The sequence below is a fragment of the Phalacrocorax carbo genome, chromosome 3 (assembly GCF_963921805.1).
Source record: "Phalacrocorax carbo chromosome 3, bPhaCar2.1, whole genome shotgun sequence".
Lineage (NCBI taxonomy): Eukaryota > Metazoa > Chordata > Aves > Suliformes > Phalacrocoracidae > Phalacrocorax > Phalacrocorax carbo.
Window position 1 is genome coordinate 4,793,429 of NC_087515.1, and position 130,719 is coordinate 4,924,147.

A 130,719-nucleotide genomic window follows, 5' to 3' on the forward strand; every position below is an offset into this window, starting at 1 on the left:
TAGCAGCTGTCTGGACAAGGACCCAGCTTTATCCCGTGTTGTATTTATCCCATCCATATTAACCCCTTTGGGCCACCACTGCTAAAATTACCACTCCAGAGAGAAGGATTTTTAAAAGATGTTTGGAGTTAACTGAATAAATTGTGGACCAGGAGCCAGAAAAGTCAGACAGGTACATGGGGAGATAAGTGACGACAACACACTTTTTAGAAAGAGTGAGCAAAAAAATTTGCAAGAGGTGTTGATTTGGGATTGCATAAACCGAGTGATTAAGCCTGTCCTTTGATGAACAATAACCAAAGGACTCCCACGTGACTCTGCGAGGCAGACACTGGAACTAGCTCCTTTGGGTAATTAATGCTTATGCACAGAAATGGCAGGCTCAGATTTACAGAGGACTTGAAGCAGGTGGGCTGGACCCAGGGGACCACCAAGAGCAGCAAAACTCTGATCGGTGTTTATCCCTCCCAGTGAAGTTAGGGGTAAAGAGCTGTATACAGGCAATGACATTACAAGCACACCTGCAACTCCAGAAGCTTAACAGAGATCCCTTCTTGAGCCCTTTTCATGCTACATAAAGCTTTACAGGTCTGCATCTCTGCTGACCTCAGTGAAATGATTCATCTTTTGCCCCCAAATAATAAGATCAGGGTCAGATCCAAAATGCACTGATCTAAAGAACAACAGACACCTGGTGACACTCTTGCGCCCACCACTAGCATCTGAATAGGTGCCTGCGGCAGGTCTCCTTGCTCTGCGCTGAAGAGCCGGAGGAGCTACCGAGGTCAGTGCAGTCCCCTGCAGACCGGCAGGACTGCTCCTCACACTTCCTCCTCTAGACATATTTCCCTTGATGAATTAAAAATCTGGTCCAAGCTGGGGCTTTATGCCTTTTTTCGTACACATCACTGATTTATCTATCCTAAATCGGTAGCACTGAAGAATACTCTGCCTCACATGGTAAAATTCATTGAATTACACAACTGCTTGTTCCCCAGTCTATACCACAGAGGACTGCACTAAACGGGCAGTGAACAAACCTCATCACATTACATCTTCCCACTGGCTGCCAGCAATGTGGGAAGCTATGGCTTCAGAAGGCCCTATTGGATGTTGGGGCCTGCTGTTGGCCTGAAACCCCCCCCCGCTCTTTCAAAAACATGAAATACATTAGGATGGCCATGCTGGCTGATGCCGAAAGCCCACCTCATCCCACATCCCATCGCTAGCCAGCAGAGATGCTTGGGGAGAGAGTATAAGAACTGAGCAAACACAGAGTGATTTTTCCTTATAGCGTGCAGTGATATTTCCTCCCAGCTTCCAGCTATCTGCAGCTTTGACACTTCCTAAAAAAAAGGCTGTATTTTTGTACCTAGCAGCCTTACTTGGGGATCTTCATTTCCCCATGCATTTCTCTAATTGGACTTTTAATCTACTTATGCCTAAAGCAGGTAAAAGTAGTTTCCTCATTGCCCAGGAGTCACTTTGCCAGTTCTTTGAAGCTTTATGATGTCTCCTTTCCTGAGTAGTTGTTTTTCCCCTCTCACTACCTTGCTGCATGCCAGGGCAACGCTGAAGGAAGAAGCTGCCAGAGGTACGTATGGCAATGTTAGGCCAGCTGCATGCAGTCATACAAAGAGTATCTCTTGCAGCAGTCTCTCCCTCCCTGTGGTCAGAAACTGATGTCTAGGAAGAAAATTAAAAGCGAAGTAAGATTGTGGTGAAGTTTCCTTAGAGATAGCCTCTCCCAGCTGGGCCTGAATGCCACATTTGTCAGTGTCTCAGCTAGAGTCAATGTTCAATCAAACCCTAGAGGTGTCCAATGCACAAAATACATGGGAAAAAATGGTAAAGGTGACATTTTTTCCCATGAAAAAAAGAAAAAAAAAGACTGATTTTTCCTAGAGCACTTTAATTTGATATGAAAGAAAACAAAATCCTCTCTTGGGAACTTCCATCCATCACGAAGTAGCAGTGATTTCAGCATTCCTGGAAAACCTTACATACACTAGGCTTATTGCAATATGCTCTTATCAGCCTCAGTTGCCAGCCCATCCAGCATCTCAAGTGGGGTGGCTGAAGGAGCCTTTTAAGCACAGCAGCACACACATGCACAGCGTTACCCTGGCGTAAAGGATGACCTGAACTGCCTTAGCCTTGTCCAGATGTCAGGATGCGTAAGGCAGCAGCCCACCTCAGCAGGAAAGCCAATGCCCCACAGGTAGCAGAGGGGTTTTTATGCAGAGATTCAGCAACAGCAGGTTCTGGGCTCTCAGCTAGTGCAGCCCCTCTTCCTGCAAAGTCAGCGTGCAAAGGTGGGGTGACTCAGTCTCCAGGAGCACACCCAGACTTCATGCTGCCCTGTGGAAGTGATTATTTAGAGGCACCAGCAATGGCAGTGGTGATTCAACACCAGGTACTCACCAGAAAGGAGCCGGCTGGTGGGTCAGGCACACGGGCAGGGTCACTGTGCTGCTGGCATGACCAGGTGAACAAGCCTTCCAGCAGTCCCCAGCGTATCGGGTAATGAAGCAGAAAAGAAGCCAAGACTTTGTTTCAGTGAGGAACTGACCATGGGGAAGATGAATGGCATCAATCTCCTCCCTCTACTTCCTGCAGGCTGCATGTGTTTTGGTTGAAAATATATCAGCCTCGTGACCGGGGAGTCAGGCAGCACGGGTGGGGATCCCGGTATGCCAGCTCCACTCAGCTCCCAGGAAAACAAATGCAACAGTGAGTTTACAAACCTCGTCCAGAGCAGCCCCTTCTCCAGAGCAGCTTCATAGTGGGACCACCAGCTCCGCAGGGATACCCAGGGGCCCAGGTGCTGCTCCCCTCTCAGCTAACACTGCCCCAGGGCAGCCGTCACAGCACCCAAGGGCGGAAGATCCCTGCGCCACGGCCACCCGGGAGCTCTGGGCACGAACAACCTCCAGCCTCACACATCTTGGCTCCGGTGCTCCAGCACAGGAGACAGGACTGGGGGAAGAGGTAACAAAACTCTTGGTGCCAAGAGGGAAAAGGCTTTGCTCTTCCAAAAATACCCTCCGGCTCTCCCAGGGCACGTGTGGTGCAGCATGCGGTGGGTGAAACACCACGCCGCCAGCCTTGGCATGCCCCCAGCTGTCCTCGTCCAGGCTGTGCTCCTGCCACTCACCCTGCTTCCAGGGGCCAGGCACAATGAGCCTGCCCGAGCCTTGGGGGGCCACAGCAAGAGGCTGCCATGCTGCCAGGGAGGCAGAAAGCCTGCTGTCATACCCTTCCCACCCAGCCCAGACCCCTGGGGAATAGGGCAGCGCAGGGGAAAGTCTATTTTTTTTTTAACCATGGAGGCTTTTTGCTGGGAGAGGGGGAGCGCAGCCCCGGGCTGGCAGTGCAGCTGCCTCCTCCCTGCCAGGTATCGGTGCGGGGCATGACCTGGGACTGCCCTCCAGCCTCCCCGAGCAGGCAGCAGAGGCAGACGCATACACAGGTCAGAATTTATTTCCAAATACCTCATTTATATCATTCTCACATGAAATATTTCTTTTGGAATATAGCCTACACTTAGAAAACAGAAGAGAGGGTTTGTTTTTTTTTCTTTTTTTATAAGGCACATCAGATTATAGACTACATAGAGACATCTCCCCCTCACTTGCGCTCGTAAAATACTGGTGATTTTGAAAGTAATATTCCTAAAACCTAGACCCTGTGTAGCCCCGTGTAGAGCAGTATTCATAAAGTTATTAGACCTCAGTTTACATACACCTAGTAAAGGGCTATAACAAGTTGTATATACATCACATTTTCAGAAAGAGTCACAGCTGGCTACATTTAAAAGTAATGCTACTCCAGATTATGAAACAGGCTGCTTATAAAATATAACCTACAGCTTCCAGTACGGTGTGATACAAAGCAGTATGATCTTGCAGGAGAAATTGTTATTTTTGCAAACAGAAGCTGCTCAGATTCAAGCCTGTCTCCTCCCCAAACCCACATTTTTGATCAACTGAGACCATTTTACCAAGAAGCAAAGCACCCAAGAGAAATCTGGCTTTATGTTTTTCTCCAAGATGACGGTATGACTGCATATCTGAAAACCTGTCAAAGCATTCGAGTAAGAAATACAAAGGCTCAGATGTTAACTTCATGACCAGTAAACATTAAACCATTACCAACCCGATGCAAAAGCTAAATGCATCCAGCTTCTGTGCTATGGAAACTGTTTTTCCAGGCTGTTCCAGTGCAGCAGCCAACACATTTTTATTGAATCAGGCCCTAGGTAAAGATTTCCATCCCATTTTCAAGTTTTCAGCAATGGAACATTACCCGTTCTGCACTCATTTTGCTGTAGAGGGAAAAATACTGCCTGGGGAGTCTATGCCAATACAGCCCAGAATCCATTTACATAGTGTCATTTTCTTTAATGGGCCAGGAGGTAAACTGTGGTCAGCTTTATCAACTCAAATGGCTTCCACAGTTCTTTATATCGGGCATTGATTCATTTCTGATGAAAAAAAGGTTCCGGCTTTCTGTCACTGCAGTTTAGTTTAAGACTACAAAAAAGGTCACTTCAAGGCTTTGGCTGAAGGGAGGGGAAAAAAAAAAATCTGATCTTGAAATATCTAGGGGGGAAAAAAAAAGTAGTCAGGGCCATAAAAAGGCAGACAGACAGACAGCACAAACTAAATGTCCTCTGCAGGATAAGTTAAAATACGGATTCTTTTAGAGAGTCACGTTACCCCTCAGGTCTCTTGAACTTGCCAGGGCTGGAATTAGGCTTAGTTTTAGTAGGAACCAGATTTAGTCAGCGAGTAGTTCACACTCAAATCTGCGCTATGTTTGTCACTCAGCTACACTTTAGGCACATTTCAGTTAATCTGTTGGACTGATCTGGCGCGGGGCGGGGGGGGAGGGAAATGTATCAGTTAAATTTCCGGGGTGGCCTCAGCCAATCTCATGACTATGAGCTTGGACAAGATTCAACCACGAGCCACTGTCTTTAGAAGGGAAACATTAACTTGGTTGGAAACAGCATCATGAAGAAGACACAGCAGCCTCAGTTTCTAGAGTCCAGTTTGTTATAAATCTTGATCTGCCCGATTTGTTGTGTAGCAGCCTTAAAAGGTAAGGAGGGGCATCCTGAAATCCTTGCCCGTAGACTTAAAACCAGATGTGGTTTACATGGTGCTGCACCGATATTTGTTACATCTCTTAAAAAAACAAATCAAACCAAGACACCAAACCCAACGCAACAGCATTTACATTCCTTTCAGCTGAAATAGATGAACTGTCGTCATGTCTGCAAAAATACAGAGGAAATCGCCACTACTCGAGGTAGCGAGTCAAAGCTTGGTCACGTTCCTTGGGCTTCCACACCGCTTCCTGGGAAAGGCAGGGGAAGTAGGACAGAAGGGACTTTCACTCAGTCAGGAGGTGACAAACGAGATGGCAGCTCCATGAGGGATTAGGTTCCCTCACCCCATGCTGAAGGTATATTCATGACCTTTCCAACCATGGCATTTACATATAGATTACACCTCTTGCACACCCTTTTTAAAGCGATCTCTAAGAGTACTGGCTTGGGAAGACACAGAGAAGAGAGCAGGAGCGGGATTTTAAAGCTACAAATGTCAGTTAGGAGGCACAGTGTTATTTTTCCCTTTGACTGTCCATGTAGAGAGCTCTACGTTTCCACAGTCGCTTGCACACTCCTCCTGCGAAGCCCTGGCAGCAAAGGCCTCTGGTGTGCTCCTCCCCATCACATACACCTTATAGCACAACAAGTCGAATCCTTTGGACAAATCCTTCTACCCTCACAGACACATGGCGCTCTTCTTCCTCAATGAGAGGTTTTAGTCATGAAACTGGATGCCAGACCTGATTTATAGCAATTATTTAACTAAGAATCCTTCTGCCACCCTTGAAAGGGCAACTGAGATATCCAGTAGCAACATATACACATACATAGAGATCTACACTATACACTCGGGACAACACAGAATGACAATTCAGCTAATATAGCCTCTATTCAATTTCCTCAGAGCAGCAACCCCTATACAAAACAGCAGTATTTTTTCCACCAGGATTTGGAGAGGTTTTTCATCTTGTCTGGAGTCCTAGACTTGGATTTCTTTGGTTGCTGCTGGGTATCCGAGTACTGAATACCAGCCACGATGGCCGCATCAAAGACCTCCTTGAGGTTTTTCTGAGTCAAAGCAGAGCACTCAATGTAGGACGCGGCTTTTATTTCCTCGGCACAGAGCTTCGCAGCCTCCTCTGAGACCGGCTTTTCTTTGCACTTGTCCAGCTCGATGAGAACTTTGACATCCTCCCGGAGGTCCGACTGCGTCCCAACCAGGATAATGGGCGCCTTGGGGCAATGGCATCGAATTTCAGGAACCCACTTCTCACTTACGTTCTGGAAGGATGAGGGGCTCACCACGCTGAAGCACAACAAGAAGATGTCCGTGTTGGTGTAGCACAGGGGCCTGAGCTTGTCGAATTCATCCTGCACGGAACGAAATCGTGTTAGCACCCAACAGAAAAAGCATGTCAGCCCTGGAGAACGCCCTGGTACGCTCCCAGCTCTAGCTTGCTGCTGACCTTTGGGGAAGCTGAGGATGACCTGCTGCTGCCATCTTGAGAGGCACCTCAACATGAGCACCCAGACCACCCAACGAGGTGTGTTATGAGCAGAAGTCGCCTGTCCCAAGCCTGAGGTGTCACAGCTGCTAGCCAGCAGGCAGCCTGCCACCGTCAGGTACGCAGGATGAAGGTGGTGGCTTCCCCACGTAGCTGAAATTTTCTGACTAATTCTGCTTAACTGTTTCCTTCGCTCTTTGTACACAGGCCCTCTGCCCTATTCCAGCAAAGGAGCGATGCTGCGGGAAGCAGGTTACGGCACATGAGTTATGGAGCCAAAAATCTAAGGTCCACCTCTCAGGGGTGAGTCAGTGAGATGCTCTGAGTGCCTGTGTACCTCAAAGCTGCTCTGCCAACACCTCTACTTCCAGACACAGGCAAGAGCAGAGCAGACAAGTGGCAGCAAGCGTTTTAAACTGGTGACTACTTGACAACATCCTACAGGATATGGGAATAATTTCCCTGCCATTGTGCCCAGGGATTTAAATCTGAAGGCAGCAATAACGACTCACAATGTGCGGGCTTAACACGCCAATGGCATAGAGTAAGAGCTTTACCTTTCCCTCCCACCCATGCCACATCAAACAAACTGCAAACAGGCCTCCCAGCACTACCTTTCTCATTTGGTTTTGGGGTTTGGTTTTTTTCTTGTTTTGTTTTTGGTTGGGTTTTTTTCTCCTTTTAGTGCAAACTCCAGCAAAGCAAGGCTCTTTTTCAGCTTCAGGAACTAGCCACAAGAAAGCCAAACACCTCATGGTAACAAGGGCAAGTTGATCCTCAGCGAAGAATGCAGAAAGAAGGAAGGGTTAACTCCAGGCAGGCTGCTTTTATGCTGACAGCAGGATAAAAGCAGGGTAACACTAGCAGCCTGAACAGGTAGGATTTGCCTCAGCGGCAGTGACATTTTAATTAAAACGGACCATGTTCTCAAAAGCTCTGAATTGAAAGTGCAAAGAACACACACAGCTGAAAACATCTCTCTGGTACCAGCAGTTTACTGCTGAATTGCAAGTCCCATGTTAATTTTCAAGATGGGAAATTTTGCTTTCAAGCCTCTGGAGGCCCAGGATCTGCCGTTTAAAGCCCCCTGGAAGCCTCAGAAGTCTCGTTTCGCTTGAATGAATTTCTTCCAGCAGTATCTCCAAGACAGACAGTGATTTATAAAACACGAGTCAAGAAAGCAAGCTTCATTAGCTCTCTTGATTCTCAGATTAAGCCTCAGAGGAAACCAGCCTCTCACAGCTTGGCTTGAGAAGAACCCCACTTTTACCGAGAGCTGCTGCTCTGAACGACAGGGCCATTTACAGGAAGGCACCTCGCCATGTAATTGCCTCCTCTTGCTACGTGATAAACCTCAAAAGGGCTCGATTCAATGTGTTTGAAAGCCAAACCCAGATCTTAAGGGTTTCCCTCCGGATGAAATAGTGCCCTTTATATTCCTAGTTCACTCCTGGAGTTTCAATGGTAGGTACATGACCTGCAGGGACTCTATGCCTCATCGGACTGGAGATACTCAAATATCATTTCCCTCTGCCTGGAGTGGTTTTTTTTTTTTGCTGCAGATTCCAGCAGCCATCTCACTGCAGCACTGTTTTACAAAAGTATCTGGTTCGGTTTCTTTTATTTGGGACAACTTCTGCTGGCTTAGATAACCCCTTCACTTTTTAGGCAGTGCCTCTACCTATTCCAGCTGCACTGGGACAGGCAGAGAAAACATCTTAACCATTAACGGCAGCGAAGGCAAGAGGTGACTGGGCCTGCCCATCCCTCCTGTAGCTTCTGGCTGCATTTCCACGGGTGCTGCCTGTCACCCCATGGCAATTTCACCTGCCACACCCTGCATGTGAACACTCACAGCCCAGGCTGCTGTGATACCACCCCATCCCTTCAAGCAGGGCAAGAAATCGTGGGGTAGTTCTGCTGTTCTACTTCATACCGTTACCCGCAAAAGGCTGCATGTAGGATTTTAGCTTCAGTTTGTAGGGCACGTGGGAGTCCTACGCTGCTGTCTAGGACTGCGCAGCCCTCCAAACCCTTTCCTAAGTAGGGCGCCCAGTTACAACTCATCTAAATAGGTTTGTATGTTAAGGCCACTGAGATTTTTCAGCGTGGTTTTGGTGAAGGCATAGACCCAGATGCACAAAGCTGCCCAGGAACCTAACTCCCACTGCCTTCAAACGCGAGCCAGGTAATGAAATACTTTTAGCCACTTTTGGCTATATCCAGACTCAACCCCTGACAAGTGGTGTTGCATGCTGCTTGGGGTGGCTTAAGTCAGGGACTTGCAGAAAATATAAGGCAGTAGGAAATGGGTTCTTTTTACGTATCAGGCAGATTAGGAGCTGAGAGGCATCAGCCACCCTCAACCCTTCAGGACTTAGACTAGAGCAAACCTCGGCTTTGGGGTGGCAGCACTTTTTAAGGGCGTGGGAATGGCGAATATGAAACCTCCGTGGACAACACCCAATAGGGCTTGCTTCTCCCTTAAGCTTCTGCCCCTTCAAAAACACAGTCTCTATCTCTGGACACCTACAGCTGTGGATACTTTGCATTTGTACATCCCCAACACCATAATTCTTAAACCCGCAGTTATTTAGCAAAAATAAAGGCAGTGACAACCACTCAAAAGGAATACCAGGTGGTCCTTGAATCCCCAATATGTTCAGCCTTTCTAGTCAGGCTAAGCAGAGCAGCAGCCTGTGCCTAGCCCCTATACGGAGGCACAGTACGCCCCCCACCCTTCGACAGACACCGGGCAAAGCAGTGGGTTAAGCAGCAGTGAAAATGACAGCAGTTTAGTAAGATGATCAAACATTGGGACTCCTTTCAAATCTATGAAGTCATCAGCAGGACGACTTTGTGTGACAACTTCTCCCCTCCCACTGTCACTTAAATAAGTGGCTTCACTGACCTGACCAGCTGTGTCGCAGAGCTGAAGTCTCACCGGCTTGCCATCAACAGACACGACAGCTTTGGAGAGAAAGGAGGAGGGAGGGGGAAAAGCGTGGTGAGTCCAACTTTACACGTTTTCCATTAAGGAAAAAAAAAAAGAAGATTTACCATCCCTCAGCTCTTTCAGTCTTCTCCTCAATTAGTTCAGATTTAACAACTTAACAGAGCTGGAAGGGTCTCTCGCTAACTACACTTGGGCACACACAAGCCCTTCAGGGCTTTGCGATTCATTTCGCTGCAAGAGGTGAGGCAGGCAGGGGCTGCACTAACCCTCCGCTGGCAGCGGGGAGGGCGAGCCAAGCGGCCCCGGTCCTTCTGCTACGAAGGGTTTAGTTCATTACCCTCTTGTACATCTTCAACACACCCGGGACACAACCCCCCACCCCCGCTGGACCAAAGAGAAACCCCAGAACCCCTTTGCGATGGTGAGACAAGGCCAGTATTTAAGCTTTCCTTTTAGGAGCTTCCTATCTCGCCGGGAGCTGGGAGTTTTAGACCGGAGAGCTCAGGATTACAGCCCGGCTTTGCCCGCACGGCCGGGCGCGACACCGGCTGCCAGCCTGGCCCCGCTGCACGGGAGATGAGCCGGTGCTGCCGGCTGCGGTCAAGCCTAACAAAGTCCGCTCCTGCCCGAGGGGGGGTCCTGCCCTCAAGTGAAGAAACAACGACATAACCGAGGCTGGAACCCCCCGGCCCACCCCGAGCGGCCCCGCCACGGCCCCGGCGGGAGGCACAGGCGGGACGCGCGGCTCCCCGCGGCGGCAGCACCCCCTCCCGCCGCCCCGCTCCCCGCGGCCGCCGCCGGCCCTTACCGGAGAAGTTGTCGAAGGCGGTGGGGATGTACTCGGTGGGATACCCGTTGGTGGTGTAGCTCACCACCAGGCTGGTCTTCCCCACGGCGCCGTCCCCCACCAGCACGCACTTGATGCTGCGCCGGGGCTCGGCTCCGGCTCCGGCCCCAGCCCCGGCTCCGGCCCCCGCGGCTGCCCCGGCCCCGCTCCCCGCCGCCCGGCAGCGGCCGCCCAGCGCCGCCCCCAGCGCCGCCGCCGCCCGGCCGCTGCGCACCCTGCGCGGGGGCACCGGCGGCACCTCGCAGCCGCCCGGCACCGGCTTGCTGATGTAGCCCGCCTCGCCCTCCTGCTGCGGCGGCATCCGCGCGGCGACGCGGAGCCCCGCCGGCCGGGGAGAGACGCGCGGAGCGGGGCCGCCGGCCGGGAGGCGGCGGGGAGCGGGGACGGCGGGCGGGCGGTGCGGGGCCCCGGCGGGCCGGCAGGCGCGGCGAGACCGCCGCGAAGCCAGCCCCGGCGGCGCTCGGTGGCTCTTCCCGGGCGCAGGCGGCGGCGGGATCCCGGCTGCGCTGCGCTCGCCTCGCCCCGCGCTACCGAGTCCCAACCGCCGGCCCCGCGCCGCCGCGTGACATAGCGCCGCGCGGGGAGGAGGAGGAGCCGCCGACCGCCGCCGCGCGGCCCGGCCCGGCCCAGCCCAGCCCGGCAGGCGGCGCCCCAGCGCCCGCACCGCCCGCCCCGCGGGCCGCGGGCAGAGGGCGGGAAGGGGGGGGCGTGCCGCCGCCGCGCGGGCGCGCGTCTCATTGGCCCGCTCGCCCTGCCGCGGAGCGCGGCGACGAACCGCGCGTCGCCATTGGCTGGCGCCGCGGGGGCGCGCCTCGCGCCGCCCCGGCCCGCCCCTCCTGCCCGGGGCCGCTCCGCCCGCCGTAGCGGGGCGCCGCGGGCTGAGGCGGGGTTCGCCCAGCGGCGGGGGGGACCCGCTGCCTCGCCCCCGCCCGGGATCGCGCTAAGCGATGGGACTGCGCGGGGCGGGGGCGCGCGCGAGTTTCGCCGGGTGCTCGCGGCGCGCTTTGCGGTCGGGAGCAGCGGGCGCGGAGGGGGCTCCCAGCTGCACGCCCGGGGGGGGGTGGTGGTGGTGGTGGGTAAACTGGGCCATGCGTCGTGGGAAAGGGGGGGCAACGTTATCAGGGCCCTTGCAATAAGTTGGCCTTGGAAAGTTTTGCGGTTGAGCACAGAAAATGGAAGGCTGCTATAAAGTTTGGCTCTGCCCTAAGTTGGGAACATCATTAACATATTTCTTCTGGGGACCTTTGCACTGTGCAAACAGGAACAGTGCCACCTGGAGAACCCGGAATATAGATGTTAGTATCCTCATTTTGCAGACAGCAATTACGGGTAACTTAAACATCGGGTTTTTCAGTTTACCCTTTTCAGCATCGCTGGGTTCCTAGTGCGACCTCGAGTGCTGTTTCCCCATTTCCCCCACTGAAACGGAAACCCGCATGATGCAGCTGGTTTCGTACCGCAGCGCATGGCGCAGCTGCCCGTCGTGCCCCAGCTGCCTGTCCCGCGCTCGTTGGAGGAGCTGGAAGTGTCGAGCCTGAGGGGCTGTCGTCTTCCTGCTTCTATAAGCCCTGGGGCTGCGTGGTCTGACCACTGAAGACCCTGCCAAGGCTCATCCCTCATGGAATATAAGCACTTGGTACAGCTAATCTTGCTTTCCTATGTGCACTGGCTTCTTCCATGGGAACAGCCGCCGTGGCTGTCTGTAGGGTCTTGGAGCTCATGCACTTAGGCAAAATTTTGGGCACCCCAAAGCAGGGCCAGAGCCAAGGTCCTCCGTGGCCAAAGGCAGCTGGGAAGATCCCAGGTTGGACGACCTGTGCATGCGGTTTGAGGGGTGGGGAAGAAACAGCTCCCCGGAGCCCTGCACCGGGGCGGCAGCACCCACCCACCCCCCGCAGGAAGCACAGCTGGGCAGGGGTGGAAGCACAGCGGAGCAGAGGGGCTCAGTGTGACCCTCATGCTCAAAACCCATAGGGGCCACTGACCCACATGTGGGACTCCCCAGTCCTGCAGAATTACCTTCTTCTAAATGAACAAAGATGGTGCTGTCACATAGGGAGGTAGTGCCAGAGAGAGACATCACAGGGCACCCCGCTACAACGAAGAAGCGGTCCCCTGTGGGTTGCTTTCATATATTGATTCCCCTGTGATGAAGCATGAGAAGAGGAAATCACCTGGGCAGCTGAGCTTTGCCAGGATCGACAGCCAGAGGATCGGAGTGGGAGCCTGCCTGCACTCAGGCACACACTAAAATAACAGAAATGACTTAGTTCGTACCTTTGGTTATTTTGGTGCAAGTCCTCATGGGGATGCCCAGGTTAGAACAAAAGCATTCTATTTTAATTTAGTGTAATTATAGCCTGTCTACCTACAAAAGCTGAACTGCTTTAACAATACGGTTGCAGCTAACTCCCCAGAGTACGGATGCAGTTGTGCTGGAATAATGCTAATATGACTTACTCTTGTTGGGGAAGGGAAAACCATTCACACACAAAAACGTGTGTAGATGCAGGCTCACTTTGCAAATAGCTGCAGCTGTTTGAAAAGTTACCACCACGGCAGCCTGTTGCCACACTTGTTCCTGTGGTTGCTCCCTCCGTAGCAGAGTCCTAAAGCCTGCGTGCTCTACAGCCACCTGGCTGCAAAGTCACAGCATTTGTTTAATTCAGTACTAGACAGCTTCAGCCCAGCAGATGTTTCACTGAAAGGGGTGAGAAGCCTTTGCGCGGCTGCTCTGCTGTAACGGTTGAGGGGGCTCAGCGCTACCTGTAGCCTGCTAACATCTGGAGCTGTTTCAACAGTGAACCACATAGCTTGGTGTGAGAGTGGTACCAGTGACAAATCACATCCCTGATCAAAATCAGGTACCAATCCCAGTACCAAAAACTGTTATAGGTCCTTCTTTTCCTTCAGCTGAGCCAAGAGGAAAATGGGTGAATTACAGAAATTTGTGTCCCTTCTGTTTTGAAAACAAACGGCTGCGGTGAAACTTTGAAGGTAGTCAGGATCTACACAAGACAAGGAATAACATCGTCAGTCATTTCTGAAGAACTGCACGGAGCGCGGAGGCTAGACGCGGTTGGGTCTGATGCGTTTGCTTCCTACTGCTCTGGGCAGGAGGCAGAGCCAGAGTTGCAGCCCAGTACCTCATTTTTGTTCTGCACGGCTCTGTGTGTATACATAGCTGCGTCTCTACACAAGACAAGGCAATGCTAACAACAGGCACAAACAATGGGAAAAAGTACGGCTTTTAAGACTCTAGTTCCCTGTGAGAGTTTAGTCTTCAGGCTCCGAGCAGCACCCGAGAAAGCTGTGTCCCACACACATGGGCTTTGATAGAAAGGCCCGTAGTGCCTAAGGAGCAGAGCTGTCAAAAGGAGTCTCCAGCGCCGTGCCCAGACGCTTGTTACCCTTCTCCTGCCAGAGCCCAGCAGTCGGTAGTTTTCCGTCTCTAGAAATCCAGAGGAACTTTCCACCTCAGGGAGCAAGAAATTGGAGAAAAGTCAATAGACCAGGCTCAGTTCGTACCACATTTATGCAAGGAAGAAAATAAAAGGAGAACTATAATTGAATTTTAACTATATTTTACTCTCAGCAGCATCCCATAAATCATGTACCTTGTTAGTACTGTGGGATGGCATGTGATGCTGGAAGTCAGCATATGGCAAATAAGCTGATGGTAAATGCGGTAACTACTATATGCTGGTCGGCTTTGGGCATCTTGGGCAGTTGCCGGAGCAATTGCAGCAGACGAATTTCTGTCCGTTTCGGACAGTGTGCCAGCTGTAAGGTGAGCAGACATACTGTGATCTCTGATGCCAGGACAGAATATGACCCAAATGAGGACGTAAGGATGCCTGAGCAATGTCCCCTCTTCTCTGCAGTGACAAATGGCAAATCTGTGGCCTGTATCAATGCTGCGATGAGAACTTATTAAGGGGAAAGATGCACAACCTCAAGGGAAGCTCCTGTAGGTGGGAGATGGGGGGGGGGGGGGGGGGGCAATATGCACTGGGTGACAATCCATTTGAACAGTGTTGAAAGATGATGTGAGAAAGCTCTTCATGCCAATGCTGCGAGTGAAAAATGCCACGTGCACATTTTTAAACACCTTCAGTAGACAAACACAGTCAATGCATTGAGCTAAGTAGGCTCCAGTGAGATAGCTATAACGGTCTGCATTGTTTCTGTGCTCGGGGAGGGGGGGCGAGCGGATTCAGAGCTGCATGGTTGCCCTATACTGTAATGTACCCTACCAAATACAGTAGCCTTTTGTGTAAGAGGATGAGGTAACCGGTTGTTTTGCGGGGGGGGGCCCTGTTTGTACCACAGCAGCAAGTCAGAGCAGCTCCCGGGCAGCTGTGCTGGTGGGGGGCTGAGGGTGCATTGATGGAGGGATGCTGTAACAGATAGGTGCTGTCTCCAAAGCTTTCGGCCTCAGCCCTATCACATGCACACGTCTTACAGGTTTGAACCCAATTGTTTTCAGAGCTCTGAGCTGAGGGATAAACAAGCTTAACTCCACATAGGTCAACAGGGTGGCAGTTGTCTGTCTCAGGGCTGAATCTGGTATATTATCAGCTAGTTCACAGAAAAGCTCTTGCTCTATCTTACATGCTTGTGCTAGTCAAATATTATTCTTTGAGGAAAATGACAGAGAGAGGAAATTATTTTATCAAGACGTGAAGTAGGTCATTGTTGTATCCTGGCTTATCATTTTCCCTGCGATATATAAAATATGAACTGGATGCTGGCCTTGTAGAATGAAGGCTTTCTTTTCTTTTTTTCTTGTAGAAACTTGAAAAGCCTGACACGGAGGGAGGCAAGGGAGTAGGGCGGCGCGCTCCGAGCATGACGTGATGCACTGCTGCTTGTTTAAGGGAAGGGTACAGCCTGCTCTGCAGGGCTGTCACCAAGATCCTGTTCTTTGTCGAGAAGAGCAACCCCAAGGTCTGGAAAAAACCCATCTGTGACACACCCCTTCATTTTCCAAAGAACAGGATTGCAAGGCGCTGCTGAGCTGGCTGGTGGCAGAGGAGGTGGGGAGAACAGAAAGGGGAAGTATGAGGGAGCAAAGGAAGGGCAACAACCTGGGAAAGAAAAGGCAGCTTGTATAAAGAATGGCTCCGACCTGCTCTGACTCCGGAGAAGTACTTTTGAGGCTGTTCTTTGAGGACTAGGAGGGAAAAGGGCTGGAGAAGTACAAGATATTGCTGCTTTTATTATATATTTGATTTGTAATTAAAAAAAAAAAAAGTATTTGCCAGGGCTTTTTTTAAAGAACATTTTAATTGCCCAAGATATCGATCTCAGGGAAGTTTTCACTACCTGGGGAAAGGGTTCAGTAACCAGCACACATTATTAACACAATAAACCCTCCCCATCCTTCCAGCTAAGTTCTGATTGAGAAGACGCTATCAAAAAAAAACACAGGGAAAAAGGATTGTTGAGATAAACCTGTAAAACAAAACAAAGCACAATTGCTTCAAGCCTCCCAAATTCCTAGTTAATTCAGAAAACAAATTAACCTTAACCTGCTATCTGCAGTGCCTCTGCAGGGGAACCACTGTAGGAGGCGATCCCTTTATCTCGCTTTCAAAATCCTTTTCAGCTGATCTGGGGTCACAGCTGCTGGCAAGTGCTGCGTGTCCTGTATTTTGTGTGAAGGTCACCAATTTGCCTGCTTGTCCCGAAGCCCCTCACCTCCCTAGGGCTGCCCCACGCCCCTCCAGGCACGCCTGGGAGCTCTGCTCTGGACTGGCTCTCCCTGTCGGGTCTGAGCAGGAACCGAGCAGTGGCCCCAGAAGATCGCCTGGGCACTACTGGGGACAGACTGGGTAAGATCTTGGTGGTGGCAGATAAATGTCTGGGTAAGAAGAATAACAAAGATACTAGTTTTGCCAAACCTGAATGAAGGAACTGCCCCTGCCCTGTGGCATACTGCATTTCAGTGTCCTTCTGCTCACTGGGATTTATAACCTGCCACGTTATTTCTACTCCAGGAGCCCCAGTTTACAGAGACAATCTGCCCAGAGGAAGGTAAATCCAAGGACTAAGCTGGAGAAGAAGCAAACATGCTTGGGCAATGTGCTGCACGATGGTGGGGCTGGTGAGAGTGGCAGAGGAGAGAGCCGAGCAGAGAAATGCAGCTCAGTGTGGGCACGCGTCTCTGAGGAGCCAGGGGCAGAGCAGCTAGCGTTCAAATCAGGTATGGTACCTGCAGCATGGATGCTCTTTGCCACGCTGCCCGTCAGCCCATATGTGAACCCCCTTGCTAGCTTTTCTTAGCTGCCACAGCCCCACCAGTTCCCCAGGTGGACTCCCAAAACAGCTGTCAAAATCCTAGTCTGTCACTCTTTTCAGCAGCTGGGAAAATCTTTCCTTCCTGTTTTCTGCCACAGCCTTTCTGACACTGGTAGCACTCCTGGGAAGAAACCCTGCTGGCTGCCTGAGCTGGTTCCTGCTCCAGCCCTGCCCTCATCCCTGCTATGAGCACTCTCTTCACCCTTCACCCATGCTTAAGCTGTGGGACCTGCATTTATGGGCATCTTCACGTGACCCCACAGGTAGATCTCCATGGCCTTCATGCCCAAGCCAAGACTACAATTCCCTGTCTCCCGTGTACACTTCTACCCCAATCTTCAGTGTTGTAATCTGTGTTCCTGAAGTCATCTATATCTCAGAGGTATTTTCTGTACAGCAGACATTTTCTTTTCTAGCCAAGCGAAAAGACCTTTATCAGTTTTCCTCTCAGGGTCATGCCAGGCATCTGTTTTGTTTTTACACTAATTAGACACCCAGAGACTCTTTGAATGGGGATTAACCCCAGCAGTCCATGTGCACCAAAATTCATCACCCCCCTCCATGGTTCTCACCGTACCATGCCCTCCCCATACCCGAACGCCTCACCTTGCCAGAGTTTCAGGCCTCAGGGATGTTTCAAAAGGGAGCCAAGTTCCAGAGCAGCCTGCCAGACCTGGGGTTTTCTCCCCAAAATGTCCACCCTGGTGGCACGACAGGTGCAAGGAGCCTGATCTCCCAGGCCTGCAGAGCGAGATCTGGGAGGTGCTGGGGGGACTCCAGCAATGGGAGATGCAGAGCTTGTGTCTGGACCAGGGAGTCCTCGGTGGCCAGGCCTAAAAATGCTGACACTTTTACATATTGATAAAGTCAATGCAGGGGTATCTCTTTGGAGCTTGGATGTGGGGCTGTATTTAAGAATAAAGTCCCAGTTTGCAAATTAGTTGTGACAGAGGATAATGTCATCAGACCTGGCTGGAGGGCCAGGCAGGGGCAGCCAGAGCCCAGGCTGATGGGGCAGAGCAGCAAGCGCAGAGAGAAACAGTCGGCAGTGAGGCAGGTGGAAGGAGAGAAGTTTTGCACATCCTAAACCAAAATGCAAACATTGAGAGAGGAAGGGGAATGCAAGGGCGCGGACAGTCTGTGTCTCCCACAGGCACAGAGAACCAGGACACTGAACAGCCTCATAATGCCGTGTGATATCTTACGGTGCTTGTAAAATATGCCCAGACCGGGCTGAAATGGTCAGTAGCCGGGGCGAACGGAGATCAGTACTCGCTGGAGAACTCCACCTCCTCCCCACAGCTCTGGGATGTCCCCAGGGGCACCCCTCGCTGGGCCGTACACATCCTTACATGAGCCCACGTTTCATGGGCAGTGAAAGCATCTCCCTGATGGGGCACTTAACTTCTGTTAAGGCTGCTGGAAGGTGAGGGGGCAGAGACCCGTCTGCTCTGCAGGGACACTCCCAAGCTCGCTTCTGCACCCAGCCTCCCCAGTGAAGCTTATCCCAGCCAATGGATCTGTGCTGACGTGCCTCTGTGGACAGTTTGGCCTGTGCATTTTTAGTTGGTTACTCTTAAAGTCTGAAAAACAATGACTGGTCCTAGTGTTATCTCTTTTGGAGTCGGCCTCTTCCTCTTGGTATCAAACTTGGAAGAACCCCATGGCCACTGCTGAAAAGCCTTTTCCCTTTCCACGTTTTCCGAAAGCAGTTGCTAGGATCTTCTTGGTGGAGATTAAAAGGCTCGGTACAATCCAGCACAAGCGTCAGTTTTATTGAAAGTGAGCAGGCTGTGCTTCCCTGATAGCTGCCTGACTTCCAGGGTGGGCATCACGGGACAGCATCCACAGCTGGCTCCAGGGCGGCTTAGCAGGGGGGAGAAAGCCACAGCTTTTTCTGTGCTACGTGCTAACACAGAGGCAGGAAAGCAAAGAACATGATTCACTTGGTGCAGAGCAAACCCTGCCGTCCAAATCTGCAGTGCTCTGGCTCAGGTGTTTGTATGTGGAGGCTCCCAGGCGCCTCCCTGATCCCCAGCTTAGCTGAGCCAGCTCAGCGCTGAGTCCAGCCCACCTCCCTGGTGCTGGAGGCCACAGCTGGGGAGGAGCAGGTACTTCTCAACACGCTGTGCTTCACCCTGACAGGAATCTGCTTTGGGAGAGGAAAGCAGTTAGCCAGGCATTATGTTTCTCTTCTTTTTCAGGGATGGGACAAAAACCTTCAATTCCCAGGTTTCCAGGCCAGAAATTTTTAGCCATAATAGGTATACATAATCAGACGTAGAAGCCAGCCACAAACTAAATTATTGTTTCCCTTTCAAGCGTCCCATCTCTACCTGTGAGTCCTTTACTAACTATTCTGTTAGCAGCCAGAATGTCGCCTGGCCGGTGTACAAGGCCGGGCTCAGGAAATTGCCATTCTAGTCCCAGCTCACAAACCTCCCTCTGCCTGAGGATTTAGCTGGATTTAGAAAGAAAGAGTTGCCAGAACAGTACTATCAACATGGCTTTGCGAGGCAAACCCTTCCAGGGTGGTTTATTTTCACCAGCCAGCCTAGTTTAAAACAGTTTTCTGAAGAGGTTGAGATTCAAAGGATTCCTTTGCTGGATAACGTTGCCAGACTAGTGTCCCCTGTTAGCTGGGAAGGGAGGGAGAAGTCAGAATTCATGTGCCTAAAAACATAGCTCTACAGGAAAACTTCTGCAGAGTGGAAACTGAGCCTCAGTTTATCGGTGTGTGAGAAAATACTTCTTAGATGTCTTGAAGTCCTCATATTAAAGATGTGAACAAGGGCAAAGCATTGCTGGTAAATAATGTGGTCCTGGCTTCTCCTGCCTGCTTTAGGGTTCTCCATACCTTTGAAAGAGAGTGCCAGAGCAAGAAGGACGAAAACGCTGAACCTCCCCTGCTCCAGCAGTTAAGCAGAGAGGTTTTCACAGAAAGGTGACCCGGGCGCTTTGAGCACCAGCCTCTGTTAGCTACAAATACTACCCACTAAAAAGCACCAGATCTTTCCCAATAAAGTAAAGGCATCATGAGCAGGAGATTAATAGGTTGCCAGCTGTGTCGGCATGATAAGCCAAGCAAGGACCCAGGCGCTTTCAGTCAAAAGTGGATTGAGACCTCAGCCGGGACACATGGCAAATCAGCCAGAAGCCACACACGGAAAGCTGAGCGAGCCAGCGCCAGCAAACATTTCTTATCTTTGCTTTACGTCAATAGAAATGGCATTGTAAAAGAGGCAGCAAAGTATTTGCTAGAGAGGAGGAGGGAAAAGTCCACAAGCATTTTTGGCTGTACATGTGGTTTTTAAAACGCTACTGTTTTCCTCGGAAACTTGTCATTGAAAATGAGCAGGCAGAAATCACCCAGCAAGTTCTTCCAGAAGGCTGGTTGGCTGCTTGTTTCAGTGGATTTAGCCGGGCTGTGCTGGCTGGAATTCTGCCTGCCACTGCTGTTGCACTCCAAAGGCAGCCGGGAAAGTACATCATCTTAAACCAGCCCAAAACACAGCTGCGATAATTACCCCATCTACTCTGATTTCCCATGAAATTGGGCTTGGGGGAGAGGCAGACCTCAGAAATTTGGGGCTCTTTGCAAGGTGATGGTCTCCGCAGCTGTGTCCCCATTTCCCACAGCTCCTGCTTCTCCAGCAGCCCATCCCAGTTACCTCCATTGGCTTTTGCTTTGCTTTCTGGTTTTATTGTTTTCTTTAAGGCTAATTAACAGAAGAGTGGATGAGGCCCAGGTTTCTTGCGTGGATTTTTTTTTTTGGTGGTGGTGGTAGTTTTCATTTTGCTGAGTATTCTTTTTGCTTTTAAGCTGTTTTGATAATGCAAGAACAATATCTTTCCTACCAGAGGCAGTACCGAGCAAGGAGAAGACTCAGCAAGAATAATAATTAGGGAAAGGCCATAAGCGGGTTTCACCTCCTCGGTGGGGTCCAATTTTGCAGCCCCACCTTGCGTGGGTAATGGGCCTTCACTCCACCTTCGCTGTCAGTGCCCTGGAGCAGGGAAAGGCACAAACATTCCCACTACGTAGGAGGTGTGCGGGTGTCAGTGAGAGGTGAGCCATGAAGAACAAAAGGCTGGGATAAATACAGCTGAAGCCTCACAGCCTGGATCCATATGGCCCCTGGATCCATCCCTGCCCCGCGGAGCCTCGGGCTGGCTGCTGGCTGGAGCAAAGCTCGTCGACGGGTTATGTCCAGGGCTGGGCTTGCTGCAGCTAGGAGGCTTGGGGCAGAGCTGCCTGCCACACCACCAGCAGGGAGGAGCTGCGGCTCCCAGCACCCTCCTCCTGCCGCACATAGTCACGGGAGGTGAGCAGGGCTCTGCAGGGACGTTAAGCATGTGCCTGGGAGCTGGCCTGGAAACCTGAAAGCGCTCTGTCAAAAGGTCCGGTTGTGACTGCTCAGGGATCAAAGTAATGATATTGCTTATAAACAAAACCTCAAAATATGGTTGTAGCTTAAAGAGTGCATTTTCATATAGTGCCTTAATAATGAACACAGATTCTCTGTACTCGCAGTCCTTGACACCATGGTGATGGGCATGATCCAAAAGCAGAGGCAGATGACCCGGTACCTGAAGGACTAATTGTCTCCCTGTTAACACAGGCATGGAGAAAATGAAAATGAAAAATTCATGATGCTGAACTGCTTTCTGTTTTTCATAGCAGAGGAACTTCAGGCAATGTGGCTGTAAAGTGCTGAGCACCCTCTGCTCTTCCTGACCCCACCAATTTCCTCTGCACGAACTACCTGTATGGATTTGACATGTGGTCTCTGAGAAGCCCCAAGGCCTCATACATCCCAGTAAGGCAAAGCATGTGGGCTGGAGGAGCCAGGTCCCCGCCTAAGCTTCTGCCAGTCCCTAAGGGTCAAGTTAAGTACAAGCCTGACCCTGTTCTCAGGCCTGGGCTTGCCTGGTGCATGCTTTAAGCCTCGCTGGGCTGGGTTTTGTCTCAGCCACAGAGCTCAGAGGAGGTGGCCATGTCTCACCCTGTGCGGTCCTGGGCAGCAACCCCACCAGGCCTGGGGCACATCTCCTTGGCTGGCTCGTCCTCACTGACCCAAGGGGCTTGGAGCCCTGGGACTGGGGCAGGGGGTTGGAAAATGAGGACCTTGAAGGCTGCTCTGGAGCCACGTTGCCCTTTCAATGTCCCCACAGGTGTGTTTTTCCTGTCAGACCCAGGGGCTGAGCAGCACTTCCCTGCCCCGCAGGGATGCTGGGATGAGTAAATCCATTAAAAGCTGTGCAGTGCCGAGACACCAAGGCTACAGCTACATAAATTAATAAGACAGGCAAGGGAATGTTTTCCACCCCTGAATCTCACTGGCATGCCCAGCCATCCCCAGAGGACGAGCTTTTGTCCCCCTGGAGCAGGAGAGCTGTGCCCAAACCACCTGCCGGGATCCCTCCCTGGCCCACCCCAGCTCCTGAAACATGCCTGGGCACCGGCTGCGGGAATATTTGCCTGGTCTCGGACAAACTCATGCAAGGACAATGCCAACCATTTAACTATGCAGGCAACCGCCTGGGCCTGCACCCTGCCTCTGCTTTGTTTATTAGTTTATTAGTACCTTGTTGCTAGCCTACACTAATATAGTCAGAGTGCCTGCCATTAACAAGGGCAATAAGGTACCTATGAAGGAAAAGTCCAAAGTCTCTCACCTGGTTTTATATGGAAAAGATGCTTTCTCATCTGGGTTTCAGCCTCTTTTGTCCTGGTCACTCCAGAGCTGGGTAGTGTGATTTTTTGCACAGTGCCTAGCGGAGGGAGCCCTGGCTGCTGTGCATCACTGCTATTCCAGCGGATGTTGCTGCTATTACAAATAATGATACGGCCAGGTTTAAGACAGGCCTGCCTTGCAGGAAAATAATGATCTGAGCGGTCAGCTTACCAAAGGGAACAAAGAAATGATTATAGGGTCAGGGAAAAAATAAGGGGAAAAAAAACTAAAAGAAAACAAAGAGCCATTGACAAGAGGCACAAATTAGTTAGGTCTCGAGTGTCATTCCCCATCTGATAAAACAAAAATGTTCAGCGCAACAATTAACAAAAAAATATGAGGGGTAGAATATCTCTGTTTGGCTCCAGGTACTGACTATACACAGAGTTGTTTGGGTTTTTTTCTCATGCTTTGGGTTATCTTAGGCCTTAGTTAATGTGGAGCTGGCTGCGTGTGTGTGTGTGTGTGTGCGCGCGCGCGCGCGTGTGTGGTGCGGTCCCCGTGGGTTTGAGAGCTGCTGTTTGGGAAGGGCAGCCCTCCTGAAGGGAAACAAAGGACCAAAGTAGGTGCAGAGGAAATAGGAATGTGCTTTGGGTGATCCTGGGAAATACACCTCAGGGGTAGGAATGAAAGCTTGAAAAGGACTCAAAACTAGAGGCGAATCCAGCACATGGCTCAGGATGGGAAGACAACCCTGAGTAAAACCAAAGCAACAGAATAGTAAAGCTACAGAGAGTGCCGTTCCCAGGCTGCTCTGGGGTAAATCCATCATCCCTGGCCCACCGGCAGGCAGCCAGGCGAAGGAGGGATGGGCTGCCACCATGAAAGGGCTGTGTGAACAACGCGGAGCTGAACACAATTTGTCTTCGGCACATTGAAGAGAAAGGGAATAATCTATTCTCTACAGCACGTGGAGGTAAATAAGGCAAGAAATAATGAGCTTAAATTGCAGCAAGGAAAGCTCAATACAGATGGCAGGACAAACTTTGTGATGGTGCAGACAGTTGCATATTGCAGTTGCCCCTGGGGGCTGAGGCATCTCTGGCAAGGTGAGACACCCAGGGCTGTCAGGAATGGTTAGGGCCCGCTGATTTTATTTCTAGGCAGCTGGGATGTGCTGGTGTTTCCTGACAGTTTCTCTTCCAACTATGCTTTTGGGACAAAATCCAGGGACTGTAACATGCAACGGCTCCATGATGATTTTCACTGACAACGCTACAGAAACCAGGCAAAGCCTAGAATACATTTTGGTACTCTTGCTCTCTCATCATAATATTTGTTTGCATGTGTGGAGGGAGGTGTGCCTGTTTGATTCACTTTTTCTCTACCCACTTCACTGACCACCTCCTCTTGCCCTGTGGGTCACCGGTGTGCCCCTGGAGCACAGCCTGAAAACCACAGGGCTGGGTGTCCTCCAAGGAGCCCTTCTGGGTCCCTCCCTGTGCAAGTGCGGCCAGCTGCCCAGCGCTGGGCACTGCCTGAGGCCGGGGGACTGCTGGTCGCTGTGGATGAGGCGCACACGGGTGCTGGGTGCCGGACACTGCCCAAGAAGCCTGCGAGAACACATAGTCAAGAGCTGTCAGAGGTACAGCTAGGTCCTCTTAAACACTGTCTGTTCGGGGTTTCACATTGCTCTCTATCAGAGAAAGATCGGAGAAAAAAAAAATTGCACTTGCCTCTCACAGTCCAGTGGTTGGAAGCAGCAGTTTTTCTTACCTATATTATACCATTTACCTGTATTATATCACCTCTGTATGGTCTCTCTGGAAAAGTCCCCATTTGGTTTGCAAACGGGGACTTCCGTGCTGGATGGACAGACTCAGGTGGTGCCCTCAAAATCAGTCTGAATTCCTTCTGCTTTTCACAGCAGCTAGGTAGGTTATTCAGCCAAAGTTTGCCCAGCAAGCTGGTTGCTGTGGCACGAAGCAGAAGGGAGAAGCCCTGTCTTTACTGCATTAGCTATTGTCGTTCACCTAATTAACAATTCTTTTGTCAGTAACCTGAAGAAACGGGAATTGAAAATGAACAAATAAAAATATAAATTTTTTTTTCCCAATGCAATAAGGACTGGACTCTGCAAACCCCGTGCGTTTTACTTCCCTGTTGACCCAAGCGTAAATGTCCTTGCGTTCAAGGCCTCTCTCCCCTGGCTGGAGCTCTTCTGAACGGCTTGTCGTTCGAAAGCTAAATGACAATAATAAATTGTCCTACTTAAACAAGGGACCTGTTTCACCTTTTCACCACACTCAAAAAAATGGCGGTGCTAAAGACACTTAGAGATCAAAGGCCTGCTATGCAAAACAGGTCCTGCGCACCAAACGGACAGGCCTCTTACGGATTTGTTGCTATGGTGCTATTGCCTTGACAAGCTAAAATAGCCCTTGTCAGCCTCCGTGGGAGCCTAGACAGAAAAGTAACCATCAAAAAACAACCGAAGATTGTCTTTGACTACAGTCACCAAGGGGTTTAGGGTTTTTTTTAAAGCTTTAATCACCCTTACCTTCACATTTGGCTATTAACCCACCAACCGTTCCTTAACTATAATATCTTGACTTTAATATCTCCCCCCAACACACAGATAACCTATTGAATCCCCCATAAGACTCTGGGGCTGAGCAAGGAGGTACTTGCAGGTTATCTGCCTAGAAACACACTGCTCAGAGCTGATAAACTCACTGAGGCTCTATCCTGCTTTCCAATTTAACTCAAGCCTTGCTAAGCTGCAGGAGTAACCTGACTGAATTGTGGGTCACAGCTTGAGGTCTTTAATCAAAATTCCCAGCTTAATCAATGGGAGTTTAGCTAGCTTGAAACCCAAATCAGGATATTTCTGGTGTTTACCCTGGTGCTTGTCCTTTTCCTATCAGGACACTGGTTATGGATAAATATAATGTTGCTGCAGAAATCATCTAATGCCAATTGGATTTCTTTTTTTTTTTTACCCCCTCCATCTTTAAAATGCCTACAGCCGATATTTTCTAGCGGCAGCTTGCTTAGGCTGGTTAGAGACATCTGCTAATAAATAAAAGGAGCAGGCTTTTTTTTCATTAATAAACTCTTCTGACTCACAGACTCCTTATCCTAAGCCACAAGACTGCCCTCCTGACTTAAGGTCCATAAGACCTAAGAAGCTGACTCTGACTCACTGGAGAAGAGCTGGGATTGGACTCTATCTGCTGTGTGCATCTTTCTTCCGAACACAACACAGCCAGAAATAAGATGGGAGAAAGCCTCTGGTACACTGGCCCTGATTTCTGTCTGGGAATCGCTGGGCTTTTGATTGCTCCCTTTGCTATGAGAATGAATTAAGCTTGGGTTAGTAAAGAGCGGCCTAATCACCCCTGCACGGACAGGCACAAACGTCAGGAAATATGTAGTTAGTTCCACCGGCGCTGCATCTTTGAACTTTCATTGTAAGTACCTCTGTCATAACAGGGGAAGTAGAACAACACATCTGGAACTAAAAGCTTCCTGCTCGACTTCTCACACTAACTATTTCCAGCTTTTTTCCAGACAGGAGTTTTCAGCAAAATATTTTCTAATTGAAAAAGACTGATTCCTTAAAACTGTTGGTTTTCTTGTGGAAGCTACAAAAGAAAATATGCCCAAACAGTTCTCAAATAAAAGTAATAAGGAAAAAAATTATGAATATCAAAGCATCACGTTTTCCTATTGTTGACATTTAGAATAGTGTTTTCTTTATTCAAGTGCCTTTTACAAGTTAAATAATTTTACTTTTAAGTGATGAAAAAAAGATCAGCTTGAAAGTACTGAAACGAAACATTTCCACTGACTCAAACTGCATTTTTATTGTTTGCCTTCAAATATTTTCCACGGCTTGATTTTCTATCCTGTTTTGTGACTTGAGGGACGTTTTCCATTTCAAGTACCTTCCCTCTGCCAAAAATAGTAACCAGATCTTTTGTGCCTGAGTAAGAAATAGGATGAATTTCCAGCTAAGACAGCCCATGTGTGCCTTTGGAATATGTTCACAGAGGAGCAGCACACCTGTGCCATCACTTCAGGTATGCAGCAAGGCTCTGCTCTAAGTCAGGCGGGAGAGGAGCGCTCCATCATACCGAACGTGCCACCGGCCTCCTGCAAGCAGTTGCCAGCATGAGGCTCAGCAGGACAAGAAAGTGGACAAAAATAGACAAAAAACCAGGGGCGAATCATTTTTCTGCATATATTTATTGAATTTCCAGTTGCAGAAATGCAATCACGTCCATTCACAGTCAGCAGGATGAATGCCCCAGTGTAACAAAAGCACCAGGTTTCCAGTATTCATTTCTAATGCTAAAATCCTGCAGAAAAATCTGTTGCTGTGCATAGGGAGGGGTTGATCCTGATGGAGACAAAGCTCACAGTGAAGTACCAGGCCGTAGCACTGGAGCCAAGAAGTTGCAGAGGCAGCTGCTCCTGCTTTTCTTTACCCATGTTGCACGCCTACCTCTAGCCCTGCACAGCGGTGGGACCCCGAGTGCACCAGTAACTCTGGCTGCATCCTGCACGTTTGTAAAGCTGCCTTTTCAGGCTGTGGCAAGCCCGCACTAGAAAGATTTTTCCAGCTCCCAGGAATGAAATAGCACCTCTGCCAGTACAGTTTATAACAGGGCCTCAGGCAAAAAGGCCCTAGTGTAACTACAACCACCTCCGCGGTCACAGTTGTCATTGCGTCTGAGGGCAGAAACCACAATAAAACCTAGACCCATGAGCAGCAGCACTGTGCCAGCCGCACGTGCTGCATGCCCTGGGCTGGGATGCCGAGATCCTTGGGCTGCTGAGCTGCTCGGTGTGGGGCTGCGGGGATGCTGAGCTGCAGAGCTGCGGAGCCTCGGGGCTGCTATACAGCTTGGATATTGTGCTGGATGGTGGGCTGTGGGGTGCTGGGTGGTAGGGCTGCGGGACTTCTGGGATGCTGGGGTTCAGGGATTTGGGGCTGGATGCGAGGCTGTGGTTCTGTAGGGCTACAGAACTGGACATTTGGATGCAGGTCTGCCCGTGTGCTTGGCTGAGGGACTGCTGGGACACTGAGCTGGGGGAACGCGAGGCTGCTGGGGTGGTGGGCTCCTGGGAATGATGGGCTGGAGGGCTGCGGGCTGGGCCCAAGGCTGCAGGGGTGCTGGGTGCTGGGGCTGCAGGGCTGCGGAGCTGTGTGCAGGTCTGCTGGGCTGCAGGGCTGGATGCTGGGCTGTGAGGTGGGTGGGGGTGCGGGGGTGCGGGGGTGCGGGGATGCGGAGCTGCTGGGCTGGATGTGGGGCGGCAGAGATGCTGGGATGTGGGGCTGGGTGTGGGGGGGCGGAGATGCCAGGATGCGGGGCTGGGTGTGGGGGGGCGGAGATGCCGGGATGCGGGGCTGGGGGCCGGGGGGGCGGAGATGCCGGGATGCAGGGCTGGGTGTGGGGGGAGCGGAGAGGCCGGGATGCGGGGCTGGGGGCCGGGGGGGCGGAGAGGCCGGGATGCGGGACTGGGTGCGGGTTGCGGCAGCGGCGGCCGCCCCCTGCTGTCGGTGCCGGGCCCGGTGCCGGTGGGGAGGGCGGCGGGGTGCCAGCCTGGCCTCCGGGGGAGCATCTCCCCGCCGCATCCCGGTGCGGAGCGGGGGTGAAGGGCCGGGGGCGCCGCCCCCCCCGGGAGCTGCCCCAGTCCCGCTGCCTGTGCGGGAGCCTGCGGGACCCCCTTCCTCGGGGCCTGGGGGGCTGCAGGGCTGCCTCCGCTCCCTGCCCTGGCAACGGCTGCTTCCCCGCACGCCCGTCCCCCGTTTTGCCCGTGGCAGCGGCCTGAGTTGGCAAGATCCCGACACATCGTGGGTTTTATTCTTTTTCCCCTTTGTGCCTAGAGCTGGCAACAAAGGAGCCTGCATTTTTCCATGTGAGCTATTCTGTGGTGCCATCAGGTTCCCGATTTATACCATTAGTCACAGCTTAAAGATCACAGCATCCCACTCGGGGGCTATTTGTCCACTAGCTGGAGTCACTGACCAGACACCAAACCTTGGCACCGTCCTCCTTTTCAGCTTGCTGCGGCCGTGTGCGTAGCACAGCTGCGAGCAGGAATGGCACCAGGTGTCCTCAGCACCCCTCTTTTCCAAGCTGCTGGGCATCCCCATTAAGCAGCACAACAAAATCTTAACTGTCCTTCCCCCAGGGACCACCAGGACACTTATGCAAGCACTGCAAGCTCCCCAGCCACCCACGGTGGGGTTATTTTTTTATCCTTTTATTGTATACTTTTGCTTCCTACCCTAGAAAACCTCCACCGTGAGAAATGTCCTGGTGTAAGTACAAATAGGCCGTGCTGCACTCATTTCTTAATCTCCTCTTGGGTGAACTAAATAATTGCTCACCTGGTTAACTACTTCTCATCAAATATAGACAGTACCAGCCCCTAGGACACTGCATGCAGTACAGTGAGTTCCCAGAGGTGTCCTGTACCCCTTGCGCAGTGTTAGCAGCACAGCTAGAGCTCAGGGAGCGAGATCCAGTACAGCGTGTTTCTCAGCCCTGACGTGCTCTGTGGACCACTTTTGAAGTCTTTTCAAGCAGGCAAAATCTGATGCTTGAACTGCTCACGAACAGCAGGAGGAAAACACACTGGGTTTTACCCAGTTTTGATATGCAGACCCCAATATTTTCCAGTGGAGGTGCAGACCATCTGTCATGAATTTAAGGCAACTGACAACAGGGTTGATTTTCTTAGCTCCCTTTCCCCTACAGATAACCCATAGATCCCCTCCGGGCCTGCAGACAATAGGTTGCAAACTGTTGGCGTTGATAGATGAGCTTCCTCCCCCTCCGCGAAGCCTGGAAAAGTGCTTGCTTGTCTCTTACTTAAACAAATTAAATGTTCCAACCCTAAACAATGCTAGAGCTAATAATGGAAACAGGTTTAGGATTCGAGTCCCCTACCTCCGGATCCTTTCCATCCCCACCCCTCAGTTCTGGCACCCGCTTCTTAGATTTTCTTTTAATAACAAAGCGCACAGATGTGTGGATGCGTGTGTGTGTCTGCGGGCTTGCAACGTGAACCAGAACGCCTGAACTAGGCGAGGGACAAGAAAAATCATTCCAACGGTATCAGTTTTTCAAACTGCGGCCTTAATGCAGAATTGGAGCTGACAAGAGGGGGAATTACAGTCTTTTGTACAACAGCAACAAGAAAAAAAATCACTTTCTGCCTTTCCTACTCCTAAGAGGCTCTTCTGCCTCAGCTGACCAATACTGTCCGTATCAGCTCCCAGGGATGCGAGCCGGTCATAGGCAGAACCAAACAAGTATAGCTGCAGCACCAGCATGAATGCAGATATACGGGAGCAAGGACGCATTTAGTGCTGTAGACTCTTGGAGGCAAGCTTGGCTTGTGGCTCCCCTACCTCGTGTGCCAAGGTACTTGTACGCACTGCACTATAGGCGTGTTCAAACCCTTGCACCACAAAATACTGGAACTATTTTAAGGGTGGGAAAGCATCTGGCTAGCAAACAAGCTTTGTGTGTTTGGGCCTGGCTCATTTAAAAACCTTGTTTCTTCCAGAATATTGGGAGTAATGAAAGTGCCTGCAGTAAAATACCCGATAAGCCTCTCCTCCTCTATAGAGAGGGTAAATGCATGTCATTTTCCAATTAGCTCTTGCTCTGAGCAATTATGTTGATCAAATAATTGAATAAGTGACAGGAATGTGAATTCTGGAGACAGTTAATTTCATTCATCTGCCAGTTTATAGCTTGACTTGCATGAACACATAAACCAGGCTAATGTGTTATTTATAACTTTGAAAATACAATTATAATAGTCAAACATGAAGCGCTGTGTGTGCACAGAGGAAGGTTTCTGCTAGTAATAATAAGAGCATAATGAGGGAGTTGGTAGTTTCTCGCCAGCATGTAGGACAGGAAGGATGTGTGGCTTGTGTTTGAAAAAGCAAACAAGGTTAGTGTCAGCGTTAGCAGGGGAAAATGGCCCTGACCTGAATGTGGGGCAGAGGGGCAGCTGAATCCTTACCCTCCTGTTTTGTGAGACATTGTGTATGTGCTGCCCCAGGGACTGTCAATGAGGGCTAAACATCCCCCCAGCCCTCGTAGACAAACACCTCTCTCAAAGTGAAAACTGAGCATGAGTTTCTGAGGGAGAACCAGGACTGCGATCCTTTGCCTGGAGGTGGGTGCAAAAGAGACAAACTAGGTGTTTCCTACTTGGGATCAGTCTTGAGCGAGCACCAGGATGCTCTGGAGAAAAACCCACTCGAGCGTGCTCAACATCGAGGTACTGGAACGACCCTCACAAACCTGGTCCTGACTTCCATCTAAAGCATGAATCCTGCTTGGGAGTTTTCTTCAGAAATAGTAATAATAATAATAAAGAGCTCAGCAGGAAAACAAACCATTTGTTTTTCTTCTTAAAGCTATCTTTAGATCGTCTTAACTGATTGTACCTTTTATCTGAACCCCCTGTAGCAACCTGGCCTACCATCCAACAGGAACTAATTAGCAGAGATATACAGTAATAAAAGTAGTGCGCAGGCATGAGCCATCGCCTCGCAGGGAGTATTACCTGGATGAGCGCTACGCTGACTGCAAGGAGGAAATTTGTGCAATTAATTGCTTCCTGATTAAAAGCATTTGCAGTCTGGCCCTTAAATCTTCAAGGCCTAAAAACACACGCTGACTTAAACGTGGAATTTGCCCACAGTAGTCAAAACCATTGCCCCAGACAGCAGGATTCAATGCTGTGATTTTGGTTGGGAATAAACACTTTTCTGTCTAAGCATATTATACCCCAAGCCAAGTACATAGAAAGTGCTCCTGTCAAAACTACAGGGCCACAGAAGGTCTTGTGTGGGTTTAAAACAGTTTCTAAACCAGTTTCATTGAACCCATACTATTTTCCTGTGAGGACACGATCTTAGGTCCATGAATTTCACAGAGCGTGAGGCAGCAGAGCCAGAACCACCCCCAACGTATTTCAGGCTCGAAGGCTATTTAAATGGTAATAAACTTCAGGGGAAAACAAAAAAATGGTGACTGATTACAGGCACACCAGGAGAGGGGCTATCTGGTGTGAAGATGCCAGGCGGTGGCGCAGGGGCCTTCTGCTTACTGTGCACATCACTCGTTACCCAGCAAACAAGATGGCATTTAATCCCACCGAGGGAGGAGACCTCTTTCAGGCCGGGTGGACAGCGGGAGGGAAGGGCTCACAGTGGGAGGCACTGGGTTTGAGTAAAACAAGGGAGGCTGGAGGTGTGACAGGAGGCTGGGACTGCCGCTCCTGGCACCAGCTGGCACCAGCGTTGGGCTCAGGTGGAGCCACATCCCAGCACAGCAGTTGATCCACCCTCCCTGTGACCCTTTGTTAAGCATCGTGGTTTTCCCAAAGGCATTTCCTCCACCCTAACGCAGTGCTACGTATGGCACCTGGTCAGAGGAAGTATGAAAATAAAGTATTTTAGCGTGTCCGACTCTATTATTGCTGCTGCCTCGGAAGTTGCGACATCAAGCCTAGTGCTACCGCTGAAGAAGGGAAAAGCTTTGTTTGGGACCACAGTTTGTCGCGCTAGAGTTGAGGTGTCACAGAAATGCACACTTTGTTTGCTCATGTGCTCTGTTTGCTCACGTTCCTCTGGTATCTTCCCCTATCGCTTCTTTGCCAGTTGGTTTTGTGAAACTCAACATAAATTTACTGATACTCCATGAATGAAAAGCACTTTAACATCTAAACAACTGAATATAGGAGTGGGCCTCTCAAATTCAGGGGGATGTATTATGCTCTTCAGTGTGTGCTTAAGCACCTTGCTGGATGGAAGTTGGAGGGACAAAGATTGCAGATCTTTCCTTGCAAACCCCTCAACCCCCCTCCTCCCCACGTACATTGCCATTAGCAAGAGCAGGCAGGGAGGTATATGGCCTGAATTACGTTAAGACAGATGCACGGATTGTAATTTAACATGCAGTTTGGCCTCCTTCCTCCACAAAGCCAATCTGGCACCTCTGCTGGTGAAGCTACATTGCGGAGGGGGAAAACAAAACAATCCTGCTCATTGTTAGTTGGGGGGAAAAAAGCAGAACAGGAGCTGCTTATCAGAAACCCACATTTTGAAAGGAAAGTTCACTGAATCCTGAGGAAGGAACGATTCTCTGCAGAGCTTCAAGTACTCTTCTGACAACCCCACCCTGCAGGAGCTGGGGCAGGGAGCAGGGCCCCTTCCTACCGTGAAAACTGGGTCTGGAGAGTGGAAAATGAACATTACACCAGGAGTCCCCAGACTGCAGCAGTGCTGTAAAGCTGTAATTAAAAACAACCAAAACACATTAGTCTTAACAAATGTGACTGGCACAGACGATTGTCTGTGAACTGTGATTTTAGAAACAGTAGGAATGACTCAAAGCCCAGAGAACTTGAAGTCTGGAAGCGTTTGAGGCAAGGTTTTCCCTCAGCCCAGAGTCAGGCTGGGGACTGCCTGAAGTTCAGATCTCAATTTTGCCCAAGTTTGCAGGTGTTTAGATTCACACGCCTCGTATCACAAGGGATTTGGCTAACTCTCTCTCACCTTCATGAGAATTCTGATTTTGACTGGATCAGCTTTCTGGGATGACAGAGAAAGAATTGTGTGTTGGTGCAACTAGCTGAAGAGCTGCATGATTTATTTTTTTTTTTAAATAACTTGAAATCTTTATTAATCCAAGCATCTCCAAGGATTTCCCAAGCAGCAATGAAATTAATGCTGCCTGCTCTTCTCCCTGGTCCAGCTCCCTAATGCAATACATTCAATAATCACATGCCAACACACCAGCACATCTGAGCAGGATTCCCAACACCTGCCGGGCCAAATTATATTTTGGGTAATCTTTGCCGATGTCTCAGAGTCCAGCTCCTGCCATGACATGAAGAGATTCATATCTCAGCTTTCATACCTGCTTTTAGCTCTTGTACCGGTCTATGAGAACAAATTGAATGCTCGGATGTACCGCGCATGGCCTTTTCCCCTGCGCCGAGGTGATGCTCACCAATGCAGAGCTCTTGTGGGACCTCCAGTGGTAACCCTGTGCCATCACAGCTCTCCTCAAGGAATTTGGGGAGCAAGTTCTCTCCGTCCTCCCATATAATCTTCTCCTCGGGTGAGAAGTGGGATGCTCAGGCCATCGAAGCGAAGCTGTGATCCAGCAGCTGCATGGGGAGGGAGAGAGGATAAATACCACAGCGTCACAGAAGGGTCATCTAAAATTGCCCTAAAGCTGTCCTGATCAGCCCCGTAATCCACTGGGAAGGGGAACACGGCTCAGTGGCCAGCACAGGCCAGGCCTCTTGCTAGTACTTTCTCTCTGCTGTGTCGAACAGAGCACCTCTGTAACAGGGAATCTCTTCAGCCCATAACCCTGAAGTTGAGAATGGTATTACGGGACATGTTGAGGCCACTGAAGTTGTATTAGCCAGGTTTCCTAAATACTCAAGAGGTAATTACTCTGTGTCCAAGGTGGCTCAATCAAGTTCTGATCTATTACTCTAGTCGCATCCCTTGTAATTATAAAGGGCGCAAATCTATTTTCACAAAGACTGGGAAACATTCTTCCCACAGTTTGCAGTGTTTCTCTCTCCACTTCCTTCCAGAGTTTGTGGGGACTGAACACATATCACAATGCTTAAACCTCAGAGGGAAAGTATGTGAGCATAGCCTGTAGACACAAAGCTCCTTGGCAGATATGCCCCATTCTGGGTTTTATTTTTTTCAGAGAAAACACACTGGGAGTTTGCAGAACTACTAGTATTTTTAAGTAAAAGGTAACCCAATTAAAGCATAAGAGTTGTGCAGCAAAGGGAACATAAAGAGTGCGTAAGTTATGCAGATCGGTGGTGGGGACCTCCCGCGTTATTGTGCTGGAGCACAAAGCTGCGTTACGAGCGTGAGCTCTCATTGGAATTTCAGTCCAATATTGAAGTAAAATGACAAGAGGTCACACAGGCTTCACCTGGAGAAGGCATTAAGCTGAACATCTCACACGAGGCAGCTGAAGGCGGGGCAAGCGACTTTTCACACCTCTGCAGGGGCTCGCAATCTAGCAGCGTCTTTCAGGCAGAACAAAAGTCACGCGTTGGTACGTGCCTTCAGAAAACGTAGCACGCCGAGACCCTCTGCAGGATGCCTGCCAACGGCGTAGAAACACAGCAGGAAAAGAAAACATGAAGAATTAAGAAATTAACGGTACAAAAATTAGAAAATGCAGAAGAAAAGCACTACTGAGGAAGGAAAAATAGTTCACCCTAACATCCGAATCGTTCGGCGCAGCATCCCAATTCCCCGGTGTGCCGCAAACACGTCCCAAGGCACCCTGCGAGGCAGCACAGGTTTAATGCCCGTGCCTGCCCACCGCACGCTGAGGCTTCAGCAGACAAAACTCCACCTAGTGAGGAGATGGACTGTACTGCACGTTCAGCACTCAAGTTAAGCGTCCCCTTTCTGATAATGATGTAATAAAACCAGAAATACACCGCTAGTGTTGTATGTCCAAAAGTTTTAATACACGGTCCTCACTGTTCAGAAAAGTTATTGCATTAAGTTCTAATACATAAATTCATCTGAATTAAAAATAAAATCTTCATTTTACACATCACAATTGTGTCACAGCAGCTAAAGGAAACCAGATTTTATATGCAATTGTCTCAAACAAAAAAATACAACTACTTCCTCCCCAGATCAACAAAACTGCTATCGTATCATTCAGTAGTTACTGCAAATCCCAACTTGAACACCGCTATCCCCAGCGTACAGCTCAGGAAAAGAGAAGTGCCATTCCAAATGACCGTCTGCAAATCTGAAATTTATTAAACCATGACTCTCAGCATACGTTAATGTTTTCTCTTAACTGAATTAACATACAAAGCGTGTTTAATTTAATTGCACACCTTTTTCCTTAAGTAATTGTTTTTCTTTTATTATGACTTGAATAGATTCACCAGTTACAAAGTATCAGTGCCACCTACAGCTACCCACAAACCCACATGCCTGTTTGAATTGTGACAGGCACACAAGCATCATATCTGATCACCCAAAGGAAAGGCCAGATTCCCTGATCCATTAAAACCAACATCTACATAAGCCCACGTCTCCATGGATGACGGCAGACAAAATCACTAGGCCCTGCGTGCCGTAAATAGATTGATGAAGGGAATGGTGTCAGGGCTTAGCAGAGCACATGGCAGAATTAGTCTACATTTCATCCTCTGATGAGGCCAAGATGTGCTACACCAGCTTGAAATGGAAGCATGAATAGGGCGCTCCTCCTATTCAATCTTATGCCAGAGCTGGGAATTGGGAATTGGGAATTTCTGCTTCTGGCAGAAAATCCTCAAGCTTCACAATAATCAGAGTCTTGAGCTGCAGTTGCACAGCCTACCCTTCCTTTGCAAGGCAAGGCAAAAAAACCCAAAAATTACATAAGGCTCATCTGTACTTATTCTGCACTCACAAGATACTCTCTTCTGCTGTAAAAACTATAAAATATACCTGTCTTCAGAGAAAAAAAGCCCTCCCTTCTCCCTCTCCGAAATACCCGTCATCATGGAGAGCTCTCACTTATAATCCACTTGAAAATATTTCTCAAATTGCATAAGGCCAGGTTGGTACCTTTGCCCGCTTTAAACAGATGACAGAGAATATATTACGTCGAAGTACATCACTAGGTTCTGGTATCAAAGATGGTTCACTAGTGACATGACACCTGCGCGGCTCCCTCTTGGAGATAATGTGTTCACACAAGATCTAATTCTCACTGTCCCTGTACCTTAAAATAAAACTGGCCTTCAATCGGTTTTAGCGAAGAGCACCGTGTTACCCTTTAAAACCATTTTTGTACACCTTTTTTCTGTGATTTCCTAGCAAAAGGCTCAAATGCTGGAGAGCAAGCGAGCAGAGACTGTAGCATGTTTTGCAAAATCTGACAGTTCGAAAGGCATCCAAAGAGCAAGAGGAAGAATACTAGCCACTAAAGTAAAAACTGGGAGAAATGAAGCTCCAGTATTAGCAGTTATGCAGAATGTTTTACTGGCGACATCTCCTGTTTGCTCAGGCAGTCACAGGGCATTCATTAACATGACACAAATTGCAAAAGCTTTCATTTGAAAGCGCAAGAGGAATAGGATACTCAATTATTCCAGTTAGGAACACTTATTGAAAGTCTAATAAAAAGGTTACTTAGCTGTAACGCGATTTTTTCATTATTGAGGAAGCCTGCACTAAAGGGGAAGAAGTTTACGCAGCTTAGAAGATGATGCTGACAGCTTTCTAAAGCCAGCCTTTACATAAGACTTGGCTTATTTTATTTTCAGAGACACATACTGAATGAGATAGCCATCGCCTTCAATCCAACCAAGCATTTGCATAAACTTCCCCCACCTACAAGAGAGTTCCCAACCAAATACAGCCCTTGTGTTTTCTGCAACAGATCTTCTTGGTTATTGCTGTAGTACAGGAGATGATACTAATATTTGCAGGAGAGACAGTGTGTATTTTGAAGATCGCATCACTGACAAAAAGCCTCACACCCAGTCTCTTCATCTCGTGCTGCTTTCGTACAGCAAAACTAGCATTCTGTTTCCTCCAAATGAAACAGTACCATCAGACTCTCTCCCTGCCCTGCCCATTTCAAGAGCATTTATGCCTCTTCTCTATGGTTTCTACCAGTAGGTAATAGCCCATAATGCATTTACGACAGCACCTCAAGCAAGAGCACGTACTTCATCAAATGGTCTTGACCCCAATGGAGTCCATGAGAAAACAAGGGGAACACAAAAGGGAAGGGAAGAAAGTTATTCTCACTTCTTCTCCGAAGGGAACAAATGTTTCTGACAGCAGACGGTTTATTTTCAGAGAGCTGTAATTTAAGCCAACAGGTCAGTTTATTAAACAGAAGCCCCTTCACCCAATCACAAAACCCTATACAAAAACCATTTTTAATTTAGGTCTGCCTCTGAAGTGAGTGAAGAGAATTTGAATGTTGAAGAAATTGAAGAGTCTGCACTGCTACCAAACAAACCAGACTCTGCAAATCCATGGTTTTTATCTGCAGTGCTGAGTCACAGCTGGACGGTGGATGTGCCTCACTGAATACCACGCCCTGGGAGCATTTCAGCACTTCCCCTCCTACCAGAACACTGCCTTCAAGAATTCCTACAGTGACACGATGAGAAGTGATCTTTTCCTGCCATATGGTGTACGTATATTTAAGACTTCCACAAACATTTGGCCAAAAATTGTACATTATAGTATTTCCCAAGCCACAAACACTACACAAGCCATTCTTACAGGATATGTCGCCCAACAACAAGTGACCTCGACCTTACTTCTCCTTCCCCTACCGGCCATCCACCAAGAAAAGCCTTGCATGCTTGCAGGCTTTGATTTTTGAGCCTTCAGCTTCTGAAATGCAGCAGTTAGACTTCTGCATTTTTCAGGGACTCAAAAAAAAACCAAACACCCAACCCATTTAGTTCATAGATTCAATGTACAACATTTTCAGTAAGTGCTTTCACACTCTGTTCATAAGAACAGTCAGGTCACTTCACACCACAGAGGTGGTACTTTCCGGATTTACACGCATCAATCTTGAAGCATTTCTCAGATCCTGTAGCTGCTTGGCTGGCTTTCCAACTCCTTCCTCAAATCTTTTTTCCACAACCGGAAGGACAGTTTCATACAGGAAGGATGCATTCTGCCTAATGAATGCTTTCTTCTCAGGGTCCTGTTCACACCGCAAACTGTAATCAACATGCTGGACAGCCACCAGGATGATTTCCACAAGACTCTCCAAAAGAACCATATGCAGCTCTGGAAAGTAAAGCTTTAATGCTTCCTCCAAGAAGGCCATAGTCTGCTTGGTGAAAGCTACTACGGTATAGCTAAGGTTGACCCAGCAGTCATCGCCCGTGTATTGGTCAAAATTGCCTACCCCGCAGCTCCTCATCTCTTCCCTGAGTTTCCCCAGCGCCTCTGGAGTCATTAGGTTCATCTTTCTCCACATCTCCTCAGAGTTGCGGTGCTTGGTGGCCTCGATGATGATATCCTTGTAGCTCTGTAAAGCACCTTTGATGTCCTTCACCAGAAGGGCATGAATGATGAAGGTGAGATCCAGTCCAATCTCGCTAAGCTGCTTGCAGTGCTCTTTAGCCACCTTGGGTATTAAGGAAAAGTACAGGATGTTACTAGTGTGCAGGCCCCCTTTACATCTCACACATTTACTGAATCTATCATTCTCAGAAAATGGGGAAGCAGTAGTCATGCTTCACTTTTTCACCTGCTTTAAGAAATTCCTCATGAATGAGAAATTAATAACTGAAGGATAAACCCTGCCTGTGAAAAACTATCTGGACAATTATATTATAACCCCGCCAAACATGCTTCCCCCCCACATTAGCAGCTGAAAGAAACAATAACTGAGAAAGTTAGTCTTGCAAAAAGTTATGGAAATGTAGTCCAGGACAGGCCTGAAAAACAAACAGAAAGTCTTCAAAGTACTCATCATTCAAATGTAGCTCATGTAAATTTTAGGACCTCCTAGTGGTTAAAGACAAATTAAGAACAAACACATTTTGCATTTCTGATAAAGGCAGGGCTTTTCTTGCTGCGTATTTTCATCTTAACATTTTCCTGTTAAACTGCAAAAAACCAAATCAACCCCAAATTAATATTAACCTTTTGATGTAGGAAACCTCTCTGGAGACCCACTCAAGAGTCAACAGCTAACCTAGGGTTAGAAACGAGGATTTACAAGCTTTGCAGCCTTTGTTTTGGCCATCATGTCACATCACCCTCTTTGGACCCTCTCACCTTGACACATTCTGCTGCAGTCGACAAGCTCTCTTTACTATCAAATACTTGCTTACTGAAGGCATCTACAAACATCCGCATGGAAGAGCGGGCCCAGACAACGAAGGCTGAGTAGCAGCCGTTGTTACCAGCGAAGTCCGTCTCAAACTCCCTCGCCGTCTCCAGAAGGCTGGTGAAGAAGACGTGGCAGAGCTTGTGGATGTAGAGCAGCGTGGCACCCTCGATGCGCAGCTGTCGGATGGCTGTCTGCACTGCGGCCGCCCGGTTCTTCAGGAAGAGCTCACAGGCCTTGGTGGACTGGCCCAAGCGAATGAGCTGGGACACAGCTCGGCGGGTGGCCCGTGGCCCTCCTCGCAACGAGCGGTCTGGAGACAGCTCAAACACCAGCACGTCCGTAAGCTGCCGGACCCGCTCATCCACCTTGGCCCGCAGCTCCTTCACGGGCTGGCTCACAGGCTTGTCCCCCAGGTACTCGTTGAGTTTATCCAAGAGGTCCACCGCCCCCTCGAAGTCCCGCTGAGCGATGCAGACGTCCAAGTCCTCTGGCAGCTCCTGGATCCACTCAAGTGAGAGGTCGACCACCTCCTCCTCAGCAGAAGGCTCTTCCTCCTCATCATCCTCTTCAAAGGGGTTGGTGGATTCAGGGGGTGTCGGGGCAGGCCTGGGCAGGGCCTCCTGCTCCAGGCGTCGCTTCTCGCTGAGGGCCCGGTTGCGCTTGGTCTCCTCCAGCACCTCCAGCCACTCCTTCTTGATCTTGGCATTCTCGGCCTGGAAGATGCGGCTTTCGGGGAACATGAGCAGCTTGAACATGTCCTTCATGGGCGGGTTGTCCTTGACATTGACCACAGCCAGCCCATCGAGGGGGTAGAGGGCATCGTAGCGGTAGGCGCCGCGGCGGTTGGGCAGGGCGGTGGCCACGAGCAGGCAGTCGTTCATGAGGAAGGCGTGCACCCGCTGGATCTGGGCCATGTGGTCGGCGTCGTACTCCACCAGGTCGCCGTTGTAGACCAGGTACTTGCCGGGGCTCTCAGGCAGGAGGTCGCGGCAGCCCTCCACCTTCTCCAGGAGGGTGGTGAGCGTGCGCTGCCGCCCCTCCTCGCTGGCCGCGGCCTCCTTGGCCGACAGGGGCAGGAAGGGGTCGGTGGTGGCGGCGGCGGCGCGGCGGGCGCCCAGGGCGGGGTCGTCGCGGTCAGCCTGGAGGAGCAGGGCCTGGGTGACGGCCTCCATGATGCCCTTCTGCTCGGTGAGGATGTGGCTGAGCTGGTACATCTCGCTCTCCAGGTAGCTGATCTCCCGCGCCGTCTCGATGAACTGCCGGTAGTTCTGGTAGACGTTGCGCTTCAGGCTCTGGGCCGTCTCCTCGCTCAGCGCCTGGATGCGCTGCCGGTGCTCCTGCAGGTCCCGGTCCCCGTCCGACTGCTGCGACAGCTGCTTCACGTACTCCCCCGCCGCGAAGCCACCCGACTCCAGCTGCCGCCGCAGCCGGCTCCCGCCGCCGCCCTCGCCCAGCGCCATCGCCATCACCGCCCCGCTGCCCGGCACCCGCCCCGCCGCCGCCGCCGCCGCCGGGGATACGGCCGCTGCGCCTGCGCACAGCGGGAGGTACGCCGCCTGCGCCAGCATCGCGCATGCGCCGCCGCCCCGCCGGAAAGCAACCGGCCCGAGTGACGCGCGGGGCCGCCGCGAGGGGGACGCACCGCCCACGGGGCGGGGCGGGGCGGGGCGGGGGAGGAGTCCCGTCCGCAGGCGCCCGAGTACGGGGTTGTGTTAGGCGGCGCTCGGCGCATGCGTAGTGGGAAGGCGGCGGTGGCGGAGCGGCGTTCGTTGCGCAGCGCGCATGCGCCCTGGGCTTCTTTGGCAGCAGGGGCCGCCTCGCGGCCGTACCGGGCGGGATGGAGACAGAGGAGGACGACTTCGTGCTGGCGCTCCAGCTCCAGGAGCTGTGGGAAGCGCAGGATAAGGCAGCGGCGGAGGAGGCAGCGGCGGCGGCAGCGTGCCCTGAAGCCTCGCCCGACCCCTCGCCCCTCCGCCCGCTGTCGGTGGTGGACGAGGCCTGGGAGCTGCTGGACCCCAGCCCCGACGTGCACGGCCTCTTCGTGCAGTTCAACGAGACGCTCTTCTGGGGGCGCCTGGCGGCCGTCGAGGTGTCGTGGAGCCCACGAATGACCCTGTAGGCCATCGCGGCGTGGGGGGGCTGCTCACAGGGCAGCCCTGCGTGGGGAGGGGGCCGGGGCCCGAGGGGCGGCGGGGACGGGGGAGGCCGGTCCTTCCCGTCGCCCAGTGGCCCCAGCAGCTGTGTCAGAGCAAGGTGACGGGCGGCTCATCTCCTGGCGTGGCTGTGGGCCTCAGGGAGGGGGAGGAAAGCTGTCACTTGTCACTCCGTGCTGCTCCTAACCGTGGCTCCGTAGGCACGGTGTGCTCGTGCAACAGCCGCTCTTCTAGGTGTCTGAATGTCCTGCTTTTCTAATGCAGTTTGTACCCCAGGGTGTGGGTTGGTCTGTTTTGGCTGTCGTTGGTCGTCCTTCGCAGCCATAAATGGCTTTTCCCGTGGTGCTGGGAAAACTGGAGAGATGTTAAAGCGGAATAAATAACTTGGTCTTAAACTGCATATGTCAAAACTTAATGCACTTGTATTGCTGTCATTTCTCTTGTTATCAAGCTTTATGATAGCTTTACAACATGGCAGAAAGGCAAATATGAAATTGTAGTATATTAATAAGATTTAGAATAGACTGGGAAGGGGAATATACAAGAAACCTGAGACTAAAATTTAAAATATTAATTTAAAAACAAAAAGGAAAGCTTTGAAATGCAGGCTGCAGTTCTGCAGCACATCAGCTGATGCAATTGCCGGCTGCTGAAGTCCTGCCCCCTCTTGTCCTCTGCTGGTTGCAGCAAGCTTTAAACTCAATAACAAAAAGTGCTTTCTGGTGGATTGGCATGCAGAAGTGATGGTACGTGAAGGTTCAGTAAGAGCCAGAAGTTGGGGGAGGGTGAGAGGTGAAATTACAGCAACCAGCAGTTAAGTCTGTGTTGGCTGCTCTGAATCTCCAGCCTCTATTTTTTGTGTTTTGCTCCATCAGGAGTTCTAATGAAAACAGTCCTCTGCCTCTGAAACAGGTTCATAGAATCATTAAGGTTGGAAAAGACCTCTAGGATCATCAAGTCCAACTGCCAGCCCAACACCCCCAGGCCTCCTAAACCATGCTCTGAAGTGCCACGTCTACATGTTTTTTGAACACCTCCAGGGATGGTGACTCCCCCACCTCTCTGGGCAGCCTGTGCCAATGCCTGACCACTCTTTCAGTAAAGAAATTTTTCCTAATATCCAACCTAAACCTCCCCTGACACAGCTTGAGGCCATTTCCTCTCATCCTATTGTTAGTGACTTGGGTTAGCAGGGAACTTGTGACTTCCCCTTCCGCCCCGACAGGATTGCTAGCTTTGAATTAAGTGATTGCAAGAGGCCTAATAACTTACAGTTTCAGTTTTGCTTGTTCAGTCACAGCCTGTTCTAAGGAAATTGTGGGCTTTTTCTTTTTTTTTTTTTGCTTAATGATGTTGAGCTTTTCAAGTAACTACTAACAGTTAAAAGTGTTTTATGTTCTGAATTACCTAGTGTTTTAGCTGCAATTCTCAATTTTATTCATCTGCCGCAGAAACAAGTGGCTTTTAATATTTTCTTTCTGTGTCTTTCAGGTGTGCTGGAGTGTGTAGATATGAAGGAAAAGGTGGAATGTGTTCCATTCGTCTAAGTGAGCCGCTCCTAAAGTTAAGACCAAGGAAGGATCTCGTTGAGGTATTTGAAGATTGCTCATGAATCTAAAAAAAAAAAATGTATTGTGCCAGCCCCCACTGCATACAAACATTTCACATGTCATAGTGGGATTCTTATGTACAGTGACTTAAAGCCACGACTATTTAATGATCAATATTGTTACATTTCTGTTGCTTTTGTTGCAATATCACGTTAATCTTTCAGTTTTGTTTCTAAATGGGCAGCTCAGAGTAGGAGTCTAAAGTAACTTGTTTATTTTACTGACTTTATACAGGTTAAAAACAAACCCAAACCAACTTTTTTGCTCCTAAATTATCCTCTAATGTTACAAACCAAACATGCACTGAAAGCACAATCAGAAAATGGCTGTAGTTGCATCTTTTAGGTCAAAAGGGCAATAGCAGAAAATAAGGATATAGGATATGACTGTAAACATAACTTTGTGTTGCCTCCCATGCCTCCGTCAGGGCTGCTGCTTTGAGCTGGCTCAACATTCGGATTTGCTTAATGGACAGAATTGCTGTGGAAGTTCCAACTTTCTCACAAGTGTCTCTTTTTTGGGGTTGTAGAGGGGATGATCTCTTTAAAGATCTGAGTTAAGTTTGAGGATTAATTCTCCTTTCTGGAATGTCACTTATTGTAGTAATATTCTCCATCATGTTTTTGTGGTATGGGAATAGAGGTGATTTGATTTGACGGGTAGGTAAGTATTATGTTTTTATGACTCAGGCTGAACATGTGAATGCATGAAAATAAGATCAGTACCAAGATCAGTGTAGAGGAGTAAAATACTTCTAGCTTAATTTTGAAACCATATGTGATGCTTTTTAGTAAATAGCTAATGATTTGCATAATTTCAGACACTGTTGCATGAAATGATCCATGCCCTGCTTTTTGTTACTAATAATGACAAAGATCGTGAATCTCATGGACCAGAGTTCCGCAAACACATGCGTCGCATTAATCGCTTGACTGGAGCCAATGTCACAGTAAGCATAATCCACTTAACCTAATTTAATAGAGGTTTCTTCCTGATTTGTTTTTTTAGTATGCCTCATGTGGTATGAGTAATGTACTTGTTCTTGTTAGACGCTCCGCAGCTGGCAGCAGTACAGCTTTGTATCCAAGTGTGTGCCAGTTCCATAGTTACCTTGTTGGGGATGGTGGGGGAACAGGTTAAGGAAGATGTGGTGAGTTATTAGAGTCATAACTTTCAAGTATACCCTCTGTAATTATTTTCCTTTAAGCTTTTGTTTTAAACTTGAAACAACTTAATGATACCAGGGAGAGAATAGCTCCATGTTCCGAATAATATCTGAGGAAAAGCAGTCTGTTTTAGTTAAGATTTATATCAGTAGAGGCTAATGGGTTGATGATATTTTAAAATAATGTGTCTGATAAGATCAATTAAGATAATAGCTGGAGGGAGAATATAATACTGCTGTTGTTTACAATGCATTCTAAACAGTATGCCGCTTAGGGTAAAATTGTAGGTAGATTTTAAAATTATTTTATTGCAGTTCAAGCAGGACAGCCAGGACATATTCCTATACATCCTGTCTCTTTTTAAAGTTTTGTTTTAATAGTATCTAAATGTTGATCTGATTTCAGCTCTTTTAGCTGGTAATGTAGAGATCACAGCAGTAATGGAATGGATGGAATAGTAATATATTTTAAAAAATAATTGTAGAGCTAGTCATGTAAAATTAGAACCTTTCTGAACAATGGCTTTTTTCTTTTTTTTTTTAACCTAGATTTATCATACTTTTCATGATGAGGTGGATTTGTACCGCCAGCACTGGTGGCGATGCAATGGCCCCTGTCAAAACAGGAAACCTTACTTTGGATACGTGAAACGTTCAATGAATAGAGCACCCTCTGCACGAGACTTCTGGTGGGTTGAGCATCAAGAGACATGTGGCGGTACATTCACAAAAGTGAAGGAGCCAGAGAACTTTTCTAAGAAATCCAAGGAGAAAACCCAGCCAGCAAAACTTCCAAATTCGGAGTTAACTAACAAAGGTACTTAAAATATTTTTTTTTTCTTTTCCAAACAGTTCCTTGAGCAACTACAGATCAGCCACCGCATGAGCCTTGTTCTGTTATTGCTGTTACTTAGCAAAGAACAGGGCCCATTTTATTTGTGCATTTCTAGGCTCCTTCTCAACTATTTGCAAAAGGCTTGGTTTGCTGCACTGTTCTCAAGCAGCAGACCTTTTTGGGCAATGCACATAAAATACTACGCCCATGATTTATATATGAAAAAGTTACTAAATTTTTCCTATTTTCTTCTTATTTTCCAGTCAAGACACAAACGCGTGATATGCAAGATCTGGTGCCTTTCAGTGGGAAGGGTTATCGGCTTGGAGGAGGAGACAGTGGACTCTCAGAAAAAAGCACAAATTCCAGCAGCAGCGTTAGAAACAGTGAAACACCTGGCTCACAGTATCATTCAACACTAAAGACAATACCAATCCCTAAAAATGAGATAAAATTTGAAAAATCACCCCGTAGTGGCATCTTCTTTCCACTTTACACTGATGATGCCAGTGAGAAAATGAACTTGGCTTCAAAGCGCGAGTTTCCTAAACTCTCTGTTGCTGATACAAAAGCTTACCAGTGTGTTAATGGATCACCTGTTAAAATTGCTCGTGTTACGGAAGAAAAATCAAACCAAGGTTCTGCAAATGGCAAGAGAGTTACGCCGCTTTGTAACAGGCCACCGAAACAAATTGGTTCTGAGCCGACAACAGCAGCTCAGGTTGCTTCTGAGAAAAAAAGCTCAGAATGTACTAATACACGGCACCAGTGGCCAAAAGTGGAAGACAAAACTGCCTTTGAAAACTATTTCATTAAAAAAGGGCATACTGAGGTCCCTTTAAGTATCAAGACACCTGTGAAAACCCAAGCTGAATCTACAGTGTCCTCTGCAAGTTCCAGCACTGCTGTAAGGCAGGATAAAAAAGTCAGTTGTCCTGTTTGCCAGACCGAGGTTTTGGAGTCTAAAATAAATGAACACCTTGATTCTTGTCTTGGATAAAACCTTTCAGAAAGCTGTTTCAAAAAGATAAACCAGGGCTGAAAGCACTGCTTGAAGACTGACTTTGCTTCAGGGTTTGCTTAGCTGTGGTTGTTCCTCTGTGTCTGTTCTGAACTGGAATTTAAACTACTGTCAGCTTGCTGAGCAACGCGTTTTGCCGAGTTGCACATCAGCGCTGGCTGGGAAACTGGCTGCTACTTGTGTTCCAAAGAATCGGATGCTCAGGTTTTAGTAGTTGGACGTTTGTGCCAACGTTCTTGCTGCAGAATCTGGGTAATACAGCGGAAGGTGGATACTTGCCAAACGGCGTATTTTTGAGGCAGTTTTTAAAATGTAAGACATTTTTAATCCTGCTGATTTGTCTTTGTTCTTAAGACCCCTTCATGGTGGTGGTTGGGTTTTAAGTGTTTTTGGCCATTCTTAAAGTTAACCACCTCTAATAGATAGGAATTCTTCTGTTTACTGCAATGTAATCAAGTGGCATGTATTTTTAGAATAGTAAGTATTTTGCATAAGCCACAGTTAGAATTTCAGGCGGTCCTTCTCACCCCTGACCTTTTTGAAAAGATAGATGAGAGTGAGAATCTCAAATACAGGCTTTTGTCAAGGATGGGAGAGGCACAGGCATCAAAACCCGCAAAGCATCCGTTTGGGTTTAGTGAGTGGATTGCAGCAGGAAGAGAAGATCCAGAAGTGCGATGAAGGTGCTAGGAAGTCAAGCAGAAAATATTTGGTAGATGAGGAGAACACCCTATGTTTAAGGGCTCAAAAAAATAAATCATTTTGAGGAGCTTGTTTTCAAAAAGGATTTAGAAGTTAGCTAATCTGTTAGAAATGGGAGTGGTCAAATGGAAGCTAATAAACTTCAGTCATGTCTGTGTCTTAAGGTCCAGAATCCCAGCTAGACTCTCCGCCCACTTCTCCTGATGATTTGCACAAACTCTGCGTTGTAAGTTTACTAGTCTTTAGGATATGGGTTTTCATGTGAGAGTAACTGACCCCCATATGCTGATACTAGTAAGTGGAAGTTGTGAGGAATACTGGCAGTGGTCCGGTCAAGACTGTTCCTGGCCATGTCATAAAAGCCTTCATGATTTTTTCAGATTTCCAGTGCTTTACAGGCCAAAATGGCATTGGATGGACACTGGCTGACAGTCTTTGTGTTGCATCTTCTGGAAGCCAGCCAGCTTGGTGGTTGGTATCCAGCAGGCCAGCCAGTTGGGCGCTAAACCCATTGTGCTGTGGAATGTTACCAATGCTGAGAGGATGTGTTTTCTATAGAAACTTTCCAAAATGTTAGCAGTTCTCTTGCTGCACTGGAAGTAGCTAACTGGTTAAACAGTTAACAGCTTGATTCCTTACTTGTAAAACTGTTTATAAATATTTTTGTGTGTAAAAAAAAAAAATAAATAAATTATGCTGATTCATATATTGCTGCTACAACTTCAAATGGCTATATTAGCCTCGGATGCACGTATGTTTGCCTTATTATATAACTAATTACTTGCTGCTCCCTTTTGAAATTGGGAAATAAACTGATGTGCAAAGGAATCTGGCAAATGATACCTTTGCTCTCTTTAAACATTGGTGTATTTTTTTATCTACTGATGCTACAGATGTTTAATGTGTATTGGTTTGTTCTTGCATATTCTGAATAAATTGGTACTGATTTTTAGATTTTCATTAAGCCTGGGTTTCACGTGGCAGTTGTGGCCACCTTGTGTTGCTCCCCTGTGTATCTAATAACAGTCTGGTTTAATAGATCCTTTCTGTATTAACACTTTTCCTTCTTAAATTTCCCTGTAAAAACAGGTGTTGGTGAATATAGACTGCATCAACCTCTGCCCTTTCTCCATCATATTTTTATCACAGTTTCACTTCTCTTGCATTTCTGTGGAAAATTTCACAAATACTGATTTTTAAAACTTGATTTGAGATGCTAATTTTCCATACTTCCTTCTTAGAGCTGCAGTATGTGTCAGTGTCCCCAGTGAAACCTGACATGATACTTGACAGTACTATTCAGAAGTGTTTGTACTACCACGTGTCCTTTAAGATGAGGACTAGATTCACATCAGGAATGGTCTCTCACAACGGTCTCTCACATCGTGAAGCATTTTTGGAGATACGTTTCCCTTACTATTGTTCCCATCTGTTTCCTGGTTTGTCTTTCCCACTGCAGCTGGTAAGAGTAGAGGGTTGCTCCAGGAAGGGAAGATCTGTGGGTATTGTTAAATACATTTTTCATATTCAAATGGGCTTTTTTTAATATCTTCTTTTACATCAACAGTGTTCACTTGAACAACAAATGGAAAACAAATGTGCCGTTGGCCTTTGGAATGCAGTGGCCTGCCGGGGGCTGGGAGGGAGCTTAAGCTACATGCAAGTCCTGTCTCAAATACACAAGCGGCCTAAAATAGATCTCTTTTCAAAACAATTGTGCAATTTTGGACCAGCTGTGGAAAAAACACCACCTCTGCCCATACATGTTTTTACAATGAAGCGTTACGATGCCAAGATCTCTTTTACACAGAGATAAAGGTGACAAAGGGCTGGGTGGATAGGCTTTGCAGTTCCTACCTGTTGCAGGCTATTATTAACAGGTCATGGCCTTGTTTTTTCAGCTATATTACTGTGAGTGCTGGTTCTGTAAGATTTTGTTCTTGAATAGTGTCCTTCCCACAACTATAACAATGACTACAAGCATGTTTTTAAAATATCCTGGTAGATTTGGGTCAAAGGTGAGAAATTTCATCTCAATATCAGTTGACTTTGTCCTGAATGAGTTTAGATACCATCTATAACGACACACGCCAGTAACAAATCTTGAAAAAAACGTGCTTTGCTGAACTGCAGAGTAAGTTGCGTGACTGGGAATTGGAGAAACAAGTCAATACGCTTGACTTTTGAGACAAATCAGGTAAGAGAGAGGTCAACAAATGGTTCTGCAAACCAAAGCCAAAAGCAATGTTATTCTGCGGGGATCTACTGGAATTGCTCGGAATGATCCACATAACATTTCTAGAGGTCAAAGCACCTAACTGGGGGTCACTTACCTACTTCGTTATTAGGGAAGAGGCTGCTGTTAAGTTGCTTGAAACTGGTTATCGGGCAAGAAATGTTGAAGGTCAAACAGTTTCAAGTATTTTTTTACTTTTTAGGGAAAAGTTATCTAGGAAGTTTTCATAATACTTGATGAATTCTGATGAAGGAACTGGAAGTAGCATTTTTCTCCGGAATAATAAAAATAATTCACTATCTTCCAAGAAGATACATAATAGAAATAGTCTGCTTTATAGCATCTTCTGGAAGTGATAATGAGGCATTTTACCATCTCCCGTAGCCCAACCGCTATTTGTATTCACTTGGGGTATCTAGGTCACGCGGCAAGTGTATTCTTAAAGCAAGTTCTACCCCAACTCCTATGCGTAAGCTGATGAGCAGGCTGTTTATGTCTAGGTGGAGGTACGCTCCTCGGGCAGCGATGGTGCTGCCGCTCAAAGCGTAGGAATTGGCTACCTGAGCCTCCTCTCTGGGAACATTTTTTTCAAGAGAACTAGACAGTGTTCATATCAAACAACGTACAGCAGGGCTTACGCTATGCGGCGCTACCTGCCTCTGTGCCAGTGTTAGTAACAAAGGATACCAGGTAACGTGTGACAAAATCAAAGGCTAGAGAGGGCTTAGTCGTAACTGGACTGGAGCTGGCGAATAATTCCCGAAATGAGAAGTACCTGCTCACACGTCAAGCTTCTCTTGCTGCAGCAGCAAGATGTGCTGTGGAGTAAATGGCTTGTGAGGATTTTTCTTCTTCCTCAGGTGTTCTTCTGGAGCCTCGGTTCTGTTGCATTTTTTCTCCACACACCGCATCCCTACGCATCCTTCAAGCGAAGCAAGTCACGTTGTATCGAAGCGTAACAGCGAGACAGGAGAAACGGTGAGTTTCTGAGGAAAGGCGAGATGGATGTCTCGTCTAAATCGGTTGGAGCGATTCACGGTGAGGTGGCACAGACTGCTCTGGCTGCCACCACAGCGGTTTGCTCCACGGCTGCTGGAGCTGGTCATGCTTGAACACGGTGTCCGTGCATCAGCTGTCGCATTTTGCCACCTTAAATTGAAAGGCTGCTAAAAGGTTGGGCTGGGTGACCTCCTGAGGTTACATCTGACCTAAATTCCCCTGTGAGCATATGATTGTTGCTGCCTGACACAGTAATGATAGAAGTGAAACAGCTGCTCTCCATCAGCTGCTTCTTACCTGCTAGCCAGCACTCATGAGCTTTATACTCCAAATTAAATACCCAAGTTCATTCTTGTATGGATTACTACAGCTGTTTTGAAGTCTTAAGCTTAAAGAAACAATTGTTTGTATATGAATGTAAAGGCCCGACATTAAATTACCCTTAAAGTGTGGTTTATGGGTAGACAGGCCATGTGAGAGACCTTTATTTCAGTGCGTGTGTGAAAATACGCTCTGTGTGTTTTGATGTACTCATGTACGTGGAAAAAACAAGACAGCAGGCTGTGTGGAGCTTTGGGGTTCTTCAACAGGCCATTAGGTGGCACTCCTTGCACTTAAGGAGTAATACTTCCTTCCTCTCCAACCTGTACAGGGAAAGAACAGAAAGTGCAGAACTAGCAGCCTCGTGTTTCACCTACACCCGCACTCCAGGATGAAGGTGGATCAGCAGGAGCCCCGTCTGGACCATAAAGCAAGTGAAAGGAGGAGGAATGGGGGAGGTCCTGCAACCAGTGGAGAGAGTTGAGAAGGAGAATTTGCATCTAACTGGGTTTTCTGTGTTTCTGTTAATTTTGCTGCAAGAGGGACTTGGAAGATGAGCCAGTAGCTCTTTTGGGTTATTATCAGTGAGTAACCCAAAAGGCATCCTTTTGTGCTCTACATATACCGCACCACTTGCATCCACTGCAGTGAAAAATGTAATTTTCTGTCACCATATGGCATCAACCCAGTTCAGCAGGAGAGGCAGGGTGAAGTTGTAGGAAGTTAGAGGGGTCTTTAACACACAAACGTGGTTCTGGCTCCTTGGCTAAGCTGGGGAGCTGGAGGGGTGTGACAGGCTGAGGAAAGGGTAGTGTATTGTAGGTGTGAAAGCTAAAAATGGGAGATGGCCATGGCCTTAATCCCTGCATTCCCTTTTAGCTTCTGCCAGGCCAGGCTGCTTTAAGACTAGATTAAGTTTCTAAGAAGGTGCAGCAGCTTGGCCTGAATAGCTCACCCTGCCTCTGTCCCAACCCTCCCCAGCCTTCGCACTGTTTCATCTGCTTTTTTGTCCTAGTAAGTCTTAGACCTGACATTTCATAAACCGCATAAGAATGTTTGAAGGAGCAAAAACCAACAAGCCAAATACTTGGCTCCCCCATTGCTTAATTTATAAGCGGTAAATACTTCTTTTTTTCTTCAAATTACAGGACTGCAAGTACCTTCTCTTTACCTTTCTCCCTGCTACTAATTGCTCAAAGTCTGGGGTAAAACGTGGACTAGACCTCAGTGAAGTCCCAGTACAATATCTTACCTATAGGAATATGGCTTACTTGGGGTTTTTAATTCTTCTAGTAGCTTCATTCAGCAACTTACTGATGGGGGAACAGCCAAAGGGCGCCTCTGCTCCTACTCCACTTCCTCCCCACTTCTTTGTTCCCCGCCTTTGCTTTCCCACTGACCACCCTGGTTTCTTCCCAGAAGCATCCCAGTAATTATCTGCTTTCTTCCCAGGAGGATCGGTTCAGTGGGCGTGCTGCCACCACTCTGTAAGCGGATTTTTGATTCACCAGGAGGGTGTGGGTTGTGTTTGGAGAGAGGCATGAAGCAAAAAAGCTGAGCAAATTGCATGCTCGGAGGGTGCCCACCTGCAGAAGCCGGCGCAGCCTCTGCAGCGCTTGCCGGCAGCGGGACACAGCCTGCCCGCAGCACCCACACGTGGCTTGAGGAAGCACTGGCCGTTTTGTTCGGCTTAAGAGCAGCACGTCTCAGAAGCAAGAAATAATTTGACCAGAGCAGTTTATTTTTTTTATACCACTTCATTTTGAGCAGTGTACCAAGTCCAATGGTTTTGGCCTGTTTAATGCATACCCCAGCACACGCTTGCTATTTTACAGGCATTTCTCCAAAGACTCGTAGGGGCTGTTCTATTTATAGTGCACAGCACATCTTACACTAGCTGTTTTCAACCAACAGCAAGACAAACGCCCTGGTGTGTGACAGGACCACACAACTTGGCATGGGCTGCTCCAGATGATGTGGTGGTGGAAGGATATGGTACAACATCTGGGCTGTTCTGGCAGATGGCAAACGGGAACATGTCCAAAGGAAAGACTTGTCCTAAGAATATAACGCCCCGGGGGCTTCAGAGAGGACAACGCCTCTACTAGGCAAGGCATGGAAAGCTGCAAGATCCCAGACTGGCAGGGGTTGGAAGGGACCTCTGGTGCTCACCCCGTCCCACCCCTGCTGGAGCAGGCACCCCCAGAGCAGGGGCACGGGGCCATGTCCAGGCGGGGGGTGAATGTCTCCAGGGAAGGGACCCCACAGCCTCTCTGGGCAGCCTGTGCCCCTGCTCTGGCACCCGCACAGCGAAGGGGTTTGTCCTCATGTTCAGGGGGAGCTTCCCGTGTTCCAGCTTGTGCCCGTGGCCCCTTGGCCTGGCGCTGGGCACCGCTGAAAAGAGCCCGGCCCCATCCCCCTGACACCCGCCCTTCAGATATTTATAGGCATTGATGAGATCCCCCTCAGCCTTCTCTTCTCCAGGCTGAACAGACCCAGGTCTCTCAGCCTTTCCTCACAAGGGAGATGCTCCAGTCCCCTGATCACCTTGGTAGCTCTCAGCTGGCCTTGCTCCAGCAGTTCCACATCCTTCTTACACTGGGGGGCCCAGAACTGGACACAGCACTCCAAATGTGGTCTCACTAGGGAAATCTGCTGTCTTCTGCAGGATATGTTGCTAAGAATTATTTGGGTTAGTCTTTAGCTTTGCATTTAGCAGTACTTGTATAGGAAATTTAATTTAAACATAAGAAATGTTATTACAGTGAGGTTGGCTGAACACAGGGACAGGTTGCCCAGCGAGGCTGTGGAGTCTCCATCCTTGAAGATACTCAGACCCCAACTGGACGCGGTCCTGGACAGCCAGCTCCGAGTGACCCTGCTCGGGGCAGGAGCGCTGAACCAGACCATGTCCAGGAGCCCCTTCTACCTCCACAGTCCTGGGTTTCTGCCTAACAACTCTGTGAGCACTTCAGGACAGAGTGAAATTACAGCTGAAGGCAGTTAAAATCCGTCCGCTTGCCCGTGCAGTCACATAACCCAGGATTGCTCACACCATCTCTAACCATCAGTTTATTTCCCGCTATATGTTTTTCTCCTTGCAAGGTTCACCATGGGCAGCTGTCATCAGTGCCAGGCCAGGACCAGGAGGGCCAAGTTCCCCATCTCATGCATCAGAAACCGGAGGACTTCAGGCAGTAGCCAGGACATGCCACAACACAAAGACAGGTGTGAGGAAGCTCTGCCCTGGTGAGCCGGCAGAAGGCGGCAGCTGGGTCGCTGCTTCCCATGGCCTGCCCTGCTTCCTCACCAACACGGGGTGGGGGGCAGGATTATCAGCCCTGTTGACGTGAATTAAAGCTCAGATGTAATTAACTTTGAATGTACCTATAAGAGATTTAGAAGGCAGGAAAAACATCTGATGACAGGAAATAGGAGGTATTTCAGGCACTGAAAAACCCCAAATGACTATTCAAACTAGCTGGCAACATTTCCCAGGCAATTTGGCAGAGTTAAGAGGACACCACCCAGGAGGTTTTACTGTTAACATTTGGGTTTATGCCTGGGTCTTTAAACAGAGTTTTGTTGAAGCAGACACGCGTCTGGAGCGGTAAGCAATGCCATGGCTTTGGAGCTTTTTGCAAGGCGCTAGGGGCACGAGCATCTCCTGAAGGAACGAGGAGACGTGAGGTTGGAGGAAAACACCTGAAGTCGCCTTAATGCAGCTGCCTTCATAATCCCTTTACAGGCTCTGGAAATGTTACCTTCCCTCAGGACTCTCTGCAGTGGAGCGCTCCCACACTAAACTAACTCTTTGCACACTTAGTGCAGATACTGAACCACGTACAGGGTTGTGGTCAGCCTGTGCCTGCCCTGCAGCAGATCCTAAGGGAAATGCTGCCTTAACTTCTTTGGGAAGAGAGCTTGGAGGCCTCTGCTGTTGGGCAAGCATCCTGACTCAGCTTTGGGTTGCTGTGTGATGGGTTGATCCCAGCCCCGAGTGTATTTTCACATGTGGCTGTGGGTTTGTGTTGAAGTCATACCATCTTCGGGAGCTTGACCATCAGACGTCCCGTTTGTGAGTCCCGCACCCGATTTCAGCCGCCTCCTGTCTCTCCCTTTCCTTTTTTCAGTAGAAAGACTACCCCAGCTTGGTGTGAAACTGCTCCTGGGTGATGCTAGCACGGTCAGATACACTGCATTCAGTGCCAGCTGAAGGGTCTGTCCCATGAACTGCCACAGGTCAGCTGCGTCACGTATAATCCCACCACCTCTGCCAGAAGAGCAGGAGCACCCTCAGCAATTAAAGGTGACTTTGTTTCCCTGAGAGAGGGTCAGCAGCTGCCACACCGAGCTTTTGTCCAGCAGCACCAACTCAGGGCAGGCAGCAGCCGCCGGCGGAGGCTGCACTGCCGGCCATGACGTGGCAGCCACTCCTCTCTAGGCATTTTTTGCAACTCTCAGCCAAGGGCTTAGTAGCACCTGACCACCTGGAAGGGCAGGCAAAAAAATTCCCAAACATTTTCCCCAGCCAAGTATTTTATAATTTAATCCGCCACCCACATAAGGGGTGTAGCACACGAGCCTCAGCTCAGACACCGCTTGGGGAGCTAACGCAGGCTGGAAGGGTGCAAAAGCGAGGGGGCAGGAGAGGCCCCCGCACACGTGCGGGTGCAGAAATGGCAAGGGAAGGTGCCGAGGAGGTAGGAGGCAGAACTGCTGTTCCCTGCGCACTCTCGCCTGAGGAAACTAGAGCAAATTTGCACCGGGATGTAACCAACCATCTCCTGCTTCCCCCACTCCTTCATCCCCGCCCGGGTGGATGTTTGGTCCTAGATAAAGTTGCCTCGTACCTAAACGAGAGCTTACACCATCGTAATCAACAACAAAAAAGCCTCCCAACCAAAATACAGGTCCTTTGATTGCTGCAAGTTAAAATAACTTTTGTTTGTGCAGCACAACATCCTCCACCTAAAATAGAGCGACTTGTCTCTAGAACCCTAGGAACATGTTTTTCTGCTTGCACGGAGAGGCCTGGCCCCAGCTGGGACACCAGGGGGACCCAGTCACCCGCTTTTGCATCCAGCTGTCCCGGGAGCGGGCTCCCGCAGCCTCCCGCAGCCCCCCGCAACAAGGGCCGCGCACCCACACCCCGCTGCTTTTCCCGGATTTGTATAAGCCTGCTCGTTACTGTAAAATACATGCCCTGCCTGGTTATGTCATTGCGTCACATCGCGCGGCTGTGAAGTTGCAGCAACTCTTTAACTACATACAGTTGTTGCCTACTCGTGCTATTTTAAATAAAGAATTTTTTTAAAAAAACTAAAATGTTCTTATAGTGGAGGTGGGAAAAAATAAAGGTCATCAAAGAGGTTTAGAAATTGCTGCCTACGTCCCATTAAAGAGTTCCATATATAACAAAAACTTAGGACCAAAGAGAGTTAACGTCCTAGTTTTTGCTTGTTCATTAAAATACGACTGTGCAGAAGGTAGCCAGCACCGCATTACTTACTACTATGTTGTGGCTGGGGAAGGGGAAGCGAAGGGAAAATAAACATGCCCAATCTGACAGCTCAAACCTTGCTCTCTGCTATCGGGAACACCGTCAGCTGGACTCTAATCTCAGAGAACAGATTTGGTTATTACCCATGGCCCAACGTTAGTGGTGCCTACAGTCACATTTTCCTTGAAGAAATATTCTCTCCTTGATGCAGAGATGTTGCCAAGTGCTCAAATCAAAACAGTTCTTCCAAAATACCTTTCTGTTCCCGTCGCCCCAGGGACTGCACTTCCCAGGTTTAGGAGTGGCGGTGCTCAGCGTGATGCTGGCTAGCGGTTTGGTGGGGGTTTTTTTGATCCGTTCCCTCCCATCTTCACTGTACGGAAAAACCTCTCAGGATCGCAACAGCAATTAATCAAGCTCCAAAATTCTAGTTTCCTTATGTTTTTTAGAGCTTCCCCCATGACCTCGGCTATAATGCAGTCTTTATTAATAGATTTTCAAAGCTTGCTTACATCCAGTAATGTAAGCAAGACGTTTCCAAACTAAGTGATTTGCCTTAAGATGGTGCTGATCTTTATTTTTTCGCTTGGCTTTCTGTTTGACCCTTGTTTTCTTTAGGCAGGGAAATACCAGCTCACAGCCCAGTACAATATATTCAGGTATTAGGCTTTCTGGTTTTGAGTAGGAGTCAGATCTCTGCATTTCAGTTATTCTGGATTCATCTTCTATTTAAAAGCAAAAATAAAATTGAACCGCATTGAAACAAGCCCAGGAGAGGAACTGGTTGCATCCTGGGAAACCACGCTGACACACAGGCCCACAAAGAGCGCTGGATCCCCACGTTAAATATGCAGAGATGAAATTTTACTTCCCATCTGCAACAGCATTTGAAAGAAAGGATGGGTTTCCAGCTTTCAGGACGCTGCCCTGAAGCGGTGAGTCAGCTGCGTGCAACACTGGCAAGCTGTTAGTCCATCCGTGTGTTTCACATCTCACCGCTCAGATGCGAGGCATGCCCTGCTAGCTTTCTGCCACGTGAAGGTGCTGGTACTGGGCTTATGGGGTAAACAAGCTGGTCACCTTTCCCAGCATTTATCACCACGATATATACAAGGTAGTTACACTAAGTTCTCCAAATGAACCCATAAACTATTACCAACTCTTACTGAGCTGCATATTTAATAACTGGGGGACAAGGAAACCAACTCCTAGGTCAAGCAAAAAGTTCTGAATCTCTCATCTTCAGAAATAAAAATATGCCGGTTTGCAACACACATCCATGAACAGAAAGGGTGGATGGAATGCATCGCCTTGGCCGAGGCAAACACTGTGTATTCCTTCTCCCCATACTTCATGCTTCTCCCCAAGGCAGACACCTATAGCATATTTTGGCTCAGCCCATCACACATTCCTCATACCCACCCCACACGTGTATTTCATCCTGGCCTCATGCCTCAGTCTCTTCCTGCCCTACTTCACCCTTTCTATTCAACTCATTCCTTCCTCAGTGTCCTCCTAAGGACTAGAGTCTATCCCCAGCAAGTTGGTGATTTGCATCTTATCTGCTTCTTCCACTTTTAGAGCCAGCTCTCCGTACCTGGCTCGTCCCTTTGGGAGCTACAGGGGTGTTTTTCGTATTTCAGAAAAGGGATAAATATGCTGTATATTCACTCAACTTCAAAGCTACGGGGAAAAGCTTGATGGAACCAAGTAAGTGGTAGCAAAAGTCAACAGAGCAAATTCTGTGGAACTGGTTTTGTCTGGTAGGACAGAGAACCTTGAACCAGCTTCCGTCAGCTGCTATCCACCCCCACCGGACACGGTCAGGCAACTCAGATTCAGCAGACGCTCCACTGACCAGAGGCCTTGCAGCAGTGTAGTAGCACAAACAGGCTTCAATGCGTTTGCAGTAATTGCTCGCATTCAAGCTTTACTTTACATATGCAAAAAAAGCTAAGTGAGTGAGCATTTTATATGAAAGCTGACCATGGGAGGCCCAAGCTTCTGCAGATCCATACCTCCCCCCCCAAAGCAGATGAGATCCAAATCCTATTAAGTCCCACAAATTTCTTCAACGTCTTTGCTACTCAGTACCCATAAATTCCTGCTATGTATTCGCAAGCGCCTGCAGCTATCTGCATGCCGGCACGGGGTTTTGAGACTCTGAGCGTGTGGTTGGCATTTAGCAGTCTCCTCTCTTCTCCAAAGCATTCAGCAGGCACAAAAATGGTACTTTCTGGTCTAATTTTACTTACCACTGTGATTTAGAGATGTCATCTTTCCACTCCTGACCTTGAAGTGCTCAGCACAGCCAGATGTTTTACATAAGATAGAGGCTGTCAGCCAGCTTCCTCTGATTTGCAACTGCCTCTGAGAAAGACCCAAGAGAGACTTCATCTCTCCTTGGTGCGGTGTTTTGACTGCACTATGCAAAATGACCCCCCTGCGTGTCGTGCTCAGCAATGCGATAAGTAAGAAAAAAAAGAAATCAGGTCTACACAGGGTGGTTGCAAGTGCTAGAAGGCTTCTTCCTCGTTCAATGTAAAACAAAGATGGGGAAGAGGCTTTTTCAAGAGAACACGTAGGAAGTTATACAGCACCGAAGCATGGAAACAGCCTCAAAGCACTTTAGGACCAGCTCAGTGCTGCTGCACTTAGGTTTCAGCCTAACGCACTGGCAAGAGCAGACCAGAGCACCACAGGTACCCAAGCGCTGGGCTGGCACGCTCATCCGGCCATCCAGGGAACTCCTCCTGAGCCGCGCACACGCAGGGGGGCTTCACAAGAGTTACAGCAATGGCAGAAGCACGGCCAGCCAGGTGTTTCCTTGGTTACCATGCAGTCATTTTGACGTTCATCAAAAAACTTAGGGGAATGGTGTGGCATCTTGTACGGGCTGGCATCTGTAGACTCCACCATTCTTCCGCTGTCTTCAAGGGGCTCATAATTCATTGGGAGCCATGTAAGACTGAAGAGCTCCCATTAAACCTTACAAATCCTGTTTGCAGAGGACTTTCGTTTTGCACCTCGTGTATTGTCAGAAAGCGGTGAAAAAACCAGAGCAGCCTCTCTCTGTCTGCCATCACTCTCCAGTCAGCCTAAACTTGGTGCTGTTTTCGAGGCAGAAATCATCAGGAAAGTAATCACCACACCCAGGTTAACTGTAGGCAGCGTTAAAAAAAAAAAACACAAAAAGTATCCTTCCCCCGAGCAGAAATAGCTCTGATTTAAAGAAGAAAACAAAACCAACCAAAACCCCAACAACCCTCCCTCAAACCACCCACCCCCCCCCCACCCCCCCAAAACCCAGAACCACCACAACAAAACGAAACACCCCCCACAAACCCACCAAAAATCCACTGGCCCCCTTCTCAGGGGTCATTTATAAATTAGCTGCGATGGAGTAGTTTTTAAAAGTTACATCGTTCACAAATAACCACGTAGTTTTCAAGAACCTTTATACATCATCTTTTTTAATTAGATTAGCTTTACAAGCAACTTGAGAGCTCTTTCATAATGAACACTGCTTTTCAAATTACACAACTTTATAGGCAACCTGTAAATGAATCCTGAATTTCTTTGCCTGCTATAGATAAAGGTCTCATATTTTACAGCCGGCTAACATCATGAATAAAAATAGCATTATGAAGCTTTGTCTTTAACCAGGACTAGACACATACAGATCATAAGACAGTTTAAAAAATAGTTTTAAAACAAGGACCTGCTTGGTGATGCTCAAGACTGAATATTCAACCGATGTGAAATGAACAGTTTCTAAAGGACACTGAAGAAATGGCTGACCTGATTTGTTGACCCTATTGTAATGACTTACATGGAGTGAAAAATTAAGCACTTTTTAAACCTGTCTGGCAAGCACAAACCTACAGTGTGATGAGAATTTGATACGCCGTGTAACTGCAGAAGATTGAATTACAGAGGGACTGAAGTGAGTTTAAAGGCTTATGCTTACATTTCTAAAGTAAAACCAACCAAACCTCCGTTAAAGTAGTACTTAAAGAAGAGGAAGTAGAAGAGGTGGCTTTTTTTGCTTGTTTCACTGGTAGCCTAAATGCACTGCAGACCAGACAGTAATGAAGATTTATTTGCACTCCTTGGCCAGGTTGGCAGAGGCACTTACAGTAAAGGTATCCTGTCTGTTTCTCTGGGAAGGAAAGAGGAAAGAGGAAGAGAACTTGGAAGGGCAAGAACTTACTCAAGAAAGGAAAAGCGAGAACAAAACAAAACTGGGATCTCTGTTGGTTCTCCTAAGTGATATACCAATACTGAATTTTTTCCCCCTTCTGTCAGTTTGTTACTAAACAATTAGCTTTTTCATGTTTTACATGAACAATAGTAATCTTTTTAATAAAAAATTACTGAGCTTTCCATAGAAAAGGTCTCTAATTGAATACAAACTATACAGATGCTAAAATTGTCACAAGTTGTAATATATACAGAAATATTTCTGTACACTCACATTGTTTTGGCTAAGTAAGGAAAAAAAGGGACAGATAGAAAACTGCAGTGGGTAAGCTGATCAACCCCCAGACTCCTGTGACTATGAATGCTGTCTTTTATAGGTTTGCTTTTGTTTTTTCAAGCTTTTAAAGCTCAGGGAAAAAAAAAAAAAAAAGGAAGAAAAAAAATCAGTGCCTAAACCATCAGTTTCTTAAAAATAAGAATATCAGTTTCTGCACATCTCACTTTTATTCTGTGATGTCCCCTCTCCTTGATAAAATGAAAACAATGTCAAAGAACGTAAATGTTTTCCTACTGGAGATATACCTCAGTACTGATCAAAGGGCAGTGCCTTTGTGGGGAAATCCTTCAGCACAGTGAAAATCTAAAGATGTATTGCACAAGGAGCCTACAGTGATGCACTTCAGCTTCGGTGTGCTGACCATCTCCTTGATGCTATATAATAGCTCAAGGTGTCAATTACAGCCTGTACGGGACACCAACGTTGGAAAAGGAAATAGAAAAAAGTGAATTTTAGATATTCTATTAACTTATATACAAAGGAAAAGGGGGGTGGGCAAGTATTCTTTAGAAAAGGGAGAAAGCTCGAAATTTTCTGTCAAGTACATAAGGAGGTTCTGGGTACCTCTAATAGCCTAGGAAAGCCCTTGTATGTTCTTGTAACTTGATGGTATTTACCAGGTCCCCAAAGCCAATGACAGCAACCGATAGTGTCAAGTTCACTTAGTGCCAGTCACTTAAAAAAAGAAAAACAAAACAAAACAAATCCCAAAACAAAACCAAAAACCCACCAAAACAAAACAAAAAACCAAACCCAAAAAACCAAAGAGACAGAAACTTCCCCTCTGTGGATTCAACATACAAAACCACAAACTGAATGTTACTAATAGCAAGATACTGTTTTGCTTCTGTTAATAAGGTTCAAGAGGACATAGTCAAAAAAACAATACAGCAGCAATCTTTAAAAGTTAAGATTAGTGTGAGATATGATATAAAACAATCAGGTTTGTAGCTGGTAATTAAAGTGCTCCTTTTCTGACTTAAGGTGTAAAGAAAATTAAAGTGATTATCAGTTACTGGCAACCCTTACATTAAATTAGGTCTTTCATGGCAGAGGAGAACAGTATGAACAGTTTTACAAAAATAGATCCATGTTATTTTGGAGAATACTGTAAATTTTTTTTCTTTTTTTTTCAGTTTTTCTTTTTTTTTTTTAAGACTCAATTTTGATAAACTGTACCTGGTCATACAAAAATTACCCAAAATTCAAACTTTTACCATATAAAAAAAGGGAGAGATGAATCGGATTCAGCTGGATGACAGGTCTGGCAAAATATAAGGATGGACAAATTCTATGTAGGGCACTTATTTATGTCCAGATGCATATGCTGTTTCTTACTGATTGCTTATCTTCTTCACATAAGCAGTCACAGGCCTGGAGTCACAATCACATAGTACAACGCTTCAGCAGTCAAAGAACCTTCTATTTGATGCAACATTGAAACACTGTTTGCTTCTTTATTAAAATGTTGGTTTGTTGTTGATTTTCCTTTATCTTGTTATTCACATTCAAAAGTTAATAGATAGCATCAAGATTTATCAGGGAGAATAGCAAGGGGAGTTGCTAAATCAAAGGCTTATAAAACGTCTTTCCCAACTGAGTCAGAAGGTTTATTAAGTTCAACCCTCACACCTTTTTCACCTGCAGAAATACAAAAAGGAAATAGGTATTATTTTTCAGCATTTTTCAAAGTACAGTCTACAGAATTGCTACATCACTGCCCAGATCAGTTTTAAGGGAGTACTTCAAAGATTGGCTGGCACGTATTATCTAGCAAGATATCTATTTTTGGATGCAGGCTCTGTAAAGTTAACGAGCCGCGGTTACTCCTCATCTCAAAGCGGGCACGTATTTGGCTGCCCAAGGGGAAGACTGGATACGTCACGTCATACGTGCAGTTCTGAAGCTCATCGTCTCAGCCTTTACGAAGGTAAGCTTTAAGAAAAGCCAACTGAGAATCTGAGGATATTGTCCATTATTCCGTGTCAGAATATCTGGAGTTTCTGGGTATTTACCTTTGTAAAGAGACTGAGGGATTTTTAAAATGCAATATTCCATTTGACAAACCCACCAGCCAACCCACACCTCTTCCGTCCTTTTTTTCCTAAAAATTGACTTGGATAACTTGAGGTATCCCCAGATAAAAGTTTGGCTATCAAAACATTAACACAGTATCCCATATTCAAGAAAAATTCACAAATATTCCACGTGGCTTTAGTTAGACTGACACTAAGACAAAGCCAAATAGTTCTCTATTTTATGATGTTTTATTCTATGATTTTATATTTTTTTTGTCAGTAGAAAATGAAGAGCATCTTGCGCAATTCTTGCTGCAGATACAGAGCAAAGAATGCAATTTTAGTTGCAAACGAAAACTGAAATCACGACTATATGATAATATAAATCAATTACAGGGCAAACTGGCACTGAAATGTAAATAAACCCTCCAACTCAGCCTTCCTTCCTTAGGTGCCTGCAGTTTAGGGGGACCCTGGAGAGGGAGGGGAGCCGGGGGTGGGAGCACCTCCCCTGCAGACACAAGCCCACCCAAACCACATCCCTGCACTCCCTCAGAAAGGGCAGCAGCTGAAGCTGCGCAGAGACAACCAAAACAGCTCTGATACAGCAAGGCTGGCTCGAGGAGCTGCGCGGTCACACGCGTGCGACACAAAGCCTGGCTTAGAGACAGACAGGCTTCCTGCGGAGACCAGGCGGGCGTTATCCGGCACTCCTGACCGCCTGGGAAGTCACCGTGCCTCGCTGGGCATGTGCCACCCAGCAGCGGATCAGCCTGCCCAGCTGGAGCTGAGGGACCCGCTGGTTCCTTCGCAAGCCAGGCAGGAGCTGCATTGCTCTTACCGCTCCTCATGCGCAGTCGCCAGCTGCACCAAGGGGGACTGAACTAAACTGCAGCTTTCGCAGCCGCTAGATGCCTTTGGGGCTACTTATGAGCTTCAGACTCCCGACAGCAATGAATGGAAATCTCATTTGGAAATGACTGGCACGTGTCTTCGACATCATCGGTTTCAAAGCTTTTGACGAAACCGTGGAGAAACTGGCCCTGTGCATATGTGGAATCGTGGTACACCTGATTTTGGTTTATTTTTAAACTACTGTAACAAATGCAAAATCGTGATGGCAGTTACAAGCATGACAGAAGTCCTAGGCCATTTCTCCTCATAATGCTAATTTGAACAGGAAAATTAGATCAACTTCCTCTTGAGGGAGAAGCCAGAAAAGGAAAACAGATGCTAGATATGTGGAATTGGAAATGGAGGAAGTAAGTCCATTCTTTGATTCCAGATTTTAATTTTAGGCTTTTGTTTTACCAATATAGAGATTCTAGTCAAGTGAAATTGTATCACCTGTTGAATCACTATATTCAATCAAAACTCTTTCCAGGGCTCTCAGTTCTGCCGTGCCTCACAAGCTCTGGTGTGTTTATCCTCCACACCTATTCGTGAGACAAGATTAGGGAGAAGCTGTTACCCCCCCTAAAAACACTGAGCAGCCTCAGGTCTCAGAGGAAGCGTGAGCAGGACAAGGCAGCGACCTGGATTGCCTAAGTCACTGCCTAGCAGCTCAGTCACTGGGTCACCTTCCCTGGAAAATCTGACTCGAGTTACACTGGTTTTCTCCCCCTTTTTGTGCACAGGGTGGGCCAAGATGAGCCTGAACTACTTAGATATTCCTCCAGGAAAAAAAAAAAGAGAGAGAGAACACAGAAGATATTAACAAGAGATTACCTGTTAGATATTTTACTTTAGCTCGTGCTCTTTCATCTGCATCAAAATACCACACTGTTATTGCGTACCTAGGGAAACGGATGGAAAAAAACACTCCTGAACTATGAAGAAAAAAAAACAAACAGTGAAGCACTTGACATAAAACACAACCTAAATGAGATGATACTTCTGCAGTCTGACAGAAGAAAGGTTTAATAAAACACAAAGCAAGCAGGTTTTTCTTCTATTAGTAGGTATTGCCTGGACGCTCATCGAAAGGGTGACACTGATGCACTGAGTTTAGGTTTCTTTTTCCTGATGAGCTGCTATTACAGTTCTTGCCCAGAACTTGTCATATAGTCTCTGTCTGTATCACCCTGCCCTGTGACCTCGTCTTTTACTGTATTGGGTCAAGTCCATCACTGAGTCACGGTGCACAAACCTCTTTTTTTGGACATTTGCCATAAGGGAAAGTTAACTGCCCCTTCTTACACAGCTCCTCTGGTTTTCCACTGCCTGTAGAGGATTTAAACATGAAATGCCAGCTATTGAGAAAAGACTTTAAGGAGCTTTAGTAAATGGCATTTCACCCTCTGACTGCTCAGCGCACAGAGGGGGAAGGGAGAGCAGTACAGCCTCCAGAAAGGCTGCAAGCAGACACCCCGATGGCAGTTTCAAGTTACTTCTTGCAAAAGGTACTTGTGTTATCTCACAGCTCCAGTAAACGTTCAGTGCTGGGGCCATGCAAACGTGTTGTGACATGGGCAACAGGAAGCCTGGATCAATGACTCCAGCGATTCACCTATTAACGCTATCTGGAAATGCCGCTCAAGACATGGGGCCAGTGAATTCAGGTGCCTTTAGCATCATCCACTGCCCTACACTGAGGGACAAAGGAGATATCAAGTTCCCCCTGTGACTCAGACTGGGAGCAAACTCTTCTAATACTCCAAAGAAAGAAAAGATTTGTGTATCAATGGTCGCTTCTGCCCCACAGCCCTCTCCCAATTCCCAAAGGAGAATGTGGTGGCTTAGCCTGAAAATTACTATTTTCTAACAAATCCCCCCCAACAAGAGGGGACATAAAACTGAAGTACCCAGTCAGTCTTCCACTAACACAGTAAGGTGCTAGGGACAAAGGGAAGGGAAGTGTAAACCAGATACAGAGAAATAATGAAGACAACACCCCTTGACTCTGGCGGGGTCTGCTTATGGCTCTGTGTGCTCCCAGCCAGTTCTGCCAAGTGCATGCTCAGAAACGTCTCGTGTTTCCAGTCCTCCCTCCTACCCACCCAAGAGGATGTTTTCTCCAAAATAAGAGATCAGGCATCACTACAAGGTCAGCAGCACAGCAGAAGCCTAATCAATCAGTAGGATCAAAAACCCTTCTCGTCACAGTGCAGCTGGTGCAGTACATTGAAAGACCTGGAATCAGGTCATAATTCATCATGTCACTCATTTCCCATTAAGATTTGTTCATTTCTTGATAAAAGAGGCATCATGCAATATACAGGGACTCCACTAGTCCTACCTTGTAGCAAATGCTGGCTGTACTTCATGAGGGTTGCGGCGATCAGACCAGAAGAATAGCAGTCTATCAAATTTGGGTTCAATATCAGCGAATTGGGCTTTACCTTCTGGAAATATCCGAAGGATGCCTCCACTTACCTACAAATTAAATATTTAAAACCAGTGCTTGAAAACAAAGTTTTCTTGTATTTAAAAGTACTGAATATCGCATTTGAAAATATTTCAGATGCTTGGAACTAAAATAAACGTTTTACACTGTTTTCACTGAGTAATTTCAGAACGGTTGCAAATATAAAACCTCCATTCATGTTTAAATAGAAAGCTGTGGGTTTAGATTGGTTCTAATTTAGCTGCATTACCTACTCATAAAAAATGGACAAGACTGACTGATATTGCACAAGCGGCTAAAAATATGCCAAATACAGATGAGAAACATTATATTTCACATCTGAGTTTCACCCTTTCCCATTACAGAGACTGTTTCATTTAACAACAGCACAAGTTTATGTCACATTTCTGTAATTAAGATGAGGAAAGACTAGGAAACTTCAAACTAAAGCTTGAGCCTGTATTACTCCTCATGAATTTAGACCTCTTCCAGGCTTTGAAAGAGTTGGACCTACCTATGCATGCCTAGAAAACAGAACAGGTAGTTGGGGTTAATTATTTTTAAGTCACTAGGTGGGATCAATTATTTTTAAGTCACATTACCCTCACAGAATGGTGAGGGTTGGGAGGCACCTCTGGAGCTCACCCCGTCCCACCCCTGCTGGAGCAGGCACCCCCAGAGCAGGGGCACAGGGCCGCGTCCAGGCGGGGGGTGAATGTCTCCAGAGAAGGGACCCCACAGCCTCTCTGGGCAGCTTGTGCCCCTGCTCTGGCACCCGCACAGCAAAGGGGTTTGTCCTCATGTTCAGGGGGAGCTTCCCGTGTTCCAGCTTGTGCCCGTTGCCCCTTGGCCTGGCGTTGGGCACCACTGAAAAGAGCCCAGCCCCATCCCCCTGACACCCACCCTTCAGATATTTATAGGCATTGATGAGATCCCCCCTCAGCCTTCTCTTCTCCAGGCTGAACAGACCCAGGTCTCTCAGCCTTTCCTCACCAGGGAGATGCTCCAGCCCCTGATCCCCTTGGCAGCTCTGCCCTGGCCTTGCTCCAGCAGCTCCCTGCCCTTCTTGGACTGGGGGGCCCAGAACTGGACAAAGTACTCCAAATGAGTTCTCGACTCCTTCCTACTGATGGTATCAGTGATATTAAAACTAACTATAGATAGCCACCACAGGCCTTCATGGGAAAGTCATAACAGTGCAAGTCCTAACAAGGTAAATCGATATAAACTACTGTTTTTAGTGGTGATCTAAATCAGCAAACAAGAAGCGACAATGCAGATCAATTTGTTCTCCTTAAGAAAGTCTGAGCTTCTTTCTTTGCTATCAAATACACTTGCCTTTATAGTAACTTGTAAGTTAAAATAGATTTTGCAGAAAACAGAATACCTTTTTTTATAAATTAAATATCTAGCTATTCACAGTTATTGTGAAAATGCCATTTGCTTGACTTCTACACTCTGGTATGCATTCATTCTTTTCCAGGAGTGAAACTTTAGTAAATCAACTAAAAGTGCCCCAAAGCTGCGTTTTAAGGTATTCAGTCCAACCAGTGCACTTACATACAAAGATACTATAATGGCAAAAAAGGCTAGTAATTTGTTTTCTAATTGAAGGATCACATTTGACATTTCAAAGAGCAAGTCAATCAGAAAGCTTCAAGTGCATCCACTTCTGACTCAGCTTTCTGATCTACCAGTTTTATGCGAGTATGTTATCAGTCTCATTGTTCCACCCAGCTCTTACAAGAAATGGACAGTACTCAAGAAGGAAAAGAAAAACTCTCAGCTGGAACCTGTGTTATCCATGTTATCCATATCTGGTGGCCCAATTCACAGAAACTGACTGCTTACGTGCTCTTCCACATGCTACTTCCTAAGTACGACAGCAGTGTCAGTAGTTTTATCCTTTTTTTTTTTCCATATACAACGAGAATAGACATCTCCATAGCTAACTGCACAGCAATCAAGGAATAAACAAAGCTATCTTTGCATTACTCTCATGCTTTCAATGCAGCCAGTTAGCTACATCCATTCTTCAAATCTACCTAATCCCACTGAATTGCTAGGAAAATCCGTAGTAAAAAGTGACTTTATCATAGTCACTAAATCTATGGAGAGTTTTTATCTATTCTACATCCTGTACCTACAATGATACAGAAAGTTGTGCTGCTTTGAACTACACTGACATAGCAATAATCATAACACTTGGCTTATCTGAAACTGCTCCCAAGCTAGGGCATCTTTCTTTTTATAGGCATAATCAATTAAGTAATCTAGTTGCACAAACAGTAAACACAAGATTTAACAGGAATATAAGGAGAAAGAAACTAAAAGCAATTATCTTTTAAATATTCTTTATTTACTCTTTGGGGGGGTTACTGCACAATGTACAGTAAATTGCATAATTATTTATGAAACCTGGATACTAGCGGATACTTGTACGTGTAATTAAGAAACATACATGAAAAACATGCAGCTTCCTTCAATCTATCAAGGAGGTCCTGCTGGCATCATTCAAACCTTGAAAAGAAATGCCTCATCTCTATCTGCTCTCAATAACAGCAGAATCAGGGGTGTAAAGGATATCCACAGTTAACATAATATAAGAACACAACTAAGGCACTGAAATAAGCACATGAACAACGACCTGTAGTAAAGGTACATTAGCAAGTCTATGTAAAAGAAAAAGTTATAGAAAGAAATTATGGCATACCTTGGCATCCCAGTCTTTATTAAGATAATATATACATGTAACACATCTTCCATCTCCATTTGGATTATCAACATGGCGCACGTATCCCGTTCCGTTGCCTGGATAACAAGCCACCATAGCCTAGAGTCAAAGAATCAAAGATGATAATTAATTTTATCTGTGTGTGTGGAAAAAGTCTACATTTTATCTATATTAATTCCTAAGTAATTCACACACAAGCAACAGAAAAAATTAAGTTTGAAGTAATGAGAAAATAATTTATCTTTCCAGTTAAAAGCTGGTTTTGAGCACAGATGTCTACAAAAAACACATGAAACACATTGAGAGGAATACCGTTAATTAAGGTATGGAAGGTGGAGCTGCTCCCATCTTGTGACTAATCCTTCAGGTTTCCCTCCCTTGAATGAAATATAAGGTAGGAAAAATGTCTTGTGTACAACTAAGCATGTGCTTCTCCTTGTGATAAAAATACTTGTTTTCCAGACTCAAGTTCACAGACAGCTATCTTTTAGTCTTAAAGTAGCATCAAACAGTTATTTTTAGGAGACGTTTTAGACAAGACGATTAGCCCATCTTACTCAGTCACTCCAAGCGCATTCTTGGACTTGTGTTTTGTCCTGTACATAGGAGGTCTTTGAACCTTTGTTGAAACAACCCTACATGTACAACAAAAACATCCTTTTTAGCCAAGAAGTGAGAAACTGAAAACAGACACCGAAGAGTAATCTGCAATGACCTTCCGACATCAAACGACTCCCAAAACAGTAGTGTATTTTACTTCCCATGCTGCCCTGAGCTCAGCTGACTTGAAAGACCCCCAGAAGGCGGTTTGGTTTCTGAGCCTTCAGGCACGCGGATGTGCGTGTGAAACAAACTGGCCATCTCGCTAACCGGCAGCCTGAGTAGCTCTCCGTTCACAGGGCCCGTTTGCTGGACAGCACATCCCCTATCTTTATGCATTTGCTGGAAATAGCCATCTGTTCAGGTTTTTGAAAGAGATCAGAACAAAGTTTTCCAGGCCAAGCCACCCACTACCACCACAGTACTCAGGCGCCTGCAGTGACAACATCCTATTTGCAAAAAGTCGTAACATGAATTTAGAAGAAAAGCAAAAAAGTCAGTTTCTACCAACAATCCAATCCACTACTAACCTCAGTGAAAGTCTGCTGTATAAAAAAAAAAACCTAAAAACTTTTAAATGCAATCATTCTTGCCTAGATTTAGTCTGGTTAAGTTAGAATTTGAAGTCAGACCTCTGGATTGCAAACTCTTTCATCTCTCTTACGTAAAATATCAGTTTTCCCAATAAAGCGTTAACTGTGACATGTAACCCATCACATTAAAAGTATTTCAAATCAACTGTTTCAGTGCATTTTTTGCTTTATACTGATAATTTAAACTCCCCCCCCCCTTTTTTTTACATGTTTAAAAAAAAAAGCTTTCACAGTTTGCATTACTTGCAAGAAACTGCTTTGAGCGGGCTGAAAAATAGTTTCAAGTTCTTGCAGTTCAATCAGTAAAGTATCTGTATATCACACGTAAGCAGAATGGATTTTATTATAGCAGCAAACATTTGAAACTATTTCCATACATACTCTACTAAGGGAAGAAGCAAATGTTTGGTAGCTCCTTCTAGGCAGAAATCAGAACATAGTACTTGCCAAATAGTAGCCCCGTGGTTATATTAAAAAAAAAAAAGACAACTAAAAATTACGCCAAACTTCTTTCACACGAGACAGAAATGACTACACTGCATGAAAAGTACTCAAAACTACAAAATTCAAATATACTTGTAATTTTGAGATTAGGCACTTGAGTTTCTCAATCCCTTTACTGCAATCGTAGTGTAGTCATCATTACAGGTCTCAGGTTATGTAAACATACTACATGTATCAGGTAACGTGACCTAACATTTGGCAAAGCCATTACTCATCGGTTTTGCTGTAGGAAGATAAACCCACAAAAATCAAAACAGCGAGTTAGAGATACCAAATAATGTAATAAGGGTTCTGTAATTTCCTTTCTTACGGAGAAAAAAGGAACGAAACAAAAGCGAAGCTGGGCTGGAAGAGGAAGATAATGGGTTTCCACTGAAAGCCAACCTTCTTGAAAAAAGTCCCATGTACCACGTAAACCCTATCAAGCTCTCACGGAGCATGAACGGCGCTGAAAGCAGATCCAGGTCCGATCCTGTAACAGCATTCCTAATAACAGGAAGGCTTTAATTTAAGGGACTTTCCTGATAAGTATCATGTAAATTAAACCCTGACATTAATTGTTGCTCAACGTCTGCGTGAAACAGCTACTAAAACTCATTCGGAATGAAGAAAACATTAACTGATTAGGTACAGCAATGTCAGCTCTCACTGAAATCAGGAGTACTCTGACATGAAAAGGTCTTCAGTCATGTAAATGCCCTAAATATCTGTCATTGCGCTTAAAAAACCTCGTGTTAAAACTTTAGGACAGTTCCCAGGTATCTCTGGCCAATACAGGGTTTTTCTTCAAGGGCACACTTGGTTGCCATCTGTTCCTCCAAAAGATAATTTTGCTGTTAGAGAAGCATAAATTTGCATCCTACTGCTGTAGTTTCCTTTATAAGGTATTGAAACGGTTACTTGTTCTCTTTGCTGAAGGGAAATGAAGACAGGAATCTCTAATATCAACGCTGCTGAAGAAAAAGAGGAGCAGCAGCACTTTTTGGAACGTCTGGGGAAACACCAGTTGTCATCAACTTCTCATACAGAGCAGCCGTATTGCTGAATATGCACATGTCAGAAGCATTTCATACAATCATTTGAGTCTAAAATACTGTCACTGTTTAAAAAAAGACCTTGTTTTTGACTTTAGAGCCTGAAACTTCTGCTATCATCAACTGCAAGAGACGACAAACAGTTTTGCTGTGATAACTTATCTAATATGTATTTGTTATAACAGCAAGAATGACTCAGCCTTTAGCAGCAAATTGGAAAGCAAACAAATTCGCAAATCAGCTGGTGTAGCATAATATACATTGTTTTTGCCAGTCAGTGTGACAATACCCTCTCCCCAATTGAACTACGATAAGGAAAGTCACAAAACTTAATTTACAGGACACGGGAAATACATTGCTTTGGGAAACAATACAAAGTGAGTTCGTGTCAAACTGTCATGTACTGCAAGATTACCCACATGGAAAGGACAAAAAAGTGACCCAGGTAAATAATGAAGTCACATGCTTTCGTTGTTGTTTTAAGATTTTACAGTATAAATAAGCAAGCAAATGCACGTATGCCAAGCAGAGAGAAAATTTTGGGCTTTCGGCTTTTTTTTTCCTTTTAAAGCACTGTTAATGGCAGTCAAGAAAGCCAGGCATTTAAGACCAGAATGTCCAAAATTCCTTAACATTTTAGACTATGAACAATACAGTTGTTGGCTCTCCAAAACAGAGAGCTACCTGTCTCATCAGTTCTCCCATAACAGTAATCAATTAATTCAACTCAAGGCATTACTTGCATTTTCTTAATAGGATGCTTCTTCAGCATTACAATTTTTAAGCATTCAGTAATCTTAATTTCTGCAAAGAATGTATTTAAGTCACACACTGGGTTTGTTCACCCACTGGATTCCTTCGCAAACACTTTTAATATTAACCTCGTTTAACCCAACAGCACTCTCTTAGGCTGAGCACTCATGCCTAGCACATGAGCGCTGTCCTAAGATACCCTCTGGAATTCATGAGTAATCGAGATAGCATGAAAGCGCCCTCACCACTCTGTGATCCGCCCAATTTGTGTCTATCAAGCTGAAGTACTCACGCACTTAAGAAGCTGCCGATCGCTCATTCACATACAGATGTTCTACTTGCAAATGTTTAACTCTGGATAATTAACTTTAGGCCATCAGCTCAAACGAACAGTTGTTAACAGAAGAACTAATTGAAACCACAGATTTTTTGCTAAGCATCAGCATCCTTAGAGTGTCAGCCATTACTCTAATTAACAATTAAATGCACAAAGGTAACATCAGAGGGAATAATCCGTAGCCCATTTGGTTTTGTTCCTATGTAAAGAGGCAGCAGCTAAGTCACTCAACCCTGGGAGGCACAGTACATCAAGCGCAGCTGAAAACCTGATTTCATTTGGGAGTAGCCTCAACCTCCTTTCACAGAGAATGACAGCCTCACCCACGTGTAAAGAAGGCAGACTTGCAGGTAAGCAGACTGAAGCTTTTTCCTCTGTCCTTTCCATTCCTCTCACAGCTGGATACCTGCAAGTTCAGGTATTGTTCCTTTAAAGAAAGGAAGCAATAATAGCAAACTCTTAGGAAAGAGGGGAAAATACCAGTTACATGACAACATAAAATTCCTTCAGGGGGAAAAAAAAACCACAAAATGAAGAGAGGATGTGTGTTCTGTCATATTAATTTATTAATGTGAAATAACTTTATTGTTTAGCTCAGATTAAAGAAAGCTGCATCAGTCAAGGAGATGTCACTTTTGCTGTTTGCTGAAGGAACTGCAAATCTCAGTGAGCAAAACAAGATGTCTGAACACAAGACCGATGACTTCCTACCAAAATTTATCAGATGCTCTCACAAAGGCTTCGCTGGAAATCCTTGGCATGGGTCACCTGACAGATTATTCAAAGAAAAAAAAAAAACCAACACAACAAAAAACCCCACACACCACTGGAATGAAGAACTGAAGGGAAAAAAAAAACCCTGACCTGTCCCTCTTTGGTCCATCTGCGATGTATTTCTGGTTCAAGAATTTGTTCCTGACAAACAACAGTCCTGAGGAAATACGTTTCAGCTGAAGCACACGTCACACTCAAGATTTTTCACACGGTGTTCAAAATAATCAAATTGAAGGAAAAGACGACTGTATTGGTACTACCTACCTTGTGTGAGCAGTGTCAAGATTACTGACAAACATGTTAATGTGGTACATACAACTTGGCTTGGATTCTTACCTCTTCTCCTGCAAATTCTCGACAAGCAGGGATAGAAACTTGCAACAGAAAGGAACTGTCAACAGGGAGAAACTTCTGTCAGCCTTATCCAAAACAGAGGAAGCTGAGAGGCGTAAAATAAGCTCTCTGGGACACAGCTAATCCAAGTATTTCTATACTAACTTTCATCTGAGTAAAACTTCATGCTGGTATCCTCCATGATCTAGTAAGCAAGGCTAGAGAACCAAGTTTTCACACAAGTCAACACTGAAACTGGGAAAGCTGGAGAAAAATATCAGCCCCTGCAAAGACTCCCTCGTTAAAAATCCATTCCTTGCAAACATCATCAATTGGAGAACCTGCAAGGGGAAAAAGTAAACTACTGCTTACAGGCTTAAAAATTAAACACAGTAGTTCACACATCCCAGAAGAGAATGGGAATCTGTAAATTTGAGTTAGAAGCTAAGTAAAGGAGAGACTGACACATTGCAGCACCTCTGAATCATTTATCTTCAAACCCTCTCTCCTAATACTAAGTCACCACTACAGCCATTCAATTTGTCTGTTAGCAAAGGTGTGTGAGCTATTAGCTTCTGTTGTGTTTTTCCCTGCAGAAACAGTAAACTACCTAACTGCAGATGGGAAAAAAAAAAAAGCAACAAAACCCAAACAACCCAGAAAACCTCAACTACTTCAAATACCAGCTGTTTAGGTCATCTTCTGGCAAGCACAGAGTAAGCTGCTCTTCTAGGAAAAAACAACTGAAGGCAAGGACAACAAGTGCAGGTCTCCCCTCTCCTGTGGCTGCTCAAGGTAGCAGCAGAAGTCTTAACGGTAAAGTAGGCTTGGCAAAGCTGCCAGCTCTTGAGCTGGCAAAGGGAAGGCAAACTGAACCGAGAACAGCGACGAAAAATAAACTTGGATAGGAAGGGAGAGAGGAAAGACTGACCACTGACATAGCTGCTTACACTGTTTATAGAACAGCACATGGTTACGTACATGTATATCTTCCACGAGCTTCTAGGGAGTTCAGAAACTAATTGCAACCTGACCTACCTCACTCCTACGCAGACCTTTCAATCCAATGGCCAATACAAGACTTCTAGTTGCTTTGGTAGAACCGCATTTCATAAGTGTACAAAATCAAGCAATATAACATACCATCAAAAGTTTGGCACAACAGATGAATGCTTTTACAGCGCTGCTTATTTCTAACTTGCCAATCAGACGTTGATTTCCCAGACTGAAGTTCAGAGAAAGCTTTGCCAACCTAACAGTTCAGCGGCGGGCTCTTCACCTTCCCTTCAAATTAAGTCACTGCTTTACTTCTGTCTTCAGCTTTACACAACGTTTACCTGCTTATGACATTCACTTCACACATCCTAGAAAACTGACACAAATCAGAAGGCGGAAACTTTCATGCTGGTTAGGGGCCGCGTTCAGCCCAGCACTCTAGGACCAGAAGATCCACAAGGGGTTTGGATCCAAACATCTTGAATGTAACCAGGGAGCCACTCAGCAAGCAGGCTCAGGTATTTTTCACTATAGCTACGTGAAGTTTGGTACTTCCCCTTTACTGTTCCAATTCTAATTGCGCTCAACAGCAAGATCAGACAAAGTTGATTTCCAAATGTCACTCCTTTCATTCACGCATGCGCATAGGCTCTAAGAAATGTTCATGAGCTCTTGAATCACTGAAGATATGTGCATACAAGTTTGCGTAATTCATCTGTTCTTCCAAATGGCACAGCAAAAACCCCGAACTGCAGTTGCTTAACTCTGATACTTAGGAAGTGACTGTGAATGTGGGATGTGCTCACACTTGGGTGAATACATCCAAGAAACAAAAAACCACTCACATAGGACAGAGGAGCTCCCACAAAACTATCAAGCAACAGCCATTGACCTGGGAGAGACGGTGCTGGTTCTTGCGACAGAGACAGAAGGCACACCCCCACACCGAGGCTTTGACAGAGCTCTGAGGAAAGCAGAGCAATCAGAGAAATGCATCTCAAAAGGTGAACCGATGAGTGACTGAAACCAGTGTTACAGACAGACATAACAGGAAGACCTAAAATACACTTCCTAACTCCCAGCTGAAGTCCTGCAGCCCCCATCACTACTAAACTGAGATAACAACATTTAAACATTAACGAGGTTCTCTCTGCTGAGCTTGTAAAGTTGCAAGTCTCAAATCTCCAAAGGCAAAGAGAAGATATCACTGAATCAGCTTACAAGCTTCAGGGGAAAAATAAAGATTGTATCCTCCTTAGTAGTTAACACAAACTGACATTTTCCAGGCTGCTAGCCAAGTTAGGTAAGATGCGCCTATTCTCAAAATTGTGTCAGTTTAACCAAAAGGTGCTGTTTTAAAACTGAATCAGTGAAATTGGTACAGACACCCTTGCAGTCCTTCAATCTTATGAAGGCCTAGCTTCCATTAACTTAAGCTAACAGCTTCTTAGGAAAATAAAACTGGTTTCAAATCTAATAAAAAGTATACAGGATATTAAAAAAAAGTAAAGTTTATCTAATGCATCTCTGAATATAAACGTCTTCAAGCCTAAACCACCTGCATTCCCTTAAAAAAAAAGATTTAATGTAAGCACATCCAAGCTATGTTAGTGCTTCAAAGCACTAATAGCTCCCCTAAAGTTCAACATGACACATTCTGATAGTTTTGATATCAAAATCTACTACAACCTTTAAAAAAAACAAAGAAATCCCCCAGGTATACCTAATCGAGGCTTCCCAAAGAACATAGATGAAAAGCACTGTCACCAGCGGCAGAAAGTTATCTCTTAAAAGCCTAGGAGCAAACACAACACTCGACTTTGCAGCTGAGAAGGGTTTAAAGCATACTTTGGTTTGTGTCTGCCTAAATCTGTCTGCATTATGATTAAATAAGTTCACCAGTACACTTCAGATTCAAACAACTGTTGAATAATGTAAAATGTGTTTGCAGAATTGGCTGGCCTCCATGGATGACTCCCCATTCCCTCCAACAGAAGCAGACTGGTGACTCAGTGTTTTGGCGCTGTACAAAAATTTGACAGAGAAGTAAGTCAATCAACACAAATTTTAAGAGTCTGTTTTTAATTCAACATCATAAATGTTTTGAAATAAACAATACAATTTAGAAAATAAATACTTTAAAACCTTTCCCCCGCCCCCAAGACAGGGCAGAACATTCTGCTCTCGCATGAGACTAGGCAACTTTCTGAGGATAGCTTTTTGACACAGGTGGTGAAGGGGCCAACAAGGCAAGATGTGCTGCTGGGCCTCACACTAACAAAAAAGGTCTGGTTGAGGATGTGAGGGTTGGTGGTAGCCTTGGCTGCAGTGACCATGAGTTGGTGGAGTTCAGGATCCTGCGTGGTAGAAATAGGGCAACAAGCAGGATTACAACCCTGGACTTCAGAAGAGCTAACTTCAGCCTCCTCAAAGACCTGCTTGGAGGAATCCCATGGGTTAGGGCTCTAGAAGGTAGGGGGATCCAAGAGAATGGGTCAATATTCAAGTACCACTTCCTCCAAACTCAAGATCAGTGCATCCCTGTGAGGAAGAACTCAAGCAAAGGAGCCAGGAAACTCGCACTGGTGAGCAAAGAACTTCTAGAAAAGCTCAAATGGAAGGAGGTTTACATGGAGAAAGGGACTGGCCACTTGGGAGGAATAGAGGAACATTGTCAGGGTATGCACAGATGCAATGAGGAAGGCCAAGGCCCAGTTGGAACTAAACCTGGCAAGAGAAGTCAAGGATAACAAGAAGGGCTTCTTCAAATACATCAGCAGTAAGAGAAAGACTGGGGAAACGGTAGGCCCGCTGCTGAACGAGGTGGGTGCCCTGGTGATGCAGGATACAGAGAAGGCAAAGTTACTGAATGCTTTCTTTGCTTCAGTCTTAAATGCTAAGGCTGGCCCTCAGGCATCCCAGCCCCCAGAGATGACAGAGAAAATCTGGAGAAAGGAAGACTTTCCCTTCGTTGAGGAGGATTGGGTTAGAGATCATTTAAGCAAACTGGATCCTCACAAATCCAAGGGCCCCAATGGGATGCACCCACGAGTGCAGAAGGAGCCGGTGGGTGCTGTCATTAAGCCACTCTCCATCATCTTTGAAAGGTCACGGAGGACAGGAGAGGTGCCTGAGGACTGGAGGGTAGCCAATGTCACTCTAGTCTTCAAAGAGGGCAAGAAGGAGGACCTGGGAAACTATAGCCAGCCAACCTCAACTCCATCACCAGAAAAGTGATGGAACAGTTCATTCTGGAGGTCATCTCCAGGCACGCAGAGGACCAAGAGACTGTATCATGCCTGACCAGCCTGATAGCCTTTCTATAATGGTGTGACTGGCTGGGTCAGTGAAGGGAGAGCAGCAGATGTTGTTTTCCTTGACTTCAGCAAGGCTTTTGATACTGTCTCCTATAAACATCCTCATAGGTAAGCTTAGGAAGTGTAGGTTAGATGGGCAAGTTGACCATGAGCCACCACTGTGCTCTTGTGGGCAAGAAGGCCAACAGTGTCCTGGGGTGCATAAAAGGGGTGTGATCAGCAGGGCGAGGGACGTTATCCTCCCCCTCTGCTCTGCCCCAGTGAGGTCATATCTGGAACACTGTGTCCTGTTCTGAGCTCCTGGTTCAAAAGAGACAGTGAACTACTGGTGAGAGTCCAGCGGAGAGCTGCCAAGATGATCAGGCGACTGGAGCATCTCCCGTATGAGGAGAGGCTGAGAGACCTGGGTTTGTTCAGCCTGGAGAAGCGAAGGCTGAGGGGGATATTACCAGTGCTTATAAATATCTAAAGGGTGAGTGTCAAGAGGATGGGGCCAGACTTTTTTCAGTGGTGCCCAACAGGCATAAACTAGAACTCAGTAAGTTCCACCTCAACATGAGGAAAAACCCCTTCCCTGTGCGGGTGCCAGAGCAGGGGCACAGGCTGCCCAGAGAGGCTGTGGGGTCCCTTCCCTGGAGATGTTGAAACCCCGCCTGGACGCGGCCCTGTGCCCCTGCTCTGGGGGTGCCTGCTCCAGCAGGGGGTTGGACAAGATGATCCCCAGAGGTCCCTTCCAACCCCCACCATTCTGTGATTCTGTGATAATCAGAAATCAACTTATTAGTTTCATCACTAACCATTCAGAAAGAGTGCAGAGAAGCAACATCTTTAAGAACTATAAATAACACTAAAACAAATTACAACAGTGCACTAAAATAGTAAGAAGTTAAGCCTTATTCAGCTACATCACTCAAAATACATTCTGACAGTAATTTGCGCACACCAGATTTCCAGAGCCAACCACATGACATCAGCAGGCACACTGCTGGATGACACATGAAAAAGCATGGTTACCTATTTTAAGATTATTACACATGCTCAGTGTATTTGTTTAGTTGTGAGAGATCTACTGGATAAGCTGAACTTATATTACCTTAAAAATAAAGCATGCACACTAGCCCAAACTTCAAAGCTGGAGACTTTTTATACTACTTAATACCAGGAGAGGCTGGGGAGGAAGGAACCGTATGGATTAAGGGTGGGCAAGGGGTTGTTGGTTTTTGCTTTTATTTTTAAACAAATCCTCACTGTGATATCTGTGAAAGTGAATGGCTGAGAGATTTGCCATTTAAAGAATATCACTCATCACCGCTACCATTCTCCCCACAAAACTATACCACAGTGAGAAGCCTGGTACTTCTTCCCTACAGAAGATAAGGAACTGTACATGATAGTTTTGTTAAATATTAGGATGTTTATGTATATCTGTGTTCATGTGTATTAAAAAAGGACTTAGTTATTTAATTTGTTGCTTAAAACTGTAATTTTGTTTCTGCTTTAAGGGGCAAAATAAACATATAACCGAATTTAGCTTCCAGGAAAGATATCTTTATATGAATTTGAACGTTGTGCAACTGCACGGTAATAGGATTACATGTTTAGGACTACGGTTAGCCAGATACTTGAAGGTACTTGTGTACTGTAAGTATCTTAAGTTTACTGCATCTACACGAACATTTACTGAAGTGTCCAAGTCAAGGTCTCAGCTACCACCTCTAGATTTTAACCACAGAAGGATTTACTGCCATTAACAGTATACTGAGGAAATTTATTTACAAGGGGACATGCATGATTCAGCATGCCCACATTATTCCAGACTTCACACCATACACTATAGCATTCAGTCCTACTATTCTAGTCCAGACAATTCTTTGAAATTATTTATAAATTAAAAAACCAAATAACTAGGCACTGAAACGCTAATAGACAAAGCGCTGCTTTAATTTATATTAACACTGCACAAAAGTCTAACTAAGGTTTAAAGCCAAATAGCAAGGAACAGCCTGTAATATGCTTTCAAGTCACCTACAATTTAAATCCAAGGAATGCTGACTATGCCCATGCTGCTTTTTATGGGCTTTCACACAAACTGTCTCCATCCAAGCCCTTCTTTCTTTATAAACCCACCATCACACTGTAATAGGGCCTGTCTCCCAGCTGGTATAAACAACACTTGGGGTTTTTTGGTTTTAACCAGATCACCCAGTGTATCCAGTTCAAACGTAAGCAGGCATTATACAAATCTACGGGTGTTCCAGCTGTGTCAGGCTCCCATCAGTGCTCAAGGAAAGCCTTGAGGAACAGCTGTGGCCACACAGAGTTAAGAGCTGACCATAAATGCCAGGAGTAGGACTGCTGACGTTGGCATGCAAGTAAGAAAAACGACTCCAAAACCCACCCCTTTGATGTATGTCCCAGCAGAGCCAGCCACGCTCTTTCAGGTTAAGAAGGCGTTCTGCCGTGACGGGGGAGGCTGCGCCGGCTGGGTGCAACTGCTGGAGGAGGGCAGCTCAGGAATGCGATGTATTTGCTCCAGGAGTACGTGGTGTGGCCCCACGAGCACGAGAAAGATCTGAATGTACCCAACACTGACTCCAGGCAGCAAGAAGCACCGGAGGAAACTGCCCATCCTCGCCTGCCCAATACAAAAGCCTCACTGTGTCCTTAAATGCCAGTTCAGCTGACTCTACGGCAAATTTAGGCTCTTGGAAGCGACAAGATGATCTTCAGGTTAGGACCTCCTGTAGAGAGCAGAGCTCCCTGGTGCTGCTTCAACAGGGTTTTCCCCACTCTCCCCACTGATCACAACCACTGATGCCCCATGAGACCAACATGATGGAAAAACACATCACCCTCATGCCTTGGAAGAAATAAAACATGCTGCATTACCAACTATCAATCGATTAAAAAGAACCCATCTGGTTTGTTTCAAGTCCATTTATACTTGGCATTAGAAAACTGCTATGAAAACAGCCAATCCAGGCCAAAAAGTTACCTACTTTCTTCCTTGCCACTATTTCAGTAATAAAAATAACATTTGCTATATTCAAACTATTCACCCTTCCTAAATGGCAAGTAGGCTTCTCCACTGATCGGCCCTTGTCTGTGAACAACAACTAAAATACCTGCTGATGCCATCTGTTAAGGCTCCTGCCAATCACCATTGCTATCACTGCAAGTCAGCAAGTATCATGGTTAGAAGTAGGATGCTAACCTCAACCTCCACTCTCAAAATCAGGTGGTGGTGGAACCCAAACTCCACACAAAGCAATGACATAAGAAGAAACGCTGTAAGTGTATGAAACCTGGTGTTGAGGGGAACAAGAAGAAAGCCCCTCTGAAATAACTTGTCACTGAGATCTTTTTCATCTTTCAAGACACTCAGAAGAGCACAGAACCAGGACCTCTCTCCCCAAATGCTCACACAGAAAGTTTGAAACCCTAACACTGGCTGAGTTCGCATGCAGCCAGTACCTACGCACTCTTAACCGTCTTAAAAGCAATGCTATTTAAAATAGGGAAGCACACTGTTCCACATCCCACCCAGAAGTCATGGATTTCAAGACAGGACATGCACACATCATTCTTTCATGTTTCTGCAGAAAGGTTTTCCCATCTGTCCCAAAAAGTCCAATCAGCAGGAACTTTTCTGGCAAACCAAGGGACAGTTAGAGCTTTAAAATCTGCTGTACTCACTGGGGAGAGATTGCAGGGATTAGCAACAGTACCCTAGATCAGAGTGTCATGTCGGACGATGAGGACTGTTGCATGGGACATATTTATGCAACCTACAGACAAGATCGGCAGAGCTTAAGTTTTATTGTTCCAAGCCTGTTCCCAGCTTTAAGTTGCGATGAAAAAAAAAATTAAAAAAAATTAAAAAATATATGCAAGCTATAATTGATGAAAAACTGTTTGCCTCAGTCTGCAAGCACCCTGAAACTACTCAGGGATATGAATTTATCATCTTCAGCAACAGCAGTGAAAACGACTGATAGATGATGTACAGTGAAACAAGAGGAAGACAAATTAAAAAGACACCAGAAGGAACAGCAGCACTGACAAAAGTCTGCATTACCTGAAGGGGGAAAATAATGCCGAGTACCATGCGAACTAAAGAACAAGTGGAACAACAATCAATTCTGCAGAACACTGGATTCCTGGTTTCTATACAAGAAAGCAACTTCCCCTTCAAGTCAGCAGGCGATCACTTCAGATTTCAGGGCTGGCAGAAGTGTATTTTTTCAGCCACAGGCCATATTTTAAAATGAAATTTCTACATCATTACTGAAAATAAACAACAGATCTTCTGAAACATGTATCTTATTGTACACTAAGAGTGGACAGTAGTTTCTGAATAGGAGACAGGATTTCAGGAAATCACCCACGGGCAGCCAACTGATTTACTAACTTCTGTTTCATGTAGTAGATGGCCCTGTACCTTTACACTAAAGATATTACAGATCCCAGAACTCACTTTGTATCCTCTCCAAGTCTTCACCTGATCTGAGACGTGCAACCAAAGAAGAGGAAAACCAATTTTGAAGCCACAGAAAGGATTAAGGGAAGAAGAGGAAGGAAGAGGAGGAGCGGGTAAGAGCTCATGGACGGCAGAGGCACTTGCCAAACACGGGCTGCAATAATGATGGGAGCAAGTTCCACAGCACAGGTTTTAATTGCGAATGCCCTGCTACTAACCCCATGAAATCAAGCTGCAAGAACTAACGACTGAAACACCCCATCAGGCCTCAGTTATAATTGCTTTTCTGTGTCCTCCTGTCCCTTAATCAACCGCACTACAAAACATCTCAGACATCAGAGGTTACTCTCAGCACACAGAATTGCAACTGAAAATAAGAAAGCCACCATTCCATGTACAGCACAGTACTATTGTGCTCACGTCCACCACTGCATGCAAAAGGCTGCTCACATAACCTGCCTCCCAGGTAAAATGGTCACATGGAGCAGCCTTGCAAAAAAGCTAACTAGAAACAAATGAGAAGTCAAGTCAAATTGCAGGTGCTGTAACAATAGATAACTGCAGTTTTCCTAACAAAATTCTTCCACTAGTTCCAAATGGAATTGACTTACTTCATGATTTAAACAATTACCTAGTTTTTGATGGGGGGTGGGTACACACAGAATTATCATATATTCATAGTTAGCTTACATTTAATTATAAATTCTTCAGTGGAAAGCACTAGTTTTGTATTACTTATCCACATGAACAGAAAGGGATTCAGGTCTATACAGGCAGTAACACATAACAATATTATCTGCTTACTTAAAAACTGTCTTCCTATTTGTGAATTTAGTTTTAAACAACAGAGCTTAGGATGCAGTCCAACACAGCCCAGGACACTCAAGAGGAGCCAGCAGCGTACCGTGGCAGCCAGGAAGGACAACAGCACCCCAGGCTGCATTACCAGGAACAGAGCCTGTAGACTGGGGGAGGTGAGGATCCCCCTCACCCAGCACTTGTTGGTCCCCAGCCTGTACCACTGTACGGGGTTCTTGAGGTGCAGGGCTTTGCATTTGCCCTTGCTGACCTTCCTAAGGCTGCTGTTGGCCCATGCCTCCAGCCTGCCTGTGTCTCTCTGAATGGCAGCTCTGCCCTCAAGCGTATCACCTGCACCCCCACTCTGGTAAACACACAAACCCTCAAGTGCCAGTAAAAAGACCGTAATATACTTTATTCCCAGGACCAATACAAGCAATGCTATGCAGCTATCAGCAAGACTACCGAAAGTTACTCCAGAAAGAAGAATTTTCTTACTGTAAAGAAAGAAGGAAGAATTTCCTTCCTTCCTGTAAAGTCAACCTCAATTAAGGGTTTCTAAGCCAAGATAACTCTTCCTTGCAAATGAAGGACAGCTGACAAAAAAGAAGTGTAAGGAGTTTTTCAAAGGGATAAACCTCAAAGGGACTCCATCTTCCTGTCACTGCCAGATTCTGTTCTTCACTGAACCCCTGAAGAATTCCTTCACTCCCTGTGGAAAACTGTACCCAAACTGGGGAGAAAAACAAAAGAAAAAAGAAAGAGAGAACAGTATTTTGGGAATTCTCCCTCATTCTAAGGCAGTTTCTCTCTGGGATTTTACTATAGAGCTATTATCAGCTGAACTGTAGAAGCTGAAGCCTCAGTGGTGAGGAAAGGTCATTTCTTACTAGCTTTGTCTTCCAGTGGATGTACCTTCAAAATAGCAGAATGTGTGTTTAGAAAAACTAGAAGGCACAGGATAAAGTAAAAATCAGAAGCAACACCTCTGCAACATCCATGTTGCTATATGAGAAGACATACTGAAAATAAAGGTAGCAGATCATATCTTCTTTTCTTGTCCAATAGAGGAATATTACTTTCCATGTTTGCAAGGCTCTTTATAAAGTTTAGAACTAAACAGGTAAAACTAATGGATGTTTATCTTATTAATACCTATCTAGCCTACAGTATCGTTTTGGCGTAGCCTTTGGCTCTTAAGAGAGACCACTCCCGTCTTCTATTTTTGCTGAGGAAAATGACAAAGTCAGGACTCCAGTCTAGGAACTCCTGTGTTGTTCTTGAGTCTGTGCCAGGTGTTAGGAGGCCTTCGGGACTCACTACATGTCATTTTCTCCAAACTATAATGGAGATTTAATAAAAATTTACTCAAGGCATTAATTTTGATGTAAAAATTAGACATTTTTAAGTATAAAAAATTTTAAGCGTGGATCTTAACTCCCGAGGCATTCCAAAGTACCGGAAAAGGCAAAGCAAATAGCAATAAAGTATTAAATTGCAATAGGACTTTCACTCAGCAACCTAACCTCCTTTCAGTGAAAAATTAGAATTACCAGCAGGATCCCCACAGGGCCTGTGTATTCTTCATATGTGACCTGGGAAGAGCGGGTGAGGAGCAGAGTGGCAATGTTTACACGCAACACGATAGATGTTGCGTAATCCATCCTAGCCCTGACCGCAGAAAGATGCGCAGAAGGCTAAAAGGAAACCAAGTGCTTGACAATAAAATGCAGGTGAAATTCAGTAAAGTAAGTGCAAAGGAATACTCCCTGGGAAAAAAATAAAAGTCTCCTTATACATAGTGACGTCTTCTAAACTGGATAGTATAACTTTAGAAAAAAACTGTAGTAAATACAGGCAGCTCTCCCAAGAACATCACCGCCGCACAGCAGCAGAGGCAGCTAAAGTGTCGTGAGTCACTAGACAGGGAAAGGCGACATAGAACACAGCCCTATGCCAGCATACACATTCATTATGTACTTGTACATTAATACTGTAATTCTGATTGCCTTTAAGAGGGATTAGCAGAACCAGAAAAGCAAAAGCTGCACAGAAGGGCAGCAGCAATGACCAGAAACATGGAACAGTACCCATCTGAGTAAATACTAAAGACACTACAATTCTTCAGTTTAGGAGGGAAAGACTGTCAGCTGAAAAATATATGGAAGAAAATGCCAGACTTCTAAAACCGTAAGAAGAAAAACTACTAGGAAGTGAGTTTTCACAATACAGAGTCCAGGAGACATTGAAATCACCAGGCAGCTGGTTTTAAACAAAAGGAAGTTCCTTTTCCATCTAATCAAACTGTGGGACTCATTGTGACAGGATGTTGCAGAGGCCAAAAGTACAAATGGCTTTTAAAACAAGATTACATAAATTAATGGTGAATATGTCCATCCATCCGTGCGTATTACAAGCAGTGGTCCAGATGCAACCTCTGGCTCAGAGTTCCTCAGTTGCCAGGAGGTGGACGGTATACAAAAATGTCAGTTTATATACATTTCAAAGCTTCATACACATACCAATTATTGATATTTACAACAAATATATAATGGTATGAACATAGATAGATGACAAATAGTTGTGCAAAACGGAGACATCCAATAGGGAGGAACTCCCATCCAGCAAACACGAGAAGGCAAATTGCTGGAGTCTGACACTAATTAGCCAGAGTGCAAAAACAGTGTGAGTTTTGAGCAGAGTGGGTCATCAGCATTTGAACAGTAATAATGGCTGGTTTATATGGTGTTTCACTGCATTTTAAAATTTTTTTTTACAGTAAGACTGAATACTTTTCAAAAACACACAGCTTTAACCTACAATTCAGGGATAGCCTAGCATCTAGTTCATACAGAAGGTCACTTCAGATGAGCACAACTCCATCTGGCTCCCATTTTCAACTAGATAGAGGGCATGGATGGTCAAACTGGCATCTCCCAGGAGGCACGCGGCTCTTATCTTTCAAACACAGTCCTTGCGGAGGATAGCCCATCAACAGGGTGCCTGCAACTGCTGAATACCTGGCAGAGAGCAGCAACTGCGGCAAACCTAGTCCTCTGCACCCCTGCTGGGGACACAGCCCGCCTCTCCTGGTACCTGCTCCTTCTCCTCTCCCCTTGTCGCAAAGGAACCCGCCGCTGTGCACCGAGGTCTCCAGGGGAGCACAGGCAGGAGGAAAGTGGGCAGGAGCATCAAGTATGTGTGGGGAATACAGACGGAAGAAGAATGGCTAGAAGCTAAAATAGGGGGTGAGGATTATAACTTAGAGCTGCAGGTTTTTGATTTATCCAACAGCCTGACAAATTATGAGCTCGACTCTTTCCTGTTCAGAAGTTCCCTCCTCACCCTTCTCTGATACTGTTTTTAAATGTTAAGTGGGTGGCATTTTTCTTAAGTAAAATAAAACTAAAGCGTACTGAAAATAATTTTGTCCATATGTTTGTTACAAATTTGCAACCTAGAGTAAATAAGGGAAATATTAAAGTAAAGCACTTTTTAGTAGTTTGTGGCTTTGAAACAATGTATTTCACTTTTCTGTCTGTCTAGCAGAGAAAGGATAGCTATCCCTAGTGCACTATGCTCTCTCACTATAGAAGTTGTCACATGACACTAAAATAATTTTGGAGAGAAAGTATGACACCCCTCCATAGATAGATAAATTATTTTCATTTCTTAAACTTTTGCTTAAATCAGTCTGTGAAGCATACACGTGTTAAATCAGCAAGCTGTCCGAGGACAGGAGGCCGAAATGGGCACATGCAGATATGAACTGTAAAACAGGCAACATGGGAGAAAAGAGCGAAGGGGCAGCAGCACCGACAGTAGTACAAGCGACCACCAGGATGACCAAAAGGGATTCAAGCCAGGAATACTTCAAACTGTTATTTTATTTACATAGCCAATCACAATGTTCATTTAAGATGCAAATGACCTCTAGTAGGAAGACAGACTTCTGGTCACTTCACTCAGAGATGCAATAAGCAGGACTTACCACTGACTGTGCCATTGCTGAAAAAAAACCCAAACCTATCTTAAAAGGCTGCAAAAACCAACTTGTTTTATAGCTCCTCCACTCTAAACTGCAGTATTTTTCTTCCACAGGAGGGCTGGGGTTGGCAGGCACCTCTGGAGATCATCTGCTCAGAGCTGGGTCACCCACAGCAGGTCGGGTGACCAGCAGTCAGGTTTCGAATATCCCCAAGTACGGACACTCTGCAAGCTCTCTGGCAACGTGCTTCTTTGTATGAACACCCTCACAGTGGAAAAAGCGTTTCTTACGTTTAAGCGGAATATCTCGCATTTCAGTGTGCCCATGGCCTCGTCACTGGACACCACTGAAAAGCCTGGCTCCCTCTTCTTCACTCCCCCCATCAGGAACCTCTACACACTGATACAGACCCCCCGCACCTTCTCCTCTTGAGTATAAACAGTCCCAGCTCTCTCAGTCTCTCCCCGTACAACCTGAAAAAGCAAACCCACTCCTATGAAGAGTGCTACTGACTGGCTGATGCTCTGTCATATAGGGGCTAAAGGAGACACAAATAAGGTTAAGCCAAACAGAGGTACAATTAAGCAACATCTATTTCACTGGGCATCATATAATATGCCAGCTGAAACTGAGTCGGTTTAAGATGCCCTTATCAACTGGTCACAGCTTCCTTTCTCACAGCAGCAAGGCTGCATGCCAGCTGCCTGAACAACAACACAGCAACTGCTGGAACTGGAAGGGCCCGATGCCTTCAGCCGAGCACAGACCACACGCTGTTTGAATACACCAGAAGCTGTTGAGGGAACTCGGCGTCCATGGCGAGGGTTAGCTGCTTGAACAGATGCTTCAACAAGACAGAGAGCAGAAACAAGATAGGTATGTTATTAACCAACTGCTATTTCCAAACTGCTTTGGAAACCTTTCACATTTTGCACCCCTGGGCTTTTTCACAGCGCAGATTACTTAAACGTATGAGAATTTCTGCCTCAAAATTAGTACAGACCAAGTTTTTGATCTATAGCGATTTCAATTCCACATTATCACAATAGTCAGGTTAGTCTATTGTAGCGTTTTGGTTTAAGTTGACTAGTAACTTCGGGACTGTTCTAACTATATAGTTGCAACCTTCTGAACTATGCAAGCAGGAAGATAACAGACCCTGGCACACCAGAAGGTCAGCAAGCCACAGTAACAGTATGCCCAGCAGAGAAACCTACAGCCTCTGCCACTTCACCAAGAATTTCAAGCTATCAACAGAACAAAGTGATGTGAATTGACAATACAAGCTCCTCCTGTGAGCAGATTTTAAATATCTTTAAATATAAGAAAAAAAAACTAAAACCAAAAACCACACCAAACCAAGCAAATACTTATAAACCCCTCGAGTCTTCAGCCAGTTTACTGCATTTTAAAATTTCTTACGGTCATCTGACAATCAACGCAAAAAATCCCCCACCCTGTTAGGACCACAAGGGAGAACAGCTTCCTGAACTCCCTCACTGTGTTCACCTTTGTATCATTTTCAACATAATACTTGTTTTTGGTGAAACAAGGGAAGGCAGTCTCAGGCTCTGCTCTCACAGCAGCACACTGGGGCCGCGTAGCAAGCAGCATCTCCGCAAAGCTGTACAACATTTGTACAGTCCAGAATGCCTTCATGGTCAAACTATGTGCTCTGAGCTGGTCTGACCCTAAATTGATGTGTAAAATTAATCCTCAGGCATAAAATAGTCTTTTTCGTTAGGCCCCATTAATTACCCTACAGGTACAGACTTCACCTCTTCGTTAGAGCACTATGTACACAGCATATTCATAACCACCCTACCTTCACACACAACGTCCATACAGACGTGCAGGCATGCACATTTCTACCCGATTCCTATTTATAACATTACATGCTAACACAAACACTCTTGAGTACTTTTAAGTTAAATACCAAAGAACAAGAAAGACTTCAAGTGTAAGCAGCTGTTACGTGCATAAAAGCATTGCTCTGTTTTTGACAGACGCTGCCCTGGAACAGCGAGTGAATTCGCTTTGGACCTGAAGCTTACGACTGCCATTTACCAGCTAATTCTGGCACAAGCCTGCACTGAAAATACGCTTGATCAGCTATCATCAACCGACAATCTTCAGAAACTGGAAGGAGTTTACAAGGGTTTAATGAGCACCAAATGACTTTTTCAAAAGGCCTCAAAGACCAGCATTAGTCCTTCTTTTGAAGGGTCCAAGTAGTAAGTCACGAATGTGGAAGACAAAAATGATATAATAAATAACAATTACTGCATTCAGTAGTAGCTGCAAAGTTGAATAACTTTACTGTTCTGTTCACTGAAAAATTGCTTTCAAAGTATTATTTCCTTAGTGTAGTTTAAAAAAACATGCCAATGATTAAAGATCTTGTATTGATATATTCCGAGTAAATTTATTTCCAAGAAACACTGGCACAGTCCTTGGATTGTCCACAGTCACTCCCTTACTCTAAAGTAACAAAATACAGCAGCACAAGCGACAGGGAGCCTCATCAGCATCCCATCGAAGAATTAACTAACCAACACGCAACAGTCCCAAACTCCGTTTTGAACAGAAAAACATACTGTCTTTGTACAAGAGCTCTCCAAGGAGCCTAAAGAAAACCTCTTTAGCTTCTGGATGGGCAAGGAGAAACTTTTGCTCTATATCGAGTACCCCTTTCCCTTTTATAAGGCAAGTTTCCTTTCTGCTGCAGCAGAAAGCCTTCATTTAAGCTACGGGTAGATATAGCTTACTAGCTTCAAGTATACTATGTACATACCTATAGGTATATACATAGACACTAGCACTCAGTACAGGACAACATGGCAGCAGCTAGGAAGACAGCATTTTGCAACCTTCCAATACCAACCCGGCCTGTTGAAGCCAAAAGCCGTCAGACATTAACCAGGATGGTCTAAACACCACATCGGAATTATAAACACCATGAATGCAGGTAAATATAATGAAAGAGAATAATATGCTGCCTATTTGTTTGCAGAAAATAGCTGGCAACCTGTTCAGAAATTAAGCATCACCTAGAAAAATGGAAAACATCTCTCAAACACCCAGTCAAGGTTACTGATACCACTAACCCACAGATCGGAGGAGAGCTGCTGTTCAGACAGTCCTATGACTTGGCAGGACATCATTTCCAAGGAATTTCAGTCCAAGAGGCCACTGGCAAGGGAAGACAGCTCTTCCTCTGGAGCTGTACCAGCTAGGATGAGAAGTATCCCACTTGATTTTTGGGCGGTATTGAATTTAGCCCATTCTGCGCAGGAGAGAGCGTAGCACATCAAAGCAACATGGTCCGAAAATCATTGATACCACTGACAGGAAAAAAAACTAATTACCCGCAGCATATTGAAATCACCAATGTGCACAAACCACAAGGCTACGGGTTCCTCATCTCCAGAACAGCAACAACTCAAAAACTAACTGCAGCTGCACAGTCAAAAATGACTGGAAAAAAGCAAGCAATAAGCCAACCCAGAATTTCACAGAGCTATCCTAATGCACCAGGGATCGGAGAGGGAACAGGACAAGAAAAGCGAGATGGTACTGAAATTGCCCATTTCAGACAGAGCCCCTGAAGCAGAGCGAGTGCTGCAGCCGCACAAGGGGATGCAGCTGAGCAGGGCCCTTCCTTAACAGCAGCAAACAGCAGCACAGTGTTCATCGCAGAGGATGCCAGTCTAGCTCCATCTTGAAACAGTGAAACCAAGAATTGCTTTGATGCTAATGAATTTCTAGAATAATGGATAGGGACAGCCAATAAGGATAAGAAATCTAGCAAGTACGTTGGTTTTGAAGCTTGGTGGGGGAAATCAGTTTTCATTTGGAGAAAAATACTTTCTTCCTTGTACACGTTACATGGGATCACATGGCGGGTAGACCAGCAACGCTTCTGTAAAAAACTGTCACAAGGAAGATCCTTGGATGACAGAAGAATGAATTTCTGATGGCAAGAATTGAGTCTCACACTGAACATGGAAGAACCAAGAAAAGAAAGGTTAAGAAAGAAAATAATACATAGCTAGCAAAGATTTCTTAAACTGCATTCAAATTTTCATGGGCAAATTTTGGGATAACCAGTCGTTAAGCGTTAAACTAAGGCTGTAGTTTGGCAAACACTTTAAGCTGGCATAAATTTGCATTGCTGCTGAAAGAAAGTCTCACCATCTGCCAGTCCCCTGTGCCAGCACAAACATCCGAACACTGAACCAGGAGCGCTTCTTTTGCCAGTTTATTTTTCAGATGGATCAGTTCCCCAAACCAGTTCACAGGATGGCCATGTAAATACTTGTGCTGGCAAAGAAGAGCGACTACTTCTCCGGCAGCGCCAGCCAAAAGTGTTCGCTGAACTACAACCTAAGACACAGGGGTACGGAGAAGTTCCCAGTAGTCACAGGCAGTGCTCCCCACCCTCAGACACGCCACATTCATGCCACACTTCAAAGCTGCAATCACCACACAGCTGCCCCTCAGAAACTAGTGTATCTTTTTAACTTTCTCTAGTAGGAGAACCTGCCGGAATCTCAGCAATGTTCACATTTTCATTGGCCATAAACAAGTATCTTTTCTGGATACTGTGCTTCTCAGTCTAAAGGTTATTTGCATTAGAGGCAGCAGACAGTCCCTTCTGTTTGGGACCCAAAACGCTCATTTGTGAGGAACAACAAATCAAACTGTACTCATCGCATGTCAGGCCTCTACCCCACCAGGGACAGAACAACTGTGGGCTGCTGAGTAACCATGAATCACCCTACAATCCTTCGCTGACCAGAACACTCGTCTAGAAGAAAACACCATTGCCAACAGAAACACTGCTGTCAGGAAAAGAACTGATAAGGATGAGCATCAGTCATATTCTATATCAAAGTCAAGCAACTCAAGAGAGTATTGGGAGACTGAGACAGACCTAGCTGCACTTTCCCACGACTCAGTGACAAATTCAAACCCATTCGGCCATCCATCAGGAACCAATTAGATCCATAAATTTCCCACCAAGAAATAAATTCAAGGCGTGTAAGTGAAATAAATCCCCAGAATGATACAGAAGGATCTCTGTAACTGGGCATGCCACAAGCAAATTGAGGCAAAGCCCTCCCAGCTTTACCAACGTTCCTCAGCCTGGAATGGCAGCTGCAGCTCTTGGGTCCTCTGATCAGAGTGGGACTCATCCCAGCTGCAGCAGAGCCCTGCAGGTGCCTCTGTGCTCACTTTCCTTCTACCTGCCCTCTGCCACCACCATCACTTCTCAGTACCTGCTTGGTTGCTAAGTCCTTATTCTCTACCTCTTATTTTCATCTGTCATCTTATTGCTGTACACACCTTCATGGTTATATTTTGCAGAATAAGATATAACAGAAAGAACATCCAGAAATCTTGCTCGGGTCTCCTGTATGCTGTTTTAAACAGCATCTGCGAAACTCAGACTTACCAATTCTCCTCCCACGGCCCCTCTCAGTGCTACAGGGGTGCTGACAGCTTCAGCTCCATCAGCTGATTACCGCTCCTTAGTTAGATTCTCTTTCCTTGGTACCATTAATCCAACAGGTTTGTAGGAAAGCTGCTACATAAATAAACAGCCAGCGCAGAAAGCCTCTTCTTTCTAGTTTCTAGAAAAGCTAACAGCAGGGTATGAGAAATCCACTCACTCTTAGAAGATTATTTTCTAAAGGAGCATTACTAACTTTGAAAGAAGCTAATTTCATAGGGCACAGTTGGACTAGTCTGAATCCAGAGCACTCAAGGTCTTCAGAAAACTCCAGGATCCTCTAGCGTGCATCACCACATTGAAAACTGATGAGCATTCAGGGAATTATAAGCAGCAGTTAAAGTACTTCTGATGAGGTCAGTTTATTTCAAGACTGGAGGCAGGGAGAGCGTAAGAAATGAGCAATTCTGTAACTCCACAATTTCAAGAAAAAGCACAAAAGCAGGCTTTCACAATGTGCAGCCAATAAAGCAAATTTTTAAGCCACTGGTGGCTGAGAAGCAGTACATGCCGCTGGCCTACTGGTAGAGACGGGAGAGCTTTAAAATGGACCAATTTGAACCGTAGCTCATCCATCAGGTTGCGGAGGAGTGGGAATTAAGCAAAAACTAAAGGGATATAACAGGGACTGTCAAACTGTCTATTCCATCTCCTACCAATAAAAGGTACGGGGTAGGGTTAGGAGATGGGTGGCGCTGGGTGTGATGGGAGCAGAAGCAGGAAGAGCTGATAGATCAGACATCCATTTGCACAGTGATTATTCAGAACCCAGTCCATGACTGGGATCTCCCAATACTATTGCAATACCAGTAAAGGATGCAAATTTCAGATTTATATGAAGTTTTAGATGATCAGCAGAGTCCACAATAGGGGAAAGAGAAACCTAGGGGGAAAAAAAAAAAAAAAGATGAAGCTGCTCCCTCCCCTGCCCCCTTCCCAGCCTCTGTGTGGGGACAGAGGAAAAACCTGGGTGAGATTCAGGATTTCACTACCAGACTTTGACAAGCAGGTTTATACCTCCACTGGCTATCTAAGACAGGACAGGCAGGAAACAGAAATACATCCACATACAAATGTGGTAACTGATAACAGAAAGGGAAAAAATGAGAATTAAAGTTTTGAGAAGAGATGAAAGAAGAAAAATCTAGAAAACAACAGGAAGCAGGAGAAAGACACTACAGCTGATGTGTGCAATTATGTGCTACCATCTGCTAGAGAAAAGAAGGAAGCAGAGTCTGGAAAGAAAGAGACTAAGAGAACAAAAGCAAGGAATGCAGTAAGTCAGGACTTCTGAGATGAGTAAATACTTAGCCAATCTGTAGCTGCTGTACTGTCCACACATGTCAAAGACAGTTGGCTAGTTTATACCTACTGCTATACAGATACCTTTCAGGCCAGAGACTAATCTACTGATGGTCAGGTCTAAGCAGAAACACATCAGTTTAAGTGGATCAGTTCTAGGTAGCCCAGTTAGTCCAGAAAAAACAAAAACCCCAAGAGGCTTTCATATGTAAAATCTCAGGTTTCTCACACTTAAAATGTCACCTTATTTTGTATCCTTTACCTTAAGAGACTGGCCCTGGTGAATGTAAATCAGTTTAAAATAGATACCATTAAAACAAAGTAGCTTTTTCCCTGATAGTTTTACAGGCTAAGAGATGGAGAGTATACGTCTCAAGGCCTATTTCTTTCACCCTTTTCATGTACTGCTTCACTTTCAGTAAAAGCATATGGGACTTAGTAGAAGCGATGGCAAGTTCAATGCCAAAAACATCAACACGCATCCAGGTTAAGTCTTAACTAAGTTTGAAGTGATAATCTAGGAATCATTCTCTTCCATTTTATCTACAGCTATTTCTCCCCAATGCCAAAAAGAATTAGTCTTGATCAACAGTGCCATTAAAACCTTTGATCAATAACCCATTCAACTCTGTAAAAGTACCCAGCTGCTAGTTAAAGCACAGAGAATAAACTCAAAGATTTTACAGGTGTATTTATTTAGCTAACAAAACATTTTGGAAGACTCAGTAATAGAAAGAGGGTAGGAATTTCAGCACACTGTGGAGTGGATTTATTTATGATTCATTCCCTCTAATAGGATATGCTTGTTTACAGAGCTTGAACTAGATCTGGTAAAGGTTAAGGATTCAATAAAAGCTCCTGTGACTCCTGTGACATAATGCCAACCCTTGCACAACATTCAAAAACAAAGCCAGTTTTCTAAAATGACACTGCAGTGAACCCAACAACAATATTTTAAGTAACTGGCTGCAAGTGGCTTTGGTTTTTGCTTGTTTTTCATTTAAAGACCTTTAGAACCGTTAATACAAAAATCACCTTCTCCTCAAAGCCGCAACACTGCACATCTGATTCCTCAGTAAATGGCTTTCTGAGGGAACACAAACTCCTAGACTTCACCACCCCAGACCTCCGCAACACAGCTGCATCCCTGACGTTTATGAGCACAACCCAATCCTAGCAGGTCCCCTGCTGCCTGAGGGGGGTATTTGGGGGATAAGAACAGGTGCATGAGTACCAAACTGCAGTCATTTAACACCGTGCTAACCCATCGTGCTAACCCATCGCTTTGTGCAGCTAGCCACTGGTAGTGTTTTAGAGAGGGCACGGGGATGCCCGAGGGCTTGAATTCTTTTGCTGGTTCAGATGCTGGGGAATTATAAATCTTGCCAGCGATGCTGCAAATTGGTTTATTTAGCACCTTTGGTAAAATAGTACACTAAGTTCTCCACACACCAACTATGCAAACCACAGTATTGCAACATATACACACAGGAGTAGTAAAATTGTTCTGTAAGAGCTCAGTCGGGCCACGTGGGCTACATCTCCATGCATTTTGGTCCTACTACTTGAAATAAAACCAGTAAGAATAAATATTACACATGGATCATTCCTTTTAAAAAGTCTTTGCTGTAAATGCAAATCCAGTGCACCCACCAAGAGGAGAAAGTGGACTGTATTTGACTAAATAACCTCTATGTATATGTATATGACTAAGTGGCTACTGTTGCCATGCAAAGTCACTAACAGAAAAGCTCCAGAGTAACCTGTTGCAGCTATTACAGTATCCGCACCGCATGCCCATCTATAGTGCCAAGAATAAAATGTATCCTGGGACTCTGGCAGCAACGCAATCGAACCCTGATTCAGAAAAAGCAGGGGCAAGAGTGAAGAAAAAAAATATTTCAGATAAACCAAGGGGTGTCTCTGTGTTTATTTTACATCTTCCCTTTCTCCCTCTGAACAGCCAGAGCCCTGAAGGGATGTATAGAAGTAGTTTCCACTGCCAGACTGCTTCCCCCACCACAGTCCTTCAACTCAACTTACTGTGGCATGAATGGCAGAGGAAGGGTGCAGTTCTCCAGGGACGCAAAAGAAGAGTGAAGGTGAAAGTCACATCACTCCTATCCCTGCTGACTTCATGAGTAAGCATTCCCGAATGCTGACAAACCCCATGCTTCAACATATCAAACTCTTCCACTGACTTACCCATCTCTTCTCACCAACTGCTTCTGTTAGTTCAACTCGGGAGAATCTGTGAGAGTGGCAGTTTTCATTGTGCTCTTGCTGAAACTGAGCTTTCCTGCAGCACCACAAGCACTGACTCTTGTGGGGAGATAAGCGAGGGAAGGTGAGAAGACTGAAAGTAATGCATTTCTGTACCTCCAAGGAGTAAAGGACTGCACCTTTACTGATCTTACCCCTGCACCTGTTCTGATCCCCCAAATACAAAGGAATTTTGGCAGTGACTGAAAACCAAGCGGGGCTAAACAATCTTCATTGCTTTGCTGGTGCTCCACCAAAGCATGCAGCATGAAGAGATTTTTCTCTGAAGTCTCGGTTACTACTTAGAAACATTAAGACACAGAAGTCCAGGAATTGCACGCGTGATGCAGGATTACAATTCCAGAAGTCCTTTTCTAAAGCCCTGGTATGTCCTATTTACAGAAGCACACCGCTATGCATGAAAACAAAAGCAATATTCCTCTTTGCTGCATAAAACTGCAGCCCAGCAAAGCCGCTGATGCTTTTAGAGTGCAAGTTTGAAGCACTGGGGCCTTGAAAAGACTTAGGTCTGCCTGAAAGATAAGTTGGCTTTAAAAAGTCCAAACTAACAGGGATCTAGGAGGAATCTAGACCATGTTCCACCCATATTCCCATTAAAAAGCTTTATCACAGTGCTGGTTCAACTAAAGGTACACAAAGCCCGCATTTCAAAAAAAAAAACAACCAACCCAATAACAACAAAAAATTCCCACCCACTTTTCTTTATCATGGGAGTTTCCCGTGCCCCAAACAAATCCAAGGCTGTTTTTTGCCTTCCAGTTTCTCCCCTCCTCCCTCCCGCAGCTTCCTACCAGCTGAGATTCTGCAGCTGCAGCAACAACAGTCTGTCTGTGACAGTGAAACCACCACGGCAGGATGGTTCCTACCAATTCACTAGCTTCCTTATGTTTTAATAGAGGTAGCAAATTGCGAAGGGGCTTCCCCCCGCCTCGTTTGTTTTGGTTTTTTTTTTTTTTTTAACTGAAAAGATGCTGATGAATATTCATTACTAGTCCTTTACCAAGGGTGTGAATTGTATTTAAAGGACTGGAAGGGAATTGGAAATTTGATTAATACAACGGGAGATTTTGATTCAGTTGTCTGGTCTCAAAATACGGCTAGAGAGTAAGATTTTTGCAGAAAAGAGACTCGATGACAGTAAAAAAAACCAAGCAAAACTCCCCCCAAAGCCCCCTCACGGCTGTGACTCTGCTGCCCACGGTAGCACCCGCCGGTTTACGGTGCCACCGGGGCACTCGCTCACCCACGCGGGTCTCCTGTCCGCGTTTTTAAGCCGAGCGCTTGGAGGCCGCATTCTGAGCCGGGACTTAGCAAGACCCGACCCATTCATGCGAGCCTATCGAGGTTACGCACTGAATTTTTCACGCTACCCAGCGTGAAGGGCCGCTCGGGGCGAGGTTTCCCTCCCGAGAGCGCCGAACAGCCGGTGCCCAGCACACGCTGCCCGCCGTTTCCAGGTGCCAACGAGTATTATCGCTTTCAGGGTGGGCTTTTTTTTTTTTTCGGGAGAACTTGCATTTCCATACTCATCGCCTAGCCGATAAGCTTCCAGGTCACGTTTTCATCAAAACGCAGGGATAGAAATGATTCTTTTTTCTTTCCGCGCCTGCTCTGGGGAAAACCCTCTCACGCCTTCGCAGCGGGAGCGACGGCGGGGGTTTGCGGAGCAACCCCGCCCGGGCCCGGCGGGAGGCGGCTCGGGGGAGCGGGGCTGCAGCGGGGGCGCACACCCGCCGGCGGACAGACGGACGGACGTGCACGCACGCACGCACACCCGCAGACAGGCGCACACACGTGCGCGCACACACGACCCTGCCCCGGGGAAGCGCCGGCTCCGCCGCCTCACTCCCGCCCCCCCCCCCCCTCCTCCACGCCGCAACCCCTCCCCCGGCGCTGCAAGGAAGGGGGTGGGGGGGGGGGTTACCGGGGGTCCCGGCTCCCGCACTCACTTTCGTCCTGCCGTTGATTTTGTAGTTGCCCAGCTTGCCGTTGCAGTGTCGGATGAGATCGTCCATGCTGTTCATGAGGAGCCGGATGGTCTGGCAGCCCGGCTCCTTGCCCTCCACCCAGGTGATCTTGTCGCCGCGGATGTCCTTGGAGGAGTCGCTCTTCTGGCTGACGAGCTGCCCGTCGGTGAAGCGGCCGGTGTGGTGGAGGGCCCGCACCTCCTGGGCCACCAGCCCGCCCAGCTCCTTGCCGAGGAAGTCGTCCACCACGCAGATGCCGTGCTTGTTCATGCAGGGCACGATGTACTCCAGCGCCAGCCGCTGCGGCACCAGCGACTTCGTCTGCCCGTTGGGGCGCAGGGCGGCCCCGCCGGGCACCGCCTGCACGCCGCCCGGGTACAGGTTCGACTTGTCCCGGTACAGCAGCACCGCCTCCCCGGAGGGCGACGGCGACTGGGCCGCGGCCGGGGCCTCCGCCTCACCGCCGCCGGCCGCCGCCGCAGCGGCAGCGTGGTTGTTGGTCAGCGGGGCGGCCTCGGCGGGGGCCTCCGGCGCTGCGCCCTTCCCCGCCCCGGCCCCCGCCGCCGCCCGGCTGCCGCCTCCCGCCGCGGCCCCGGCGCTGTGGGCGCGGGTCGGCGGGGGGTGCCCGCCGCGGGGCTCGGCAGCGCCCCCTGCTGCGGCCGCCGCCGCCGTGCCTCCGCCGCGGCAGATGAGCTTGTGCTTCTTCCAGTCCTGGCGCTGGTGCTCCTTGCTGCAGTAGAAGGAGCTGCGGCAGCGCCCGCACCGCAGCAGGTTCTCCATCTTCCCGCACAGCTCGCAGTACTGCCGGTCCCGCTCGCTGCTGCTGCTGCTGCCGCCGCCGCCCCCGCCGCTGCTCTCGCCGCCGCCCTGGCCGGCACCGCCGCCGCTGTCATTCGCCATGGCGCTGCTGCTGGTGCTGGTGGTGCCGCCGCCGCAGCAGCCCCGCTCCGCCGCCGAGGGGTTATGTAAGGAGGCGGGCGGGAGCGGCGCTAACGCGGGCCCCCGCCCGGCCGCGCGGGGAGGGAGCGCTCACTGCATCATGGCCGCCCGGCTCCGCCGCGGCCGCCCCCCCCCCCCCCTCCGCCGGCCCGCGGCCTCCTTCGGGGCGGCCGGGAGCGGGGCTGCCGCGGAGGGCCCGCGCCTCCCTCCCTGCGCCGCTAACGCCGCCTCATCGCCGCCCGGCCGGCGGCGCGGACGAGCGGGGCGGGGGGGCGGGGAGAGCGGCGGCGGGGGGCAGCCGGCTGGCGCGCTGAGCGGAGGGGGAAGGGGGCTGCTTTCCGCTCCCCGCCGGCCTCTCTGCCCGGTGCGCGGGCCGGCGCGGCCGCCGCCTCTCCCCGCCGCGCCTCCGCCGCTGTGTCGGGGCGAGGAGGAGGCGCCACTCTCCCGGCCCGCTTTGCACGTACGCCACTTCCAGCCCGCCAGCGCCGCCGGCGCGTCAGGCGGGCGGGGCCGCGCTGCCAGGCGGGCGGGGCCGGGATGGGGCAGGCCGCGCCGCGCCTCACCGCACCGCACCGCACCGCGAGGAGGGGCCGGTCAGCATCGCCGTGGGCCCAGCACCGGCGCCAAGCGCACCGGCAGGCCTCGGGGCCGGGGCGGGCGGGCCCGGTCGGGGCGCCCCCGCGGGCGGCAGGCGGCCCCACCCGAGGACCACGGCCTCCCCGGCCGCCGCGACCCCGCGCCGGCAGGACCGGGGGTAAACTGCTGGGGAGTGTCACCGGTCTGGGACACCCCGCCGTCCCCCTGCCGCCAAGCCCCGGGTGCCCTTGTCCCTGTCGCCAGCGGCGGGGTGCCCCTGTGTGTCCCCCCGCCCCGGGTTGGGCTCAGGGGGCGCGGGCCCGCCGCGGGTGAGGCGGCGGCACCGGCACCGAGGAGCGGGAGAGGCGCCGGGCCCGCCTGGGAGCCGGGCGCTGCGGCCTTGAGTGACAGGGAGGGCGGCGGCGGCGGCACCCGGCCGCAGTGGAGAGCCAGGTTTTGTCACTCCCGTAGGCCCCAGAATATCCCCGCCAGATAGCTGGCAGAGCGGGACGCGTGCCGGCTCCCTCATAAACAGCCCGTGGCTTGTGTCCCACCTAACTCGGTGGTAACGAAGGCCAGAGTCAGGCCGGTTAAGAAAAAAACCAGCAAAATGCAGGAAGAAGGAGCAGGTGATGTGGCTGCTGAAACCAGGAGAGGCCAGGAGTTGGGGCCAGCGCCGTCATCGTGGCAAAGCCCTTGATAGGAAAAAGGAAGCTGGTTTGGTAGAGCAACGCCAGTGGAGGGACCCTCAATGGAGGGACGAAGGTCCCAACACAGTTGCATTGCCTATCAGAAGCCATGCGAGGACCTGGACTCCTCTAAGGTGATGTGTAAGCTCGGGTCCATCAGCTTAACCATGGCTTTGCTTGCTTGCAGTAGACGTTAGGAAAGCGGGGAGTACTCTGTCATTTCCTGCGATACAGCCCAACATGGCGGTCGGTGCCTCAGAGCCTCATGGTAAGCTGGAGCAAGGACTCCCCCGGGGCTGGGGGTTCTGCCCACCCCCTTGCAGAACCATTTGGGGAGCAGACAGCAAGTGTTCGCTCCATGAGCCGTGAGGCAGCACCTGCAGTTGGTGTGTGCTGCCTTTAAGTTAAGCAAATCCGTTCTAAAGTCCAAGAAGTGTCAAATACGTAAGCCAATATATGGATTTGGAGGTAGAAAAGGTAAAGGAATGGAAGGAAGGAATGAAGCATCTGGTTGGTAACCACTAGGCTGTCACAGGCTTTCGTGTGATTTTGGATAAATCAGTTTTTCTTTGCCACTGTAGAAGAGGAATAGTAATACTTTTCACTTCTCAGAGGCTGTTGTTAGGCTTAAGACTGTCATATACTTGTATTACAGTGAGACAGTTTTATGTACACAATTAGAATGGCTTGGTTCTTATCTCACTATATAGAACTGGATTTAAAATTAACTGACAAAGCAATGGGACTTGGAGGAGTGTTAGGCACTGCATGTACTACGTGAGGGATGTAAAAGGAAAAACAAAGTGTGCCAAGGCTACAAATGCTTTTGGTACGTACACAGAAAACGAGACAGAAAAGCGGGGTGAATTATTAGGCAAAAGGAGTACTGAGAGGACAAGGACACAAAGGATGAGATTTCAAGGTGAATGTGATCAGCAAGCTCCAAGGCTGAGTTTAAAAAAAAAAAAAAAGCCACGTGAACTGGAAAAGCTGGGAACTAAAACCAGATAGAGTTGCAGATTAGTAATTTCTTTGTTCATTGCCCTTAAAGGAGCAAAAATACAGCGGTAGAGGCGGAGGGAGTGGGTTAAAAACAAGTTTGAAGTCCAGAGCATAAAGTGGACAGATTTTTATTCTAGGTTTAAGGAGAGCTGTTCTTTAGCTACAGATCTATGAGGTATGTCAGAAATACTAGGCCAGGCATGCCTCTAGCTTGCTTTAAACTGAGATTAATGCAGCTGAATTCATTGGACCTGCAGCATTGCTAAACCAGGCTCAGTGAGAAGAGAGTCAAGGCTGTTACTTTCAAAAACTTCAGAAATGCAAACAATGAAGTTCTGCCAAAAAGAAACTGAAAGAGTTAAAGACCTTCTGCTTTTCTTGCATGCTCCTTCAGCAAACATAATGGAGATGAAAGTCACAGACTCGAAACTCAGTAGTCCAACTATGAAACAAATAAGAAAAGGACCAAGGTGCAAGTAAGGTGCCTGGCTAAAACCTAATGATAGTTATTAATTCATAGGCTAATTTGGCTTCAAAAGTCTTTTGTTCCTTCCCTCTCTTTCCCACATGTCTTTTGGGATACAATTAAAGGTCTTGGTCTTAGTTTTTACATTTGCTAATGTGCTGAGCTACTTCAGGTTGTCCTGACATACTGTTCCCCAGCGTGGTCAACAGAAATACCAAGCTCAACAAAATCCATCGTTGGGTATATGAAGCATTTGCAATATTTTATGATTACAGCACTTCACCAGCAGCACAAAACAATTTAATGAAGGTGGTTGTCCAGTGACAAAGCTGCAGAAAAGAGTGGTGGCGGTAAGGAAACTCTGGAAGACAATGAGTATTTATATTACAATAGTGCCTACAACATGCTAGAAATGTTTTCCAAGCGTATAAAGACCCTATTCATTGCCACAGAGCTTGCTCCTTAAAAGACAGCATAAGGACAAAGCACGACAAAAAGCAGCATATGGTATACAAAGCAGAATGACCACCGTGATGGTTGCCAAAACTGAGAGGGAAGGGATGTCCTCCTTTCTTTTCCGCTGGTTACTCTCCACTTGCTCCCTAACGTGGCATTTCCAAGATAGCTAAGTTCTTGTCTGTGTCAGTGAATGTTGGAAAAGAACTTGACCGGTGACTAGGAAATGATGAGACTTGTTGCTTTGCAGGGGATGCAGATGAAAAGTCTTTAATACCAATCACGATGAGGATGTTGTGGGATATACTTGATGCAAGGTCATCGTTTTTTTGTCACCACTTAGGTATGGATCTGATATGTTTATTAGAAATGCAAAAAAAAGGGGGGTGGGTAGGGGTTTGGTCAATGAATAACTTTCCTGTTTTCATTAAGTAGTAGTAATAGCTGCATTTATACCATGCCTTATGTATTTTGAGTACTGCAGCAGTAAGGTTGTATCAGCAACTGAAAAAGAATCTTTGAAGCCCAGGGAGAGGGGGGATTGCAGAATAACAAGATTAGAGAAGTTCAATTCACAGAACAGAATCAGCTTAGAAATAAAGTTTAAAGTAATCTCATCTTCAGATAGTTTTGCTGTGAACAGGAGAAAAAGTCCCTGGAATTCCAGGTGAAGTTTTTCACAGCTGCCAGAAGGCCACTTGGAAGCTACACGTGCTCCTGACGGTGGTGGTAGTGTAAGGTGTCAGTCAGACAGCTGCGTGTCCACGACAGCGTCGCGATTAAAATTCAGAACTTGGGAGCTTGTAGCATATGCTCTCTTCCCCCCCTCAGACCGCTCCACCGTGTTCTTCAGCCTGACTGCTCTTATTCCACTTAAACCATTATTCACTGATCTCAACAGTGGCATTTTTTGAGCTTGCTTTTCATACCAGCAAGTGAACTGTAACAGGTTTGCAGCTTTTCCAAATAAAACTAGAGGAGTGTTTGTCTGAGTTGGATTCTCTGTTAAACTCACTTCCTTTCTAATCAGGACAAACTGTACAAAGTACATCCACAAGGCTATGCAAGTGCTGCTTTGTTGAATGCACACTCTTTTCCTGAGGTATTCAAAGGGTTAGCGTGGTTTATTCTTCTCCCAAATACCTCCCCTGCCCCCTGTTTTTGCAAAGGGAGGAAAGGGTCACCCATTGGAGGTGGTCAGGAAGGTGCAGGGTTATTGACTGGCTGTGCTAGTGTTATGGAGGAGCACATGGCCGCAGGGTCCTGTCAGTCACGCCGTGGCCAGCATAAGCTAAGGGGTCTCAGTGATTTTCAGGATCCAGGCTTCAGCTCTCTGGTATGCCAAGAGCTTGGTATTCTCCTGTCACAGTATGAAGTGGCGGAGAATCGGGCTCAGAGCCCCGAAAATAATCCGCAGCACCCTGGATCACCTCCCATCCCGCTTAGTGCTTGTTGATCCCATTGTAGAGTTTCCCTAAAAGCTTTCGCTGAGATTAAAGTAACAGAATAATTTGGTTGTTTATCACTGAATATCATAATGGTGTACTGTTTAAAGGAAAAACCTTTCATTATAATCTGAGATTATAAGGGTTGGGCTAAATTATAAGGAGAAGTACTCTCAATTACTTTGTGTAAACTTGTATTTAATATTGTATTTAATATTGCAGGATTCCTCCGGGCTTTTCAACTGAAATTGCTTTTGCTGTCCCTGAATCTGTCTGAAATGATATGCGTTTGCTTCTCTGGGAATATAGCCTATTTTTGTTACCCCAAAAATATGGTTGGGGCTGATCCAGAGAGATTTATATGTATTAAAATATTTGACTACTTTAATAATTTTATTCACATTTAAAGAAAAAATGAGTTACACTAGTGAAGTACAAGACAATTTTAAAAAATCTTTTTCTTTACACTGAAAATGCTGCTACTAGATGTCTGTATCTGTAAAGCTATGGAAGTGCAGCAGGACTTAGAAAATGCTCAAGGCTGACTCATTCCAGTTTTGTCCTCATTTTAAACTTTGTACCATGGAAAGTTCAAAAGCTTTTTCCACATTGTGAGGTTTCTCCAGAGGGAGTATTTCTGGCTTTGGTTAGAAAAGAACTGCCTGTCTTGCTAAAGATTGACAATTATGTACATTTTTGGCCTGTAACTTAAGCAAGCCAGCAGGTCCTCGGGGTGCTTGAAGTCTACTTATGGGCAGAAAGTTACTTTTAAAGAACATTTTCTTAAACAGTGTTTGAAATCTATGCACTGATACAGCGATAAGCACTTTGGAAAGGAAAAAATAAAAAGATTCCTGTTTTATCTGAATGTGGGTCAACTTTATCTGAGCTGCTCCGGAAGCTTTTCGAGATTTTTGGTGCAGACAAGTCTTCCAGCGTGGGAACAAGGGACTCCAACGTAAAGAAAGTCTCCCCAGCGCTTCGTAGGGCCACAATCATAACATGACCTTTTCACTTTGCATCTGATATGTGCTTCCTGCCCCTGTGTCATCATGATTCAGCATCGTGACATGCTGAAAGATCATCAAGGTGGAAACAATGCCGAGCAGCGTTAGGATGATGTGGGCTGTCATGATTACTTTGCGCATACCTGATTTATTGCACATCATATTTTTTCTTTCCTCGTCTTTCAGCTGCCAGGCACGTAGTTCTCTCTTCTGCCAGTGCCTGGCCTTGCGTTTGGAAAGGAGAACAGGGATGCCCCGGGGTGTGGGCACGAAGGACAGTTTGCTCTGTGCCTCTTGGTTGCGGAAGCCTGAGAGCACCTCAGCTCATGCATTACAATATATCCTGCTATTTAATGAGTTACAGGCTCTACTGTTGGTTTTTTTTTTCCTGATTCCCTAAAAACTATTAACCAGAGCTCAAGAGAGGAGCTCAAGAACTGTGTCTGAAGCCATAAAGATGTGTTTGTTAAAAGACTGGGCATTTTACCTTTGAGTGAAGATGCAGCTCCTTCTCCCTGTCTCCAGCTGGCTAGCACAATTTCTGATGCTTCTGAATTCTTTTTCTTACCGAGGCGGTTGTACCAGTAAGAGAGATTCAAAAAAAAGAGTGAGCCTCAAACATTTGCTGCTACGAAAGGAGAAACCCGTCTTGGTAATTTAAGAGAGGAAGGAAAAGACAATAGGGAGGTTTTGAACTGATAAGACTGACCAGGTGTTATTCCTCAGTAAGACTTGGGGGTTTGATTTTTTTTTTTTTTGATGCAGCAGTTTCTTGAGAAGAACGCAGGCAGGCTTCATTTTTGTTTGTTTTCCAAGTGAACAATGGTGTCCTCCCCCTTTTCATGAACAATAGGGATACAATATTATAGCTCATGTTTTGTTAAACTATCAAGATAGCACATCTGTCCTGAAGAGCTCGCCTTTGCCAGGGCTGGCTACAGACACGCACACGAGTATTGGGAGCCTGAACCCCATCGCAATCTAGATGGACTCAGCACAGCTCAGGGCCGTGGTCTCCTCTCTCCATTCATTCCCCCTCTGCCAGGACAGTGCCTGTGTGTTCCCATGCACCCCTCTGATGCATATCAGGATGCAATGTCTCCTGTTGCTCCCAAGGGCTTCGTGATGCCTTTTCTTGCATTTCCATCCTTCCTGAAGACACAGGCTTTTACTCCATGCCTTCTGTTTGCCTTCAGTGCTCCTCTTGTACCCTTCTGCAACGCTCTCTTCGGTTGCGCTACATTCAGGCTATGGTGTTGAGTTCCTGCCCACCGAAAGGGGTGGTTCTGCTCCCTCCAGCAGCATGTTCCTTAGCACCATGCTTGTCAAGTCCTTTGGTGAGTCAGTTCAAGAGAATAGTTTTCTGTTGGATTAACAAGTTGGATCGGCTTACTGAGTGGTTTGATGTGGTGCAAGAGAGGGTGTGGACCGGCAGGGCCAAGAGTCAGGGAAGGAAAAGCAGGACCACCCAAGTCAGAACGGCAAGCTGACTCAGTCATGTCATATAACTTCACCCTTATTTACTTCGTCTTCTACAACTTGACCCATTTCTCCTTTCTCCCTAACTGAGAGAGAAGCCTTTCCTTTTGAAATGTATTGAGAGAATCAGCAGATCCAAAGTGCAGGATATTCTATACCAAGACAGGATAATGGCTAGCATCAGCTGATTCTGCTATCTGAGGATGCGGGGAGAGCTGTTTTAGGCTATTGATTCCGTGAACAGCATGCCAGGGACTCACATTTTGTGAGGGTTTTTTGTTTTTTCTTTTCAGTTTTTAGTAGTTGAAAAGTTCTGTCTGTTGATTAAAATAGTTCTTGAGCTTTTAGAACTGAACAAATGTGGTATAAAAAATTGTGATATTGATGCAGGTTCATTATGATGGTGTTCTGTGTCTTGTTTCCTACGCTAACAAGCACAACCCTCTGTGCAAATACTCTTAGTCTAATACCAGAGTAAGATATTTTAGCGTGTTTTAAAGCACTTCCCAAGCAAGTTATACCAAGGACAGATATTTACTAAACCAGACATGCTAGTAATGGATGTACAGTAATTTAAATTCCTGTATTCCTCTTTCCCTGCGTGGTCTAAACTGACACTACTCATTTTATCTCTTTCAAGGGACATTCAGGTGGCACAACACTCTCAATGAATCCAGTAAAGCGTAAGGCTGGAATTGTATGCTGGAGAGCTTTTACAAAGCAGTACCTAAATATTTGGTCCTGGAAAATTAAACTTACCAGGAGTTCATGCAAGCACACAGCTGCATATGAATTATTAACGTCTTTAGTTTGTTCTTGGAGCGATAGTCTGTGTTACAGAGCTGTAATTAGGGCTGGGTTGCGTCTGAGTCTTGCTATCGTGCTGCATCAGTTTGTCACTGTTAGAATTGCTACCCCTGAACCTGCTCCTTGCTCAGCCAGCTAGCTAATTAGTGACCTAGAGATAAGGTGGCATTTATTGGTACTAGAAGAAATGGCCTTTCATTTTTATGCAGAAGCAAAAAACAGGTCAGCAAGCAATTTACACATTCTTCATCCGCCCACAGTGCAATGGAAGATGATAATGCTTATCTTGTCAGGAGGCAGATTTCACTTTTTTCCTTACTGTTTTATTAGGCTTACATCTTTCCCCTGGCATTATTCTCTCTTCTTTTTGTGTTGGTTGGGTTTTTTGTTGTGGTTGGTTGGTTGGGGGCTTGGGGGGAGGCGGGGTGGTTAACCTGAGACTGTTTCTAATGCTAGAACCATGTTCAGGAGTTTTCATTAAAAATATATATTCCTAAAAGAATTCCTCAGATTACAGATTCCTCACTGTGTGATATAGATAGAGCTTGAACTGGAGGGGATAGGCAGAGAATAGATAGAGACTCTCCACCTATCTACCAAATGGTACACGTTGTTGAAATTTGGGTGGGAGGCAACGCTCCTCCCTTGTGCAAACATATCCTCCAATAAAAGCCATGTGCTGCGGGCAAAAGTGGTTAAGGGCTTGCTGCCTTTTTTTTTTTTTTTAAATAAACAGCAACTTATCAATGTGAGAGGCCAAACATGGCCAGCTCATATACACACAAAGGCTCGTGTGTTTGTGGATATGCCTACTCTGCGTAACCAGCCTGGCTCCTACCTTATTTTAGCTAGGGTGACCATTTCTCCTATATTTTAAGAAGTATTCCCTATTTCATTTGTGACACAAATAAAAGAAATGCTGAATCCTACCTTTGTGGAGCAACACTCAGCAGCGCATTTGTTAATGGAACCTTATTTTCAATTTAAAAATATCAGCCTCAAGAGACTGAATCTTTTAAGAAAAAGCTACAGCACAGAGCTAAAAACAGTTCTCCCTCTCTGTTGTCTTAAGATAGCACCGAATCGCAGACCTAGGATACAAATCAATTGAGAATGTGGGTTTGTGTTAGAGAATCTGCCCCAAGCCTCTGATTTTGCATTTGTAATCCAGATACGGACGAGGCATGTCAGGAAGAAAACTTCTTCAAAGGTTCATAAGTGCCAATGTATAACATCAAATGCTTGCCTGGTGCACTATATATTTTACGGCAAAGGTTTAGCGAATGCTATATGCAGGGCAAAGCTACGAAGCAAGGTAGCAAGCTCGTTTCCCTTCGTAAGCCTTCGGAGCAGCTAGATGGGAGCCCTTCCAGAAAGCTTTCTGGAAACTTTCATCTAGCCTCAGCGCTCTATAAATAGAGGAGGTCTTCATCCCCGAGGAGGTTTTGCAATGTCGTTCTGCAGGGGAGTGCCGAGCTCCGATGGAGGCAGCAGAAGGAGAATTACGGAGCGGCGTGGTGGGACCAGGAAGGGGACCAGGATCTCCTCGAATGTGAGATGAGGTCTGCGGACAGGTTGAGAGGAGGATAATGAAGATGGAAGGCCCTCGCCAAAAACGTGTGTGCAGGGAGAAATTCCCTTAGATCCTACACAGAAACTACTGCCGGCAGAGTGGAAAATGCAGCCACAGCGACCATCAGGTGCAAATGACAAAGAAAGATACCTGATATTCCCTCAGCCAGTCAAGAAACACTCCTGAAGAACAGATCTTTTGCCCTCCAGAGCGAATGCAGAAGCGGTTTCACTGGGCTCCATGAAAACAGCAATAAATGCTGTGAGAATTACTGTACTTCACCACCTAGCTTTTTTTTAATTGCTCTGATGGACTGTCATGAGTGAGATAATGTGCCACAGAATAATCACAAACATAACTCTGGGGTAAGCGCCAAGAGCAAAACACTTGGAACTTTGTCTCTAAAAAATATGTAAATATAGAAGAAAACCAGCTGACTGCTACAGAAGCTAGAAGAATCTGCCCTAACGCTCTCCATTTTCATTAACGTAGGTCCCTTGATTGTGAGAGCAGATGAAAAAGCCTTGTCTTCCAAAATTTAGCTACAGTGTATTTTCCAAGATTTATCTACTGTTTCACTGGGACAAAAATTTTGTTGGGGTCAAGCTTCATGTATTATTTCCAAAAGAAATAAAAAAAAATGGGACTGAAAAAGGAAGATTTCACTCTGGCTCTGATAGCTCAGCCTCGCGGTAATAACAAGATCTCGGTTACTATACATTTGAAAGAGGAATACTCCATTACCTCTTTGATTATTTGGGGATTTAAGAAGTCTGAAAATATACAAAAAAGGCTTAATTTTGACTGAGCACAATAATTTGGAGCCAACAAAGCTAGTTTGGGAGACAACATTCTGCCTACAGAAGAATCAAAAATGAAAGCAAACAATTTTCCTGCTCACAGACTGCATATTGAACACTGGGCTTTTGATAAGTTACGATTTGATCTCAGAGCCTTTGATATGCAATCTTTAAACGTTCTTCTTCCTGCCAGCAGTGTTTCAGAGTTAAGAGAGATCTTTATTTTGTCGATATAAAAATAATGTGAAAATGATAATATGGGAACGCTGAGCTGTTGCCCTACACGATTACCATCCCTCTCCCTTCCTGAAAGTGTCATCTGGATACAGTTGCTTTAAAGGTGAGGGAGATGCGCTTCCCATGCCAGAAAGGTACTTACTTCTTTCAGCGTGCTAAGGTTTTATGGTAGAGTTTTAAAAACAGAACAATCTGATCTTAGATGGGCTAGAAAGTATGATACAATGTGCTAATTACAAGGTAAATTACAAGGAAAAAAAAAAACCAAAACTGATGACAAATTACTTGGTCATATGTACGGCTTTTGAGTACACCGTGACAAAACGCATCCAAATGGGAAGGGATTTCAAATAGTGGCATGCATTAGCTCCCAAACACTGCCCTTTGCTTTTTGATTCCAGTGAGCAAAATCATCCTAGCCTGTCCTAGCCAGCTCCCACTGAATCGCCCACTGCAATCTCAAAGGCCAGAGTGGAAAGAGTTTTCTTCGCGTAAACAAACCTGTTTACACACACAAGAGAAGAGGAGTCACTCCAATGTTGGCGTAATCCCTCTGAGCAGCTTCGCAGAAACCTTAAGGCTGTGCTCTTGAAGTGGTGCACACATAGCTGAGATGTGTACAGTGGTTTTCAGAATATTTTGTTAGTATTTTGCTAAGTACTGAAATGCATTGTTCATAAATGGCTTTGGCTGCACACTGTGTTGGTGTGAGAGTGCCTGAGAGGGGAGGGAGAGGCCAGAACCTGTTTCCAAGTGGTTTATTGACTATTAAACTCTTACAGCCGGGCAAAAGCAGCAGCAAATAACCTGATCCGTGTGTTACAACAGTGCACAGTCTCACTTTCTCCCTCCCTGCATCGTATTTCCTATCTAGGTCACCGTGCAGTGGCGGGGCTGTTGGTTTACCAGGTAATGTTTCCACATGTTGACCCAGACGCAATGATGACAGGCACGTTTTCAGGCTGTTTATGCAAACCACCGGTGTCCTGAGCCTGCTCCTGGCACGTATTTTACCTTCCTCCTTGCTGGTTTGGCGCCTGGTACGGCTTGCCCAGCCTTATGGATGGAATTGGCTATACTGACATCTCAACAGCTTTGTAGATAAAGCCATCTTGCCGTCAGCCTGTCAAATGTAAATTCCATCGCTACCCTGCAACTGCTATGTAATTAGGTGTTCTCCTGCTAGGCATGCTCTGGTTTAACAAGTTTTATGAGTCATGGCAGCAAAGGCAAAGGAGAGTCCCCAAAAACAAGAATGGGCACAAACACCCCCTTGATAATCATCTTATTTAGAGAGAATAAGGTTCTCGCTTGTCCGGAGGAGTGAACGCAAGGTCTCCTCGGATCTCTTGCCAGCGTATCTTACACCGATGCTCACTAAGGTACCTGGAGAAAGTGATTTTGCAGTTCTGAATTACATAAAACTTTGTAGTACAGACGCTTGAAAGGAAGCGGTTTGTTTTCAGTGTGTGGCATATTGGTTTGAGAGTGCTTGAGAAGGAAGGAAGAGGTGAGAACTTGCAAATTCTGTGCTCTCATGAGCTCAACCCCAAACCCATCTACACCACAGGACAGGTACTACATGTACGAGGAGAGCACGTCCCTCTCCTTTGCACTGCCAGGGCCCAGCAGTCAAGAGCCCAGCGTTTAAAGCAACTAGGTGCATGAAAATCACTGGTGCGAGCAGGCAGCTCAGCGGCACCGCTCTCTTGCCCGGCTGAGGCAGGGGGATGCACCGCCAGGACCGCCCGCACCCTCCTGCTCTCAGACCTCGTTCCAGCAGAGAGGGACTGTGACCCTGGCACGTGCACAGGGCCGTGTGGCCTTGCGTGCCCCCGGACGCACCTGTATTTTAGCTATAGGTAAGTGCCAAGGCAGGGAAGAGGCAGTCCAGGAGCCATGAGAATGACCGCACTCGTCCCCTCAGTGTAGCTCACACTGAAGACACGAGCCGTAGAAAGCAAATGCCCACTGCCTGAGCTTATGGGTGCGTGGGGCAAATCACCACAGAGGTGTATAAGCCAGTCTTTAAACTCCAGGTCTGTCAGCTGAAGGGGTTGCCACTCGCCCAGCACCCAGGCACGCACACCCCCTGCCAGCTTTCCTTGACCTATTTACTAGCAATGAACTAGATGCAGGCAGACCTTGTGTTCCAACTGCCTGAGCTAGCGTGGCTCGCTTCGACTCCAGAGGGCTGAGGGAAGCACGTACAAGCAGTTTTGCTGACAAACCTGGGAGGGTAGTTGCGATTAGCAGGACGGTGACGAGCCCGGGTGGGGCATTAACCCTTCAACTGCAGCTGGAAGAAGACTTGGGTCTCCAGCCTGGTCGTGGCCGTGTGCCTGCATACGGGCTACGACTGCCCGAGCAGGGCTTTGAGAAGGGCTGTTCCCTTCCTCTCCCTGTGCCACACGCCACCAGCCCAGGAGGTGCTGCAGCTGCCCCAGCAGCCTGCCTGCTCCTCCCATGGCTGCCCTTGTCCCTCCCAGGACGGAGCACTGCATGCTTACACAGGGGCTGCCCAAACCATGCTGAGCTGGCCCATGTCCAGCGCTTGCAGCAACGCACAGCATGAATGACAGGGCTCTGTGCTGTCCCCCAGCTGGGACAAGGATCAGCCTCTGCTGCAGCCCCTCTGCTTAACCATGTCCTTTCACCTTAAGCTCTTATTTTATCTGGGTCCCATTGCAAATGCCGAATTAAATCCTTAATACACCTGAGCAGGGATGGAGGGTTAAATAAGATGAAAGATTAGAGTACCTAACCAGGATATATGCTTAACTAAGGGTCCTGACTCTAAACCTCAAGTCCCAAATGCCCCCAGGCAGCTGGCTATACCCTTGGTGGTGCCAAGACTTGCCAGGCAGCTGCCCACGTGAGCTGCTGGTCACTGCTCACAGCCAGAGCTGCTACTGGCGCCTGCCTCTGCCTGACCAGGACGTCCTAACCCACTGACAGAAGAATGTGGCATATGAAATACTTTGCAAAACCCCACAAACCTGAGGCAAGTGTCTGGGCTGCAGAAAGCAGTGGGATTCATGCACAGCCTGCTCCTCCAGACGCAGCCAGTTTCTTTCTTCTCCCCTTTTCAGTCCTCCAGGCAGTTTTTGAGGTAGCCACGAAAGCACACGCTTGAGGCGCTGGCAGAACAGAGGGGCCTGTGCAAGCAAGAAACATGGTCCGTACACGAGAAGCACAGGAGGTCTGGCATACAGCGCCTACAGTTTGTATCTCCCAGGGAAAATGAAAAAAACAGTAAATAAAACTGTCTGCTTGTTCTGGCGCAGGTGACTGGAGATTGAGACTAGATAATGTGAGTTAGAATAACTTAATTTCCATTTCTCTGTCTTCATAAACTGTGACATTTGTGCTGATTTTCTGTACTCATATGACTTTCTCAATCTTCATAGGCTTCAGTTCTGATCTCTTTTTAAACCGTGATATATCCATGCTATTCTTAGTCTCGCAGACTATTTCTCGATGATATCTACAAGATACGGTGTTTTTTAGCTAGCCTCACAGCCAAAACTGTGCCAGACTCTCCTTCTCTTCTACCTTGATTGCTGCAACACCCTTTGTCTCATCGTGAGACGCATACATGTTTGCCCTGTGGATATTTATTCACAGAGCTGTTGCAAAAGTGGCTCTCTCTGCTTGCTGTTTTGTCACCCCTTTCCACGGACATCCTTGTCTCAGTAGAAGTACTCAAGCAAATTTATGCGAGCCCATTTATGTTGTGGCTGATGGTATTACTGTATACATGCAGATGGACTTATTTGCACATGCACAGCGTATGGAGTGATTTTGCTGCACCCCAGGTTGCTGCAGGAAGGAGCACGGCCTGAGGCGTCCCGCTGCTGCCTTGCACACCCCTCGGGGCTCCCCACGAATGAGTCGCAAGCCAATGAGTTGCTGGCAGCGGCTGTTTGTTTCCAGCACCACGTTTCCCGGTGTCCCAAGGCCCCATTGCTGTCGCATGGAGGATATGCACCACTCCCATGATGGGCGAGAGAGCAAGGAGCCCTGGGGAAAGGCGGCTGCAGGGTGCCAGAATAGCCCTGCCGCCCCCTGAGCAAATTCCTCCCACCCGCAGCCTAATTGCTGTGCGCTCCAAGTTGCCTCAGGAAACAGGCCGTGGAGGGGAGGCTCTAGGCCAAAGGACCTGATTTTCATTAGTATAATCCACGACGGGACACTCAGAAGCAATCTGCACACTCAGGTAGCTCACGGCCCGTTCTTCCCTGGTAGGCGGCCTGCTAGGATCCTCCAGACTTTGTCCTTCACCATCGCCCCTGCCTCTGCTGAGCCACTGTGCAAGTTATCTGGGGGCTTGTTTTAAGGGACAGTGCGACACTGATCTGTAGTTCTTCTAAGGTGCATGCTATACATATGGAAATACTGTAATGCTGTTCTCAACAAGCACAGACTGAACTTCCCCTAATTTTAAACCATCAAACACAGCGGCTTGTCTTTGCTTTCAATGCCTTCAGAGCCTATCTCCATCCTCTCCCTGACAAAATACAAGATGAAGTCCCACCTTCAAGGAGACGCCCTAAACTGCCCCGTACTTCGATTTCATCCCTGCACCATTGTGCTCTGTCACACTGCCTTTCACTTTCAAGAGATGCTCCCAGTGAACATCTGCTTCCAAAAAGCTCTTTAGACCTGTCCGCAGCTGAACTGGCAATGGCAAGGCTGCTGGTGTCCCACTGGCCCGCGGGCTGCCCAGGCAGTGATACCACAGTGCTAATGGCTTTCTAAATGGGTATGACACTAAGCGGTATGACACGGAGAATGCTGCTCGATTTCTCTGCATGCTGCAAGCAAGGTTAACTCAGGTCTTAGAAATTTAGATAGAAATATATAGGGTCTGGGTTCATGCGGGTGGCTATACATGGAGCTTAGGAAATAAAGATCCTAAGCCTGATAAATATAAAGAAATAAAGTGTTCTAGATTTTTTTGTGACTTCTCTTGTTGTCACACAGAATTTGCCTTGCAGGCTAATCTAGGGCATCAATCCATTTTATCATTTTTAAGGTAATAGTTTCTTCTCCAAACCCTGTTCTAATGTTAGTATTTTACAAAATATTACAAAAGTTTAAACATTTTAGCTTGTCTATGCTAGAAAAATGTTGCTGTTATAACAATCCCGAAGTAATCATCCCCACCTATCGTGCAGAGAGCATAAAGACATTTTGTAATGGAGCAGCAATTCCCAAATAAGAACTGAAAGAAATTTAACAGTATAAGTCTCTTCTCTATCATTCAAAGTAGGGCTTTTGCCAGTATAAACTAGTTTGGTTACAAAACATCACAGTTCTTACTGCAATTATTATACTAGGAAAACTAGTAGATCCAGACTGCCTACAAAAACATGACTGTAGCAGCCACCAATATCCTGAGGACTTGTTACGCCAAAGTCTCGTTGTAACTCTTGATTTCACTGAAAGTTATTCCAAGAATGACTTTGTCCCACTGGACTGGATTCCCTTCCATAACAAGAGTGTGAAATGCATTTCTAGTAAAATCACATATTCCAGGAAACATGTAAATTTCTTTTTTCTTATGGCTGGGGAAGGGACTGTGGGGTGAAAATACATCATTTCTGTATTGCTGCAGGAGTTTTGCCACTCCAACTATCCAACCTCCCACCAGCGTGCTGCCCTCCTTATTTTGCAGGCTCAAGAGATTTTGCAGCTCCAGGTGGCCTCTTTTTCCCTCCTAGCTAGCTCAGCTAGGCTTCACGGCCAACGCAACAGTAAACCAGAACTTTTTTTAGCTTGGGGAATTGAGGTAGCAAGACGCAGGGAGTGCTAATGTGAGTCAAGTTTGGCTGTCACCGTGGGCAAAGCAAGCAGCTGAGAAATGGTGGTGGCTTTGCGACATATTTTATCTACACTAGAGCTTGGGAAGCTGGAATGGAGGGTAAAAACTACTGTCCCTGCTCCCACCTCTGCTATTTCCCCCTCCTCCGATGGCAGTAGGATGGCACACCCAACTCTCCACGGTCTTCTGCCAGCCCGCTCTCTGTTCCTGCTTGGCCTTTTCCATCTTCCCATGAGCGGTGCGAGCCAGTCCCAGCCTGGCCTTTTATCCGCAGAGTGGGAAAAGGCAGCTTTGAGCCCAGAGAAATGGCTTTGGCCGGACAGAGCCAACCAGGTGCGGTGTTCCCCGGGTCTGCTCTAGCAAGCACCAGGCACGGGCTTGGCATGTTTTGGTACCTTCACTTATGATGAATGCCAACCCGTTTTACTTCATATTGCAGCAGCCTTGGAAAGTGCATACAGCCAGCGAGTGGACCTCACCTAGGAGGATGGTAATGTATTAAAACTGATCTAATTCAGGCCTTTGCACTTGTCAATCAGACGTTTGGCATGCAGCCGGGTGGTGCTCGGACAGCACAGGCAATATCGCCTACCTGTGCAGTTTCACGTGGCTCTAGCTTTGACCGTCATTGCTATTTCCTCTTAGGTTTGGAACACTTTTTAGGGGTGTTGCTCTGTTGCCAGAGGGTGTGCGGCTCCGCAGGATCAATGGCGCGGTGAGCCCGCTTCACAGGCTGGCTTCTGGCAGGTGTTTCACACGCCGCCAGCTGGGACTTTACATTGAACGTGACTCAGAGCGTGTCCCTCACCGCACCGAGCACTGAGTAGGCGCGTGCATCTGTGCAAAGCAGGTGCAAACCGCTGCTGTTCAAATGAGGAAATGACCCTGCTCAGGTAGCAGGGGCTGTGTCACCCGGCGTGTTTTACCTCCATGGAGAATCACGCCTTGGGCTTCTTTTCACTCCCCTGCTTGGGTGAGAGGGAGTTTGTTTTAACATGTCAGGTTGAAAACTTCAGTGGGTTAGGAGTTGCTCCACATGCAGCTCAGCTGTCCCATCTCAGCAGCAGCAGCCTCCAGGGGAAGGGGAGAGTGGGCAGCGAAGCACAGAGACCCTACAGCTATAGGACTCTACCTGTGTGGATGAGTGAACCTCCTTTGCCCACTTTGGTAAAATACTGCAAGGTTAATGCATTTCAGTATCTGCCCTATGCACATATTACTCATTTGTTAAAAGCCTGCCGGTTATTCCCCTTCATCTGTTGCACCCAACTGCTGTTTATCCTAATTTGGCATTTGGAAAAATCTTGTCACCCAAATTACATTAGCAGAAGGTGAAAGTAAGCAAGGAAGAAACAAGGACAACTGCATATATCCCAAGTGGGTAGATTACTTGTTCTTTTCCTGTGGAACAACTGTGGATGTTTTTCTTTCTTTAAAAAAAAAAAAAAAAAAAAAAAGCAACCCAAACCAGCAACCAACCCCCAAACCTCTGGCTAACCACCAGCTTCAGCTACAGCAGCCATACCCAGCTGTAGGCACGTAGCTGAGCGATGCCCTCCCAGAGCAGGGCACATTCCAGTTACTTGGCTCTTTGGGATTAACTGTCCTTTTCATCAGGTTGGCTTGGACTACTGTTGCTGTTGATCATGCAATGCAAATCTTCCTGAGAAAGACTCTCGGGCTATTGATTACAAAAGATAGCCGTTTCGACAACCATTACATAACAAAATCCAAACCCTCGATGTTGCAGGCAGTTGTTGTCATAGATAGGAACTGTTTATTGATCACAACCAGATATGAAAATATGCATCCTTTACACTTAGCGATGCGGAATAGCTGGTGTAGCAAGATGAAAGCCATCTTTTATGCCACTTGGGGGAAAGAGCTCTGCCAGAATGTGGGAGGATGCACGTTATCTAACATCCTACCTAACACGTAGCGGCTGAGAGCAACAAGCAGGAGGAGAATTACAATGCTTCTGCTTGTGAAACATGGTGCTTGAGAAGCAGAAGGGCGTGGATTTTTTAGGTGGATTTCACCCACCTCATTTTAGGTGTCTAAATGAAGCATCGGTGTCAGGAGCACAGTCGTCCTGGGCGCTCCCACAGAGCGAGAAGCAGTTCAGATTTTAGGAGGGATAAATTGCTTTCTGCCGGCACCTCCCTCTCTCTCGACCACAGAAGACGACTAGCTACACTCCTCACCTGGGCTGAGTCCAGCTGCTGTGAGGGAGCAGGGTGGCAGAAACACCGCCTGAAGGGAAGATACTGGTAGTTGTTTGGGGCCACTTTTAAGGAAGGGAAGGGGGAAATCCTACATGACTGGCTCAGGCTTCCTCTGGCAGGGGGGAGAGCCACAGCCAGCAGCAGTCAGCATGGACAGCAGATCCTATTATCTCCAGCCCAGAGGTGTGCTCAGGAGGAAGGTTGTGCTGGGACAGTCCCCGTGAGATGAAAACCTCCTGTGATGCCAAACCCGAAGCTACGCTGATTTACACTAGGATGAAAATAGCCCTCAGAGGTTTTACACTAGTGAAAGGTCAGCCAGACTGGGACATCAGGGCCAACAGATAAAAGGAGCGGGCGAAATAGCAACTTTTCTCCTTATGTGCTGGAGCTCTGCTCTAAAGATAGACCTCTGAACTATTTATTGGGACAACTGTGTGTCCCCTCTGCCTAGGAACAGGTTTACCTCCGAATGCTGTCACTATTAGAGTAGGTATTGGACGGTTTGGCCTGGGCTCAGGCCAGGATTGTACTGTGCAAACAGAGAATTTAAAATATAGCCCTGTCCCATATCCCCTGCCTTCCACGAACTTGCTGGCATTGTGTCCCCTGTTAACACTTTCTATGAGAAATGGCCAGATCCTTTTCTCAAGTCCACAGGACTCCTCGGTGCCAGCAGAGCTTACACCCATGCGAGCTGCACAGACGGACGAGTCCGGTGCACCTCCTTGATGCCAACGTGTGCAAAGGAAAAGTCAGCTTTTACTTTCCCAGCAGATGCTGCTTTCCCCGGCGTGGGGGGGGACACCCTGCACGTACCCACTCCTTCCTCTGACCACAGAAAGCCACTGCCAGCAAGGAGGAGGGAAAGCAGAGAGGGGGTGGCTTCAAGAAGGATTTGGAAAAGCTCCAGTTATTGCAAGGCTAGTACCATGCTGAAGAAAAAAGGCGGGTGGTTCATTAAACCTGGCGTGGCCAGCAGTGCCAAGGTGACAAAGGACATTTTCCTGGCGGTCAGCCTCGAGCTTGTGAGGGCTGGGGGGGGGGAGAGGAGGGGGCAGCTGCATGTCAAAGCAGTGGAGGTGAAAGCGTGCCTCGCTATGAACACACGTAGAAAGCCAGCCCCCAGGAGGCTTCGGAGGTCTGAGGTGCTTCAGATGTGTTGGCATGATCGGCAGAGCTCACAGTCCTGCTGCCTGACCCACAGCCTCCTCTGCCCCTTCTTCCAACCACCAGGCTTTGCCGTCCGTATATCTGAAAGAGCACTTCTGTGATGTGCTTTAGCACCTGGCCATCCACCACGGTCAACATACTGGTTTTAAAGCAGTTGGGTCCAGAAAAAATCACGTTAAACCTTTCAAAATACACATTTCTCTCCTCCAGTGAGAAAGGCGACCGGCCCGCTATGGACAACTAGCCATAACACGGATAATCGACAGTAGCTGCGTGTCTCCTCTTCCTCCTGCTCTCCCCGTGAGCCCGTGTGCACCTTCCTGGCAACGGCACTGGCACGTGTGTTTCGGCCAGGCCTGGTGCTTGCTCCGGTAGGTCCCCACAGACACTTGTGCCACCACAGCAGAGAGCACGGCACGTCCTCTGCAGGGGCAGAGAGCAGTGAGGTGGCAGGGGCAGAAATGCTGCACGTGGGCTCAGCAACACGCCTGCCACAGAGCCTGCTTGTTCCCTGTTGCCTTGGCGGTGGAAGCACCTGGGCTGGAGAAATGAGCCGTTTAACTACTGCTTAAGATCAAAATGAAGAGTGCCTTTGGAAAACTGGCAAGTATTAAGCAATGCCCACGGCAGCTGGATAAATAGAAGAGGATTTTGTGTTTTGTGCAGCACTGTGAGAAAAGGGAGCGACCTTCCTCGAGGGCTGGGAGACAGAGGTTCAAAGATTTGCCTCCCAGTCTGTGCAACCGGTGAGACGCCCGCTTGTGTAAGACCAGACTCCAGGAACGCCTACCTGGGTCACCACCGGCAGCTGCTCTGAGGACGGGAGCGGGGACAGAGGTGGGAACTGATCCCTTGGAGCACTGAGCCTGGCCCGGGTCGCTGCAGGCAGCCGTGTGGTACAGGCTTTTTGGAAACTAAATACACCTCATACCGAAAATCGGCAACGCTTGCTGCTGACTTCCTCTGTGGGAGGCCTGTTTGGTCATGCCTCTGGTAACTAGGAACTTCCCTCTAATTTCAGGACTCGGTCTGTTGATGGCCAGTTTGCACTCAAAATTTTTTCGACTCAGATTGTCCTTCAAGTTGAATAATTTGTCTTTTTCCCTTCTGTCCCCCGACGGTGTTTATGGAGAGAAATCGTAAGGTCTCTCATCCTTTGCTTTGCTGGAATTCTTCTCGTGTCTCACAGGACAGGCTGTCCATTCCCCGTAATTTTCCTGGACATCTCTTCGCAGCACCTGTTCCAGTTTGAGGGCTTTCTGAAAATAGAGCTAACTGGAATTGTATACAGTATTCCAGATGAAGTTTCTCCAGTGCCTTTTTTAGAATGCTATTAGCATAATTTCAACCTCTTTTCTGTCTGATTTTTACTACAGCGTTTGACTCTATATAATTTCATCTCTCAGGGATCTCTCCCTGTCATATCCATGACTTCTTGAGTACCGGCAACACCCTCCAGCTTTCTGCTGTTGACAGATTTCATCACACATCAGTCATGTTTCACAACATTCCCGTTTTTTTAATATCTAAACTGTCAGTAAAAATATTGAAAGCCCTAAGAGTGGTCTTTGTGGAACCCCCTCATTCCAGCACAGCACCTTTGCAACGTTACTTATCTTCTTCCCTTCAAGCAGTTCCTCACTCCTTTATAATTTGCCTACTAATCTCCATCTTCTCCAGTTTGCCTTTTAATCACCTAAGTTGTGGCACTGAATCAAATGTTTTACTGAAAGCCAGCAGGTGAGACCTACCGTGCTTCCTCTGCCAAAGAGACTGGGTTATCACATCTAAGAAAGATAACTGCTTAGTTTGGCATGATCTGGTTTTGAAAGACTCATCTTGCAGCTTATCCTGTTTCCCAGCTACTCATTACATCCAATTTGTAATTATTAATTCCTCTAAATTCGTTCTAAAGGTCTCAATACACAGTTGGCAGATATCTCGTGAGGACATGTTCCATACGCTTTCTTGTAAATCAGATACGGGATTTTTGTGTGACAGATCTAAATAATATGCTATGCCTACTTGTGCTTTCATCAGCTTTTAGCATGGTCTATTTTTAACTCTTAGTTTATCAGTCAGGTGAGTGCTTGCTCCTGAAGGAGTAGGCAGATTCACTGACCTTATTCAGGACCTTCCGTATAGGCTTTATATTTTTCATATTTCATGTATTTTATACTTGAGTTCTCAGGTTGCGCACTGTGTGAACGCTTTATGCCTTCAGGCTCTGGGGAAAATGGGTTGTAAAATTTGCAAAGAGTTGCTTGGCTGACTGTAAAATATAAAATCAGTGTTTGAAAGGGAACAGCAAAACAGCTAGGGTAAATGCAGTGTTTCTCCTTGGAGTCACTCGGGTTCTCTGAGAGCTGCAGTGTTGCAGGAGCAGCTCAATGTCAGGGGAACACAGGAGTTTGTTTTCACCAGAGAGATGCTTTCCGTGCCAAGCTAGCAGCAGCCCTAGGTGAAGCCTTAACAGGGAAGCACTTTTATAGTCCCTGTGCTAGGAGGGGAGTCCTCCCCCAGTGACTGAGTGACAGAATGGTGACCTTCACCTTCTGATCCCTTTCCGTCACCCTTCTACCCCCTTTGTTTTTTTAATTATTCCTTGTTTAGGGAACTCTTCCCGTTTCAGAACTAGAGTAACATTCTTCACAGTGAGCTTCACAAGCTCTCCAAACACCTCTTCTTTATTCTCTATTTACCAGGATGCTGGATGGCAGTGAACACATGTATCCCTGAGGTTTTGCACGTTGCAAAGGCAGAATTCACAAGGTGAGAAAAACAAGTATTGTGTAACGCTCAGTTTTCCAGCACAGCAAAGATAAGGTTTCCTTAAATCCTCAAGCTTCTTTCCCACAACCATTCTAAGGATCAGCTCCACAGCCTGCTCTGAGTTCTGGGAGCTTCTGGAAGAAGTTCATTTCTAGCTTTCATCCTGCATCAAGCCTCCATGGTTCTGGGTCTAACATCTGGTGGGCTCTCTACCAGTTAGCTGATCCACTGTATTTCATCCACCACAGCAGGGGAGAGATTCCCCCAAGGTTAAGCATCTAACTTAACAACCCTAGTGGGCGCAGCCCAAGATAAGAGTTAGAGGGGATGCTGATGGCCAACCTAGTGATAGTGTTTGCACTTTTGCAAGTGGTCCTGGTGTTGGAGGGTGTGTTCCCCAGTCGTGAGGAAACAGCAAAGAAAATATCTCTTTGCAAGGGTGAAGGGGAGGTCAGTGAGATGAACGTTGCAATTACTTGCTAGAATGGGGCCTCCCAATGTTCTCTCTATACAGGAGGATACAGGCGCTGATAAGCTGGGAAAAGACAGCCATAGCCCTGCGGATTTAGAGGTACACCAAGACACTTTCTGCCTCTTAAATTCTATTTCAAATTTCCTGCAAACAGGCTAAAATTTCGCTGCCATGGGTATTTATGGGACAGTTAAGGCACCGTAATTCATGCTTTGAAGGGTGCTGTCTACTTGTACTTGAGATACAGCTGTCAGGTATCCAGTCTAATACACTTCTCACACTCCAGGTACATAAGGCAGATGTCTGTCATCACCAACCAGTTCTATCCCAGACCAGTCTCTTGAAGATGTTCAACTTGCTGACCTGTGATGTTGCTGCTTTAGTCTTTATTGTGTTTCCTCACGTTCCTCGGGGTCACGGTCTCTTCTTTCCTCTTCATGTTGAAACAGGGCTTGTTGAAGGACCTGGTTATCTGGCACTCTCAAAACATGGCCAAGGTCAGTCTGTTTTCTCCACTGTACTGTTTGTACAGCTGTGGGTAATCACGCAGGCTCTGAAATTTCAGCATTCCTTTTTGCTCTCTGGCTGCTTTATGATCACTGTCCCCTGCAGGCATCCACACTGAAAGCACTTTGATTTCTGGGGAATAGACATGTTCTTCCAAGATTTCAACTTGTACAGGTGTATGTGTAATGTATTTTTAATAACGGTGGCTCAAATAAGCTTACAGGGGAGCTCAGCATTGATGCTGATGACTTCCATATGGGATGTATACTTGACATGGAAACAGAAAAGATTCCACTCGTTTTGGTATCATATACTTAGACCAGTGAGTAGAGACATGCACGTCATGTACAGGTACACTGCAAAGCCCACTGCTCCAAGCTTACTCTGTGTTGTGTACTACCCTTACGTAGCACATGGTAAATTTAGAAACCATTAATAAAGGCATTTAGCATTAAAAAGGTATTTGTGTTACAGTTTTCTAAACAAGTATTGATTATCTGGGATTTGTTGATATAAATAGATTTTCCTGGAGGACAGGAAAATAAAAACTTCATGCTGTCTTTAAAAAGGTGAGGATATAAATGCATATCAAAGCTGTGTTAGTTCACTCTCAGGGGCCTTTGCACTGTGACAGAACTATAAAATGTTCAGTCTGTAATGGACACGGTTTTATTATGATTTCAGTTTTCCAGGTCAGAGCTGATCACAACAGTCAGGGAGGGCAGGGCCAGAATTTTGGAGACATACGGTCAAGTAACAGAGTACGACCAGGTCACAGCACTGGTATGTGTATGGTAGAGAGGAGGTTTTCAGTCTTATTGTCCTCAGCATCTTCAAGGTCATCGCCCATGAATCAAAATTACATTCTTAGACTAATACCTCTTGATAAAGTCTTCCTCAGCTCATTTTCAATAGACAAAGCTCTGTAGCACTTCTGTACTTCATCTACTTGTCTTTATCCTTTGTTTTGATGCAACTCTGAATAGTTAAGAGAATTCACCCTCCCCTGAGGCCCAACGTAAACGTCTGGTTTCTGTGCCTGGACCAACATGTCTTTGCCTTTCTCCAGAGTATGAGAAGGCTCCTGTGCCCCCTGTGGCACAGAGGTAGTGGATAAAGACTTTTGATGTGATACCAAGACATTTTTCCTAGAGCACCCGGGTACAAAAAGGCAGAACTAACTCGGTATTAGCATTTAAACAACGAGGTGAAACGTGGTCAGTACTGGTCACCATGACCCTGTGGAGCAGAACAAACTTGGATGAAAGTAGCAGCTAGGTGCGGGAAGATATAAAGCTATGTGAGAAGGTGGATGGAAGACCACCAACACACTGAAGCAAAGGCTTCTTCAACACAAATCTGTAAGCGGTACCCCTGCTCCTGACCCCTGGTAATATGGTGAGCATCACTAATACCATTTTATAAGGCAAAGGGCTATTCTCTGTGATGGAGCTGGTCATGTATCAGTCCCCTTTCCCCTCTTCATCAGGCCTTGAAGGTCCTGTGCACCAGGCAGGTTTCTTCTCCCCCTCCCTATCATCCTCAGGGTTCCTGGACGCCGGGCCAACTGCTCCCCTCCTTACCAGCCTTGAAGGTCCCAGGCACCCGGCCAACTAGGCTGTGATGACCCCAACACAGAGCAGGGAGGTGTAGCAGCACACAGAGCACTGTCTATAAAATCAAGCAGTTTCAAGTCCTAAGTGGGACTTGGATCAGAACTGCTGCTGGATGGCAAAACCCATGATCCTCCGGTGGCCAAGGATGTCATCACCGTCATCTGCTTCCTCCGAGGATTAAGTGACTCATATTCTTTTATGTGTTTTGCGCTTAGGTTATGATTGCTCTATTGATAATGCAAGCCAAGTATTAAGATTTGACCCAATCTGCAGAGGGTCCAGGTGATTAGGAACCATAAACTAAGCTGTGCTATAAATTCTGTGCTATGCCACTTACAAAATTGTGGCACACTGATTATGATTCTGAAAATTCCTGTGCTGCTCTGATCATAAAATTGTATGCTACGCTGATCATAAAATTCTGGTAAAAAACATAAAGCTTTAATTTTAACTACAATTTAGCGCCGTCATCATTCTGCCCGGGATCCTTGTAGTGTTGGGTGGCAAAACCCCTTCACATAAAATCTCTCCTGGACCAGCTGGGAATAAATAATCTAGAAGAAGTCCCATACAATCAGCTGGTGCAGACGTATCTATTTTTGGAGCAAGGGAACCAGATTTACTCCAGTGTAAATATATCAAATAGCTCATCCTCCAGTCCAACAAAAAGCAGTAAGTGGCTCTTCAGTGCTGCACTGGGGAGGGGGGTCGACTAAGCAGAGTGGTCAAGCCCAGAGAACACAGAGTCTGGCAAAGTCACAGGAGGTCCCTGAGACCAGCAGTACCAGCAGAGTGCATGCTCAGGGGGGCACTTGTTACTCTCATTTTTTTTTCTTCCCATAATCGCCGTAGCCTCTACGCATGCACCAGCCGCTAATGTTAGTGTTGCACAAGCCAGAGGGTTCTGCACTGAAGCGTGTAGGAGGGTTGGTTATTTAGTTTGTTTCTTTATCCCGCAGAACAAGGGAAGCTTCTTGTTGGGGTTTGGAGTCTGTCACTGGGAGTGGTTAATATGAGGCATGCACGATAGCTTATGGGAAGAAGGTTCCCCTAGCCTGTCATCTCTTGTGTGGGCGTGTTTTGCCCTGGAGCAACCTTAACTGCTTTTTAACAGAACTTTTTGGTGGGAATTGTTAGGAAAGCATTTCTCTAACTACCTGAGCCTCGCTGTGTTTTTGGCCCTACCTATACCACAGCATAAAATATTCTGTACATCGGGAATTCTCAAGGCCTGATAGTCATCTAAATGGTACCCAATTTAAACAGAATTGTTCCTGATTTACATTGGCATGAATGAGGGTTTTCCATATATAATGTAATATTTTGCCTCTCTCAGATGTAGACACAAACACCATTCTCAGACTCATTCTTACAGAGGGTTAACTGCAGATGAATCAGATTAACTCTCTTGCTAAGAGCCATTGCCTCCAAACTGCAGCACTGAAGAGGACCAGGAGGGTGAAGGAGAATATGTATTTTGGCACTGCTTATCCAGGGGGTACTGAGTGCTGTAGGTGCTGAAGAGCAGCTGAGACTCCTCAAGGTTGGTAGGGTTCAGATGAGAGACCGAGGTAGGTGTAAAAAAAGTAAGCAGATTCTGCTGTTATGTGATCAGATTTACCATTTCTGATGAGAACTGCACCTTCAGGCTCCCTCACTTCTGTGACTCCCATAGCTGAAGGAAATGTTTTGGGTTTGCTTTCTTTGTAGCTCTTACTCCATCAGCATCTTTTCCTAAACTACAACAAAGCATACATTTAGCCCATGGTTTCTCTGTGTCCTGCCACTACGGTAGAAAAGCCCAGCATTTCATCAAGCTGGCCAAACTGAAGCGTCTACTAGTACGAAGGATCGTATCACTCCAGTTAATCTTTGCAAGGGGCTCAGGCACAGAGAGGGGCATGGGAGAGATGGGGGGAAAGGGTAGTCTCTGCACTTCGCTTCTACTCCATTAAGGGTGTTGGTGTTGATGTAGATGCAGAATAAAGATATTCTCACCTTGAATTCCTCCAAAGCAATTCTTTCTTGTGGTTGCCTCAGTAGAATGAAATCTTTATGAAATAGCCAGCACACCCACCCAGACATAAGCCAGGCACTAACTGTTAGTGTTTAGAAACAAACTTTCCCCATGGGTATGTTATTCATAGCCAGCCACTTGCCAGTTTTCTCTTGGAAGATATAAACTAAACATTAGGAATAAAGGCTATGCACAGTTGGGTCTCTCTCTTTTTTTTTTTTTTTTCTTTTCCCAGCTGTATGTTGCAGCAAACCTGTAGCTTCTCCCTGTCTTTCTCTTTCCCACTCGCTCATTTACAAGTCAGCTAAATCGGTGGTGCAGTCCCAAAATCTTCCCGCTCATCCGCTCAAAGGCTGCACCATGTCATATTAGCGCTTGGTAGGATCCTGCCCCTTCCAAGAGAAATCCCAAATTCAACTGGCTGAAAAACTTTCACAGCTTTCAAACATTATTCCAGGAAAAGAGGAAATCATCCTCCCGATCTATCCTGCCAAAATACTATGGGCATCTCTGCTGCCTGAGAAACATAACAGGTTGTTGTTATAACAACCAGAGGCCAGGTGACCTCCCGCTTCCTTTCTACCATCAGCTGCAAAACTCGGTCATGTAACAGTCTCCAACTGAACATCTGACCCCAGTTTATGCAATCCCCCTGAAACTGTTTCATAAGCTTTTTGTCACTTGACTTCACTCAATTGTTTGTTGAAAGCATTCACAGTTATATTGGCTAATGTGAATGTTTCGGTATGACAGATAGCCCTATGGTTAAGCCCTTCATCTCCAAGGCAACCTCACAACATTGCTCTAAGAGTACGCCGTGCCATGAGAGAAAATGAAAACCAAAAGGATACGTGGGGATAATTCCAGCTCTAACTATCCATAGTGCTATTGCTTTAGCAGAGACTTTAGGAGACATTCCCAGGCTGGTTATTTCAACACAGGAGGGCATCGCAAAGATAGCATTTGTCTCTAAAGCTGTATGAGCCATACAGGTTGTTATGTGAGCTATGCCAGTAAACCTGGAGATCTTAGGCAGTTTCCAAAGAGCTACCTTGAAATGACTGAGGACATAAAGAGATGGTGATTTCATGTGTCTGACAAATCTCTTGGGCCCTACCTCTGTACGACCCCATTACTTGAGGCTGTAGGTGTTGAAGCAGCTTCACTAGCGTGGTCCTTGAATCGGACCCGCCACTGCTCCTGTGTCTGCCCTTCAGCGTTCAGCTGAGTCGATATTAGACTCAGGCTTTTATAGAGAAGGAAGGATTCATTCTCCACTCCCTTGAGCATCATTTCAAGGTGGTCTCTGCTGACAACACTGCAGCAGAGCAAAAGCCTCACTGAAGAATATTGTGTAGGAGTGTTATTAAAGTACATCATTGCCCAAAGCAGTAGTCTTTAGGGATAAAATGAATTAAGAAGTTCCTACCTCCTACAGTGGTTGTTTGCAGTTGGTTTGCCCGCTTAGAAAGGCACAGATCGTATCTGGTCCACCTACTCATTCTTTGTCCTCACAACTGTGAGTCTTAACACTTTTTTTTCCATATGAAAGCTGAGTTACCGACCTTGTCGTAGGATCTGGAGCACAGTCCAACGCATATGCAACATCTCAGTGTGACCCTAAGTCTCTGAGGAAACCTCGCTGGTTTCTTGTTAGTTTGTTTGGGTTCTTTGTGCTACCCTAAATCCTTGCACCTCCTTTCTGTTACCATTTACTATCTCAAAATGTTGCCATTCCTCCTTTGCAACTGCGCAGGTGCCATTCTCTTCAGGCATAAAGAAAACCTAACTGGAAGGGGAGGAGGAAAGGTATAATCGTCAGCTAGAAGAAAGGGAAAGATACTGCAAATAACCTGTTGCCAAAGGAGTGTAACAGTGCCACATTTAAATGGATTGTCTCAGGAAAAAAACCAAACAGTTCTTATTTATGACAACATCTCAGGGATGTCAAGCAAGGTGTTGAGTATCTCTGGGCACGTGGGAAGTGTCACTGAATCCAACAGAAATCAGTGGAAGACCAAACCTCCACTCCCCACAATTGGCTGAAAATTCGCCACTGCTGGGAAACATTCAAATGCCAGCACTCCTTCCAATATCCTGCGACATCAACAACATAACCAAAACCACTCTGCTTTTTGTCCAAAGGGCTGCCGAGAACAGGGAAATAGCACAGTTAAAAAAAAAAAAGAGTGTTTCCGAAAACAGTTTTGTACATCTTCTAAAACAAAAGGCTGTGCTTAAATGTGTGCAGCGATAACACCGACACAAATCATTTTGTGTCCTGATCTTGCTACATAGAAAGCAGAAAGCTCCTGTGCAGCTGGTAGGGCAGGAATCAAGCTGTTGCACAACTGAATATGCAGATCAGGCCTGAGGAAGTTCTGCCGGGATCCTCTTTGTACTCTGTTTTTCAAATGTGATTAACATCTGTTTTCTTAGATTAGGAAATTGGAGAGAGGTTTTATGTTACGCTTCTGAATAATTTTGAACACTGCACGACAGAGTCATGTGTTCTAGATATTTGGAAATACCAGGTTTAACAACTCCTGCTTGGCTGCTGAGGGACAGTCTAAAGCTCATTGTCAAAGCTTTACTCTTCTACTATCTGACTTAGTGATTTATTGTCCTCCTGAATCTGTTGACAGATTCACCTGGTATTCAAGTTTGCTAATAGCTGTATTCGTTTATTTGTTAAACACAAAGGCCTGAGCCGGAGCTGGTGTCCTGGTCTGGGAGAACTCCCAAAGGCTGGGCTCTGTGAACATGGACTCTGAAGCATTCACATCTCACAGCTGGGCTTATCTGGTTTCTAGTAAGGTGCAAGTTCCACCCAAAATTTTTTCCCTAGTCAGGATGTTTATAATCACTCCTGGAGGCTCTTTCCCTCTGTCAAATCGGATTGACCAATTGACCAACAGATTAAAAAATTATTAAGGGTGGGGAGGAAGGACAGACATGCACACCCACGCACAAAGGCTGTGAGGACTCTGCCTTTGTGCTCATATGGGCTTTGTTTCCTTGGGAATCCAGCTACTAAAACAGGCTACAGCTGTGACAAGAAATTAAATCTTGCAGCAGAGCAACAAGACTGATGACTTGCAAACCTTTTGGTTATGGGATTTGTAACACCCATCCCTTTTTTAACGTGTTAGAGGATGCGCGTGTAAGAAAGAAGAGCACGAATAATCCAGTGGGGCAAGCTGACTTTTTGTAGCTCATGACCATGAGAACTGAAGTGTCATCAAGTGCCCTCTCTCCAGGGAGGTATTTACATCTCCTTTGTACTCAATTGTGTGATGTCTCCTATGAACACTCATGCTAAATACCTAGCAGAGGAAACATAATTTTTACCAGGCCTAACTAAACATAAAATGCAAATAACCTGGGTTCATGAATTAACGGTCCCAAACCAGGTCAGATTAGCAATCCACAACCCCTTCAATGCCCCTGTCTCCCTGCCTGCAGGCCAGGGACCTCTGTTTTCCTACCGTGGCCTCTGCCTCCCCTGTGGCAGCAGCCACATCTCCTGCTTCTCAGATTTCTTCTCTGGGTATCAGGTGGCTTCACTATCAGATCTCTTCAGTGTAGTTAGTGCCTCCAGTTTCCAGGCCCTGTCTCACTGTCAGTTAGCATTCTCCCTGGCCTCCCTCATGTGGCATACCTCCTAGCTGTGTGCTGTGGGGCCGTCTCCCCACTGGGCAATAAGGGGAGTAACATGGCGCTTGGTGCTGGCTACTCTGGGCTGTTGTAGAATCATAAAATCATTAAGGTCGGAAAAGACCTCTAGGATCATCAAGTCCAACTGTCAACCCAACACCACCATGTCTCCTAAACTATGCCCTGAAGTGCCACGTTTACAGGTTTTTTGAACACCTCCAGGGATGGTGACTCCCCCACCTCTCTGGGCAGCCTGTGCCAGTGCCTGACCACTCTTTCAGTGAAGACACTTTCCCTAACATCCAATCTAAACCTCCCCTGATGCAGCTTGAGGCCATTTCCTCTTGTTCTATCACTAGTGGCTTGGGAGAAGAGACCAACCCCCACCTCGCTACACCCTCCTCCCAGGCAGCTGCAGAGAACAACAAGGGCTCCCCTCAGCCTCCTCTTCTCCAGGCTAAAGCCCCCCAGCTCCCTCAGCCGCCCCCCAGCACACTTGTGCTCCAGACCCTGCCCCAGCCCCGCTGCCCTTCTCTGGACACGCTCCAGCCCCTCAAGGTCCTTCTTGTCCCAAGGGGCCCAAACCCAAGCCCAGCATTCGAGGTGGGGCCTCACGAGTGCCGAGATGATCACGGGGCTGGAGCACCTCCCTTATGAGGAAAGGCTGAGAGACCTGGATTTGTTCAGCCTGGAGAAGAGAAGACTCAGGGGGATATTACCAGTGCTTATAAATATCTAAAGGGTGGGTGTCAAGAGGATGGGGCCAGACTTTTTTCAGTGGTGCCCAAAAGGCACAAACTGGAACTCAGTAAGTTCCACCTGAACATGAGGACAAACCCCTTCCCTGTGCGGGTGCCAGAGCAGGGGCAGAGGCTGCCCAGAGAGGG

General features: G+C 46.8%; 4 protein-coding genes and 1 long non-coding RNA gene across 6 annotated transcripts; 2 read left to right on the forward strand and 3 right to left on the reverse strand.

The window, feature by feature from the left end:
- Window positions 1-3,467: 3,467 nt before the first annotated feature.
- RHOU (ras homolog family member U) lies at window positions 3,468-11,068 on the reverse strand. Its single transcript, XM_064445687.1, has 3 exons — window positions 10,389-11,068; window positions 9,536-9,594; window positions 3,468-6,490 (listed from the first exon to the last, which is right to left on the reverse strand). The coding sequence occupies exons 1-3, from the start codon at window positions 10,726-10,728 to the stop codon at window positions 6,035-6,037; spliced, it is 855 nt and encodes a 284-aa protein (XP_064301757.1). The 5' UTR covers window positions 10,729-11,068; the 3' UTR covers window positions 3,468-6,034.
- On the forward strand, window positions 9,513-15,688 carry LOC135312429 (uncharacterized). Of its 2 annotated transcripts, none has more exons than XR_010371945.1 (3): window positions 9,513-9,631; window positions 14,312-14,397; window positions 15,222-15,688. It is a non-coding gene; the product is annotated as an uncharacterized LOC135312429 (long non-coding RNA). The 2 variants fall into 2 exon arrangements; XR_010371944.1 differs by lacking the exon at window positions 9,513-9,631 and adding an exon at window positions 11,523-11,756.
- Window positions 15,689-34,951: 19,263 nt separating this feature from the next.
- On the reverse strand, window positions 34,952-40,884 carry EXOC8 (exocyst complex component 8). Its single transcript, XM_009506042.2, has 2 exons — window positions 39,279-40,884; window positions 34,952-38,622 (listed from the first exon to the last, which is right to left on the reverse strand). Exons 1-2 carry the CDS (start codon window positions 40,797-40,799, stop codon window positions 38,014-38,016), a joined length of 2,130 nt encoding a protein of 709 aa, XP_009504337.2. The 5' UTR covers window positions 40,800-40,884; the 3' UTR covers window positions 34,952-38,013.
- Window positions 40,885-41,081: 197 nt separating this feature from the next.
- SPRTN (SprT-like N-terminal domain) lies at window positions 41,082-47,779 on the forward strand. The gene is made up of 5 exons (XM_064445688.1): window positions 41,082-41,448; window positions 42,978-43,077; window positions 43,917-44,045; window positions 44,811-45,078; window positions 45,360-47,779. The coding sequence occupies exons 1-5, from the start codon at window positions 41,171-41,173 to the stop codon at window positions 46,094-46,096; spliced, it is 1,512 nt and encodes a 503-aa protein (XP_064301758.1). The 5' UTR covers window positions 41,082-41,170; the 3' UTR covers window positions 46,097-47,779.
- An 11,540-nt stretch (window positions 47,780-59,319) lies between these two features.
- On the reverse strand, window positions 59,320-98,990 carry EGLN1 (egl-9 family hypoxia inducible factor 1). The gene is made up of 5 exons (XM_064445690.1): window positions 98,073-98,990; window positions 68,496-68,615; window positions 65,675-65,811; window positions 64,165-64,232; window positions 59,320-62,059 (listed from the first exon to the last, which is right to left on the reverse strand). Exons 1-5 carry the CDS (start codon window positions 98,988-98,990, stop codon window positions 61,995-61,997), a joined length of 1,308 nt encoding a protein of 435 aa, XP_064301760.1. The 3' UTR covers window positions 59,320-61,994.
- Window positions 98,991-130,719: the final 31,729 nt, after the last annotated feature.

Coding starts and splice junctions, on each gene's coding strand:
- RHOU (XM_064445687.1), bottom strand. CDS start 10,728: ATGCCGCCGCAGCAGGAGGGCGAGGCGGGCTACATCAGCAAGCCGGTG. Junction 9,595..10,388: donor CGCCTTCGACAACTTCTCCG/GTAAGGGCCGGC, acceptor TTCTCTCCAAAG/CTGTCGTGTCTGTTGATGGC. Junction 6,491..9,535: donor TCTGCGACACAGCTGGTCAG/GTCAGTGAAGCC, acceptor CGTTCCGTGCAG/GATGAATTCGACAAGCTCAG.
- EXOC8 (XM_009506042.2), bottom strand. CDS start 40,799: ATGGCGATGGCGCTGGGCGAGGGCGGCGGCGGGAGCCGGCTGCGGCGG. Junction 38,623..39,278: donor CTGCAGCAGAATGTGTCAAG/GTGAGAGGGTCC, acceptor TTAATACCCAAG/GTGGCTAAAGAGCACTGCAA.
- SPRTN (XM_064445688.1), top strand. CDS start 41,171: ATGGAGACAGAGGAGGACGACTTCGTGCTGGCGCTCCAGCTCCAGGAG. Junction 43,078..43,916: donor CAAGGAAGGATCTCGTTGAG/GTATTTGAAGAT, acceptor GCATAATTTCAG/ACACTGTTGCATGAAATGAT. Junction 44,046..44,810: donor TGACTGGAGCCAATGTCACA/GTAAGCATAATC, acceptor TTTTTAACCTAG/ATTTATCATACTTTTCATGA.
- EGLN1 (XM_064445690.1), bottom strand. CDS start 98,990: ATGGCGAATGACAGCGGCGGCGGTGCCGGCCAGGGCGGCGGCGAGAGC. Junction 65,812..68,495: donor ATAAAGACTGGGATGCCAAG/GTATGCCATAAT, acceptor TTTAATTTGTAG/GTAAGTGGAGGCATCCTTCG. Junction 62,060..64,164: donor TAAAGTAAAATATCTAACAG/GTAATCTCTTGT, acceptor GTATTTCTGCAG/GTGAAAAAGGTGTGAGGGTT.